At 52.3% G+C, this 140,397-nt stretch overlaps 3 protein-coding genes, 1 long non-coding RNA gene and 1 other non-coding gene across 8 annotated transcripts; 3 read left to right on the plus strand and 2 right to left on the minus strand.

Annotated features, from left to right (window-relative positions):
- Window positions 1–5,947: 5,947 nt before the first annotated feature.
- On the minus strand, window positions 5,948–36,587 carry ZDHHC7 (zinc finger DHHC-type palmitoyltransferase 7). 3 transcript variants are annotated; one of them, XM_060289018.1, is made up of 9 exons: window positions 36,368–36,587; window positions 25,031–25,147; window positions 20,287–20,372; window positions 17,111–17,432; window positions 10,781–10,905; window positions 9,877–9,973; window positions 9,358–9,439; window positions 8,538–8,668; window positions 5,948–7,912 (listed from the first exon to the last, which is right to left on the minus strand). In XM_060289018.1, the coding sequence occupies exons 4-9, from the start codon at window positions 17,423–17,425 to the stop codon at window positions 7,736–7,738; spliced, it is 927 nt and encodes a 308-aa protein (XP_060145001.1). In that variant the 5' UTR covers window positions 17,426–17,432; window positions 20,287–20,372; window positions 25,031–25,147; window positions 36,368–36,587; the 3' UTR covers window positions 5,948–7,735. The 3 variants fall into 3 exon arrangements, with proteins under 3 accessions (XP_060145001.1, XP_030719022.1, XP_060145002.1); XM_030863162.2 differs by lacking the exon at window positions 25,031–25,147; XM_060289019.2 differs by lacking the exons at window positions 25,031–25,147; window positions 36,368–36,587 and adding an exon at window positions 21,231–21,247.
- A 66-nt stretch (window positions 36,588–36,653) lies between these two features.
- Window positions 36,654–43,000, plus strand: LOC115856731 (uncharacterized). Its single transcript, XR_009560120.1, has 3 exons — window positions 36,654–37,153; window positions 42,231–42,315; window positions 42,716–43,000. It is a non-coding gene; the product is annotated as an uncharacterized lncRNA (long non-coding RNA).
- Window positions 43,001–45,106: 2,106 nt separating this feature from the next.
- On the plus strand, window positions 45,107–104,385 carry KIAA0513 (KIAA0513 ortholog). 2 transcript variants are annotated; one of them, XM_060288415.1, is made up of 13 exons: window positions 45,107–45,252; window positions 82,364–82,867; window positions 84,908–85,007; window positions 85,793–85,866; window positions 88,862–88,932; window positions 89,994–90,198; window positions 90,910–90,950; window positions 91,388–91,466; window positions 93,341–93,418; window positions 94,585–94,614; window positions 97,413–97,493; window positions 97,901–97,995; window positions 98,984–104,385. In XM_060288415.1, exons 2-13 carry the CDS (start codon window positions 82,533–82,535, stop codon window positions 99,031–99,033), a joined length of 1,239 nt encoding a protein of 412 aa, XP_060144398.1. In that variant the 5' UTR covers window positions 45,107–45,252; window positions 82,364–82,532; the 3' UTR covers window positions 99,034–104,385. The 2 variants fall into 2 exon arrangements, with proteins under 2 accessions (XP_060144398.1, XP_060144399.1); XM_060288416.1 differs by lacking the exon at window positions 94,585–94,614.
- Window positions 70,340–70,412, plus strand: TRNAG-ACC (transfer RNA glycine (anticodon ACC)). Its single transcript has one exon. It is a non-coding gene; the product is annotated as a tRNA-Gly (tRNA).
- Window positions 104,386–108,854: 4,469 nt separating the features above from the next.
- On the minus strand, window positions 108,855–119,598 carry CIBAR2 (CBY1 interacting BAR domain containing 2). Its single transcript, XM_030863811.1, is given in 12 exon segments — window positions 108,855–109,145; window positions 109,634–109,732; window positions 111,256–111,369; window positions 114,344–114,434; window positions 115,217–115,260; window positions 115,377–115,456; window positions 115,459–115,477; window positions 115,550–115,568; window positions 115,570–115,608; window positions 117,466–117,592; window positions 117,595–117,700; window positions 119,572–119,598. Coding segments are annotated over 12 exon segments (1,056 nt in total).
- Window positions 119,599–140,397: the final 20,799 nt, after the last annotated feature.

Genomic DNA, 140,397 nt, shown 5'->3' on the forward strand with positions numbered 1-140,397 from the left:
TGTGTCTCGAATGAGCCAGAGCTTGTGTACCCAAAGGACCACGTCCGCTTCAAAGTGGGCCCCGGCCACCTACGCACTGATTTGATGATGTCTCCGGACCTTAAGACAGGCCTGCCACTTAGGGGAAGTGGCTTCAGAGCTGGGTGAGCCCTTCCTCGGGGTGGCTGGGAAGCAGCCAGGGTCACTGCAGGGCGGCAGGTCAGCGAGGACCGCCCTGCGCTGCCGCAGGTCTCACCAAACTCCAGTAGCAGCCGGGATGCTAGCTCTGCAGGACTGCTACTCTCCCCTGCCACGTGACCCCACCGAAGGGCCCCCCCCCCCACTGACCGACGCGTTTCCTGCTTAAATAATCGGCCTTTTCTTGCCTTTTCCCTCGGCCTGTATGAGCCGTGCCACCGTCCAGGCTTGTCTCGTTAAGCCGCAGGCTGTCCTCAGAATGAGGAGGCTCTAAACACCCTTCTAAAGTCGACGGCAAGCGGCTCGGCTCAGTAGCCTGCTTTCTGGGTCACGTACTCAAAACACTGTTTATTCTACAAACCTATGAGGACTTAAAAATTGAGATTTTCTGAAAGGCTCGTCACCTCAGCAAATCCAAATGCTCTCCTTGCCCTCTGTTCCCCTCCTGTTTCGACTTTATACGGACGCGCCTGTGTGCCCGTGCATGTCATCCTGACACAGGAGTGTAACCGAGGGTTGTCCTCTTCGCTCACACAAGCGAAATACGTTTCAACGTTGCCAAATGGTTAATACTTTGACTGCGCAGCTACCATAGGGTAATTAACGCTTCCCATGTTGGCTGACATCTAGACTTTGCTACTCAAAGTGTGCGCCACGGACCAGCAGCAACAGCACCACCAGGAGTTGGTTAGAAATGCAGAGTCTCAGGCTGCACCCAGGACCTGCTGAATCAGAATCTAAAGTTTACCCGGATGCAGGGAATTTGTGTGTCCATGAAAGTGTCAGTGTGTAAAATGTTGGATGTATTTGGACAACACGGTGATGTCCTCACGAGAAGAAGGCCTTGCAGGGCGTTCACTTCTGTGGGTTCTCGTGTGTGAACGACTCTTGAGAAGAACCTGGGGGCTTTAGGGACCCGAGTGAATGTCAGTGCTTGCTCCCAGCTCTCTCCAGTCAGCCTGCAAAGTCGTGCTTCTCTGGGATGTTCCAACACTGGAAAAGAAATCACAACCATAGAGCCAAGTGTCTCTGGCCCACCTGGGTGGACAGAGGAGATGACCAAAAAATGGGCCGGATGTTTTTAGGAACGATGGGCTGACGCCACAGGAAGGGAGACGGCATAACGGTGGCAACACCAAGTTTCATGAGTTGGAATTAAATGACGTCATCGCTGATTCCTGCAGCTGTTTAGTCTTACCCGGAGTTGCTGTGTTTGTGTTACTTGGAAAACGTGTGGTGACCATGTGACCTGCAACCAGGTCACCGTTCCTGCGGCGCCATCTTTAAAGCTCTGGGAGGTCCACGTGGTCTGGAGCAGCTCGTCACCCTTGGTCTGGGGCTGGGTAGGAGCCTTCATTTCTCCCTTCTCGACTCGTTCCACATGATGTCCTCAGGACGACAGTGAGAACGAGGAGATGCAATAAAAGAAGCATAATTAAACCCCAAATGTGTCATTTGGTTTGAACATTGCTTCTTTATCAATTTGAGGTCTCAAGTACCTCCCCCCCAAAATTCCTCAAAACAAAGTATGTGCCACTAATGCTTGCGTTGGTGACCCCCAGAGCAGTGACGCCGACCATTAACTCTCTACCAGACCCACCGCAGCACCCACCTCGGCTGGCGTTTTCAAGTGGTGTGCTGTTTCTTCGTGTTTAGTCTTGGTAGGTTTCTGATTCTAGGAATTGATCCTCTTCTTCTGGGTTATCCAGTTTGCAGGCCCGTAATTGTTCGTAGTGGTCTCTTGTGACCATTCTTCTTCCTCTGGCATCGGTTATAATGTCTAGTTTTTCATCTCTAGTCTTATTAAGTCTGCACAGACCTATAACTAATACAGAGATTGAGTCAGTGATCAAAAATCTCCCAACAAAGTCAAGTCCAGGAATAGATGGCTTCACTGGTAAAGTCCACCAAACACTTAAGGAAGAATTAATGCCATTCCTTCTCAAACTCTTTCAAAAAACTGAAAAGGTGGAAACACTTCCAAAGTGATTTTATGAGGCCAGCATTACCCTGATACCAAAGCCAACGACACCACAAGAAAAAACTACAGGCCAATATCCCTGATGAACATGGATGCAAAAATCCTCCATAAAACACCAACGAACTGAATCCAACAGCACATTAAAAGAATCGTATGCCATGACCAAGTGGGATTTAGCTTTGGAATGCAAGGATGTTTCAACAAACAAAAATCAATTAATGTGATACACCATATTAACCGAATAAAAGATAAAAGATATGATCGCCTCTATAGAAGCAAAAAAAAAAAAAAAAAAAAGCATTTGACAAAATTCAACCCCCTTTCATGATAAAAACTCTCAACAAGCTAGGAATAGAAGGCAAGTAACTCAACGTAATAAAGGCTATATATAAAAAGCCCACAATTAATATCATACTCAATAGTGAAAAACTGAAAGCTTTTCCTCTGAACCAGAAACAAGGCAAGGATGCCCGCTCTCACCTCTTCTATTTAACACAGTACTGGAAGTCCCAGCCAGAGCAGGTAGGCAAGAAAAAGAAGTAAAAGGCATTCAGGTTGGAAAGGAAGAAATAAAACTGTCCCTGTTGGCAGACAACATAATGTTGCAAACTCTAAAGATGCCACCAAAAAACTGCTAAAACTAATAAATTCAGTAAAGTTGCAGAATACAAATCAGCATGCAAAAATCAGCTGCATTTCTATACCCTAACCACAAACTGCCTGAAGGAAATTAGGAAAACAATCCTGTTTACAATGGCACCAAAAAGAATAAAATACTTAGGAATAAACTTAACTAAGGAGGGAAAAAAAAAAAAAAAACTTAACTAAGGAGGTAAAAGACTTGTATACTGAAAACTACAGAACGCTGATCAAAGAAATTAAAGAAACAAACAAATGGAAAGACATCCATGTTTCTGGACTGGAAGACTTAATATTGTGAAAATGTCCATACTACCCAAATATATCTACAGATTCAGCACAATCCCTATCAAAATCCCAACAGTATTTTTTACAGAAATAGAGAAAACTCTAAAATTCATATGGAACCACAGAAGATCACAAAGAGCCAAATCACTCTTGAGAAAGAACAAAGCTAGAGGCCTCACACTTTCTAGATTCAAAATATATCACAAAGTTGTTGTAATCAAAACTGTATGGTACTGGCATGAAGACAAACATATAGACCAATGGAACAGAATACAGAGCCCAGAAATAAAACCACGTGTGTACGGTCAACTGGTCTTCAACAAGGGTGCCAATGTTACACGATGGGGAAAGGACAGTCTCTTCAGCAAGTGATTTTTAGAAAACTGGACGTCCACACATCTTACACCACAGAGACTGGACCCTTACCTTACACCGCACATAAAACACATCAACTCCAAGTGGGTCAGACTTATGAGGCCTGAAACTCATAGCATAGCACACAGGGGCTGAAAACAGTGTCCATACAACCTGTGCATGGATGTTTATGGCAGCTTTACCCATCATTGCCAAAACTTGGAGGCAAGCACGATGCCCTTAGGTGGACGAATGGATAAACCGTGGCACAGCCAGAGAGCGGAATACTATGCAGCACTAAAGAGAAATGCCCTGTCAAGCCGTGGAAAGACACGAGGAACCTTAAAGGCATATTACCGTGTGAAAGAAGCCAATCTGAAAAGGCTATACTTTATGGTTCCAGCTCTATGAGACTGTGGAAAAAGGCAAAACTATGAAGACAGTAAAAAGACCAGTGGTTGCCAGCATGGGCAAGGGAGTGGAGGGATAGGTAGGCAGAGCACAGAATATTTCTAGGGCACTGAAAATACTCGGAGTGCTGCCATAATGGTGGACACACAGCATCAGACGCTTGTCCAAACCCATGGAATGTACACCACCAAGAGTGAACCTAATGTAACTGTGGACTCTGGGTGGTGATGATGTGTCAGTGTAGGTTCATCAGTTCATCAGTGACAAGTGCACCATCTGGCGGAGACGCTGACAGCGCAGGGAGGCTGTGCGTGTGTGGGGACAGCGGGTATGTGGGAACTCTCTCTACCTTCCTCTCAATTATACTGTGCACCTTAAACTGCTCTTAAAAAAGAAGTCTTTTATAATACTCTTGGAAATTAAAACTATCACAGCCTGAATAAAATATCCAATAATAGAGATAGAAGACAAAGTTAGGTATATTTTCCAGAAAACAGAGGAGACAATGAGAGGAAATCAGAGGAGAGTCTAGGCAGCCCAATGCGTAAAAGTCAGAAAAATAAGAAACTGGAGAGGGTGAAACTCCCAAAGACAGAACACGGCAGTCTTTTTTTTTTTTTTTTTAACTTTATTTATTATTGGCTGTTGGGTCTTCGTTGCTGCGCACGGGCTTTCTCTAGTTGCGGCGAGCAGGGGCTACTTTTCTTTGCGGTGCGTGGACTTCTCATTGTGATGGCTTCTCTTGTTGTGGAGCACAGGCTCTAGGCACGCGGGCTCAGTAGCTGTGGCTCGCGGGCTCTAGAGCTCAGGCTCAGTAGTTGTGGTGCACGGGCTTAGTTGCTCTGTGGCATGTGGGATCTTCCCGGACCAGGGCTCGAACCTGTGTCCCCTGCATTGGCAGGCGGATTCTGAACCACTGCGCCACCAGGGAAGCCCCTGGAACACAGCACTTTTGTCAGAACCGAGGAGCACGTGTCTAAGGTGGAAAGGGTCCACCAAGCATTGGCATCAAGGCAGAGGACTGTTGACTTTGAGGAACCAAGGACTAAAAAGAAGATAGTGAAGGCTTCCTGAGTTAAAAAAAAAAGGTCGTCTGAGACAGGAACCGGAAGTTCCCAGACCCTCTCGGCGGCAAAACTGGGAGGCCGCAGTGGGGTCTCCAAAGTGCACAGAGACCCCGTAATTTCCACGCCTGCCATCAGTCCTGGGGCAGAGCCATTCCTTCCGTAAAGATCAGCACCCGGCTCGGGGAGCGCTCGCTGACGCAGCCGCACACCTGCAGTTGGCCGTAACTTCCCTGTGTCCTGTGCGGGGAGCGATCCGGTTTCATACTGGATCCTCAGGCAACACTGTGGGCAGCTGGCCTGTCACTGAAGCCTCCAGAATGCTACTTTGGGATCAACAAGGATTTTACGGGCACCCCGCCCACCATTCCCGGGCTTTTCCCAGGCTGTCTCCCCTTCAGGATACTTCTCTCTGCTTAAGCTGCGAAACCCAAATCTAACGGAAGACGGGATTCAGCCACCTTCCTAGTTGGGTCATCTTTTCATTTTCCATTTTAATGCAGACGTCATCTGAGATGAGCCTATAAAACATTCCAACAGGAAGAACAGAGAACCGCGGCACAATTCTGCAGAGCCACAGACACAAGCCTGAGGGCGGCTGCCGGCGCAGCGGCGTGCTCGGGGACGCGTCTGCAAGGCCGGCCAGTGCCTCCCTACGTGGCGGCCACCCTCGCCTCGCCTCTCTGGGTCCCTCCTTTGACTGCAAGTACTAGACACACTGTTGAATGAAGTTGTGGGCACCTGAGATGCTGGATGGAAGAGCGTGATCTTTACAATTTTTATTTCCAAGCGCACTAAAAAAATGAAGGGATGTTTAGGACAAAGCTAAGTGAGATCAGTTGCGTCGACTGGAAGTAAAATGTTAAATGTGGAGACGGCGACCTTTGGGAGAGCGGCTCACTTGTCCCCGGCGAGGATGGGGCTCTGGAAGCAGCAGGGGGGACCGCAGCGGCCCGGGTGCCGGTGTCAGAGCCGAGCACGGAAACACGCCAACGACCCACCAAGAACCGCGCCACTGAACAAAGGGCTGGAGAATGTCAACTGGTGGCTTTATTTCTTAAAAAAGTTACATTGAAAGAAGAGGCTGAAAAGTCAAGTATACTTGATTTGCACGTATTTGCCAAGTCTCACAGGATTCAACCACTTTGATAATTGTTTTTATTGATAACCAGGATATACATATGAAAAGCCTCACATTGAAGCCCAATACACACGTCCAACCCAGACGACAGATGCTGCAGAACAGTCTCGGGAAACCCATCAGTCTCCTGTTCTGTTAGTCCTCCGGCTGCGACTCGGCGCCCCCCGTCACAGCCCACGTCCTGCAGTGACTGAGTCCATTTCACACCCGTCCCACAGCTCGCTTACTCAGCTAGACTGTTGTCCAATAGGCCCTTTGTGGTTCTGCGCCAGCAGTGGTAGAAACCCTGATCAGGACAGGGGACGGGTTAATGCAAACGAAAGCAAAACAGCTCACAGATGAGCAGAGAGGTGTGGAGACCAGGAGGGAGACGCCCACTCTTCTCAGCGTGGGACGTGGGCTCAGGGGACACCACCCCCCCCAAGACCTTGTCAGAGATGGCTTCCTCCTCAGTCCCGCGAAACACCGACAAACCAGGCAAGTTTAAGGCGAGTCCCCAGGGAGGGGAGCTGTTTGCTTTCTGGCATAATTTTAAGCTCTGCACCAAGGGTCCTATTTTATCGCTTGTGACGTGGGTAAAGAAACAAAATGATGCCCCAAAAAGGTAAAAACTGAAAAATCAAACAAGCTGTCGCCATCCTGAATAGTCTGCAAGCGAGGCCCACGGGGCCCAGGGGCTCCTGCCTCGCGGCCCCCTCACCTCGTCGGGGCCGCGTGCGCCCCCTGCAGGCCATCTGCGCGAGCATCAGGCTGCAGGTGCCAAGCCGCCACAGACGCTGCTCTCCTCTCACGGAGGGGCCGTTTACACGCTGCTCATTTGGCCAGAACCAGACAGGTCAGTGCCAAAGCCCTCTCACGCACTCAAGATTTTTGTAAAAAAAATTAAAACAGGAGGGCAACAGAAGACCACACAGGAATGATTGTTCTTTGGATTGAGATATTCTCCAATATGCAATACATTCATAGTAAACCCCACGGGAGGGGGGACCCCGCGCAGCTCTCCCCTCTTCCCTGAAACGTCGGTTTCTAAAAAATAGCTTGTCTGTGGCACACACCCATAACGTGTTATGTTGCCTGAACAACACGGCCCACTTTAAAACACACGTGCACGCACACACACAGACACACGTGGACTTGCCCACAGGGTCAGGGCCCACCAGCCCCGGGCGGGGAGCGAACCTGCAGCCCTGATGCTCCGTGCAGCGCCTGCGGCTCCTGCATCCAGGCCCCTCCTGGACCGAGGCGGACCCTCGGGAATCACGGGGCCAGCGGGAGCTCCCCGAAGCCACCAGCCGCAGAATTCCTGGTCACTGGCTTGGCTCGTTTTCTTCATGAGTGAGAAAAGCAGCTCAGCACACAGGATTTTAATAACCCGTGTAACAACCCACGAAACTTCTTAAAAGATGCCAAGTACGTTAACAGAACTCCTAACTGTGCAGGAAGATGATGACATTTGGCTTCTCCGTGCCGCCACGTCCCTTTGTTACTGGACGGTGACACGCATCAGAGCGCCACCCAGCTAGTGTGGGAACTCCGCCATCTGTGACCGGAAACGTATAAACTCTGCTTGCCGCAAGCAGCTGCTCTCCACTTGCCCTACTGGCCACAGAGGAGCTGCTGATACCCTTTCCGACCCCAAATAGATAAAGTCCGTGAACAAGTCCCAGCACGATGAGAGCCTCACACCGAGAACTCGGGGCCCCCTTTCCTAGGTCTCGTCTGCAGTCGCCTGAATCGGAAGCCGACGAAGGGGTTCATCCAGAGCAGCGAGGGGGGGCCCCCAAAGACGGACTTCATCCCTTCCCACCGCAGCCTCCGCTCCCACGTCGGCTTCTCACTCTTCAGCCTCTCAATCTCCTGCGGGAGAAAGAAAAGCAAGTGGGCGGCAGCGCCAGGAAAACCCGCAGCAGGTACGGGTCAGGCGAGCGGTGACAACAGGGGAAGCACCACCAGACTCACACGTCCCTCCCTCTGCACGTGGGAACGAGGCGTCGGGGTCAGCAGCGGGGCCTCTCCTGGCACCAGCCCCGCGGCCCCCGAGCACAGCCAGGCTGCAGCCACCAGCGGGGTGGACAGCCTAGGCAGCCCCAGAGGCAAAGGGGGAGCCAGCCCTCCGGGCCAGGATTGTCTTTTTTTCCACGTACTATATTATTACAAATGCTGATGAAGCGCCTGCTCTGGGCCTTCAGTTCAAAGACATGAAGGCGACCAGCTCCCTGCAGCTGCCAGGGGGCGGGGCCTCCTAGAAACGGAATGTACCGGCTCTCCCCGCCTGGCTCTGTTGACTCTCACATCACAGGTACGCTTGAAACCCGAGCTGCACGCAGCGAGGGGGGCGCGTGCGGTGATGCTGTCGCGGCCCCTCGGGGCTGCCCCGTCCACCTCCCGGGTTAACACGCGGGCCCCGCCGTCCACAGCAGTGCTGCCCGCCGACTCGTGCCCGCACGAAGGCCGCTGCAGACACAGCAGACGAGGAGCGTACCGTTTCATCATTGCATATGGAGTGGATCTGGGTGCCGAACATCACTGCGGTGAAAGTGAAAAACAGCAGACCCTCAAGGCACAGGAAGATCAGCAGGATCACAGTGACTGGAGGTGAGAAACCACTGCATTCTGTGAACGAGAAGAGCTGGCTGTGGCCGGACATCGGAGCGCGGCGAGCGGCCCCGGCTCTGTGCCGCCCTCAGGCCGGCGTCCACGGAGGAAGGAGCTCGTTTCGTAAACAGGCACACCCGCTGTCCACCAGGGGCGGGAGGCAGCCCTGCCAGGCAAGAACCCACACCACCACTTCCTGGTCGGCAGATGCGGAAGGTTCTGTATTACCCCGCTTTCTACTGAGACTGTATTCGTGTACAGCACTGCGTACTAAGATACAGCAAAAGCCAGAAAAGATGAGCGTCGCGTGTGCCTACACCTGTGAGCAGGCCGCACACCCAAGGCCAGGGCCGCCCAGCTCGCGCCTGCCTGGCTACACTCGCGGGGCGACTTGTACTCAGCCATGCACGCTCGACCAGCCAGAGCACACACAGGCCTGCTGGGAACAATACGCATTCTCACCCAGTCTCAAAAATCTGCAAGGTGCAGAAACTATTAGCTGACTAAGGAAGACCAAGTGTATGTACATGGCTTCATTATAGCAAAATGGCAGTGTGAGAACTGTCCCATACTCTTTTCTTAAAAAGCTCATTTAACTCCTAAAATAACCAAGACGATTTCCTTCGAAACTGGAGGATCCCTTCTTCCTCTGCCTCCCCTCTCCCCCCACAGCGTGCACGTGCAGGGGGGCCTGCACCTGCACTTACCAGTCCACTGCCCTCGGACGCAGGCGACGAACTGCAGCCCGCAGAGCACGAGCGCGTGCACGGACGCCAGCGCGATGTACATCTGCGGGGAGACACCCATTAGCCCATGCGAGGACGAAAGGCCGCTGAACCGTACGTTTATTCCTGATCTCATGGGTCAGTGAAAATGAGTGAGGGAAGGAGTAACAGCAGCAGCTGACATCCGCCTCGCCAGGACCACACTGGACCAAGCACAGAAATCCACATGGGGAAACACGTTCTACCACTTCAGCAAGAGCCCATTAACGACTGGGCTCCAGGTATCTGGGAGAGAATTAAATCACAGTAAAACGCCCAGAACAACACAAGCCACGTACACTCATCTGGTGGACTACTTCCTACCAGTGACAGCACAGGTATAATTTGAGTCCCAGAGAAGAGGCTGCAGGGCTGACGTCAGAATAAACTTACTCGCTCCAGGTAAGATTCCAGATAAAGAACTTAGTACAAGTCACTCACTCCATGCGTATCTTTACTCACAGTGAAGAGCACGAAAAATCTCTGATTCTTTTCTCCGACACAGTTGTTCACCCAGGGGCAGTGATGATCCATTTTCCGAATACATCTTTTGCAAATACTGGAAAGGAGCAGTTAGATTTTCACTATTCCACGCTCGGAGGAAACACCGCCCAATGAAGACAGTACTGGGAAGAAGCCACCCAGGGGGCCTCCTGCCCTGTGGAAGGGGTCGCTGCAGGGGCTGGGGCTCAGGCTGCACCTGCAAAGGGTTCCATCCAGTGGTGGGTGTTCACACTGCCTGGGGAAGGGGTCCCAGCAGCACTGGGTTCTCTGGCTGCACCGGGGAAGGGCTCCCTCCAGTGGTGGGCACTTGGACTGCACTATGAAGGGTGTCTGCAGATTGGGCACTCAACATGCCCTGGGGAAGCCGTGCCTGCAGTAGTGGGGGGCTCAGCCCCAAGTAAGGGGTTACAGCAGTGGTGGGTCTATGGCTGCTGGGGAAGCGGTCCCTCCAGTGGTGGGTACTCAGGCTTCCCTGGGGCAGGGATTCCAGCAGTGCTCGGTACTCTGGCTGCCCTGAGGAGAGGGTCCCTCAGTGGTGGGTGCTTGGGTTGCCTAAGGAAAGGGGTCCCCGTAAGGGTGGGTGTGGGTGAACAGACTGCCCTGGGGAAGAAATCCTTCAGCGTGGGCTCTGGCTGTGCCGGGGAAGGGGCCCCTCCAGTCGTGGGCACACGGGCTTCCCCGGGGCAGGGGTCCCAGCACTGGTGGATGCACTGGCTGCCGCAGATAAGGGGTCCCTGCAGTGCTGGGTGCTCTGGTTGCCCTGGCAAAGGTGTCCCTTCAGTAATGGGTGCTCGGGTCACCCTGGGGAAGGGGTCCCTGCAGTGATGGGCACTCGGGTTCCCCTGGGGGAGGGCCGCCATACCTGCAGTGGTGGGCGCGCTCGGGCTTGATACAGCAGCACTTGGGGCATTTGTAGATCACTTCTCCAGGCTTCAGCTGCAAACTCTCCATGTATTCCTTAGTAGCATTCCCTTTGGGTACTGCCCCCTATGGTTTAATAACAGTGTATTTTAGCTGGGCGGAAGGAAACATCAGTGAATTTAGGAATTAGTCTTGGGTGTTATGTACCATGATATAATTTATCATGCTGTAGTTGCCACTTACATTAATATGAAAAATAACTATTACTCAGGCAGGACCAGAAGTTTTATTTTTCATGAAAAATAGCATGCTTTAAAATGAATTCAAAATATAGAGTGCGTCATCCTTCATAAGGTGAGTCACCTGGGTTTTTCAAACTTCATGCAGGACGTGCCAGAGGTGAGGTGTGTTTGGAAGCCACTCCAGCCCCAGGGCAGCTGGCGTCCCCAGGGTGCGCACACTTCCTGACACACAGGTTTCCTATCAGCGGCAGCAGGGAGTGCTGAACAAAGCAATCTCAAAAAGGACTTTATCTTGTGTGTTTGAAGTTGCCAACCTAATCAGGAGCCGTCACACACGAGCCCCAAGCACCCCCCTCCCCCAGGCGTCTGGGCCCAGGGGCAGGAACAGCGGGGCTGTAAGTGTGTCTGCAGGAGCCCTGAGCGCTAGGGGAGCTTGAGAGGGACCAAGAATCTGGAAATGGGAGCAAGAGCCGGACAGCCCCGCACACGGGAGGGCAGCGGGCCCGAGTAGGCTGCAGAGGGGGAGGAATTGTTCTCTGGGCAGTGGAGACAGGCAGTGGAAATCACGTTTGGAAGATCATTCTGGGCACCATGGCCTGTGGACAAGGCCAGGACCCCGTTTCTGTGCCCCATGGAGCCTGTCCTTCACACAGAAATGCACGTTTCTGGAGAAGGAGCCCCACTGGGAGGGAGGAGTAGAGCAGGGGCGCAGTGACAGGAGAGCACGGGGAGACGGGGGCGCAGTGACAGGAGAGCACGGGGAGACGGGGGCGCAGTGACAGGAGAGCACGGGGAGACGGGGGTGCAGTGACAAGGAAGGCACGGGGAGACGGGGGTGCAGTGACAGGAGAGCACGGGGAGACAGGGGCGCAGTGACAGGAGGGCACGGGGAGACGGGGGCGCAGTGACAGGAGGGCACGGGGAGATGGCAGGCACACCACTGGCAGCAGGAGCTGCGCTGGAGCTCTTGAAAGCCCACTGTCTGGCTGCCCGAGCCAACCTCTGCAGGGCCAGGGCCGACACCCACATCTGCAAAACCCAGCAGGCACGTGTGGAGACCCAGGACCACTGGCTCCAAGGCCCCCGGGGAGCCGGAGAGGCGGCCCTGTCACCAGCAAGAGTGAGGTCCTACAACGTGCCCCGGGTTCAGGGGGCAGTACAGGAAGGGCTGCAGGCAAAATGGGAAGGTTCACTGCCCGACCCTACCCTGCAGCTGACTGCCCTCCAGATGGGCACCGGTCAGTCCCCCATCCTAACACAGGGAAGCTGCTGTGGTCAAGATCCTGGCCTTAACATGCCACCTGTCTCCTTAATCTACAGTGTAAAAAAAGTTCAGGGTTTAAAGGTTCATTTTTGAGAATTCACATCAGAAGGTCAGGTCCAGCATTTTACTCAATTTTCCCAACACCCTCTGGAGTCTTTCTGGTCCCTCAACCAAGCCAGGACCCCAGCCCGCCCCACGCCTACCGCTGGCCCCGTGACACTGTTCTGACTTCAGGAGCTCCCACCTTGTACAGCCGCTCCTGGTGACAGCTCGGGTCACACGTTTCATAAGACGATGGAATGGAGCAGGTTTAGCCACACACACGCTGCTTTCACAGTAAAACACGTGACCTGACACTTCTGCGGAGCACGGCACCTCACGCTGCCCGCTGGTTGGAGAGCGCTCCTGCGATGCTCACGGAGGACAGGTGTGCATCTCGAGGGGGCGACACGTCAGATAACACGTAACCACCAGCCCACGTGGAGATGAAGGCATCTTCTGGTCCTTCTTGCGGCTCAGAGCCCTGGGCAGGCAGGCAGCCCGTCTCCCACAGTGCCTCTCGATGACTCACCCAGGTCCCCGCGGCTGGCGATCTACACTTCGATTCCGTAGTCCGATGTGCTCTCGCAGGCCAGACGCAGAGCAGAAGGGCGGGCCCGGGTCCGCTCAGCACCGGGTCTCACCAGGTCACACCAGAGGAGCGCCCGCTTCCTCGGCACCAGTGGGCCCCTCTTCGCTCCATCAAAGAAACCTTCCGAACAGGTGAGGCACGTTCCTCAAGCTCGCGTTCGCCTTCGAACCATTTTCAGGGCATGTTTTTTCTAAGACGCATCTTGCGTGTTTCATCTGTGTCTCGCCAGGACTGTGCTCCCTGCCATAGCCACGCCTCCTACCCCAGCACGGCCCAGACGGCTCCCCTGTGGCACAGCGTCCTCTTGACAGCTTTTCCATTCGCTGCTGCTGCTGGCGCCCGACGTCTCACACCTGCACCCACCCACCTCTGATCCGCCCTGGAGAAGGAAACCAGGTGCCCACTCTTAGGAAGAGTGCTCCCAACCACGGCATACATATATCCAGGGAAGTTATGATTTGCAAAGCACATTCCCCCCCATATCTTTCCATCTTGACGCCCTGATTCCCTCCCTGTCACGCATCCTGGATCCCCAGGACCTGACCTAGGGGCACGGGAGTGTGGCGCTTCCCCTAGGTCTACCTGCTAATCCATGGGCAGCACAGGGGACGAGGAGCACGTTAAACCACGTACAGGGATATAAGCTGAAAACCCCAGAGCGGAAGGAGAAAAATGAGACACGTCAACCAGTCACAAAGGATAGATCTTATTTGGATCCTGATTCAAACAAAAGAATATAAAAGGACTGAGACGACTGAGGAGATGTGGACTCTCACTGGACACAGTAAGGAATTCTTCAACCGCTCCACATGAGCCACTGACGTTGTAGCCATGCTTTTATAAAGAAGAGCCCTTCTGGGACTTCCCTGGTGGCTCAGTGGTTAAGAATCCGCCTGCCGATGCAGGGGTTGAGCCCTGGACGGGAAGATCCCACATGCCGCGGAGCAACTGAGCCCGCGCGCCACAGCTACTAAAGCCCGCATGCCACAGCTACTGAGCCCACGTGCCACAACTACTGAAGCCCGCGCACCTAGAGCCCATGCTCTGCAACAAGAGAAGCCACCGCCATGAGAAGCCCGTGCACTGCAACGAAGAGTAGCCCCCGCTCGCCGCAACTAGAGAAAGCTCGCGCGCAGCAACGAAGACGCAACGCAGCCAAGAATAAAAAATAAATTTATATTAAAAAAAAAAAGAGCCCTTTTTAAAGATACACACAGTTATTTACAAATAAAGTTTTATAATGTCTGAGATGTACTTCCAAATATTCTGGGGAGGGAAAGGGAGTAGGCGAGGATATCGCTGACACGAGATTGACCACGAGGTGATAAGCAAGGTTCATGACCCTCTTCTCTCCACTTCTGTGTATAATGAAATGTCTGTAAGAAGTTAACGAAAAAGAAGGGCTTTGGCAACGGATAACTGTTCAAACCCCAGCTTTGCCTCTTGCCAGCTGTGGGTCTCACCTTCTAATGTGATGTACGCCCACCTCCGCAAGGTGCTGGTGGGTTAATGAACGCCCAAAGGCGTCCCAGGGCACCCGGAACAAAGGCGCCTTAGTGGGCCCTCGGCACACATCTGCTGCTAAGGCTGATGCTTGTAGAACAAGGCTGGGGACAGAGGAGAGCAGGCTCTGGGCGCGGGGCAGCGGGTGGCCTTGCACAGTCTCATGCTTCTGACACTGAGACTCGCCTCCAGAGGTGAGCTTGCTGCCTTGGGATCGATCAGCTCCCTGGTCCATCACATGTCAGAGACCCCAACTTCCTTTCTGCTCCCCCCTCAAAGTACCAATAACTTCTCAAGAAACAACCCAGGCCAGAGCCAAACCTAGCAAAGACTGACTGTTCCTAATGGCTTAGTAAAAGGACGTCCGGCAGAGAACTGGCCTCACCCGGGTTGCGTGACGGCTCTCGTTCAGCCCAGACTGGACCCCGTGTTGAAGGTGATCCTCAGAGAGGAGAAAGCAGCCTCCCCGAGGAGAGGACGGAGCAGACACCCGACCCCGCCGGCCACGCAGTCTCCCCCACACGGTGCGTCTGGAACCCAGCGCTCCCAATTCCCTCTGGTGTGAGGGGCCACCGTCTTCACTAGGCGGCAGAGGGCCAGATGCCAGGAAGGACAGGGGTGCCTGGGGGCTCAGTCGGCCTCTCCCCTGCCTCCTTCCTGAGAGCTTCCCCACCCCAGTCCCAATGCCTGCCCGCGGCCAGACGCACCCCTGCCCTGGGCTCCTGACACCCCGCGGGGTGCCCTTGGTTCTATTCACACCGACTCCCGGTGGTTTCTGTAACTTGCCACTGGAGTCCTGACGTGTGGCATGGCGGAAGCAGTGACAGCCAGATGTCAAGACGGAGGACGTGAACGGACCGTCCTCCAAAGACCTACAAACGGCCGAGAAGCCCAGCATCGTTAGTCATCAGGGAAATGCAAATCAAAACACAATGGGGTACCACCTCACAGCCGTCAGGATGGCTCTCATCAAACACATGAACATCACCTGAGGAGGTGGAGAAGCAGGAACCCGTACACTGCTGGGGGGACTCTAACGCGCTGCAGCCGCCACGAAAAACCACCCTCAGCAGTTCAGCGTAGCGTGAACATATGACACGGTACTTCCACTCCTGGGTCTCTACCCAAGAGAAACGAAACATGGGTCCACACAAACCTGGTCCACAAGGGTTCACGGCAGAACTGTCCATAACAGCCAGAAAGTGGGAAGGACCCCGATGGCCACCAACTGACGATGGCTGTAAACAAAACGTGGCCCAACCCCACAGTGGAACAGTCTTCAGCCGTGAAGAGGAACGAAGCCCTGACAGTGCGCGGTGTGGGTGAGCCCTAGGAACCTCGCGCCGCGAAGGAAGCCAGACGTCAAGGCCATGTGTCCCTGTGTGATTCCATCTATGTGATCTGTCCAGAACAGGCCAGTCCAGAGACAGAAAGTACATCAGCAGTTGCCTGGCGCTGGGGGACCTGGGGGGGGCGGGGCGGTGACAGCTAAGGGCTGCAGGGTTTCTTTTTCGGGTGATGAAAATGTCTAAACTGACTGCGGTGATGTGAATACATGAAAATTATCGAACAAAAGGGTGAATTTTGCGGAATGTGAATTAAATTTCAATTAAAAAATGCTTGCATCCAGGACTCACACCCTCCCCCACCTCACACTCCAGCCCTCAGCGCTTCCATCCAGCTTCTTGGCAGCGAAACAAGTGAAGCGAACACGCCCGGCGGGAGCAGAGGCAGCGCCCTACACACACCTGCTACCCGACCCCCGGCTCTCGGGGCTTCCTGAAGAGCTGTGAGGCCTCTTCCCGCGGGAGAGGGGCTGTAGCAGGAGCGGGACCACGGGGGGAAGGACGCCTACACTGGTCAGAAGACACAAGCACTGTGATGAGAGGGGCCCAGCCGGGTAGCCCTCCCTCCCCCGGCCCCACCGGGCACACCGCAGCCTGGCACCTGGGCACCGACGTGGTGGCCTCCTTGCCGAAACGCCTACAAACGATGGACCCAGCCCCGTTTTCAACATGCAGGAAGATGGCTGACACTACCAGCTCTTCCTACAGCGAACTTAAAGATAATAGCTAACCTGCAGCCCAAAGAAGTTAAATTAGTTGCGTGTGATTCGTAAAGTGGTGAAACCTAGATGCCACATCGCTCAGCTTTCAGTCCATACTTCAGAGAAACAAAGTATTTAAACTAGAAGGGGGGACTTCCCTGGCGGTCCAGTGGCTAAGGCTCCGTGCTCCCAGTGCGGGGGGCGTGGGTTTGACCCCTGGTCCAGGAGCTAGATCCCATATGCCACAACTAAAGATCCCGCATGTCGCAACTAAAAAGATCCCGCAGGCCGCAACGAAGATCCCGCAAGCAGCAATAAAGATCCCACGCGCAGCGACTAAGACCCAGCACAGCCAAGTAAATAAATAAACATTAAAAAATAAAATAGGATTTCAGGCATTATTCAGTACACTTTCTTCATCTGAATAAACAGCTCAGTGTAATGTTTTCCATGAATATACCATGACATCACCTCTCTCTGGGCGCTGGGTTCTCTCCAGCGAAGCCACAAACAACGCCACCAGCCTGTATCCAGGAACTCGTGAACCCCGAGGCTGCGGGAGCATGAGGCCCTCCGCCCGGTGCCGCTGGTGCCTCCCCAGCCCAGACCCGGCCGAAAACCCCAGCGAGAGGGCAGGTACTCACGGGGTCGGTGAGCATGGTCCTCAAGTGAGAGGACAGGGCAAGCACCGCCAGGCAGTTAAAAACGACTCCATTGACCACGGAGTACCAGAAGTCTTTGGAAGGCAGCAGCATGACAAACGTCACCACGAAGTCCGCGTACACGACCAGTAGCCACGTCACGACAGCACAGATCATGCCACAGCCGTCGCGGATGAACCAGACCCTGTCTGCCACGTCGGCCTCGGATGAAGAGGAGGAGGAAGAGTCGTAGTTGTCATTTTCGGTCAGGAGAGGATGGTGTTCGACATCCCGGAGCCGGTGTCCTGATGACGGCATGGTTTCCCTGGAGGGGCATGGGACACAACTGGTGAGGCTCCCGGGGACACACGGTCACCTGCGGCTGGCCCCAGCCACACTGCACAAGGACGACGCGGGGCAGGAGCTAGACACCCTTGGCACCCAGGCTCCAAGCCTGGGCAAGACGAGGCCTGGGGTGCCACGGCCCCATCCACGGTGCCAAGGCCCGAGGGCCCGCAGCGCACACATGCCAGCAGCTGATGAGAGGCTGACAGACAAGGGGCTCTTTCACTGCTCGTTTCCACCCCGGCCCACGACCACAGAGCCCAGTTCTCGCCTGACTCTTCCCTGTTTCACTGAGTTCTTCACTCTCACTTCTCCCTCGTTTGAACTGTGACAACGTACGACCATGTTTTTGAGGCAGTCTTCTTTAACTCTGTGCTGTGTCTGGAACGCCCTTCCTCTTTCAGTCTTTTAACAGTTTCCTTCACTTATCTGTTCTTTCGACAACTCTCCCGTATTTCCTAATACCCGAGAACACACAGGGTCAGAAACCAAAGGAAAACGTACACCTTCCTAGCAAACATTGTGCTGCTTCCTTAAACCTATAACCTCCTGTCTTCAGTGTCTGATATGAGTAGAAATACTCATGATAAATAAAGAAAGGGAAACAGAGTCAGTTCATGTGGCCCTGTTGTTCGTGCAGGGGATAGAAAAACACTGATAGCACTTTATCAAACGACCCGAGGGCTTTCTCCACTCAGGCTCGGCTTCTTTCAAACAAGCACAGAGCAAGCGACTGTGGCCTCCCCAGCGTGGCGGGGGAGGAGGGATGAGAATGCTCTTGGGGCCGGGTCTGCTACAGCTGACGCACAGCATCCGCTCGGAATCCTGGCATTACTTCCTTCCTTAACTGTAACTGGAGCACGGGAACGATGAAAACATTACTGAATGAGTGAATCTGCTGGTGAGAGTTCCTTCTGCAAATATTTTGCAGGTTTCCCTCTCGATACAAAGATACTGACTAGTACAAGACAGCAAGGAAACTGTTCCCCGCAGCCTGCTCTTAGATCAGACAACAAGAGCTTTAAAATTACTGAAGTGAAAAAACTGAAGATAAGAATTTGGGCAGCCCCGAACCAGCCGTTCTTCAGCCAGCACACACTGGACCCGACGGCTGCCTTCCTGCTAAGGCCTCTGCCGCAGAGGCCACCCGCCCTGCAGCGCCTGAGGCCTCTCTCTGCCAAGCAAGTCATCCTGCAGAGGCAGTCCTCGTGCCTCTGAAGAGCACTCTGCAAAGGGACTCTGAACAGCAGACACGGCTATCTGGAGAGGGTGCTGGAGCGCGGTCCTGTCTACACCACTGTAAAGCCTGATGCCGCCAGGGGGCTGAGACTCTCTGGGAGGAGGACCGGCTCGGCAGCTCCACGGGCAGTGCGCTCAGCACTCCCTACCCTGAGAGGGCGTCCGTGTCTCAGCCCTGGGCTGGCTGCCAGCCCTCGTGGGAAAGGCCTGGCTCTTCTCTCCGGGCTCCCCGTCGGGTGCCCGCACGCCCCTGGGCTCACGGCAAGCGCGCATCTGTTTCCAGGCAGACGCAACAACGTGAATTGGTCCCCGTCTCAGATCCAGAGAGAGGCCTAGTGATGGCCACGGAAGTTTTTTAGTGAATCATGAATGTTCATCAAAGCCTTAGCTGAAAAACTCCCCTGACCAGAATCCCTCTGCTCTATGGCTACTCCTCAGGTAAGACGCTTTCTAGGAGCAATGGGTGCCCGCCTGCTGGGCAGCGAGCAGTCGCAGGGGCCACATGTCCAGAGACAGGCCAGCTTTTTGTCAGAGCACACTCGTGCAGCCCGAGTTCTGCCTAGAAATCAGAACCTGAGTCTTCTGGACGCCTGACCCAGTCCCGATTAACCTTCCCGGCTGAGGCACTGGTGACAGCAGCCGCAGGCCTCCCCCAGAGGGGCAGATGGCAGCTGTATTTGTGAGGAAGGGTGACTGCACACATACCAACCCCAGTGGGCGGGAAGGGACATTCCCAGAAGCACTTTAGGATACTGAGGCATCACGCCTGTGTGCTTCAGAGCTGAATTTGTAAAATCCACTAGAAGGCAAAGGGAGAACAATCTGATGCCCAAAAGTCACTTCATTTGCAAGAAAGCAATCGGTGAACACGGCGAGGTTAGGCTGAACACATCCGGTTATCTGTCATCAAGAGCAGGCGCCTTCCGCTGAGTCACAGCACTTACACTTCATTAATGCAACAGGAAGGGAGGGGAGGAAATGAAGAAACAATTCCTTTACACTCAACTAATCTAAAAATGCTGGGAATACAAGAGCAAATGGCACGGCAACTGGCGATGCGAAGCCAGGGCAAGGGCACAGCCTCACTCTGTGCTGATACCCGTCACTGGTGACTGAATACTCTGCGTGATCACGTCTGAAAAAGACCTGAAAGCACTGTGCACTGACCGACGGTTTTTCTACTTTAATGTCCAGTTTAATGGGATACTGTCTACACTCCGAACCTGAGCTGTTTATCGTCGTGTTAAATCAAGCCCCGTTTCCCAGAACGCTAAGAGCAACATTGCAGACCCCCATTATTGAAGGGACAACCACTCGAGCAAAACCCTTCCAGTGGTTTACATTTGAGAACTCCCCTCATCTTGTAATACCTGCTAGTAACTGATCAATTCTCTTCATGGAATCTTCCTCCAGGGACACACTCTCCTTTTAGCGTAGGTGGTAAGCAAACCCAAAGACAATACGTGAAGAAAAAGATCTACTTGTCACCATTAACCATCTGAACTGCCCGTATTTGCCTTTTCAAAGGTGTGCAAGTTAGTGTCAGCCGTTAGAGAGGAAACAGTGATTAGAGACCTAAATAAGCAATCACTTACCTCACAAATTATTTTTAGACATTACTTGAACGTTTTGTGTCTTTTCTTCAGGATCTTAAGGTGCATACTGTCCTATGTGGTAGGATCTGAAAGATAATAAAATCTGATTAGAAAAGTTACTTATTTTATGACCAAGGCGCATATACTATTTCTCAGTGCATATGATCAACTTTGGGAGCACATGTAACCGATGTGACGCTTCACACCTGAAGTTCCGTTGCTCAGAACCATCTTTAGCTATGAAATCATGACTCCTCTAGGTTTTCGTTACTAGTAAACTGCTTGACAATCCTGAAAATTAAGTAATTTATTCTAAACCTGTCCATTTTACACTCTTGTTACTTTAGCCCTGGTCTTAAATACAAATCTCTAAGCCAAAATCCCTGAGAAAGAGCCCCAGGGAAATCCAGACCAAATCTGGTCAACCTGCATTTCAGCAGGCAGCAAGTGTTCACCGTTCACCAGCCACAGCAGAGGAATTACAGAAAAGACGAGAGAGAAAGAGGGGAGAGGTGCGCCAGGCCCCGCTGGGGGAGGGTGCCCCGGGGGAGGGGGCACGGTGCACGAAGGAGCGGGTGGAATGAGTGAGGGGCGTCCCAGCCTGGCAGCGTCTCCCACTGGGTGGGCAAGCAGACGTAGCCTCCCTAGAAGCACTCATCTGGCCCAAGAAAAGAGGCTGGAAGACACCAAGAGGCGGCGTGTCCCCCTCCCAAAGAGGTCAGATTGCTGCCAGGTTTCCCTAAGACCAGGGCCACAGAGGACAAAGGACCATGGACGCAGACGCTCCAAGCACACGCTCCTGGTACATCTCATCCTTAAATGTGAACCAAGAGCCAACAGATGTTCTGGAGAAAAGCTCAGACAGGTCTCATGGAAGAGCCCCAGAGAGAAAAGAGAGAAACCGGGATTTAGAGCAGGCATGATGCACAGAGAAGAAGACTTACGAGGAATAAGAGGCTGCATTTGTGAGACAAAGGGGAGCGTTCTGCGAACTTCCTAGCTACTGAAAAACAAAAATATGACGGTTAGAAGTTTTTAATCTTACAAACAGGACTGGAAGAGAGAATGGGGAAATTTCCCAGAAAGGAGAACTAAACAACAAAGGGGAAGGGGGGAAGGATAAACTTGGAGTTTGGGATTAACATATACACACTATACAGAAAATAGATTAACCAACAAGGACCTCCTGTATAGCACAGGGAACTGTATTCGGTACCTTATGATAACCTATACTGGGAAAGAATCTGAAAAGATTAGATATACATATATATAAAACTGAATCAGTCTGCTGTACGCCTAAAACTAACACAACATTGTAAATCAGCTACAGTAAATCAGCAAAAAACAAACAAAAACAAGACAAAGACAAAGACCTTAGGAGAGAAAATGAAATGAAATCAGAGGACCAATCCAGGAGGTCCATCTTCCAAACAACAGGTCTGGCAAAGGCACCCCAAACAAGACGTCCTTCCTCTGCACAGCTCCACTGCCACCCAGGCCGGCGGCCCCGTGTGCCTCGCAGCCTGTCCACTCTCTTTGCATCTGATATCCTTCCAACGTAACATTTTTCTCTCAGCAAACCCTCAGTTGGTGTCTGTTTTCTGAAACCAAGACCCCTGACTAGGACACCAGGGGGCTGGCATGGAAGAGGGTGAGGGGACTCGGGGGTCGAGGGGTGGGCAGGGTAAGCTCCCCTGGTCTCCTCCCAGTAATTGGAGGCTGCTCGCTGCTTCCTGACCGGGAGTGCCCCTCCGCCGGGCCCGGCTCTGCTGTCAGGCTCCCCTGCCCACCCGACCCTACAAGTCTCCTCAGGACCCGTCCTCCCTCCACAAGGACGTGGACAGCCTCCCCGCACCCGTCACCGCCACCCTGCACACCAAAGGTTCCCTAGCCTATCTGTGGCTCTGAGTCCCCTCTGAACTTCTCAGTAACAAATGTGGCCGTGAACCACAAGCTGCTTAAACTAACGGAGGTGACTTGTAAAATATGGCATTTATATATATATACATGGTAACTCTATTCAAATACCTATGCAGTAGCCAACAGCTTTAAACGCCAGGTAATGTGCTGAACCAGTAACGCCTGATCATGCCTAGTGATGCTTTCAACTTTGCATTCACATTCATTTTGAGTGTCTTCAAATGAGCTTATGTTAGCACTGTTTTAAAAGAAAACCGGCTTTGCAAAACCCAGGACTGCCCATCGCAGTCCTCAGGTCTACAGCAGAATCTCTACAATGAGACCAAACCCCGTTACTTTTATAAATTTTTAAAAATAACCAAAATGGCAACCACGTCGGAAAGCGGCCTGGTACTTTCTCAGAGTTAAACCAACACCCTCCCTGTGCCTCGGCAATTCCACTTCTAGGTATTTACCTCAAGGTGAATATGAACACAAAACGTGTACAGAACTGTTCACAGCTGCCGCAGTCATTAAGTCACCAAAGCAGAACAACCCAAACACCCCTCGCCAGGAGATGAATCAACAAACCACAGTATATTCATACAAGGGGGACTGCGGACGGATACAGGCCACCGTGTGGATGCATCTCAAAAAACCACGCCAAGTGAAAAACACAGTGTGTACAGTAGGAGTCCATCTGCACGGCACTCTGAACCAGGCGAAGCTAATTTATTTTGAAAGAAATCAGAATGGGGTTGGAGCACAAGAGGGAATGACGGAGAGTCCAAGGTAACTTTCTGAGTTGACGGAAAGGGCAGCAGGCGACACAGGCACACGCACTGTCAAACCAAATTCAATGAGCTGATAAAATTATACACTTAAAATTGTGCATTTCACTGTACGTTAACTATGCCTCAGTTAAAAAATGAACAGGAGAAAGAATAACCAGCACAGGTACACGTGCAGGTGTAAGAGGGTGTGGTAACAGCCAGGTTCTAAGCGCTGCTGAACCCGGTCTCGCCCTACAGACGCTGCCTTCCGAGCCAGACCCTGTCACAGTTTACTTTTAACAGTATCTTCGGGCAAGTGTCTTAAACTCTTCCCCTCACTTTTTTCCCCGTGTCTATAAACAGAAGATGCATTTCTCATAAACAAACTGAAGACAAGTAAACAAAAGACGTCAATATACTTTGGTGATCAGTTGCTACAAAAAAGAATGAAGATCCAATGATTTTCACTGTTGCAAAAAAGGAAATGTCTACCCTAGAGCCTGGTATTCACGTGTACGTTAAACACTGCTTAAACTCATCACTGTTTTACTGTTCATACGCCCACTGCTGACCTATAAGAAACAGGAATAAGCACATCTCTGCTTCAGGCACAGAAGCAGCGTGTGAGGCAAACACAGGCCATGAGATGCGCTGAATTCAAACGTGGGGGCGGGGCCTCTAAGCTGCAGACTCCACGTGAGGCCCAAGGATGCTCGACCTCGGACAGGCCCTCAGCCCACAAGGGCTCATGGGAGAGAGAGGCGGGGACCAGCCTGGTAAACAACGTGCTCGGTGTTATCCCCAGTGGCAGGCAGAGGGCGATGACGGAGAGAGATGACAATCGCTTATCCCGTCCAGAGGAACCAGAAAAGTGTCGGTTAGGACGACAGCAGGAGTGGGCCCCCAGGACAGGCAAGATCGCACAGGAGAGGACAGTGCGGGAGGCACAGAGGCTGGAAGGGGAACCCGCGGGCTGCAGGGCCCTGGGCTCAGCGCAAGGGAGGGCAGGAAGGCAGGGAAGGGGAGGCCAGGGCCCCGCACAAAGCACTCCGGAGGCCGAGCTAGGCAGCCTGAAATTCCGTACGTCATTCTGCTGCAAAGGGAGACTGGAACTTCGGTCAACAGACAAGTGTTTTAGAAAGATAACTGGTGACAAACTAAGATTGGGATGGAAGGAGGAAGACGGGCAGCCGGGAGGCGGCTGCCATGCCCCAGAGCAGAGCTGACAGACGCAGGGCCAGCAGGGGAGCGGGGCCTGCAGGGGACGAGCAGGGGCTGGGAGCAGGAAGGCTGGCTGGAGCAGACAGCACACCAAGGGGCCGCGACCTCCTCCCAGCAGTTTCGGTAAAGAGCCAAGAAGCTTGCAGACTGGGTGGTGAGCAAACTAAAGAAGCAAATTTGTTTAAATGTGGTTAAGTCAAGGACATACGTAGCTGGAAGGAAAAAACAATTTTTCAATTTCCCTTCTTACGTATTATCTCATTTAAAGCTACAATGGGGCTTCCCTGGTGGCGCAGTGGTTGGGAATCTGCCTGCCAGTGCAGGAGACACGGGTTCGAGCCCCGGTCCGGGAAGATCCCACATGCCGCGGAGCAACTACGCCCGTGCGCCACAACTACTGAGCCTGCACTCCAGAACCCGCGCTCCGCAACGAGAAGCCACGACGGTGAGAAGCCCGCGCACCACAACAAAGAGCAGCCCCCGCTCTCTGCCACTAGAGAAAGCCTGTGTGCAGCAACGAAGACCCAATGCAGCCAAAAATAAATTAATTTAAAAAAATAATAGAGCTACGATGAACCTCTCAACAAGACAGAATTCTATTTGTTGTGTAAGCTGACTTCACCCTCACTGGCTCCCAATAAATAGAATTAACGTGGCTTCTGCAACGAATTTTAATTTGTGTAACAAATGATTGCTTTGTCCAAGTATTTAATTGATATGATACCTTGTTTTCATTTTATATAAAACCCTTTATACTGTTCCAATAAATATCTTTATTAGTAAAAATAATAATAATAAATAAAACAAGAGGACGGGACCAAGATGGCGGAGGAGTAGGACGAGGCGCTCACCTCCTCCCACAGGAACGTGGAAAGCACATCTGCACGTGGACGGCTCCCACAGAACAGCTCCTGAGCGCAGGCACAAGACCTCAGACTTCCCGAAGGGCAAGAAAACCTCCAGCTAACCTGGTAGAACAAAAGGAAAAAGAAAAAGAAAGGAATGTAGACGGGGCCTGCGCCCCAGGCAGGGAGCTGTGGAGGAGATCAGCCTGGACAGGCGGCGAGCGTCGGAGCCTAGCAGGAGAGCACAGGAACCCGTCTGCGGAGGGCAGCACAGAGAGCAGCCTGCACGGAAGGTCCGCGCCGCCACCCTGCGCTCCCCAGCCTCAGACGCTCATCCGTCAGTGCTGAAGCTCAGGCTTCGGAGGTCAGACCCAGGGAGAGGCCCGGGGCGGGATGCAGACAGCTGAAGAGGCTGGACTGTGGCAACTGAGGGTGTGCTCGGAAGAAGCCAGGGCCTGTCAGAGAGCCAAGGCGCGGTACTGAGGGGTTCACGAGGAGAGGGGAGGGACCACCATAAGAGCTTCTTTCCTTACGAGCGCTCCCAGGCAACAGGACACTGCCTACAGGAGCTCTGGGGGCGGGCGCGAGTCGCTGCCGCCATCGTGCGCTCCAGAGGCAGGCACAGGCCACCGCTACGAGACCTGCGAGCAGTCGCCAAGTGCTGCCCCCGCCCGCCCAGTAGCGCACAAGGGCGGCAGCACCTGCACACCCCATATCAAGGCAATAAAAGCCAGCAGGTGCTGAGGAAACAGACAGCAAGCGTCCAAACTAACAGCAGCCCCTCAATTCTGGAAAAGATGGCGGAGTAGAAGGATCGAGCTCACCTCCTCTCACGAAAACAGCAACATCACAACGAACTGCTGAACGATCATCGACAAAAAAGACTGAAACCTACCAAAAAAGATATTTTACATTCAAAGACAAAAGAGAAGTCACAATGAGACGGTAGGCGAGGTGCTTTCGTGCCAAGATAATTAACAAAATGGCAATAAGAACATACATATAATTACCTAAAATTTAATGGGATTCGTAATGGATACAAAAACAAGACCCGTATATATGCTGTCTACAAAAGACCCACTTCAGACTCAGAGACATGTGCAGACTGCAAGTGAGGCGATGGAAAAACGTATTCCATGCAAATGGAAATCAAAAGAAAGCTGGAGTAGCAATACTCTTAGCAGACAAAAACAGACTTTAAAATAAAGACTTACAAGAGACAAAGAAGGACACTACATAATGAACAAGGGATCAATCCAAGAAGATATAACAATTGTAAATATATATGCACCCAACATAGCAGCATCTCGATATATAAGGCAAATGCTAACAGCCATAAAAGGAGAAATCGACAGTAACACAATAATAGTGGGGAAATTTAACACCCCACTTACATCAATGGACAGATAATTCAGATAGAAAATCAATAAGGAAACACAGGCCTTAAATGACCATGAAACCAGATGGACTTAATTGATATTTATAGAACATTCCATACAAAAGAAGCAAAATACACTTTCTTCTCAAGTGCACATGAAACATTCTCCAGGACAGATCATACCTTGGGCCACAAATCAAGCCTCAGTAAATTTAAGAAAACTGAAATCATATCAAGCATCTTTCCGACCACAGTGCTATGAGATTAGAAATCAATTCGGGGGACCTCCCTGGTGGCACAGTGGTTAAGACTCTGCGCTCCCAAAGCAGGAGACCCAGGTTCGATCCCTAGTCCAGGAACTAGATCCCACATGCATGCTGCAACTAAGAGTCCGCATGCCACAGCTAAGGACCTGATGCAATCTAATAAATAATCAAATATTTAAAAATAAATAAATAAATATTTATTTGTTTATTTTTGGCTGTGTCGGGTCTTCGTTGCTGCACTTGGACTTTCTCTAGTTGCGGCGAGCGGGGGCTACTCTTCATTGCAGTGCACGGGCTTCTCACTGCAGTGGCTTCTCTTTGTTGTGGAGCACGGGCTCTAGGTGCGTGGGCTTCAGTAGTTGTGGCACGTGGGCCCAGTAGTTGTGGCTCATGGGCTCTAGAGTGCAGGCTCAGTAGTTGTGGTGCACGGGCTTATCTGCTCCATGGCATGTGGGATCTTCCCGGACCAGGGCTTGAACCTATGTCCCCTGCATTGGCAGGCAGATTCTTAACCGCTGCGCCACCAGGGAAGTCCCAATAAAAAGAAAGGAAGGAAAGAAAGAAAGGGAGGAAAGAAGGAAGGAAGAAAGAGAGAGAGAAAGAGAGAAAAAAAAAGAGAAAGAAAGAAAGAAAGGGAGGGAGAGAGGGAGGAAGGAAGGAAGGGAGGGAGGGAGGGAGGAAGGAAGGTCAATTCAGGGGAAAAAAAAACACAAATACACGAAGCCTAAACAATATGTTACTAAACAACCAATGGATCACTGACGATATCAGAGAGGAATTCAAAAAATACCTAGAGATAAATGACAACAAAAACAAGATGATCCAGAACCTGTGGGACACAGCAAAAGCAGTTCTAAGAGGGAAGGTGATAGCAATACAGTTTTACCTCAGGAAACAAGAAAAATCTCAAACAACTTAAACTTACACCTAAAGCAACTAGAGAAGAAAGAACAAACAAAACCCAAAGTTAGTAGAAGGAAAGAAATCATAGGGGCTTCCCTGGTGGTGCAGTGGTTAAGAATCCGCCTGCCAATGCAGGGAACATGGGTTCGAGCCCTGCTCCAGGAAGATCCCACATGCTGCGGAGCGACTAAGCCTGTGCGCAATGAAAGCAATGAAGACCCAACGTAGCCAAAAATAAAAATAAATAAAAGAAAATAAGTAAATTAAAAAAAAAAGAAAAGCTATGATGAACCTAAAGAAGGACTTGGTCTCCCTATTTTACAGATGAGCCACCCCGGACCCCCAGTTAGTCTGGGACCTCCACACAAGTCCCACCACGCTGCTTCTCGGTTTGAACAGGCCACACTTTTAAAAAGCCTAGGACAGCCCCAAAGAGATGTAACGGAGACAGACTGAGGACGATATGCCTAGTTAAGCCAACTAAACAATCAGATTAAGAAACTATAAACCAAGAGGTCCTGGCATGGTTGCTTTTTTCTTTCTCATTTTATGGTTATTTGAGCTTTTCCTGCAACTACAAAAGCAACACAGGCTCATTTTTTCTGTTTTTAAAGAATAAGGGTCCCAGTCTGCAGACGCAGGGGCTGACAGAGCCGAGGGACCCTTCTTCCCTAGGCGGGGGAGGGTGGGGGAGAGGGTACAGAGAAGATGGACAACGCGGAGCTAAAGCAGATCCCACCCCACACGCCGTTCTGAGCAGCAGGAGGTGGGCTGTGGGCGCTGGAAGTGGAGAAAAGCTGAGGACGGCGACTGAGACTGGAAAAAGGAAGGCGGGTAGGGGAGGTGGCAAGAGAGAGCTGAAACTCAGCACCGTGGGCCAGACAGCGCTGGAACCGCGGTTCCCAATAAACGCCACAACAGCCAGGCCTTTCATGCACAAGCGCAGCCTGGACCCAAAGCCCTGCAGGGGGCTGGGGGTTCGCCATGGAGGGCAGGACGAAGGGGAGCAGCCTGCGAAGCCAGGTGACAGGAAACTGCGAGGGACTGGAGGTCCTGAGGCCTGCAGGATGTGCAAGGGAGTCAGGTCGGCAGAGGGGTGTGTGTGTGTGTGTGTGTGTGTGTGCGTGTGTGTGTGTGTGTGTGTGTGATTTATCCTCTTCAATGGTACATTTTCCATCATTTAGTCTAAATTTCATTCTTTCAATTTCTTGATATTCTCTCAACTTAGTATGATGTAAGATACATAAGTATGACCAAAAAATAAGCCTGCAAGGTGGAATTTTAAGAACTCAGAGGAGAAAAAAAAATTTTTTTTTTAATTAAAAAAAAAAAAAAGTTTCTTGGGCTTCCCTGGTGGCGCAGTGGTTGAGAGTCCGCCTGCCGATGCAGGGGACACGGGTTTGTGCCCTGGTCTGGGAAGATCCCACATGCCGCGGAGCGGCTGGGCCCGTGAGCCATGGCCGCTGAGCCTGCACGTCTGGAGCCTGTGCTCCGCAACGGGAGAGGCCACAACAGTGACAGGCCTGCGTACCGCAAAAAAAAAAAAAAAAAAAAAGAATGGAGCATTCAGACAGCCTACCCCAGTGCCTTGGCTCCAGTGCATTCAGTGCCACTGCAATTATGTTCTTGTATGTTCTTTCCATCAATCTGCAGTCATGAAAGATTTAGTTTGTGCTTTCAAACCAGACCAGTAATGTATGCCATACGAACCAGTATCTTCTTCTCAAATTACTGAATCTGAAGAACAGAATATTAACCTTTGAGGGAAAAAAACCAATGGAATATTAAGTGAACAAAAGCCAGGTCTCAATAATGTGCTGGCACACTGTCCACACTGTGAACAGTAAACTTATGTAACCTTTCCAGAAAGGTCTTTGAAACTGAAACAAAACAGGGCAAACTGAGAAACACACAAGGAGCCAAGGCTCTGGGAGAGGAAAGCCAACCTCACGGGGGTGGGGAGGGGACGACACTGGGCTTTTCCCCATCCCGGCAGCCACTCTTCAGCCTCCTGCCAGGTCCTTCTCCTCCACAGACGTCGAACTGTGGCGGTGCCTGGGCTGGGTCCTGGGTTGTCCTCTTTAGCTACGTGCTCTCTGAATAACCTCCCAGGATCTCAGTCCCATGTAGTTAGAAAGGATGCCTGGGTGTCTCCAATCCGTCACTCAGCAACTCCACGGCAGGGTCAAAGCAGAAACCCCTCCACCCACCAAAACCTCCTGAGCCTACCTTCTGTCTCTATAAATGGTGCCAAGGTCAAAAACCAGGACACACCCTTCATTCCACTCTTTTCCCAACCTCCCCACACCTAACCCGTCAGCAGGTCCTGCGGGCTGGACCTCCAACACCGACCCAGATGAAGGCTGCCCCACCCGGGCAGCACAAACCAGCGCTCCGTTTCCACACTCACTGCCTCTGTGCGCCCATAACGCACTCCCCGATCAGCACCCAGGCCCAGTTTTTACAGATGTAAGTCGGGTCCTGCCACTCCCTTACCTATTAAAACCAGCCAATTGCTGCCTCTGTGGTTACAATAAAACCCAAAGGCCACCCTGTGGCTACACAGCCCTACCCGGCCCGGAGCCTGTGGACCGCACCTCTTACCTCCCCTCCCACCCGGGCTGTCTCGTTCCTCTGTCATCACCGCAACAGAATGTTCTCGTAATATCCCCAGCACACCCCGAACTCCGCAAACCCTTGTTCAGTGAGAGAAGGAAAAGCAAAAACAAACCCCACAGGAACCGGAAAGGAGTAAGAAAGAGGGTCAAAGTGGGAGGCCTGGGGTGGGGTGGGATGGGATGGGGTCAGACGGTCCGGGGAGCTGAAGGGGGAGAAACGTGGACGGGTTAAGGGGGGAGAGGGAGAAGGGGAGGAAGGAGAGAGACCCACGCTGGCAGGGCTTTTTCTGGGTGTGTCACTGGGAGCACACAGGCTGCACGAGGCAGCCTCAAAGGCACGTGTACACAAATGCCAAAGCTTCCACCTTTATCCCCATACCAGAGCCACAGCCTGAAAGTCAAATGGAGGAGCTATTTTTAATCCCAACATGGTAACTAAACCCTCAAGAATTCCAAAGCCAGAGACAAAAAGACCCCCAGAGTCACCAAACCCTTCAAGAGTCCCGTCCCAGGGAAAAGCTGAGCCTGAACCAAGCTGGTGAATCCCCGCCTCTTTCCTTATCTTCCTAAATGGGGTTTCTTTGTTTAATAGGAAATGAACTTTTGTAACATCAGACTTGCCCAAACCTGCAACACGAGGCCCATCTGACCCGCTCACAGTGAACCTAGCTCTCAGATGCAAGTTAACGACAATGTAAGATACTGGAATGTGAAAGGACAGGCCAGTTACTGAACATCTGCCATGGGTCAGGACCTCTGTATACATCACGACGGTGAACCCTGCCACTACCCTAAAAACGAGGTGCTCGCTAAGGGATGAGGAAATTGCGCCTTCGAGCTGCAGTACCCTGCCCAAGCTCACGGCCAGCAAAGTGTGGAGTCGGGGCTGTTCCGACTCCAAAGCCCACGCTCTTCCATGAAAACACGCCATCTCCCTGAGCGCTTGGTTTCAGAAAACATGTTCTGTAACGTGGACACTGAATCTGGGAAATACGGACCGCTAAGAATTCAAAACGTCCCGACCAGAAATACTGTAAGAGCCTGTCTCAAGAGAAACTGGAAGCTTCTCTATCCTGCCTGCCCCTGCTTATTACTAGGTCTGCAAACGCACTGCGCCCTGTCCCAGAATGACCCAAACCACCAGCTTAACACAGAGCTGGCCTCTCCTTCCATTTACTGATAACACTCCTCACACAGCCAGTATTTACTAAGCACCTTTTTTTTTTTTTAATGTTGAGCCTTCTTTTAATTTATTTATTTTTATTTTTGGCTGTGTTGGGTCTTCGTTTCAGTGCGAGCGCTTTCTCCAGTTGCGGCAAGCGGGGGCCACTCTTCATCGCGGTGCGCGGGCCTCTCACTGTCGTGGCCTCTCCTGTTGCGGAGCACAGGCTCCAGATGCGCAGGCTCAGTAGTTGTGGCTCACGGGCCCAGTTGCTCTGCGGCATGTGGGATCCTCCCAGACCAGGGCTCGAACCCGTGTCCCCTGCATTAGCAGGCAGACTCTCAACCACTGCACTACCAGGGAAGCACTACTAAGCACCTTTTAACCTCTGGACACAAGGCCTCTTCTTCCCTCATTCCTACATGCTGCCCACGCTTCCTGCTTACAGCTCTGACCCTTCCCTTCCCACTTTTCTCACAACCCAAGCTTAGGCACCCTCACTTCTGGCTGTACCTCTGTAGAACCCTAACCAACAGAGGCACCAAACCTTGGGACCATGGCATTCAAGGCGCCACTGAATCTGGCTCCCCTGCCCTTCCAGGCTCTTCCACGCAGCGTTCATCCTGCTTCCCCTGCTGGGCCTGTTCACACCTCTGTGCTTCTGCTCCCGCTGTTTCCTCCAATTAGAAGACTCTCGCTCTCTGCCTATTTACCACGCACCCACTATGTACAAACCACTGCAGGGTAAGTGTTTTCAAAACTGTGAGGTGCTGTACCAATATAAGGCATTATCTTGGCCCCATGAAGAGTCTGGATTTATTAGACAATTATTAAAATTCTACTAGAGGTTTTTCAAGAATAGAATGAACTAGTAAGCAAAACAAGAATACGTCTGTAGATAGAGGCAAAGAAGTGAGTGAAAGAGAAAAAAAATCAGAGGCAAGTGAGAGTAAGTGACTAAATGCCGTCCCCTAACAGGCAGACCAAAGTACAGACACATGTTAAACTGGAAAGGAGGCGTTTTCTCCTCCTCAGAGGCAAGGGGAAGAAAAAGACTGATGGGCATTCAGAGCTATCTCAGCTGTAATGGAGTCAAAGTTGAGAGAACTCTCCCAGCAGCCTCTGCTCTATGATCTATAAGGGAGAGTCCTCTGTCAATGGTAAAGCAAAAAAAAGTGTGTGTGTATATATATAATACAGATACACATATATACATAATTTTAAGTGAGGTATAGTTGATTTACAATATAGAAGTTTCAGGTGTATGGCATTCACAATTTTTAAAGGTTATATTCCATTTATGCTGCAACTAAGGAGCCCTGGAGCCACAACTAAGGAGCCTGCCTGCCACAACTGAGGAGCCCACATGCTGCAACTAAGGAGCCCGCCTGCCACAACTGAGACCCGGTGCAACAAAGCAAATAAATAAAAAAATTTAAAAACTGGCTGTATTCCCTGAGTTTTACAATATATCCTTGGAGCGTATTTATTAACGATGGTTTGTACCTCTTAATCCCCCACCCCCTTCTTGCCCCTCCCCTTCCCTCTCCCCACTGGTAACCACTGGTTTGTTCTATAGCTGTGAGTCTGCATCTCTTTTTAAAAAGTATATTTTTAAGGAAGGTACCATGAATGAAGGAAGGATGCTGTGTAATAAAGAATTTAACCACGCTCAAATGAAGGTCTGGGCTTTATCATCGGCTGACCATCTGATTTAGGGTGGGGACTGGCCACACCAGAAAGACCAACATGATTTAGGGTGGGGCTCTGGGTCACGCAGTATCAGTTGACCTGGAAACTGAGATCAACCTTGTGGGCGGTCGATCAATCAATCATTTATGCCCATGTCACAGAAGCCCAATAAAGACTGCAAACACCAAGGCTCAGGTGAGCATCCCTGGTTGGCAATACCCAGCGCACAGTGTCTCGTGTTGACACCAGTTACGCACCACGTTCCAGCCCCTTGGGGAGAGGACAATGGAAGCTCCGTGTTCGGTGCAGCCCCAGATCCTGTCCTGAGAGCCGCTTCACCTGGCTGACTTTAATAAGCCATAACTCTGAGCACAACAGCTTTCAGTGAGTTCCGTGAGGCCTGCTAGCTAGTAATCCAACCTGAGGGGGGCTTGGGGAACCCCCAGACTTGCAACTGGTATCAGAAGTGACGGTGCTCTTGTGTGGACTGTTCCCTCTCAACTTTGTAGCTGACCAACTCTGCAGATGGCCCAAACTCTTCTCAGGTGCTTCAGCTGAAGGGTCACACACAAGTTGCTAACCTGACCCTGGAAACTGGCTTTGGGGACAAAAGGGAGCAAGAGTGAGTGTTTAGATTCTATACTTTATGCTCTGCTCCAGTGTTCGAACTTCTTTTTTTTTTTTTTTTTAAACAAAACAAGCATGTATTACCTCTGTAATTAAAAAATTACTTTAAAGAAACATACCCCCAAAAAGCTGCTTTAAGAAAACTATCTTGTAGAGTTGCTCAGCACGGATTGGAGCAGGGAAATTCTGGAATCATCAGGAAAACTACTTCTCAATTCATCCCAAGCATTAACTTCACATGTGAACTTACTGCTCGTTCCATTTCCTCACATTAACAAAGATTATGTGATTTATGTCACCAAAGGGTCCAAGCCTTGCAGGTAAGTTTCAGAAAGAATGTAAAAGCGTGTCCAGACTTTTGACTGGCTCAAGGCTGCTCTTATACAAAGTTCCTTTCAGTACTTTCTCTCTGTCGCTGAGATGGTCATTCTATTCATGCTAATATCTGTCCTTTCTAGAAGAGGATTTCTGCTTTCATAGTGCATTGATTAGCAAGGCTGAAAATTCCCAATTCACTCCTTGTAATCGAGGCAGGCTCTGAATCATTGGTAAAAAAAAATAATAATAAAAAATAACAAAAGAAAACTTCTGTATACATCTCTACCCACTTTGCTTTGACGTGAGATGTGTGCATAAAGAGTTCCAGTTGTTGGGCTTCCCTGGTGGCGCAGTGGTTGAGAGTCCGACTGCCGATGCAGGGGACACGGGTTCATGCCCCGGTCTGGGAAGATCCCACATGCCGCGGAGCGGCTGGGCCCGTGAGCCATGGCCGCTGAGCCTGCGCGTCCGGAGCCTGTGCTCCGCAGCGGGAGAGGCCACAGCAGTGAGAGGCCCGCGTACCGCAAAAAAAAAAAAAAAAAAAAAGAGAAAGAGTTCCAGTTGTTGATTTATGAATTATTTAGGAAATTACTATCAAATAGTCTCAGGCTCCTCCACCTCACAACTGAAAAGCCCACCTACCAGCCTCACTCCTGAAAGCACACAACCCAAATAATGTCAGTCACTCGACGCTTCTATTTACCAGAATCTTCAAGAGGTGCAATTTAAGACGTCTGTTCCATTCCGTTTTTCAAATATCCCAAGAGCCTCTCTCTTTAATCAAGTACTCTGGGGCTTCCCTGGTGGTCCAATGGCTAAGGCTCTGCGCCCCCAATGCAAGGGGCTTGGGTTTGATCCCTGGTCAGGGAACTAGATCCCACATGCCGCAACTAAGAGTTCGCATGCCGCAACTAAGTTTGCATGCTGCAACGAAGATCCCGCATGCCGTAACTAAGACCCAGCACAGCCAAAATAAATAAATATTAAAAAAAAAAAAGTATTCTGACTTCCTAAGAAGCAAATTTACTGTGCGGGCTTTCTCTAGTTGCAGCGAGCGGGGGCTACACTTCGTTGTGGGGCGCGGACTTCTCACTGCAGTGACTTCTCTTGTTGCGGAGCATGGGCTCTAGGCGTGTGGGCTTCAGTAGCTGTGGCTCGCAGGCTCAGTAGGTGTGGCTTGCGGGCTCTGGAGCACAGGCTCAGTAGTTGTGGCCCACTGGCTTAGTTGCCCCGTGGCATGTGGGATCTTCCCAGACCAGGGCTCGAACCCGTGTCCCCTGCATTGGCAGGCGGATTCTTAACCACTGAGCGACCAGAGAAGTCCCCAAGGTGACTTTCTAAAAAGGCGACTTCAGATAAGTAAACCTTGTTAAGACAGAATCAAAAAGATTAAATCTGACTTTTAAAAAGGTGACTTTAAGCAAATAAAATTTGTGAAAGTATCAACAGATTAAATTCATCATCTTTAAGGTGAAGAGTCTAAGAAGAAATATACATTGGCCCAGATTTCTAGACCATTTGAGACAGCAGTAGTAAAACAGATAAACCTATGTGCATTAAGTACAAGCACTAAGCAGACTGCAAACGTTAAACACTGTAGCATTGCTTGGACAGCCCTTTACACCACCTGGTCAGTAAAAGAAGCTACAAAGCAGCTACGTCAACAGTTCTTAACCGCCCCCCCGCCAAAAAAAAACTGGTTACCCATAAGCCAATAAAGTGTGTCCATCCGACAGCGAAAAGAGACTTAGTTTCAGCAGCAATGACGCCTCAGGAGAGATGAGCCTTGGCGACAGCAAGAAAAGATGCAAACATTGCCCTGAAGGCTGACCTGATTGTCCCAGGTGCCCTGGCAGGCAATCCCCCAAAGATCATTGGCAGGGGAAGGGAAGATAAGGAAGAAGGTGGGCAAAGAATAAAAAAGGAAAATTAAAACTTACAAGGGAGGAAGAACTGGAGCATTCATTCGAGAAGCCATGGGTGACGTGAGAGGAAGCCCACTGTAACGCATGCCTATAAACTACTCCTTACAGCTTACACAGGATTTACTGCCACTCTTCTAACTCCAACGACAACCCCGTTATTAGTTATTAAAGGAGAAAACCGCGGCTCGGAGCCCTGAGTGTCGCACCCAAGGTCAGGCAGAAAGCTGGGGCTGCAATTCGGGCCCTACCCCGAAAGGTGCACTAAGGAGTGACAAGGAGACACCTGGAAGAGAAGTCAAGCGCTGGCACAGAGGTGCCCCGAGGAACTCGGGAAGGTCGCAGGTGCGGGGTGGGGTGGAGGAAAGGGCGCAGGGGGCTCGGGGCTGGCGGACGGGGGCCCGGAGTGGCCGGGAGACCCGGGCGCGAGCAGCCCGCCCCGGCCCACCGCACTCACCCGAGGCCCGGGCGGGGTCGCCCGGCGCTGCGGCTCCTCCCGGCCTGCGGCGGCGGCGGCGGCGACTGCAGTGGCCGAGGCAGGGACGCATCATGCGGCCGCACTCATGGCCGGGCCGGAGGGGGCCCCGCGGCTCGGCTCGGTCCTGCCGGGCCGGTCGGAGGGAGGCGGCCTCCGAGCGGACACGAGAGACGGAGCCCACCCTGGAGAGCTTGGCGGCACGACCCCCGGAAGTGAACCTCGCGTGGTCAGCGGCGCCGCGTTTGCGCAGTTCCGGTCGCGCCGCTCCCGGCAGCGGAGAAGGGTGTTTGAGGTGGTTTGCTGGGACTCGGCGGCCGGGATCCTTTTGGGACAGAGGACCTTAAAGACTGACATTTCCCAGAGAAAGGCGACTCTTAGTCGCAAGGTCCCCTCGCTAAAATAAAGGGACCCATTCAAACTGAGGTCCGGAAGAGAAAGGATGAGGGCTACGTGCTACCGCAAGGTCCAAGCCGCGCGGCTAGGCTTTTTGACTCGGGGAGGAGTTCTTGCCCGGGTTTACTGAGCCCGTGGTGGCCCTCCTGAGCCAGCGTTAGGTGTGACCTGGACGGCGTGCGAGGACGGAACACGGGTTAATGGAGAAGCGCGAGTGGGAACGACGGAGCCAGAAAGCACGTGGGGAGTAGGGGAAGCGCCATTGGATGCGCGATTCCTGATTCGCTGAGCCTCTGGTTCCCCTCTGAGCGACCTGGAAACCATGGCATCCCAGCGATTCCTTCCAGATGCTAAGTCCTAAGGTTTTTGAAGGTGGAAACGTGGTTGGGTTTTTTGGGGGGGTGGGAGTGGTATTTCCTACAATATTTGGGACAATTTCCGCAGGGCTGGGAAGTAGGCGCTCAGTGTTTGTTATTAAACTCTTTAAGTACCCACTAACTTGTAAGATTGATTAGAAACAGTCATTGCAGCTGCGGGATCTATCAGACTCCCACTGCCTGCAAGCCACCTTTTCACAATTTACCGTTCTTACTCCCAGGAACGCTTATCCAGCCAAGCTTTTGGAAGTAAGGGGTGCATTAATCATCAAAATTTGAACTTTGAAAGCTTAAAATTTTGTTACTGTACCTCTGCACTCACAATGGGACTATGCATTCAGTCAACCCTCATTGAGCCTCCTATCTCCTGGTCTGTTTATTCCCACGTGGAAGAAAAGTGGGGTAGGCCTCCAATCCGTGGTCAATTCTTTTTGCATAGGCTGAAAGAAAGGATGATTGTGTTTGGAGAACATCAAGACTACAAGTGCCTGCTATGCTTAAGATATACTTGCTATGAGCAAATTAAGAGTATCTTTTTTTTTAATTGAAGTATAGTTGATTTACAATATCGTGTTAGTTTCAGGTGTACAGCACAGTGATTTCAGTTATACATAGATATACGTATGTATCTATTCTTTTTCAGATTCTTTGCCCTTATAGGTTATTACAAAATATTGAGTATAGTTCCTTGTGCTATACAGTAGGTCCTTGTTGGTTATCTATTTTATATATAGTAGTGTGTATGTTAATCCCAACCTCCTAATTTATCCCTCCCCCCAAAAGAGTATCTTTAAAAAAAAAAAGAAAAGCTTAAATCATGACTGTCATACAAATATGAACACATGTCAGAGATTTAATTTAACTCACTGATTCATGAGGAAGTAGGTAAGGTGATACATGTGGTTCAGAGATGAGTCCGAAAGGCAGGCACGTGTGCAGTGAGGAAGGCTGCAGTGAATTTGCTTAGTAGCTGCTTCTGGCTTCTTCTACAATGGGGAAGTCAATTGAACTTCTACCAGACGAGATTCATTTGTATGTCTGATGTCGGTGGACAAAAATTGTTACCAGGTTGGTCAGCTGGACCTGCGCCGGGGTCCTAGCCCCAGCCGAGACCTCTTGTCTTTTTCCGATCAGATTCGCACAGACAACGATGAAACCAGTGCTGAGACTGGAACAGTACCAGCTGTATTTAGTGGCCAAAGAATGGAAAGGGGGCATCTAGTTCGCAAATCGACTTCTCCACCCAATTCAGGGGGAGCCACCAAATATATTGGCAGGTCGAGGTTAAAAGGAGGGAATTGGAAGGAGTGGGAGGAATATTCCTGACTTACTGGAGAACGGGTGTGGTTTGGACCTTGAACCGTTGCAACTCTCCTTTTCAGTCCTTATATGGGCTTTTCTGGTTGTTGTCATGGCAGTTGTCAACTTCCTGGCCCTGGTGGGTGTGTCATTTAACATATGCTAATATATTACAGAGTATAATGAGGCTCAAGGTCTACTGGAAGTCAAATCTTCGGCCATCTTGGGCCTGGTTGGTTCTAACCAGTTCTTATTTTTTTCTGTTTGCATCTTCCTCCTGAAACTTAGATAAGAATAATTGGTTTCCATTCGAGGGAGGGTCAGGGGTATGATTCTGGCGCAACAGCCTTGGTAACAGAATCACTAGGATTGCTTTCGATTCTCCAAAACCTATAGAGTTATAAATAGCTTAAAGCAAAGAAAAAAATCCATAGACCCACATAACCCAAGGGTGTGCGTGACAACACCTAGCTGTCCATTGAAGGCACCCAATAATTTTTTTTGACCCATTTCAAAGTCTTTCACAAAAAGACTCATAATTCTCCTCTGTCCCCACACTTGTATAGGCTTGTTTATTGTGACTTTAAAATTGCATTGTTGCTAAAGGAAATAGCACAGTAAAATCATTCATTCAAATATTTAACAGGGATGACAGCAGTTGACAAAAACAATTCAACTCTTTCAAGGACTTTCATCTCTTTCTCAACAGACTTGATATGTGGTCTTCTGCAAGTCATTTCCCCTCTCCAAACCTCAGCTTTTTTTTTTTTTTTAATCTCTAAAATATGATCTCAGACTTGATTTCTAAGGTTTCTTCCTGTTCTGAGACTGTGGTTCAACACAGTGTTTTGCCTCACCTTGATTTCATAAGGCCCATAGAACCAAAAACCTGACATTGGACGCCCTTGCAAGGATGGGAAACATCCCATCTTCAGGATTAGTTCCGTTTACCCATCAGGAGCTAGTTTCCAGCTAACCACTCATCCCAGGAAATAGTTCTTTTAAAGTGGAGCCTCTGTTCAACCACGTGGAAAGATCCTCAGCCTCATTCAAAGTAAAAGGAATGAATGCAAATTTAGAGTACCAAGAGACCGCATTTTTCACCTAGTGGGTTGGCAAAGATGAAAGTTTGGTGATCCTCTGTTGCCAAGGCAGCCCAAATTGATGCCATTGTCAATTTATTCAGCTCTTTGCAGAGCAAGATAGCAAACGTGAATCACAGAAATCTAAGTGTACGCACCCTGTGACCCAGCAGTCCCGCTCAGGAATTTATCCTACAGGCAGACTCACCCATGTACACAAAGATGTTTGCACTTCAGTGTTTACAGTAGGATGTTTGTAGAAGCAAAAAACTGCATCGCCCTGTATGCCATCAGCATATTAAATAAAGTATGTTATACATACAAAGGGAATGCTGCGGTGTGCAGTGGCCTTTGAGGTATATTAAGTCCATTGTGTAAAACTGTATTTGTGTGAAAAAGAAGATTTGGGGGATGTTTACGTACACAGAATATCCCTGGAAAAATATACAAGGAATAGGTCTGTAACTTGTTAAGCTTGTAAACCATGTATCCATTTTTAAATACATAAAAATTAAATGAGACAACCCAATAGAACAATTGGCAAAACACAGGTACTTCACAAAAGAATATCGAAAACATGAAAAAATGCTCATTTTCATTAGTCATCAGGGAAATGCAAACTTAAACCACAATGAAATCGTATTTACACACCCACTAGAACGGCTAACGTAAAAAAACAAGTGCTGGCAAACGTAGAAAAACTGGGACTTCCATACACCTCACTGCTGGGGGTAGGGATGTGATGATTAAACCGCCCAGGGCAGCTGTTAGGAGTACCTGCTGAAGGTGGACCAAAAGACTTGTGCTAGAATGTTCCCACAATACACAGTACAGTGTTGTTCACAGATGTTTAGGTTGTTTGTAGTTTGGGGGTAGAATGAATGAATCGTGGTATACGTATACAGTGAAATACGGTACAGAATGAAAGTACACACTACATACAACAATACAAATAAATCTCACACAGGATGTTGAATAAGAGAAGCAAGACATGAAAGAGTACATACTGTATACTTTTATTAATAAAAAGCTCAAAGTTGGGCAAAACTGATCTTTGGTGGAGGAAGACAGGGCAGGGCAGTGATGACCACTGAGGTGGGGATGCTAGGGTGCCAGTTATATTCTATTTCTTGACCTGGGTGCTGGTTGTATGAGTGTTCACTTGGCAAAAATTCAGCCACGTACATTTATGATTTGTATGCTGTACTTTAAGTAAACAGTGGGAGAAAGAGAGAGAGACTTTCAACGGTTGGTTGTACAATGGAAAATCAGAAATTTCTTCAGAAGGGAGTTTGGGTGGTTTCTTACTTTTTCCACTGAGATCGTGATGTTGAACGCATCAGGAAGCCAGAAGGTTGAAACTCCACAACCCATGGTGTTGAACAAGGCCCAGGAAGTCCAGAAACCCAAAGTGGTATGATATGTTCCTGAATTCCTTTTCACTGGGCCACCTCACCTCCAGCTGTGGGTAAAGCCTGCTGCGGCAGCAGGCCTGTGCTTGGGGCTCTGTGTCCCCTGGATGTCCCAAGCTGGCTCTGTCAGGCCCTCCAGGACTTGACTCGCAGCACATCTTCCTCCCCGGCAGCCTATTGAAAAATTCTCCCTCTCTCCCATTCCTGCAACAGTTCACTTCCCCCTCCCTGCTTTGCTCCTGGTCACAAGTCAGCTAACATCCTCTGTCACTTAGTTATGCCATCGTTTATCCCTCACTGCAATGCAAGCCTCGTGAAAGGCAGGGATTTTGTTGGTCTCGTTCGCTGTCAAAATGCAGCGACTCAATAAATATGCATTGAATGAATGAATGAACATGCCATGGTTGGCCCCTTTTTCAGACGAAGAAACAGGCCCAATGAGTTTAAGGAGTGTGCTGAAGGTCACACAGCTAGGAGAGGAGCCTCGCTGCCTCATAGACTCTCTTCATCCTCATGTCTGTGAAACTGGTACGATCTCTTTGTGCAGCTGAGAAAACAGGCTCAGTTAAGTGATCGCCCCAAAGAAGCAGAGCACAGCTAGCCTGCAGACCTCATTCTGTCCAGCTCTGAAGATCCTGCTCTTTATACCATCACATTCTCACTCTCTAAGGAGCCAGAGGCCATGCGCTATACATAGCAGCTCTATACCAAGTCCTGAGGGCTCACCTGGGATGTGATCCCCAGCTCCTCCTACCAGGACCTGATCCACCAAGTTGCCTGGAAGCAAGTCCCTGCCCACTTGTGCTCTGGCTCCAACAACTCAGTCCTCTTCTTTTCCTCCGCCTCCACCCCCCAGATCCTTATCTTAAACCTATGTTGGTTCATTCAACAAATATTTAATCGCCTACTCTCGGAACCATGTTAAGTGCTGCAGACACGAGGGTGAGCAAAACCAAAGTTCCTACCTGTCGTGCAGCTCAGAGACTAATTAAACTGATAAAAAGAGTGGAGAAGCCACATTGCCTGCTTTATCCTGTATAGTTCTTTTTTGGATTCATCCCCTAATCAAAGTATTTTGAATATTGATTCACCCATCAAATGAATATACTATTTCTCCCACCTTTTCTTCATGCTCATTATACAATATCACAAGATATCTTAGCAAATGCTTGGTTCCGGGTATCTGTTGCTTTCCCTTTTTTTTTTTTTTTATAAATTTATTTATTTATTTATTTTTGGCTGCGCTGGGTCTTCGTTGCTGTGCACGGGCTTTCTCTAGTTGCGGCGAGTGGGGACGACTCTTCGTTGCGGTGTGCAGGCTTCTCATTGCGGTGGCTTCTCTTGTTGCGGAGCACGGGCTCTAGGTACGTGGGCTTCAGTAATTGTGGCACACAGGCTCAGTAGTTGTGGCACACGGGCTTAGTTGCTCCGCCGCACGTGGGATCTTCCCGGACCAGGGCTCGAACCCCTGTCCCCTGCGTTGGCAGGCGGATTCTTAACCACTGCGCCACCAGGGAAGCCCCTGTTGCTTTCCGTTGCCTGACCCAAATCCACCCCTCTTCTACTGGCAAGAGCACCTCAGTTTCCCATGGGCACCCACCCTTCCCTCCCTCTCCACCCAGTAGTTAGGTGGGGCCAATCTCCAACACCTGGCCTCAGCGGTTGGTTTAAGGGCATGAGCACATGAGCGCTGCTGGTCCTTTCAGACCAAATCCTGAGACGTTTGCTGGAAATACCGAAGGAGAAAATTCTTTTTTTCCACAGGGGCTGCTGAGTTGAGAGAACATAAGCCTGTTGCTGCTGAAGACCACTCTATAAAAAGAACCTGATCTGAGAATGAAGCCCAGCTCAGAGGGAAGCAGTCAAGAAGGGGAGAGAGACCAAGTTCTGATGACATCACTTGGCCCCTGGATCCTGCTGGGCCAACCCCAGAACTTTTCAGTTTTTGAAAAACCAGTTTGCCGGGATTTCTGTCACTTATTACTGAAAGAATTTTGGTAAATATACCTTCCAGGTGCAAGTACACTACTTCTATCATATTTCCTTGAATTGCGAGTCTATAGATTTCATAGCTTGAAATTTCATGCTTAAGCCAGCATGACTTGGTCTTTGACGTTAGTGCTTCCTCTTCTGAGGGGTCACAGATGTTTTTCATGAGTTATCTGGCCTGAATGCTTCCCAGGCCCAATGTCAAGTTCACTGGTCTGTGGTTTGTAGAACTCACTACCCCCCCTTTTTTTTTTAAATAAAATGGCCATATCATCTGCCTCTCTCCAACTTTCTGGCAAGTACAGAATATCTTTTATGTGGTATGGAGAGATAAGGTCCATATGAATCTCTTGAGGAGAAATGACATTTCCTCCAAATGGAATCCGACCCTGAATAAACTCACATTTTCCAATTTTCTTGACTAGTTGGTATATCCAGAGTCAGAACAAGGCTGCAAGAGCCCATGCCTGGTCCTGGGTTCACTCGCTGAACCAAGGGAGGACTTCCTCTAGCCACAGATATGACCCTCCTCCATCCCATAAAGTCTTCATGATGGGCTTGTATCCTGCTGGACGCAGGGCAGAAACTCACAGGGACCAATGGCATGCCCACCAATCTGTAGTGCCCACATAGGGAATGAACGCCACCTTACACTCCTTCCCTTCCTGATTTCATACCAAGCGTAAAACACCCAGAGATCTGGTTTCTTGCACATGATGGCTACACTGAGCTGGTCAAGCAAACCTGGAATGGACCTGTGGTGCTGAAGGCCCCATAACTCTTGTGGAACCACAGCTTCCAGCTTTGTCCTCCACGTTGGTCCCTTTAACTTCCCCCAACAAGTGTTTTCTTAACTTTTTGACCACACCACACGGGCATGCAGAATCTTAGTTCCCCAACCAGGAATCGAACCCATGCCCCCTGCAGTGGGGAAGGGAGTCTTAATCACTGGACTGCCAGGAAAGACCTCCCTCCCAGAAAGTCTTTTAAGTTCAATAGGCCAACTTCCCTGCGATCAGCAGCTCCATGCTTGGTGCACAGGAAAGACATTTGATCATCAATCCATATGTCATCTTTTCTCCTACATGGCAGATCTTTAGTTCCTTCTAGGAACTAAAGACTTCTAGGAACTAAAGACTAAAGAACTGCTAGGACTTCGGAGAACCCCCAGTTTTCTGAAATGGACAGTCTGCCCTAGTTCAGATACCAGGGCATTCATTTAAAGGTAGAGCTTTATTATGTCATACAGCCAACCCCCAGAAGGAGCACTGTAGTTCTGGAAATGCCTTTAGAGAATTTGAGGCGTCGGAGCCCACGCTGTTTCGCTAGGTGCTGGAACCAAGTTTGCCATAACCGCAAAATTACTGGGAGGGGGTGTCAGTTTACATTTCTGTATTTGCTCTAGAACGGAAAAAGCTCCCCTAGGACATACTTTTATTTTTTACCTTTGTGGTTTTGGTTTGTTTGAATTGAAGACACGTGGAAGAAACCGAAACCCGACAGCCTGAAAATTGTGTTTATTGTATCTGGTGAAAAGATGCTGATTGGCCTAGACGTTTCAGAGCAGAAGGTGGAATCCATCAGCTTTTAAGAAGCCCCCTTTCAAAAAATCAATCGGCCTCAAATTGCCCTTCTATTCTATACATCCTCGCTTGACTTGTTTTACAAGTATGCTCGTTAATGTCAAGACGTCACCCTAACTCTGAAATAGGCGAGGAGGAAATGGCAAAGGGCATCCTTGTTTTAAAGGTGCGGATACCACGGCGGGCAAGCAACCATTATCAGGCCATACTTTCTGGCTCCCTGCCGGGGCTCCCCCCTCCAAAATCACCAAATCACCCACTCATTTGTTTGCATAGCGGCCTGCGCCCACCCAGCTCTGCCCCGCCCCGGAGAACACCCTAGTTTTGAGCAGATCCAGCAAACGGGGTTCCCGGGACCCTCTGTTAGCGCGAACCACGGGAAGTCCCCGAGCGTGCCAGGGCCGCAGGACGAGGCCTCCCGCCGAGGGGCGACCCCAGGCCCGAGCGACGCGGGACTTGGACCGAAACCCTCGGGAGGGCCGGGCGCCGACAGCTGCACCGCCCCGTCACGTGACGCCGCTCCAGGGCCGCCCCGCGCCTGCGCAGACGGGACCGGGGGTTGCGGGGTGGGCGGGGGCGGGGGCGGGCGCGGCCAGCTGACTGACAGCTCGCGCTGGCCGGTGCCTCAGAAGGACCCGGCTCTGGGGCCGGAGCAGTGGCCGCATTCCCGAGCCCGACGGCGCCCGCTCGCTCCTGGTCTGCCCGGCCGGCCGGCCGGCCCCCGCCGCGGTGAGAGGGGACCCTGCCAGGGGCCGAGAGGGGAAGGCGTGCCGGGTTCTCCCGGCGGCGAGGGGGCTCTCCGAGGGGCGACAGCTGGAGCGCCCAGGGACCGGCGGGTGAGGGACCGTGGGGTGGGGTCGAGGGCCTCTGGGGTTTCTGCAGGAAATGGGAAGGCGGGGCAGGAGCCCACCGTGTCAGGAGCAGTGCGATACCTGTGGGGGGGAGGTTGGACAAAGTGTCCCCGCTCCCCGGTGGCTGACGGTGTCGCCAGGTGGCTTAGGGATGGAGCCGGTTCCCCCCCCGCCCCCCCCCGCCCTGCCTCGACTCCTGGAAGGGCGTGCTGGGGAGGGGTGCGTGGGACCGGGATGGGAAAGACATTTGCCAAGTTGTGCTGTGTGTTGGATTTTAAGTTTGCTGTCCCTCTGCTCCTGGGGTGGCAGCTGGGGGCGGCATGGGGGCCAAGGAGAAAGGGCTCAGCTTGTGCCTTCCCAGGGCCCCCTCCTCCCCAGGCTCAGGAAGCAGGAGGAGCTTCGCAGAGGGGCCAGCACTACCGACACAGTGTTACAGGCTGTTTGGAACAGCTGGTTCAGGGTGGCCTGCACCAGCGTCCAGGGTCTTGGAAAGGACAGGATGCGGTCTTTCTGGAGCTGGGTGCGAGTTGCCCCTTGGAGGGGTCTGGGTTTCCCTGGGTTGTACGTTGATTGGATTTGGGAAGAGGAAGAGGACTTGGCAGTGGGCACCAGCCAGCTCCTATGACTGTGCTTAAGTGTGAGGCCAGGGTGCCAGCCTGCAGACTGGGCAGGAACTCACCTCTGAGCTGGCACAGGTGAGGTGCTTGACATGCAGGCTGTCCCTGAGGCGAGTCAGCGTTTGGAGGCAAGCCAACAGCTGTCAGGGACCAGGCTGCTGTAGCCAGACCGCCCTCCAGACCATTGTCACCTAATGCTAAGGTTTTGGGCTCATTTGCTGAGAGGCACCCCCTCCCTCACCCTAAACCAGGGCAGCCAAGATGCTTAACACCGAATTAAGCAAAGAAAAAAAAAAATCCAGTTGTATTACACGTGAGCGCTTCTTCCCATCTTTTCACGGTTCTGTTTGGAAGTGTATGTTCTCCCATTGTTCCATCTCTCCCTTGGGCTGTCACTGGTTTTTATTTCCACCTTGTGCAGAAATAGGACTGCTTACGCACTTGAAACACAGGGCGACCGGCTACTGAGATCAGCTCACGATGAGAAAGTTGACTCATAAGATTCTCTTTTTCCATTAAGGAAATGAAGATGGCTAAGGACTCAGGCATAGACACTTTAGCGAGCAGCAGATTAACTTCTTATTTGGTTCTGGAGTACATTCCTGTGTTCTGTTTTGTTTTTTGCAGTGTTTGTCTTTTGTATGGCCTGTGTGAGTTAACGTGAAGATAGTTCATATTACTCGAGAACATAACGACTAAGGCCAATGAAAAGCTACTCGGTGACCTGAGTAAATCACAAGCCTTAAATAACTTGCTTCGGATTTCCAGAGAGTGGAGGGTATCCACAGATATTAGATGTGCTTGTTTTTGCATGACAATAGCTTTGGTTCTTTGAAGGTAAATTGCTTTGGGGTGACCCCAGATGGCTCTGAGGACACTTCTTTTAGGATAGTCTTTAGGAAGGGTTTAGGGTGGGATGAGTCATGCTACATGCCTCCCCATCCTCCCTCAAAAAAGAAAATAATCCAGTTAAAAGAACCATCAGAAGCAGCCTGGGAAGAGAAAACGTCAGGAAAAGTCAACCCTCATGACATGCAAAGGGAGGGGTAAAAATCCTTTTTGCCACTGATAACCCCTCACTTTTACGGGACGGAGTAATTTGCAAACGTCTTTCACACAGAATCTTAATTGATCTTCACAAATGTCACAGATGAGGAAACTGAGGCTAAGTGACTTGCTCAAGGTCACTTAGCTACTAGGGGGCAAAGCAGAGCGTTAACCCTAGCCATCTGACACCAGATGCAGTGGCCCGTCACCACTCTGCCGAGTGGGCTGTGGGAAGGATGAGGACAGATTACACACACATCCCAGGGCCCTAGGGCTTTCCCAGCATCCTCCTCTCCCACCTCTTGCCCCACCTGCTAAGTCAGCTTGGCTCGCAGGTGTAGATTCTCTTCACCACTTCCCTCTATCCCAGGCTTGGCAGTCTGCGCCTACTCAGATTTGTTTAAGTCTTTGAGAAATCTAGTGGGAAGTATGATTGCAGGGAGTGTCTTTTGCCCAAGCGCTCAGTGTTTCCTAATAGTCTAGGTGTCTTCAGCCATGTGATGCAAGAGACCAAAGCAATTCTAGGGAAACTTACCATAATCATTTTCCTTGTCCTCCACCCGGAAGAAAAATGCAGTGGTTGTGAAACCTGAGGAGTTGGCCCAGTACTTTTGTTTATTTTATCCAGTTTTTTATGCATGGCATTGTCTGCGTTATGGTGACACTTTTTTTTTTTTAAAGAGGGCACAGCTGTTCTCATTAGGGAAGAATAAGCTTGAATCCTGTTTTCTCGATCTGAGCATCTAGATCTGAAAAAGGACACCAGCGGAGGTTATCTGAGATGTGTTCCAGCAGGTCAGTGCTACAAAACAGAATTAAAACCAAGGCAATCTTGGGGCACGTCAGTGGACATGTAGATCTGGAATGACCAAGGTGAAAGTTCTCATCTACTTCATGCTTAGAATATCGAGTTCTTTTCTGGGCATCACATTTAATGAAGGACATAGAAAAAAAAACATCAGGCATATTTACTGGAAACTGCTACAGTGGGGAATGAATTAGAGCTGGTAAGCCTGGAAATCTTGGGAGCCATGATTCAGGAATGTCATTTATCAGACTTGTTCTGTGAGGGTCCAAGATCCCAAGAATGAAAGGACAAAAGTTATACTTAAAAAGACTTCAGTTATAAGAACTTTATGGTGTCAGAGTGATCTTTTAAAAACGAAGAATCAAATCATGTCTCTCCCCAGTGACTTCTCAGTAGTCTTGCGGTCAGATGCAAACTACTTACCTGGGTCTACTATACGAGGACTGACTGACCTTCCTTGTTCCTCCAGCTTCATCAATTAACCCTCTCTCACTCTCTCACAAAAGTGCCTCTTTCTTTCTGTGCTTTGTCCAGGTCTAGCTTGCTCTGCCTCAGGTCCTTGCACTGGCTCTTCCTCCGGCCAGATTCTCCGTGACTGACTCCTTGTCATTCAGGTCGCTGGTCCAGTATCACAGGCCTAGTGGGACCTTCCCTAACAATATAAATAATTTCATCCTGGTCCCCAACCCACTCACTGGTGTTACGGTGTTCTGCTTTCTTCAGAACATCAGAAATGGCCTTATTTGTAAGTGCTCTTATTGTCTGCTCCCCGTTTTACCGTTGTATCAACAGTGCTCCAAACCGTGCCTGCCTGGCACGTAGTAGGTGCTCAATGAATATTTGTTGAATGAATGATTTTTATGACAGACCTTTTCGAAGATGGGAGGGGTTGCTGCATTGGTAGATACTAAACTAGTCGTCTTTTACTAGAGACAGCCATCCACAGGCTGGCTAGCTGACCATCGGGCAAGAGAATTCAAGCCTCAGATAGACAGTAAACCCAGATCCCTTTCTGTATGAGTCTCCTAGGTCTGCTGTAACAAAGCACCACAGACTGGGGGCCTTAGAGCAATAGATATTCTCTTACGGATCTGGAGGCAAGACATCCAAAATCAAGGTGTCAGCAGGGTTGCTTCCTTCTTGGGGGCTCAGCGGGAGCGTCTGTTCGGGGCCCCCTCTCAGCCTCTGGGGGTTTCCAGCCATCCTTTCTGTTCCTCAGCTTGCAGCTGCATGACTCCTATTCCTGCCTCTGTGGTCACATGGCCTTCTCCGCACGTGCATGTGCGTGCGTGCATGTGTGTGCGTGTGCGTGTGTGTGTGTGTGTGTGTGTGTGTTTTCACATTATCTTCCCTCTGTGCGTGTCTCTCTGTCTCCTCTCTTCTTGTAAGGACACCAGTCAAATGGGATTTGGGGCCCACCCTATTCCATAATGACTTTATCTTAACTAATTACATCTGCAAAGACCCTGTTTCCAAATAAGGTCCCATTCACAGGTTCCAGGGCTTCAGACTTCAGCGTCTCTTTTCATTGTTCAATTCAATGCATAACACCTTCTAACTTCGAGATCCATCGACCTTTTAAAGGGAAGAACTGGCAGGAGGGGCTGGGTTGTTTTTCAGGCTAAGGACATGGTTTTGGATGTTTGTGCCCCAAGCGTTTGTGATGCTTACAACTCGCAACTGACAGCTTGTGATCTGTGTGTGTCCGAGGTGAGGGGAGGGAGGGTCTGAGCCGTTGAGCGACTTGCCGGAGGTCGTGCAGGACCCGACCCGCCTCCTGACTGATTGCAGAGCCCGTGGCCTCTCCTCCCCTCCCCCATCCGCCAGTGGCAGGCCTTTCTCGTGGCTCCGGCCCAGGTTAGGATGTGGGTTTCTCTGATGGCTCTTCAGGGGCCCTGGAGGGATGATTTCCTCCCTTGGCCTTCTGCTTTACCCCGTCGTCCTTGTGGTAGAGGAGTGGCTCACTGACAGTGAGATAAACGGTGCAGCTGGACACGATGTTCCCAGGTCAGACCTCGCGCAGCTGGTCAAAGCCGGAGGCCACAACATCAGAGAAGTCGCGTTTTTCCTTTGTTGGGCTTTTCCAGTGATTCTGAGGGGCTTTTAAGTAAGGTCTGGAGAACTCTGAGTTGCAGTGTCTCAGATTTTGACCCTGAGAAAGTATTGCCGATGTTCTAAAGATGAGCCGTGCAGGAGTTCGTAGAGAGACTTTTCTGATTTGGGCCCGGGGGGCGGGGGCGGTGAGAGCAGGGCAGGCTGCCAGCGAGATAGCCAACGGGACTGGTCCCTTCGCCTTCAGGACCTTTTTGTTTCTGGCTCTGTCTCACCCAAATACCCAATATCCCCCGCTCCCTTATTTCATTTTTTGTTGGCTGGGTCATACATGCAGACGGTACAAAACTCAAATAATACAGAAAGATGTCCAGTGAAAAGTGGTTTCTGTCACTGCTTCCCCTACCCTCCCCCAGCTTCCCAGTCTCTTCCCCAGTGGCACCATCTCCACCAGTTTCTTCTGTCTCCTTGCAGAGACCTTGCTGTCCTTTGCTGTCCCCAAGTATCACCTCCACCCCGCCCCACCCCGCGGGCTGTGCTCCCATCCCTGCTTTCCGTTCCTCCTTCCTCCGGCCTTTTCAGACCCCTTGCTGTGGGCACCTGAGAGGCTGGTCTGTTCCCAGGTGCTAAGAGCTAATGACAACACCTCAGCCAGGAGTTTTATATGTAGACGGGAGGTGCTTAGAAATGAGTCTGTAACGGTAAAATGTGGGGCTTTCAGGGAAGAGTGTGGGGAAAGAGCTTGTATTTATGGGGCGCTTTCTGGATCGGGTTCCTTGAACTTCAGGGTTAGCCCTGATGAAGAGGTGCGAACAGAGACTCAGGGAAGGAAGGAGGGCGGGGCAGTTGATGGTGTGTTTCCCCCGGGGATCGAGATGGTGTCTTTCCAGCTCGGATTTGCTGTGCCGGGTGCTCTCTGGGGGGTGTCCCTAAACCTCACAAGAACACTAATGGGGGAGCTGCTGATACCCTCCCCGTTTCACAGGTGAGAAAGCCGAGGCGCAGAGAGGCAGAGGCCTCCGTCACATCTGCGTGTAAGGGCAGAGCTGGCTCGCAGCTCCAGGCAGGTTCAGTCCAGGTACCAAAGCTGCGTGTACATGTCGTCTCCCCTGAGTTTGGTGGTATCTTCATAGCTCTCAGAAGGCAGCGTGATCCCAGTGTGGCACACGGGTGAGACTCCATGTTGTGCCCCAGAGGAGGAACCTCACAGAAGGAAAATCTGTCATCCCTCAGGCTTTCTGGGCTCATTCAAGAAATGTTCTACAGCCTCTAAAGATGCAAAATGACGGGACTTCCCTGGCGGTTCAGTGGTTAAGTCTTCACCTTCCAAGGCAGGGGGTGTGGGTTTGATCCCTGGTGGGGGAGCTGAGATCCCACATGCCTCATGGCCAAACAACCAAAACAAAGCAGAAGCAATATTGTAACCAATTCAGTTAAGACTGAAAAAAAAAAAAGATGCAAAACGAATGACCAAGACTCATCCCACCGTAGGGATAATCTCCAACAAAAGCTGAAAGAAATGGTAAATTCGGAGGGGAGAAAAAGAGAGAGAGAAAAGGGGATTATTTTTTTCTCCTCTTTACCAAATCCACATGCGCAAGCTCGTGCCTGGGTGCAGGCCGTGTTCCTCAGGGACAGCCTTTCACAGACAGGTGTGCTCTGAGGCCTTTGCATCACAGCCTGGCATGAGTCAGAGAAGATGACTCACCAGTAGCAAAAATGACCAATGAGCTGGGGAAAAAGGAGACTCTAGGATCAGCAGAGCAAAGGGAAAATACCAGGGTAAATGAGCTTGGAGGGCTGCCGTGCAGCTGACATCCTTGAGCGAGAGGCTTTGGGAGTAAAGCAGGGAGGCTAAGATCAAAAATAGGGCCCAAGAAAAGTGGGGGAAAAAACCACGCCAGAGAAGAAAACGGAACTGAACTGTGCGTTCATAGTAAATACCAAGACTGAAGTAAAAGAATGAAGTGAGATCAGAACAGTGAAAACCCAAGACCCCTCCCCGCTTAGTTCGTGTGGTGGTGTACAGGAATAGGAAACCCGTCCACGGAGGAAAGCTGGTCTGGTTCCCTCTCTGCTCTAGGAGCGGGTAGATCATGCTGAACTTCTTGAAGCAGCAGGATCGCTCTTAGAACCCCGAGGCTCGGTGTGGGCGATGAAAAACTTCAGGGCCACCCCTGGTCGGGGAACTAAGGTCCCGCATGCCGTGCGGTGAGGCCAAAAAGAAAAAGAAAAAGAAAAAAATTTCACTAATCTGAAAGAAGAAAGTGAGGAGGACGAAAGAGGTCGTGTACATAATCAAAATCTAATGTAAGGGGAATTAACAAGAGTCCTGTGCCCTGTGGCAAAGACCTCCTCTCTCAGGTCACGTCGAGGGGCTGAAAGCCGAGGGGTCCCGCTAGGTTGAGCCCTCCCGCCTGGTGGTCCTGCTCTGTCCTCGCCTCCGTGCCTGTCGACTCTCTGCACGGCCATCCGAGTGCAGCATCTTTGCAAAATCGGAAACAGACTGTGGTGTTCCCCTGGTGCAAACCCTCCATTGCTCTCCCGTTGTTGCTGGGGTGAAATCCCGACTCCTTAACTTGGCTCCCAAGCCACTACCTAGTGCACGGCCTGCAGCTCTGCCAGCCTCAGCCGGGCCAAGTTCATTCCCACCGCAGAGCCCGTAAACTTGTCATTTCCTGGGGCCGAGGACGCTGGTGGTGGAGGTCTCTCAGGCTGAGCCACATGCATGGGCTTCAGCTTCTGGCAGCCACGTGAAACAAGTAAAGAAAACAGGCCCAGTTAATTTTGCTAGTAGATTTTATTTAATCCAAGATATCCAGAATATTATTGTTGACATATCTAATCAACATAAAAATTATTAATGAGACAGCATACGTTCTCTTTCTGCGCTAAGTCTGGGGTCTGCGTGGTTGGCACGTCTCAGTTTGAACGAGCCACATTCCCTGTCTCGGTGACCACACGGGGACAGTGGCTGCAGCTCCAACCTGCTAGTGCTTCATTCCCGGCACTTATGACGGACAATGATGCTGCCTGTTTACCTCTGTTCTCTGACTTGAGCACACGCTCCTGGAGGCCCGGACTTTTGTTTGCCTTGTCCACGTGGCCCAGCACCTGGCACCCTGTGATGCTCAAGAATGTTTATTGAGTGATCAAATAAACACATGACCAAACAAACGAACTCACCTCCATCCTCTTCATGTCCCAGAGGCAACTCAGTAGTTAGTGCCATTTGGAGCCTCTTCTGATCAGGGAGATTACATGCCCAGGGTTCCCTGCTTCTTGTAGGTCCCTAACTGTTCCTTCTCGGGACTTGTGTATTGTCAAGGGCCATCATGATTATTCTTTATTGGGCTTTTTTTGGGGGAGTGACAGTGATACTAACGAGAGAAGGATTTTCAAAAGGAAGCAGTTAACAGGATTGAGACCCTGGTGTTGTTACTGCTAGGAGTTAATCTAGATCAGGGATTTCAACTGGGGACGACATCTAGGGACCTTTTGGTTGTCACGACTGGGGGTTGCTTCCGGCATCCAGTGGGTGGAGGCAAGGGATGCTTCTAACCGTGCTACAGCTTGGCCCACGGGACAGATCCCACCACCAAGAATTACCCAGCCTGCGTGTTGATGGAGTCACTGTTGGAAGCCCTGCTGTAGACCAGCGCAGCTCCGCATTGGCTGCGTTTCTGAATTGCCTCTGGTAACGTCAGGGAGGTTATTAGTCTCCAGAAGCTTGACAGGTTCTATGCCGGGCCCCATCCTTTCATTCCCTTGTCTCTCTTTCATGTAAACCGGCCCCTACTTATCATTTATTTTCCTAAAAGGATAGCCCAAACGGGAGCTGTCTCCAGCTAAAGCCCTTGAGATGAAAGAAAATCAGCTCCACGTTTACAGCATGAATTAGAATTCTGCAGAGAAGACGTCTGGAGAGGCCCGTGCCTCGAGAACCACGGATCAATGCACTTGAAGCCCTTGGAGGCCGTTTGGAAAGCTTTGAAGCAACGCAGCGGCAGAAACCCATCTCTTTTCACCTACGTTGAAATAAACATCTGTCAACTACACTTTCAAACAAACAAACACACACGTATTTATACTCAGAAGCAGGACTGGAGTGCCAAATTACATATATTTCAATTCTTGTTCAATGTTAAGGCCCCCCAAATAAGAGAATTCAGCTCTCATAGTATTGTGCGTAGAAAAGGGATTGATTATATATGTTTCGATTTTAAGGTTTGGGGGAATACTTGCAAATATAGAGTTGTGGTAGACTTGGCAATATTTTTTATCTTTCCCAGTCATCCGACTAGTTCTGAATAAGTCTGAACAGTTGTGTGTGTGTGTCGGGTGGTTCCCACCACCCCTCGCCCGCTGCTTCGTGCTGTTTTCTCCTGCAGTGTCTTCCCTTGTCTGACTGTCAGACTCCTACCAGATTTGACCCAAGCGCTGCAGTCTAAGTCTCCCCAGGCAGCATCGAAGGCTCTGCTTCTGGGCTTCCATGCACGTCTGCATCCTGGAGTTACAGCACTTGTCCCGTTGCTATAATCATTTACTTATGTCTGTGTCTTCTTAGATTGTGTTTGGGAAAGGAAGGCCCATATCCTCTTCATCTTTGTATCCCCAGGACTTAATCACAGTTCACAGGACATGGTAGGGGCTTCATAAATGTCTGTCGCGTGAATGACCTGAACGCTACAAGATAACACCTTTTATCCGTCACGCTGGTACGGCCTCCATCCGAGAAGTGAGGCAGCGGCTCTGTTCTTCGCCTTGGATGGTGAAGTTGCAGGACTCAGCACTGAGCGGAGATGACAAACCAGTCCCGGGGTAGTAGTGGCCCCACATTGTCCCTGGGTCTCTGTTTTAGTCGGCTGGTGACACTGTGGGCGGAAAGTGTGGGTTCCAGACGCAGCTCTGTGTGCACCGCTGTGCGGCTTTGCTGACACGCCATCCCCCTGTCCCTTCCCTGCCCTGGGTCTCCATTTCCCATCTTAGGGCAGCTTCCACGAGTCTGTGCCTTTCCCCTGAACTTCTTGTCTGCCACCCCATCCCTTTCTTGTCTGTCTGCCAGCTGCCACCATCTTCTGGAAATCTGAAGTCTCATCCAAGCCTAACATCTTGGGGTTTTATTCGAGTAAAACAACATCTAGAATTACGTAGTGCATAACGGTTTTGTTCCCGCTCCTTTGCAAACATCTCCTTTCTTCTTCTCTTTTTAAAATTAATTTATTTTATTTATTTCATTTTTGGCTGTGTTGGGTCTTTGTTGCTGCGTGCGGGCTTTCTCTAGTTACGGCGAACGGGGGCTACTCTTGGTTGTGGTGCGTGGGCTTCTCATTGCGGTGGCTTCTCTTGTTGCGGAGCACGGGGCTCTAGGCACGCGGACTTCAGTAGTTGTGTCACGTGGGCTCATTCGTTGTGGCTCACGGGCTCAGTCGTTGTGGTGCACGGGCTTAGTTGTTCCGCGGCATGTGGGATCTTCCCGGACCAGGGCTCGAACCTGTGTCCCCTGCATGGGCAGGCGGATTCTTTTTTTTTTGTCACCATCATAAAAAATCATTTATTAGATGCCAAGTTGCACATCACATAGACAGTAACTACTGCCCAGTGAGAGCTTGAACTCTAGAGCTAAGACTGATGAGAATATACCAAAAATTATAAAATCAAAACATTAAACAAGGGCTTCCCTGGTGGCGCAGTGGTTGAGAGTCCGCCTGCCGATGCAGGGGACACGGGTTCGTGCCCCGGTCCGGGAAGATCCCACATGTCGCGGAGCAGCTGGGCCCGTGAGCCATGGCCGCTGAGCCTGCGCGTCCGGAGCCTGTGCTCCGCAACGGGAGAGGCCGCAACAGTGAGAGGCCCGCGTACCGCCAAAAAAAAAAAAAACATTAAACAAATAGCACAAGTGCTTCCAACAAACATATTACGTCTAAGGTATCCAAAGGAACTAGAGATTGCAGCATATTCTCAGGTTTATATACCTGTATATTTATATCATATCCCCGCACCCCCTAGACTGTTAATAGGATGGATGTCAAAAGGAAGGATGTCAAAAAATACACGGCCTGTAGTCAGACAGGCCGTGAAAAGATGGGTCATGGTCACCCTGATACCAGATCAATAGCTCTCTCAATCTACAAAACTAAAACAGAGGAATATACACCCTTCTCATGAAGATCATTTAGTTACTTTTTAAACAGATGTCCAGGCAAAAACACTTCCCAGTGGAAATCCTATAGGCTTAACAAGTTTAATGAACAATTTCAAATAGACTCTTTATTCAGATAAATACAACCTGCTTAGTACACGTATGCAGTAAACTGGCAGAGTACTTTGAGCAGAATCTGCAGTATCAGATTGCATGACGTGCTGCAGTCGTCAGAACAATGCCACTTGATTAGATGGAATCGCAGGAGTCAAAGACTCGAAACAGCATTTGCTGTGAAATGTCACTTGTGTTTAGTTTTAACTCCCTGAATGACTGGGTTAGCCATTTTCTATGTTAAATGCAGCGATGTGGACAGACTATTACCTACTGCAACAAAGCTGTAAACAAAACTATTTTGAGTTCAACTCCTTCAAGAATAACAATTAAATTGCACAGTTTCTTTAATTACAAAACGTAAACTGTTGACATCTGCATGCTACTGGAATAATGCTGGTTCATCAGTGATGGATGTTACGTAACCTGATAGTCCAGGAATCACATTAAGGACTTTGATACACATTTTCATCACTGCATCAACAACAAAACCCAAGAAATTTGTTCAACAGTTGAATTCTTCAGTACAGAGTTTTTACTCCACCTGTGTCAACATCCATGCTGCGAAAGGTCGTGAACCAACCGTACCTAGCAATAAATTCCTGCGTTTAGTTTTTCATCACTATATATATATATTTTTTGTTTTGTTTTGTTTTTGTTTTTTTGTTGTTGTTTTTGTTTCTTGCGGTACGCGGGCCTCTCACTGTTGTGGCCTACTCCCGTTGCAGAGCACAGGCTTCGGACGTGCAGGCTCAGCGGCCATGGCTCACGGGCCCAGCCGCTCCGCGGCATGTGGGATCTTCCCGGACCAGGGCACGAACCCGTGTCCCCTGCATCGGCAGGCGGACTCTCAAACCACTGCGCCACCAGGGAAGCCCTTCATCACTATATTAACTTTCATCCAAGTATTCATTAAAACTGACATGGTAGGATAACGATGTCTCTGAATTAATGACCATCTGTGGCATCTGTCAGTTAACACTGTAAACAGAGGGTGAAAAAGCCGTCAGCATAAAAATAGCACGGGTCTCACTGAGGGACACTGACTGCTTCCTTCAACTCCCTGTGCTCAGAGCAGCTCGAATTACATCCAGCAAATGGATTTCGGTGTAAGTGCCCAATAAAGCAACAACTGAAAATATGCCTCTTTCACAGTCACTGCCACTCAGGGATTTTATTTTCCTCTGCATACCAATCATTAACAATATTACACCGAAAAGGCATTTTAATTACACTCACGTATATATTAATGTCTTCGTAAAAGATATTTTTCTAATCTTTTATGGAGACCGTCTTTCTACACAATTCTAAGCACCTCAGACAGAGAGACTTGCTGAAGAAGAACCTATAGAAGACCTCGCTTTTTTAGTTGAGACCCTGAAGGCCCGGCAGACTGGTGTCCTGTATCCGAATGGTGGAGACATCGGAAACAATGAGCCAGGTGTGACTTTGACATACAGAGCACAGGGTCTCAACTGTGGATCTGCAAACAAGAAGCAAAAGAAGAATGAGGAAGGGGGGGAAAGGAGTGGGTGAGCTGGGTTAGGGCTGCTGGTTTCCCTTTTCCTCACCAACGGTATCTTCGGCCGGCGGATTCTTAAACACTGCGCCACCAGGGAAGCCTCTCCTTTATTCTTTTCTCTCTTTTTTTCTCGACTGTGCCACGCAGCTGATGGGATCGAACCCGTGCTCCCTGCATTGGAAACTCGGAGTCCTAACCACTGGACCGCCAGGGAATTCCCAGTTCTTTTATTATTATTTTAAAATCGTTCAGTTTTTTTTCCTGAAGGCCCTGAGTAACTAATATGAAAGCCTAGGATTTGTGGGTGAAAAGTGCTAAACCCTTCTTCTTTGCCTGTCTCTACTGAAATAGGAATTAGAAAACTTCTTTAAATGCTTTGGAATAAATGTCACATTGCTAAATCAGACGTTGCCTGTATCACTTCCAAACAGGAAGACCTGTAGCTCCGGTAGGGACTGGTGAGGGGGGCTTAATCCACTCCAGTGGTTGACGGCTCTTTGGAGCGTCCTTATCTGTACCCCAAATGAGCACAGTTACCTACTTGCCCTACAGCAGGGCTGTGGACTCAGACTCTGCTGGGGCTTATCTAGACTCTCGTATTTAGCTCTATGGCTTTAGACAGCTACTTAAAAATATCTATCTAAAAAGCTCTTTACACAGCTTTTCTAAGCCTTAAAGTTTCTTCAGCTGTAAAATGGGGATAATAATAACCTAGCTTCTGTGTTACAGGAGAATGAAATCAGGTTCTCAGCACAGAGCACTTAGCTTAGGGCCTGGCGTGTCGTGAGCATACAATGAGTATTGGTTGCAATTATCAAAAAGTACTAAATAATAGTAATAGGAAAAGAACAGTCCAAGTCAGCTTGGCTTTCTCACGCCATTGTCGTTGGCGGAAGCAGCATTAGGGAGCGGTGGCTTTGACCTTCTAGAGAGAACGTCACACCGGGAACCACAGCAGGACTCAGGTGTGGCAGGAGGTCTCAGGTGAATGCGTGAGAGGTGGGAGCGGTGACTCTTTTGAGATGTCTGGAAATGCCATCTTTTTATTCAAATTAAAATTTGCCAGGGGGAGAAGATTTTTAGAAAAATGTGATTGTGTATCACTTCTATCATGGCTGGTATAAAACTGTTTAAAAGGTTTGGTGGAAGACTCTCGTTTCACATCTCAGACCACTCTGTAGAACTGATGATACTCTGTCGTTAGATCCAGCGTTGAAACCCACCATCACCCCACCCCCGTCTCCCTCTCTGTGTCTCTTTTGCTGTCTCCGTCTCTCTCACTTTCTTTCTGCCTCTGTCTCTGTCCGTCTGTCTCTCCGGTCATTGGAGCAACCTAGCAAGTACGGTCTGGTTAAGAGGCCCTTGATGAGATGACACTTTCCTCCATGTCATGTTTTGGGGGATTCTGAGGCCAAAGGCACGTGGGATCTCTTATGTTAACACGAAGAGTCTGGAATGGGATTTTAGGAATACACTCACATTTGCTCCATAAGGGGGGCAGCAGTGGGGAATTGGGGGTAAATCACTTGAGGAAAGAACAAGCAAAACCAGCCGTGGATGTGGCACCCTGGAAGCAGGCATCCTGTCTCATCCCAGCAGGGCACCCAGAGCCATCGCCCCTGGTTCTCCTGAGCCCTGGGCCTTGGGTGGAAAGACGGGCCGATGGCCAGCAGAGGTTTGGGTCAGGCTGTGGCCCAGCACAGAGAGTGTGGCCTCCTCCCCAATCTGCCCTGCATGACTGACGTGTGTTAAATTGCCTGAAATGCCTTACAGGGACCTTCGTGCCTTTAGAAAGGCGTGAACGTTTCCCCATCTCTCTTTCCTAAAAACCACAGTGGCTCTGAAAGAAGAAGGCTTGTCTCTTCTCCTCGTGGACACTCGACGAGGTCTCTGCAGCTCAGCGCCTTTGTCCAGCCAGTAGCGAGGAAGCTGGGTCCACAGCGTGAGCTCGGAGGAAGGAGGTGACCCCGGGCCCAGAGTGCACCTCAGGGGCCACGGGTCCCCAGGAAGGGGAGGTGGTGGGCTCCTGTGTCACCCGGTCCAGGCTTGCAGGGAGGTGACTCAGAAACCAGGCCCCAAGGGGTAGCTTCGACTGCATTTACTGTCCGTGGTGCAGAAGAGTGAGACCCCAACTCTCCCAGCAGCTCTGGAATCAGCCTGTCTCCTGCCACCGCCAAAAGGCAGTGCTTCCCTTAAAATAGGAGGTGTTCCTCCCCAGTCATGGGCGTGGTCTGTAACAGACAGACGCGTTCCTGGACGTTTCCTTGACAGGAAAGAGTGGGTGGAGAGGAGGCCGGGGCTGCCACCCAGCTCCTCCCAGAGCTGCAAGGGGCTGTCTTACTTTGCACAGTGAGCCGGTTCTCTGGGGAGACAGTGCTTGTATTTGATACTTCAGCGGAGGCTCCGTGACTGTGTTTTAACAGTGTAGTGCGGGGGCTCTTGGAATTGAGCCCCACTTCAAAGGTTCAGTGACCCTAAGTCATTGTCACCGCAGAGAGGGGACGAAGTCCTGCCCTGCGCGTGTGTGGAGGGGGCCTGTCCTTCAGCCCCTGCGGGCTGCGTTGACGTCAGACCTGTGGTCAGCTCACGAGGCTTAATGGAGCTCCTGTGGGTTCCTGACCTTGATCCTCAAGTCCAGCTTGGGCTTTTAAAAAATTATTATTATTATTGTTTTTGCGGTACGCGGGCCTCTCACTGTTGTGGCCTCTCCCGTTGCGGAGCACAGGCTCCGGACGCACAGGCTCAGCGGCCATGGCTCACGGGCCCAGCCGCTCCGCGGCATGTGGGATCTTCCCAGACCGGGGCACGAACCCGTGTCCCCTGCATCGGCAGGCGGACTCTCAACCAGTGTGCCACCAGGGAAGCCCAGTGGGCTTTTGTACTTGTCTCGGGCCCGTGGCTGGACCCCCAGTGGGTGAGGCACATCTTCCAGTGGCATCCACCTGCAGTAGGGGTTAGAAGGGAGATGTTGGCCGGCGATGGGGAGCCGTGTGCAGCCCTGGGGCAGCGAGCGGGCCCGTGTGCTGACACTGCCGCGTCTTTTAACTTTACTGTCGTGACTTTGGTCTTTGTGCTTCCCGGAGAGAATCCAGTAGGAAGCATTTCTGTGAGATTTTCTCTCATTAAACCTTTCTTACCATGTGTCTTCACTGTGCAGCCACACCTGTTACACGTGGCTATTCTGCCAGTGGTTTCTTCCCTGTTCAGTTTTAAAACAAAACTGACTTGATCCAGAGTAGCTTCTACCTGCTTGACCCCTTCCTCCATGCAGACAAAGGATGAAAAATCACAGAAAAATGAGGGACTCTGGGATCGAGGACTCCCCCCCATCCTCCACCTCTTTTTTTCCCGTGTCTGACCCTGTCTACAGCCCACGTGTAGGGAGGTGCTATCCTTTAAGGTCAGCTGGCACGGAGATTGAAAGGACTGGTTTGCTTGTTCACGTTCTCTAGGGATTCAGGTTCAGAACCTGTTTGTCAGGAAGGGTGTGTGGTTCCAAATGGACACCTGGGAGGCATGTGGACACAGGTAGCCACCGAACCAAGAAATCTAGGACACGCGCTAGGCTGGATGACAAGGGAATGTCAGCCATGCAGCTGAGGGGTCTGGGGTCTCTAGGGCCCCGCTTTTTATAAGAAAAGGGAACTACTATTTACTTAGCCCTTGTGTGGGGCACTTGGCTGGCTGCTTCCACCTCTTTTTTTTTTTTTTTTAAAATTAACATATAGTAAAATTCACCCTTTTTTTGGAGTACATTTCTGTGAAATTTAAAATACATATAGATTTGTGTAACCACAAATTCAATTAGGAGGCAAAACGTTTTCTTCATCAACCCCGCATCTCCCTTGGGTTCCCCCTTATTGCACCCCATCCCTAACTCCTGGCAACCCGCACCCCCTTCTTTTGGAGCACATCTTATAAATGGAGTCTTGCCTTAGGTGAACTTCTGAGGACCGTCTTTCACTCAGCATCACGCATTTGAGGTTCACTGAGGTGTTACGTGTGGGAGGATTTCATTGCTGAGAGGTAGGCTCTAGTGTGGGTACACCGCAGTTTGTTTAGTCATTCACCCACAGGAGGACATTTGGGTTGTTTTCCGTTTGGGGCGATTATGAATAGAGTTGCTAGAAACATTTGCGTACAGAATTTTGTGTGAAGCCAAGTTTTCATTTGTCTTGAATACATATCTAGGTGTTGCTGGGTTATGTGGTAAGTATATGCTTAACTTTATAAGAAACTCCCCACATCTCCCACGCAGAAGAATTCCAGATGATGTGTGTAGATCCTCTACCCTGAAGGACTTGGAGCCTAACTCCCTACTCCTTAAGGGGGTGCTGCGTGAAGTGACCTCCTTCCAAAGAGCACAGTTTGGAAGGGGAGATTAACAAAAGAGCACTTTCCAGTGGGGAAGCCTGGTAAGTACGACCTCAGCCTGGTGATCAGGGTCAACGGTGAGAAGTCAAGTTGGTGGTATGTGACTTTGAAATGATGTGGTGAAAACGGCACTTTGCCTCTGTAGTCTTCCTCCCCAAAACCCATGACCCAAGTCTAACCATGAGAAAAATACCAGAGAAATCCCCACTCAGGCACGTTCTGCAAAATACCTGACAAATACTCAAAGTTGTCAAAGTTATCAACAGCAAAGAAAGTCTGAGAAACTGTCATAGGCGAAAGGAGTCTGAGAAGACAGGATGATAGTGTCATGTGGGATCCCGGAACAGAAAAAGGGCATCAGGACAAGACTGAGGAAATACGGATAAAGTGCGGACTTTAGTTAATGAGAAGGGATGAATAGCAGTTCACGAATAATGACAAATATACCTAATTAATATAAGATGTTAACGGTAGGGGAAACTTGATGTGGGGTATATGCGAGGTCTGTACTATCTTTGTTACTTTTCTGTAAATCTAAAACTATCCTAAAATTGAAATTTTTTTTTAAAACAACAACAACAACAAACAAAGAGAGCTGCCAAACCATTTTGCATCCCCACCAGAAACATAGAGTTCCAGTTACTCAGCATCCTTGTCAACACTTGATATTATCAATATTTTTTAATTTTAGCCATTTTAGCAGGTGTGTAGTTGTGGCTCATCATGGTTTTAATTTGCATTTCCCTCATGGCTAATAATGTTGAACACCTTGTCATCTACTTATTCACCAGCCGTTTCATCTCTGGTGAAGTGTCTGTTCTTTTTCCCATTGTTAGGTTGGCTTCTTTGTTTTCTTTTTTTTTTTTCTTTTTTCTTTTTTTTGCGGTACGCAGGCCTCTCACCGTTGTGGCCTCTCCCGTTGCGGAGCACAGGCTCCGGACGCGCAGGCTCAGCGGCCATGGCTCACGGGCCCAGCCGCTCCGCGGCATGTGGGATCTTCCCGGACCGGGGCACGAACCTGTGTCCCCTGCATCGGCAGGCGGACTCTCAACTGCTCCGCCACCAGGGAAGCTGGTTTCTTTGTTTTCTTACTGTTAGGTTTTGAGAATTCTTTCTGTTTTCTGAATACAAGTCCTTTGCTGGATATGTGATTTGCAGATATTTCCTCCTAGTCTGTAAGTTGTCTTTTCATTCTTTTAATAGTGTTTTTCACAGAGCAAAAGGTTTTAATTTTTGTGAAGTCCAGTATATCACCTTTTTCTTCTCTGGATAGCGCTTTCAATGTCATAGTGTCTAAGAACTCTTCACCTTGTTTTATTCTAAAACTTTTATAGTTTTGTTTTACATTTGGTCTGGGATCCATTTGAGTTAATTTCTTATAAGGTGTGAGTGTTAGGTCAAGGTTTTTCTGTTTATTTATTTCTTTGTTCATGGATGTCCAGTTGTTTCAACACCATTTGTTGTTGAAATGACTGTCCTTGCTCCATTGAACTGCTTTTGCATCTTTGTCAAGAATCAGTTGGCTGTACTTATGTGGGGCTGTTTCTGGATTCCATCCTGTTTCATTGATCTGTGTGTCTGTCACCCACCTCCATGACACTGTCTTGGTTACCATAGCTATTATAGTAAGTATGATTAAAATCAGAAAGTATGATTCCTGCAACTCGGTTTTTCTCTTTCACAGTTGTTTTATGTATTCTAGTTCCTTTGTCTTTCTATATACATTTTAGAATAGGTTTGTTTATATCTACCAAAAAATCCTGCTGGGATAGGAATTGCATGAAACCTGTAGATCAGTCTGGGGAGACTGGACATCTTTACTGTGTTGAGTCTTAACAGTCCTTGAACACGACAGTTATTTTCTTTATTAAAGTCATCTGTGGTTTCTTTCATCAGTGTTTTGGATTCTTTAGCACACAAGTACTGTACATGTTTTGTTAGATTTTTGCCTAAGTAGTCACTTTTTCAAGTTAATGGAAATGCTGTTCAGTTTTTAACTTCAATTTCCAAATGTTTGTTGCTAGTGTATAGAGATATGATTGAATTTTTGAGTTAACCTTGTATCTTACAACGTTGTTAAAGTCACCTATCAGTTCTAGGGCTTTTTAAGGAAAGATGCCTTGGGATTTTCTACTTAGACAAGATGTCATCTGTGAATGGAGACAGGTTTATTCTCTTCTTTCCAGTATTTTTTTCCAATGCCTTTTAATATCTTTCCCTTGCCTTATTGCACTAGATGGAACTTCCCATACTGTGTGGAATAGGAATGGTAAGAGCAGATATTCTTGCCTTGTTCCCAGTCTTACAGGGAAAGCATTCAGTCTTTCACCATTAAGTGTAATGTTAGATACAGAGTTTTGTTTGTTTGTTTGTTTTTGGCTGCGTTGGGTCTTCGTTGCTGCGTGCGGGTTTTCTCTAGTTGCAGCGATTGTGGGCTACTCTTCATTGCGGTGGCTTCTCTTGCTGCGGAGCATGGGCTCTGGGCACGTGGGCTTCAGTAGTTGTGGCTTGCGGGCTCTAGAGCGCAGGCTCAATAGTTGTGGCACACGGGCTTAGTTGCTCCACAGCATATGGGATCTTCCCAGACCAGGGCTCAAACCCATGTCCCCTGCACTGCAGGTGGATTCTTAACCCCTGCGCCACCAGGGAAGTCCCAGAGTTTTTATAGATGCCCTTTATCGGATTGGGGAAGTTCCCTTCTATTCTGTTTGCTGAGAATTTTTGTCATAAATGGAGATTGAGTTTCGTCAAATGCTTTTTTGTTGCTATTGCTTCAGTTGATATGATCATATGATTTTTCTTCTTTAGACCGTTAACACAGTGGATTACATTGTTTGATCTTTTTCATTATGTCCCCAGGATAAACTCCACTTGGTTATGATGTATTAAATTCTTTTCACATGATGCTGTATTTGACTTGCACGTATGTTCACGAAGGACATTGGTTTGTCATCTTCTTGTACTGTCTTTGTCTGATTTGGTAGAGAGTGATACTGGCTTCATAAAATGAAATGGAAAATGTTGAATTTCCAAGAAGAGATTGTGTAGACTTGATGTTGTTTCTTCTTTAAATGTTTGGTTGACTTTGCCATGGAAACCATCTGGACCTGGAGTTTTCTTTTCTGAAAGGTTTTAAACTATCAGTTTAATTTCTTTAATAGTTATGGGACTACCTAGGTTATCCGTTCCATCTTAGGTGAGTTTAGGTAGTTTGTGATATTCAAGGAATTGGTCCGTTTAATCTAACTTGTCACTTTGTGTACGTAGAGCTGTTTGTAGTTTGCCCTTATTATCCTTTGAATGCCTGCAGGATCTCTGGTGACATCCCCCTCTTTCATTCCTGATATCCGTCATTTGTGTCTTCTTTTTTCATTGATCTGTCTTGTTAGAGGTTTATCAAGTCTAGTGATCTCAAAGAAGTTTTTGGCTTTATTGGTCTCTCTTTTTCAACGTCATTGATTTCTGCTCTTCCTTATTTCCTTATTTCTTCTTTTTGGGTTATTTTGCCCTTTTTTTCTAGTTTTTAAGGTAGAAGCTTAAATGATTGATTTGATACCTTTCTCTTTTTCTAATGTAAGCATTTTGTGCTATAACTATCTCTCTAAGCACTGATTTAGCTGCACTTAACAGGTTTAAATATACTGCATTTTCACTTTCATTCAGTTCAGTATGTTTTCTGACTTTCCTCGAGACTTCCTTTTTGACCAGTGGATTATGTAGAAGTATGCTGTTTAATTTCCAAATGTTTGGAGATTTTCCTGTTATACTTCTTATCAGTTTCTAGTCGAATTCCCTTATGGTCAGAGAACATACTTGGTGTGATTTCAGTTGTTTTAAATTGACTAAGGTTTGTTTTGTAGTGCAGGATATCTTGGTGAATATCGCATGTGCGCTTGAAAAGAATGTTTATTCTGCTGATTTTTGGCGACCTGTTCTATAAATGTCAGCTATATCCAGCTGGGTGAGGTTACTTACCCGCTCTTCTGCATCCACGCTGATTTTCTGTCTGCTCGCTCTACAGATCACTAAGAGAGGAGTTTTTAAAGTCTCCTACTTTAATTGTGGATTTGTCTCCTTCTCCTTTCAGTGTTGGCAGTTTTTGCTTCATGTATTTTGAGACTCTGTTGTTAGGTACATACGTATTTAGGATGATTATATCTTCTTAATGAATTGAAACTTCTATCATTATGTAATGTTCCTTTTTATTTCTAGTAATTCTCTTAGTTCTGATGTGTACTTTGTTATTAATAGAGCATTTCAGCTTTCTTTTGATTAGTGTTTGCATGGTATATCTTTTCTCTACCCTTTTATTGTTAATCTACCAATATAACTATATTTGATGTGAGTTTCTTGTAGACAGAATATACTTAGGTCATGTGTTTTTATCCATTCTGGTCATCTCTGTCATTTAATTGGTGTGGGGTTTTTTAAAAAAAATATTTATTTAATTAATTAATTTATTTTTGGCTGCTCGGGTCTTAGTTGTGGCACGTGTGCTCTCTAGTTGAGGCGCACAGGCTCAGTAGTTGTGGTGAAAGCTTAGTTGCCCCACGGCATGTGGGATCTTAGTTCCCCAACCAGGGATCGAACCCACGTCCCCTGCATTGGAAGGTGGATTCTTTACCACTGGACACCACGGAAATCCCTAATTGGTGTGTTTACACAAGTTACATCTAATATAATTATCAATATGTTTGGATTTAGGTCTACATTCTGTTTCTTTGTTTTCTATTTGTTCCCTCTTTTTCCCACTCTCTGTCCATTTTCCTGTATTCTTCAGGACTATTGGCATGTGTTTTAGCATTCCATTTTAATTTATCTATTGTGTTCTTTATGTATAGCGTGTGTGTGTGTGTATTTGCTCTAGGGATTACAATATGCACACTTAATTTTTCACAGTCTACTTAGAATCAATATTTTACCACTTCAGGTGAAAGTAGAAAACTAACCATCACAGGCCCCTTTATTCTCTTCCCTGTATGTTGTAGTTTTCATATGTATTCTGCGTGACTTGTGGGATCTTAGTTCGTTGACCAGGGATTGAACCCGTGCCCCCTACAGTGAAAGCACAGAGCCCTAACCCCTGGACCTCCAGGGAAGTCCCTATCACTTTTGCTTTCAGCTGTCAAACATACTTTAAAGAACTCAAGAGGAGGAGGATAGTCCATTATATTTACCCAGATTTTTTTCCTTTGGTCTTCCTTCATTCCTGATGTTCCATTTCCTTCTGGTATTATTTCTCTTCTATCTAGGGAGGTTTCTTTATAACTTCTTATAGAGCACATACACTGGCAGCAAATTCTCTTGAGAAAGTTTTCACCCTCATTCCACAAAGATTTTGGGGGGCACATCTAGAATTCTAGACTGGCAGTTCTTTTCTTTCGGCACTTAAAAAGTGTTTTTTTTTCCCACTTCCTTCTGGGTGCCACAGTTTTTGTTGAAAAATCTACAGTCCCTGGAATCCGTATTCTCCTCTGAGTAATGCATTTTTCTCTGGTTGCTTTCAAGATTTGTTCTTTGTCTTTAGTTTTCAGCAGTTTCATTATGATGTATGTGGGTGTGGATTTTTTGGATTTATCTTTTTTGTATTCCCTGAGCTGCCAGAATCTGTTGGTTTATGTCCTTTGCTAACTTGGGGAAGTTTCAGTCATTATTTCCTCAAATATATTTTTTGCACCATCGTCTTTCTCCTCTCCTTCTGGGACTCTAATGACACAAATGTTACATCCTTTAATTTTGTCCACAAGTCCCCAAGGCTCTGCTCACTTTTTTAAAACCCTTTTTCTCCCTGTTTTTCAGATGAGATCATTTTTATTGATGTGTCTTCATGTTCACTGACTCTTTCCTCTTTTTTTTTTATAAAGAAGTGATTATTTTTTAAAATAAATTTATTTATTTATTTTTGGCTGAGTTGGGTCTTCATTGCTGCGTGCGGGCTTTCTCTAGTTGCAGTGAGCGGGGGCTACTCTTCGTTGCGGTGCGCGGGCTTCTCATGGCAGTGGCTTCTCTTGTTGTGGAGCACAGGCTCTAGACGTGCAGGCTTCAGTAGTTGTGGCATGTGGGCTCAGTAGTTATGGCTCACGGGCTCTAGAGCGCAGGCTCAGTAGCTGTGGCGCACGGGCTTAGTTGCTCCGTGGCATGTGGCATCTTCCTGGACCAGGGCTCGAACCTTTGTCCCCTGCGTTGGCAGGCGGACTCTTAACCACTGTGCCACCAGGGAAGCCCGACTCTTTCTTTTATCATATTCATTCTGCTATTGAGCCTATCCAGTGGTTTTAAATTTTTCAGTTACTGGATTTTTTAGTTCTAAAATTTTCATTTGATTCTTCTTCATATCTTTTGTTTCTTTGCTGAGACTTTTTTTTTTTTTTTTTTTGCGATACGCGGGCCTCTCACTGCTGTGGCCCTTCCCGTTGCGGAGCACAGGCTCCGGACGCACAGGCTCCGCGGCCATGGCTCACACGCCCCCCAGCCGCGCCGCGGCATGTGGGATCTTCCCGGACCGGGGCACGAACCCGTGTCCCCTGCATTGGTAGGTGGACTCCCGAGCACTGCGCCACCAGGGAAGCCCTTTGCTGAGACTTTTTATCTTTCCCTTTATTTCAAGAATGTTCTTCCTTACTTCTTGGAGTACTTTTTATAGTAACTACTTTGAAGTCTTAGTTAATTCCAATACTTTGTTGTCTTGGCACTGGTATCAGTTGATTATCCTTTCCCATGTGAGTTGAGGATTTTCCTCATTCTTTGTATGTTGAGTGATTTTGGATTGATCCTGAATATATGAATATTACATTATGAGACTCTTGGTCTTGGTTCAGTCCTGTGGAGAATGTTGCCATCTTTGTTGTAGCAGACACTCAACCAATTTGAGTTCAGATTCTAAGTCCCTACCAGCCTTCTGTGAGTTTCAGTATCAATTGTGTGTTCAGAGTCTTCATGGTGCTTTTCAGATCTGCCCCTACGTGTCACTCCGTGGCCAGTGTGGGACCTTGGCAGGGTTCTCTCCTGAAGTTCAGTACCCAGAGTCCACAGTATGCTGTTTAGGGTTCTACCTACACATGCTCATCTCAGGACTGAGCCCGGGGGCTCATACACACTTTATGGGGTTGTTCTCCTGAGCTTCTCCTGTTCCACAGTCTCCCCAGTCCTTTCCAGTTCCAGGGACCCCTTCTGTTTGGTTCTTCAGCCAGAAAGCAGGGGCGTTATTTCTCCTGTTCTGCTACCTTCTTCCTGGGACTTAGCTCACATCTGTGACTAAGCAAGAGAAGGACCAAGAGAGAAAAATTCAGTGGGGTTTTCACCTGCTTCAGCTCCTCCAATTGGAAAGGAGGCTTCCGTCCCGCAAAGTTTTAGGCATCTGTGGACCCCTCTGCTGCTGGGGATTTGCTGGGAGACTGGGGCGTGAGAGCTCCAAGAAGACAGAAGCACAGAAAAGGAAAAGCCCTGGGTTTGGGCTCACTGCCTCTGAGAATTAGACAACCGCTTCCCTGCTCCCCAAGCCAGGACCAGCCTTCTGGAGCTCCGCTGATACCTGTTTCTGGATATTGGGTCATATTCAGTCCAGGCTGGCGGTCCTGGAGTGGGGAGGTGGCAGGATCACCACCATGTTGGGGGTGCTGCAAATTCTGATGATCTTCCCTCCTCGGCCTGCTACTGTTTACTTTCCAGAGTCCTCCAATAGCTGCCCTGTCCATTCTGCCCACGTTTTATAGCCACACTCAGTGGGTGAGACAGGACGGAGTGTGCTCACTCCATCTCACTCAGAACCATGAGGAAGCCAGAAGACGGGAGTTTTAGAGACGTTCAACAAAAAGTCCAGGTTAAACGGACACATGAGGAAGTCAGAATGTCACTGATGCAGGAGAACTGTGGCTCGTGTGGAGAAGGAGGAAAATAAAAGAGTAAAAGTTGAAGGATTGGGTGGATGGTAACAGAAATAACTGACCTGCAGCATCACGTAAAGGACTGATGGAAGGAACCCTCTCCCTGAGCTTCCCTTACCCCATCGTTACGTATCTAGCCTTGCACAGTGTGAAGGGGGTTCCTTCTCACCCACTCAGGTTGCCAGGTTGAAGGGAATGGTTTACTGTAAGCAAATGAGCTTTATTCCTCTCCGTTGGGGGTGTCAGGAAATGTACACATAGAGAAGCAGGGAAAGGTCTCTCTGAGATTCAAGAGGCTTTCATCTAGCGTATTTGGGTATTTGTATCCAGGTGGTCACCAATGTATATAGCCTCGTGCTGCAGAATCCGATCTGGGCTTGATAAAGAATTAATCTCTTAGGGGACTTCCCTGGTGGCTCAGTGGATAAGACTCCGCACTACCAATGCAGGGGCCCAGGGTTCGAGCCCCTGTCAGGGAACTAGATCCCACATGCATGCTGCAACTAAGGAGCCTACCTAGGGCTTCCCTGGTGGCGCAGTGGTTGAGAGTCCACCTGCCGATGCAGGGGACGCGGATTCGTGACCCAGTCCGGGAGGATCCCACATGCCGCGGAGCAGCTGGGCCCGTGAGCCATGGCCGCTGAGCCTGCGCGTCCGGAGCCTGTGCTCAGACGCAACGGGAGAGGCCACAACAGTGAGAGGCCCGCGTACCGCGAAAAAAAAAAAAAAAAAAAAAAGGAGGCTGCCTGCCGCGACTAAGACCCGGTGCAACCTAATAAATAACTAAATCTGCTCCCTGGAAAGGATCTATTAAACATTAAAAAAAAAAAAAGAACCTCTTAAAGTAGATCCTCTCTCTCTCTCTCTCTCTCTCAAATAAAGCAAAGCCTTTATTGCAAGAATAACTCTTGCTTTGTTAAAAGATTTTCTGAATGAGAGGACTGCAGATACCGTTAAGTGTCACTGAATTTCAGTCTCCACGTGTTGACACAGATGAAAGCAAAAACCATCTGAAAATCATAAGGCAGCACTTCGGAAGTGGCCGTTTCCTCCAGGGTCTCTGATACTGATGTGATCTTTAAAGTCCCCATTGCCCTGTCGATTCATGTACTGAACATTCTTCCAGTGCCTGACATGAATCCCATTCAGAATTCGTACAGTACTTTAGCCATTTGCCTTCTTCTTCTCTGGTTTGTTTTATTAGTTCATTTGATCCTTATGACAACAGTGTAAGGCAGACAGGATAGCTGTGGCGTTGCCTTGTATTATTTTTACATAGTTGTAATTACAGGGAGAATATAAATTTACATCTCGGTTTTTCATTTCCCACGTCTTTTTCATTTAACAGAAGTATTTTCACAATATGCCATGTTGTCATTATTGCTGTCCTATTTCAGTGGAGTGCCAGAATTAATGTAGCAGAATTGACATAACTTTCTTCTTGTTGAGCGTTTAGTTTATTTTCACTTTTTTTGCTATTATAAAGCATGCTGCATAGAGGTATTTGGGGCCATTTGGGGGGTTAGTTCCTTAGGATAAATTAAATAGATAGACTTAAAAAATATTTTTAAACATGTTTCAACATTAGGGAGGATTTCAAAAGACCACAGATGACCTAGAGAAAGCACCGGTGTGACACAACCACAATTTTCAGATTTCTCCATGTTGCAGAGCAGGTTTTGTATGTGCCAAGAGATTTAGCCAGAGGGAGGTGGGTGGTGTGTATAGAGAAATGAAGAAGGCATTAGCAAAGGCCCAGTGTGTGTCAGAGAGAGGGAAGGAGGAAACTAGCTTGATTATGCAGAAGTTCTGTCTTGAAGAAACCAGCAGCCCATGCTTATGTGAGGTTGCTTTTGAATGACAACAGCATCCCCTCTGCATGTGGCCATTGGAGAGCTGCGTGGGCAGCCTTGACCAGCTCCAGATGGCAGAGCTCCTTGACCAGCAGCCAGAGATGAAGCTAACTGGTGACGGACACCAGCGGGTTTCAAGCGGAGTGCTTACTGCGGCCTCCAGGTGATCCCACATCCAGGAGGATTTGCCCAGAGCCTTCCCTCCCACGGAGGCACAGATGTCCGTTTGCACGGCTCTTCGTTTTGGCCCCGAGCTGGGCCAGTGGAGCAAAGCACCAACCCCAAAGAGACTAGATGTTGTTCAGTTCCATCCCTCACCCGCCTTGGGTTCTAGGAGAAGGACCAAGTTTCAGAGCTTTTAGGGAGCCTATCCTAATCCGAGGGAGCGCGGCTGTCTTCGTGCCAGGGGTGGGGGAAGTATGCAGTTATTTTGCCACGTTACCCAAAAGGATGGAAGGCCAAGGCCGTCTGTATCCAGATCGAATCCGGCTGTCACTGAATCGCCAGCTCTGTCCTTCTCCTACTAAAGCAGTGCAGCTGCTCACAGAGGGAGGGATGTGCCTAGTAAATTCGAACATTTGGTTATAATGCAACCACCTCGGTAAGTCAGTGGTGAGAATTAATGGGAAACCCCTGTCGCCAAATTCCTCCTTGTGGCCTTAAACTAGCGGGCTCGCCAATTCATTGAAGAACTACCTGGGATGAATTAAACATGAGTAAAGTGCGTAAGGTACATCCACACCCTGGTGGGAGGCGACTTGAGACTTCGAGCAACTTTGGAAAAACTAAGAAATTTCAAAGTCTCAGACTGGGGAGGACCTGTGGGTTTGTAATCATAGTGTACCCTTTCCTTCCTCCCTAATCCAGTTGGGGCTCGTTGAATTCCTGGACCCTTCTGATTCGGGCAGTGTGGTGGTGAAAAAGGATTTGCTCTGGAGCCGTGTGCACTGTTGCTGAACCTAGGCAGGCAGAGTCACTAGACTGTAGGGAACTTGTCTCTTCCACGGCCCTTTTCCCCACGCTTAGCACAGTGCCTGGCCCGTCGTGGTGGTTTTAATAGGGACCCAGTGAGGTCAGGTGTGCGGGAACCAGCAGATGGCCCCTTATCTCTTTTTCCTGTGAACTGTGAATATTTTAGACCTTTCCTTTTTCCTGGAGGTCATAAAATAAGAGTTATCTTGGATATAACCATTACGACAGCTGCAGCGGAGAAAAACCTGCCTTAAGTGTCATAAAATGTTATCTCCGGATGGAATTGGCATGAAACCCTAGAGGTCCAGCAGCATTTCCCGCTAACAGCGTGCTAACACCTTCTGCTTCCGGCTTCCCATTTAGAAAGGAGACTCTTGAGGGACCACTCCCGGGGCTGGTGGAGACGGCTGCCTTGCTGGGACTCTGTTCTCCCTTCTGGAAGTATGGAGGACAACCTAGTCCCTTGGTCACATAGCCACTCCTCACAGATTTGAATCCGCTGTCTTTTTGTGTGTGTGTGTGGCCACGCAGCATGTGGGATCTTAGTTCCCCGACCAGGGATCGAACCCGCGACCCTCCCACGTTGAAAGCGTGGAGTTTTAACCACTGGCCTGCCAGGGAAGTCCCTGAATTCACTGTCTTGTTTCCCAAGTTACTTACCCCTCAGTAAATCCCCTCGACTTTCTCACCATTGCTCATGTGACACGGTTATCCAGTGGGCTTTTGTTTTTCTTCTCAGGTTGGGGGATGCTCTCTGCTTTTTTACACGTCTTCCAAACATTTATTAAATTAAAATACTTGTGCCAGTTTATTACGTTTTCCAAAATGATGGATCCTGCCGAGCCGCTTTGGGCTTAACGGCTGGGGACAGCAAGGCCTGGGTCCCCAGACATGTTTACTGAGATTTGCTGCCCTAAGAGGAGCTGGTTACTCCTTCCAAGGGGTGGGGTTGGACAGAATGGTCCAGGAGCGGCCTGACGGGCGGAAGCAGAGGTGAGTGAAACCGTCTCTCCTCTTTCGGGTCAGGTGCTTCTGTCAGGGCAGCCCAAGGTCAGTTTCGAGTCTGTTGTTATTGTCGGCCTCACACCCATTGACTCATGTGGCACGTGTGCCGCCCGAGAACGAGCTGCCTCTCGACATTGGACTTGTGAAACTTTGAGTCAGGAGGTCAGACTCCCTCGCTAATGATTTATGAGTTATTCAGAGACAGAGGCCACGCTGTCACCATCTCTTTGCTCCCACAGCAGGCCTGGCACGTGGAAGGCACTTGGCTGGTGCCCAGCGAATGACCACATTCCCCGTCCAGGGGCATCTTTTAGACTCAGCCTCCCTGAGTCTGCCGGAATCTTTTGGGTCCCGACTGTGTCGTTCTCTGAGTTAACTTTCCCTCCGGCTTTCGGCTCCCCACGTTCTCCACCAACATGTGACTGCCCTCAAGTCTGAGTAATTAATGAAGGGGTAGGATAGAGCCGGGCTGGAGTCCTTAGCCCATGAGCGGTAGAGACATCTTTCCAAGTTGACGCTGGGGGAGGGGTTCAACCACCGTCTTTCTTCAGATTGAAGACCCCGTCAGTTGTAAGATTCACCACTATTTTACGCACAAGGAATTAAGATGCGGCACTGCCATTTAAACTATGACATAATGCTCTCTTGTCCCTAGAATCTTATTGTGTCTTTCTTGTAAGAATGCCTATAGAATGACTTGGGCATAGATTATTATGAAGCATCCCTCTTGTCCATAATAAAGAGGAAAATATAAGGAAAATAAGTTGGTTAAAGGGCTTCTAAAGCTTCCTCACATTCGGAGGCCTGTTCTGCAGTTGCCTCAGAGCCGTTGAAGTGCATGGGTTTCTGTAACGTACCATCCTCTCTGCCATCTGCGTGCCCTTTACGGGTCCACTTCCCTTTGGGGAGGAGGGGAGCTCGGGGGAGGGGGACGAGGTGGGGGCTTGTCGTGTTCTATTCCCTGAGGTGGGTGGTGGATTTAGGGGGGAGTCCACTGTGTGGGAATTGATTCACTTTGAGTGATGTGACTACAATTTATGTGTTTTGAATTGATTTTTAAAATTAAAGAGTAGAAGAGGCTCTACTCCTGTCTCTGGACAATGACAGCTGTATCCCAGCGGGCCTGGCTGGGAGCGACGCTCAGACACATCTGATTTCAGAGGTCTTAAAGTGCCAGAAAAGTGCATTTTAGGATAACGAGATACAGTATGGATGAAACCACCTAATTACACAGCATTCAGGCCACATTTTTCTGTTTTGTCCTCAGAGCTGTAATGCGTTTGTCTAGTATCTTGCTAAAGCCCTTGTGCTGTTTCCACTGTGTTCCCTTGATTGGCGGGTCTGTAAGACTCACACACACTCACACACACACACACACACGCGTGCGAGTGAGGCTCTAGAGCTCATTCCCTTTTGAAACCAGGTTACGTATGTCCCTCTCCCTCCCCCACCCGTCCTCCCTCCTTCCTTGAGGATGAGAGATCATGGCTCGGAGACTCCCTGCGGAGGCTGTGGGTTGTGATTCCTCACCAGCTGCTCGGTTCCCCCCTCCTTAACCAGTGTGGGCTCTGATCCCGAATAAACCCCTGGAGCTGGTGCCTCAAGCAGGGCTTTGGGGTCGCCCCTTCCCTGCACCCCTCCAGCTCTAGTTCTGTTTCGATCACCAAATCGGAATGTTGGCGCAAGTGCTCTTCAGAGAATTCTGCCGTGAATGGTGGCGATTGGTGCTTGCCAGAGCCCTGGGGGACGTCTGATGTTTGAGGGAGAGGGACCCTCATGGGCATATTATTAACTATGACGTCTCCAGGTCTGTGACGCTGCATCCCTGCGCCACCGAGGAGATCTTACCTTCACCCAGTAGCGTGCTCCAACCGACAAATACCTGCTCCAAATGCATGTGACATGTGCTTTCAGATTTTTGGAGAGCCATTTAAAAAATGTATGTTTCAGCATCTCTGTATCTTTTACAGAACCTGTTAGAGACTTCCACTGTAATAATCAGTGTCTTTTCATGTGACGATCTTCTTGACAAATTGAGGTTTAAGTTCGGTATTTGGATAAAGTTCACATACAGATGAGTTTGTCGGAATGAAAAGAATTTGTGACCCGGTGTGATTCCCATTTTTGCTTTGGCTGCCAGGAAGCTCCACTACATTCGTTGCCCGACTGCAATAATGGGTTTCGATTCCACTGGCCTGAGGTTGCCCTAGATCCACATTGACTGGACATAAATCTACGTCTGAACAGTTGCGCGAACACACTGACATCTGAAAGCATGCTGACACTTCTTACTCGACACGTATTCATTCTTCGGAATGACTCTTGTCTCCTAGCCCCAAGTAGTGCCACATTTCTTCCTGATTCCAAGGCAGTGTCAGTTATCACCCAGCCAGAAAGCGCTGAGCGGATTTATCCATCTGTAGGGCTGCGCTGTGACCAGCCCCTGGCAGAGGCAAACGGAGGTCCTTGTTGGGGTCTCGCTGCAGGAGAGGTTCTGAGCGACAGGAAGCGGGTTTCCACGAGCCTCAGTTGTGGCTGCAGTCCACCTGGGGTCTCTCCTCAGCCCTGCCTCCCTGGCCAGCCCACAGGGTCTCTCTGTGACCTGTGACCTATGAGCAGGAGGGGTGCCCGGGGAACAGATGCGGACGGAGGCGCAGGAAGAGCCTGTGCGCTGTGAGGCTGATTGTTTGTGGCAGGCCGGGGAGGTGTGGAAGTGGTACCGGCACCCCGTGCTGCTGGGACCCTGCCAGGGCACAGGCGGGCGCATGGGGAGGGGAGGAGGGCTCTGCAGAACCTTGAGGTTTGCAGTCCATCCATCGTGTCCTCAGCAGTCTCTACAGGGCGAAGGAAGCAGCAGCGGGTTGAAAGGTCTCCCTTATTTCCTCTCCCTCTCCTCTCCTCCAGCTATTCCAGTGAGGCACAGTTTTCCTGGAAACCGTGCATTATAAGTCCTCTCATAGCTGAACCGAAACAGCTAACAGTAATCTAATCATCGATCAAGTTCACTTGTCTCCCCTCCTCCCTGCAGCCAAACGCAGACGGCCTGTCGACCTTCTGTCAGGTCCATTTGAAGTAAAACACACCTCGGGAGAGCAGAGCAGACCCTCTCCACTGGGGTCCCCTGCAGGTTTGTAGCTGTCACGAGAGGGACAGCCACTAGCTAGGTGCCAAATAAACACCCGAATTTCTCTCGCCATTGAAATGGTAAAAAAAAAAAAGGGTTTGCCTTTTGACCAAGACCAGAAGGGCATCCACGAGAATGGAGATGGGATTTTGTCGGCCTGGTGGGACCAGGAGCTTTTTCTCCCTCTTCTATTTCCAAATCTTTCTCTAACGATACATTTACGATAAAGGGAAAAGAAAATAGTCTCCACAAGCTTGACTTGGTGCTGGGGAGAATCCATCTGACGGATGTGTGTGAAGCCCTACATCAGGTTCTCGGCTCCAGCGGCAGGGAAGGTGTTTGTTGGGCGTGGCCCGGGCTTGCCTTCTAGGCCAGCGGTCCCCAGCCTTTTTGGCACCAGGGACCGGTTTCGTGGAAGGCCATTTTTCCACGGACTGGGGGCCGGGGGCGGGGGCGATGGTTCAGGCGGTAGCGCGAGCGACGGGGAGCCGCAGATGAAGCTTCGCCCTCCCACCCGCCGCTCACCTCCTGCAGTGCGGCCTGGTTCCTAACAGGCCGCGGCCCGATACTGGTCCATGGCCCGGGGGCTGGGGACCCCTGTTCTAGCACACAGCACAGACTGGGGAAGGCGATTCGGCAGCCCCAGCAGAGCCTCGCTGCTGTGCAGGGCTCTGACCCTCAGCTCCGCTTCTAGAGACGCACCCGCAGGAGAGCATCAGAGAGGCTGCTGCAGGGCCCACGTGGTGACTTGAGAGCCTGGGCTCGGCGTTCACCTGAGTTTTGACTCTGGGCCCCGTCACTTCCTAGCTGTGTGCGGGGGGGGGGGGGGGGGGGGGCCTCCTGCTTCCCCACCCCCACCTGGATTCTCTGATGCTGTGAAAGGAGGGGCGGGTGGGGTGGAGGGAGCCTGAGCCAGCGTGTGGGCTGTGCTGGTCCATTGAGCCTTGCCGTCTCTTCTTTTGGTGGGAGGAGCAGCACGTCTGTTGGCTCTGGGACAGTAAAGGAGAGGGAGCTGCCTGAGACGGATGGCAGAGGCAGAGTTCCAGAAGGTTCCGGAGCCTCCCCCGGCCCCGGGAGCCTGTGTGATTGCCCAAGGTCAGCCTGCTGGAGGAGGGCTCAGTCTGGGCACGCCGGGGGCTGGGGAAATCAGGGTTTGAGCAAAGCCCCTGAGGATGTGGCGCAGCAGCCACAGACGGCAATCTCCTTCCGACTTCCTGCCGCAGCTGGGGCCACGTGGCGCGGGGATGTGGGCGGGAGGCGGGGCAGGAGGTCAGGAAACCTCCCCCCGAATGCGCCCGCCGGGACCACCTCCCCTGGCCCCCTTGCGCTCGTTCTCTTCTCCAAACTGCTGCCACGGCTGCCTGCCCATCACCCTGAGAACCCAGTCGAGGCTCCTAGTGTCTCACCTGGCCCCCCTTGCCAACCTCCTCCCTCCTCAGCCTTCCCAGTTCCTGAACTTTCCAAAGTCATGGCTGCCGAGGGCCTCTGTGTGGGCTGTTCCTCCACCCAGACCCCTGTCCTCTGCTCAGAAGACAGCCTTCTCCAGCCTTCTCGAGCCTTCTCGGCTGGCCCAGCCCCCCTCCATCTCAGCTCACATATCTACCTCCCTGACCCCCAGTCCGAAGAAGCCCCCTCTCAGCGCTCAGAGACGTGGGCTGACTTAGAATTTTAGCCTAATTTGATGGGTAGAAGCTTCTGCCATAGGGCCCAAGAGGTGAATTGTAAAGATGCGGTTGCAGGGAGGTCTGTTTGGCTGCAAGTCTGTAGAAAGCATTTTAAACATCCACGCTGTCTGCAGAGATTCCGCTGTGATTTAAAACCCTGAGTCTCAGAGCCTGTGGCCCTGCAGTGGGTCTGGGGACCTCCTTGTACACAGGACAGAGCAGAGGGATTGAGTGCAATCTGCAGACACGTTCTCTTTGGTCCATGATGGGTTTTGAAATAAATTTAGATTAGTTGCCAGTGTTGAAGACGTGGAAGATTTCATGAGGTGGATTTCAGCACTTTTATAGAAAGCTCTTTAGATCTGATCCCGCTGGGCCCACGATCCTGAGTGGCAGCCGCTGGCTGGCCCTCCTCGGGGACAGTGCAGTCAGTCCCCACTGGGCCCACTTCCTCTGTGTTCTGCAGCTAGGAGAGCACAGGTAGTCGAGTGAGGTGTGTGATCCTGGTGTCTTGAGAGTGACCATCACCTTGTCCTGGACAGAGGCCCGTAATTATGTTTCCTTCCTGGAGAAAGAGGTTGGGGTCACTTCCAAGGCCCTTAGCATAAGTGGCCACTTCACCTGCATCTCAGCTCCGGGAGCAAGGTTGGCTGAGAGATGAGATCCCGGGCAGAGGGACCTGCACTCTGCAGCCCACGCTGCCCACATGGCGCCCAGGACTGGGCCCCCCGTCAATTTTGCTTCCTCTCCTGCAGGGCCAGGCCCCTCACCTTGTCTGCTCCTTCCTGAGCCCACAGAGGAGGCTTCTGGGAAAGGATGACTCATGCACTCCCCGAATTTCCAAGCTAGAAAGGCGCTGGGAGAGCGCCTTGGGCCGGGCCAGAAATAGCCGTAACCATTGGGTCTGACCTTGCCCCTCCTGTGCTGTCAAGTTCTGCTTTGGCAAATAAATGCCGCCCTTCAGACCAACCACCTGAAATGTTGCAAGATACAGTAACTTGTTTCCTTTTCCTCTGAATTTTTATTGATTTGTAAACTCCACTCTTAATGATAATAAAATAAAAAGGGGCGGTTATCTTGGTGCCAGCCCTGTAATACATTTCTATCTCCTTTTTCAGTCCTTTTTCACGTGTATACGTGATTGTAATTATAGTACAATTAAAATGCACTCACTTCAGTATTTCTAGCACCCAAAACAAGAGGTTGGCCTGCAATAGGATTCAGTGAGTATTTGTTGATTGTGGAATATTGGTTTAACTATAAAGTGAGCATTTTTCGAATTGCATCATACGCTGATTACCATTACATCAAGTTGTTAGAATATATTTGCCACTTCACTATATTTAGATTTTTTTCCCCTATTTTTCAGGACGATAACTAATGTTGTGCGAGCATTTTTCTCCACATAACTGTTCTTGACTGTTTGGAATTATCTTCTCAGAATAAATTCCAAGCATTTGAATTCTTGGATCAGAGGAGAGAAAAATAAGAATTATAGAAATTGCTTTCTAAAGTCTTATTTATCCCTATTGCCGGGATTGTTTGAGAATATTAGTTTTATCTTAATCTCATCTGCTTTTGGGTTATAATTTTCAAATTTTTGCTTATTTTGTAGTATAAGCAGGTACCTAATTGTTTTGATTTGCCTATCTATACGTGCGGTTATTAGTATGGGTTGAAGAATTGCCTAAGCACTTAATAATAATACTTCCTCTTGTGTGCCATGCCTATTTGAGTAGTTTGTGTATCTATTAGAATATAGATTTTTAGTTGGATTTGGGTGAATTTATCATACAGATATGATTAACTCAATTTTCCTATCATAGTGGCTGCAAACATTTTCCTAGTGTGTGATTTTCCATTTTTAATATCCGGTGAGTCATTATAGGTGTCATTTTCTGTTCTTTGGAGAGTCTGTGAGTGTGGTTGCCAGAAGGACCTTAGAGATCTAACCTGACCTCAGTGTCTGACGGGGACTCTGGCCCAGAGAGCAGAGACCACAGCTCACCGGCCCTGCTGGCGAGAAGGGGCCAGGGCTACCCTGGCCCTGGCCCAAGACTCCTTAGTCTGTGTTGCCACCTGAGCTCCTAAGACTCCCTGTTGCTCTCCTGGCCCAGAAAGTTCTTTTGAGCTGAGGTGTATGCGTCTCTGTTTTGGACCAAGGCGGGCTTTGTAGGACTCTCCGAAGGGGGGCGGTTGCCACTCCAGTGACACGGAGCCAGCCATTCCATCCTTCCGACTCAGGGCATCTAAAAATATCCCGGGCTGGGGAATTTGGAGGAGCCCGTAATCGATTTGTGATCATGAAGCTCTTAACGGGCAGTGAACGCAGCTTTGATATTGAATTACCCTCAGAAGATGCATTAGTTTTGCAGTATCGGCAGCCACCTGTCTGCCAGGTGTTGTCCTAGATATTTGGGGTCTGTAGAGGTGGAGGATAGGGACAGTGCCCAGGATCAAGTTGGATTCTTACATCAGGAGGGCTTTAACTTACTGCTTAGCTGTCTGCCCATCGTCATGGGGGAGGGAGCCCCAGAATTGGCAGGTGACCCCTGAACTGACCAGCAGGAGACTGGTTTAGAAGCCAAGATCCTAATCCCAGCTCTGCCTACACCGTTGACTTCCCGACCCTTAGCGCGTGTTCATGGTCAGGTCTGGTCATCCATTCAGCAAACGTCCAGTGGACACTTAGTTAGGACTCTGTGCTGGGCACTCGCATGGCTACCAAGGTGGCTGGGGCATGGTCCAACCCTCAGGGGATTGTACTTCAGTGGGATAAACAGAAATGCCCACATCTACCTGTGAAACAAGCAGACTTAGAAATGAGTGTAAGTAAAATGCCAGGGGGGCCACACAGGAATCAGTAAATAGTTTGCACAGGGTTTGAGTGGAGCTTCTCGGAAGAGAGGGCACTAAGCCGGGCCTCGAGGGATGAACAGAACTGCGGTTGGGGCTGAGGGAGGAAGATGGGGGAGAAGGGAGAGGACCGTCCAGCTTCAGGGGCGGAGGAACAGACACCAGAGGTGGATGCCGTTGCCCAGTGTGGCCGTAGTGCAGGGAGGGGGCAGGGAGGAGGAGGTGGGTCCTTCGGCAAATGCTGCTTAGAAACCATCAGAGGGAGGGACTTCCCTGGCCATCCAGTGGTTAAGACTCCGCGCTACGACTGCAGGGGGCGCGGGTTCAGCCCCTGGCTGGGGAACCAAGATCCCGCATGCCGCGCGGTGCGGCCAAAAAACAATGAAAATCTTTTTTTAAAATGTGCCAGCAGATCTTGTGTCTGGTGAGGTGCTTAAAAAAGAAAAGAAAAGAAAGAAACCACGGGAGGGTTTAGGGGGATGATGAGAGGGGACATATATCCGACAGCCAGGAAGGTGCTGGGTCTTGAGTGGGAAAATGCTAAGAAAGGAACCCGGGAAGGAAGAGACGTGGGCCTTGGAGACTCGTGCGCTTAGCGTGTGCCTGACGACACCGTCTTCAGTGGTTGGTGACCCAGCAGGAGTGGGCGGCAGACGGCCATCTGCGGTGATTTCTGTTCTGACTGGCCTCAGCCTGGTCGGCCAGAGGCGGGAGAGGGCCGGGGGGTGCAGCCCCCTCGAGGTCTCCTTGCTTAGTTCGGAGAAATCCTGACGGATGGTGTGTGTTTGTTCATTGTTTGCCCACCATATGGGCAGTAGGAAGATGACGTCAGCAGACAGGTGGCCCAAATTCTGGAAGTTTGGAGCCTCTTACAGGGCATTCGTGCCCTAATTCTTTCCCGTTATACGAAGAGAAGCTCTCGTGGTGATGATGACGTGTCTCTGCTTCCATTCCAGATGCCTTAGGGCCCCGTGGGCCGCCCCAGAGGACTCAGTCCCGGTGGCCAGCGGCTCCCAAGCAGCTCACGTGCGCTCAGCCTCAGGCTCCCGCTGACGCACCTGGGAACCTCGCTCACCAGCCCCCACCTGGCATCCTTGCCGGCAGTGCCCTCCACCCCCCCGAGCCATGGAGGCCCCCGAGGTCCCCGTGGGCTCGCTGATTGACTTCGGGGCCGGGGCCAAGCCATCCACCTCCTCGCCCCTGGAGATGCTGTCCCCAAAGCTGCAGGACGGGGACAGCTCCCCGGGCGAGGGCGCGTCGGAGAGTGAGACCACAGAGTCGGCCGACAGCGAGAACGACATGGGCGAGTCGCCTTCGCACCCGTCCTGGGGCCAGTGCCGCCGCTGCTCTTCCAGCGAGTCCTTCTCCTCCAACCAGAGCACCGACTCGGCCAAGGATGCGGAGCTGCTGGAGCTCCGGGAGTTCATGCGCGGCTACGTGGAGAAGATCTTCTCCGGAGGGTGAGCCCCTCGCAGGGCGCCACCGGCCAGGGTTCCAGGCCTCACAAGCTGCTGGGCCCCTCGCGTCTCCGCCCCACCCCAGTGCACGTAGGCCCCCTTGGGGAGCTTCTGCCACTCCTTCCCTCCGCTCAGGGCCCTGGCTTTGCTCCCGCGGCACCTCAGGTGAGCCCCCATGGGCACGCCTTCAGAGGTGGTTGTTAGCTGGTAGTGACTTAGGGGCAGTACAAGGCCAGGAGGTTTCAGTTACCCGCAGCCCTTGGGACGCTTTCGGGCAGCTGAGCCTTAAGCAGCTGCTAGGATGGGGACCCACCCTCGCACCTCTTTCTGGCCTGGCGTTGGTGGTTCTTGACAGTGCAGACAACGAGCAGTGACAGTGGTAGCACAGGTGGGGCCTGGAGTGAGAGCGGAGGCCGAGGGGCCGGGAATCGGACTCACGGCTGTGGCCGTCTCAGCAGCGGAAAGGGGAGCACGCCGCCAACTCGGTTCAGGCCTCAGGCCTTGACGGCCGGTCTTGCATCGTTCACAGCGGTGCGCGAAATGCTGGCGGTCCTGCCCCTCGGATCGTCTCTGGGACCCGCAGCATCAGCATCGCGGGGTGGGGGGGGCCGAGAAATGCAGGGTCGTGAGCCCCACCTGACCCACTGAGTCAGCGTCTGCATTTCAGTGAGGCCTCTACCCGTGCACTCATTGCGGCCTGAGGGGCTCTGGCTGAAGGGACCCTTTTCCCATGTCGTTAAAGCATAAGAAGAATTTCTGCCTGTTGACGCCACGCACCGAGGATGTTCCTCCCTGCTGAGGTTTAGGCCCCTGGTTTGTTAACTGGCAAGGTTGCTTTCCACCTTTTCCAGGTGTGCCCCCGTCTTCTCTGCAGTTAGAAGGGGGAGGAGTTCTAGGATCCTAATATTTGACTGTCCCCAGACTGCTTTTATGTTTGATTTTGAATGCATTCTGGGAGAGCGGTAGATGTGGCTTCCTACTCATTTTGTTTGACTGACACCGAAATTAGTCAGCTTTTTCTGAGTACACCCAGTTCACGCAAAGGGGAGAAAGCCCAGAAGCTCACTAATGTGCCAGGAAGGCCAGTCTAGATCTGTGACAGGCAGTCGGCGACATGGAACGTGGACAGGTGAGTCAGATGCCTCTTTAGGGGCCTTCCACAACGCCCTGCAAACGCCCGGCAAATTCTCACATTTCATCTGGTGTCGGTGCTTGGGATAAGTGAGACCAAGATGTTTTCTATAAAACCTTAAATGAATGAAACTGCAGAAGCCAGTGGATCCTCAGCCTCCTGCTTCCCCCTTTTAGTCGTTACATTTGGGGTAGAGTACTGGCCCCCCCCCCACGAACATGATTGGAAGTGGTTTGAGATCAGGTGAGCATTTTGTCCACCCTGGCGGGGGTGACCCCCAGGCCTGGGGTCCCCCGATCTTCACCCCTCACACGGAGCCGTGGAGAGTCAGAGAGCAGACCGGCTCTTCCGAAGTGCAGAGGAATAAGCAACCATGCCCTGCTTCTGACGGCTGGAGGTGGCGTCAGACCTCTTGTGTTTCTTGGCCCCAGTGGGCTGCTGAGACTGAGCACATTAGGAATTCTTGAATCCAGTCGATGGCTCCGTGCCGACCTCAGCAGCAAAGATGGGGGGCGGTTGGATGAGCTGGAGAGCCAAGCCCTCGGAGAGTTATGGGACCCTTGTGAGTACCCAGACCTCACTGAGGCAGGAGGTCGGGGGAATGCACGTGGGCTTTGGAGCCAGGAGGTCTGGATGGGGCTCCCACCTGCCACTCCCCAGCTGTGTGTGATCCTCCGAGCCGGGCTTCTCATCCTGGAAACAGAAGTAATAGTGTTTCCTCTCGGGGTTGCCCGGAGGCTGAGATGAGCGTCCGCACTTGGCGGGGGCGAGTTACCGTCGGGGTTCCGTGGTGCGGATGCCGAGGGCCGACAGCACCTAGGAGTTCCTCTCCTTCCTATTTCCCTACTGTAGCCATTTTCGTTGCAGAGGATTAAAGCTTTCCTGTCTTTTCCCTTTGCCCTCTTTTCCAGGGAGGACTTGGACCAGGAGGAGAAAGCCAAGTTCGGAGAGTACTGCAGCAGTGAGAACGGAAAAGGCCGGGAATGGTTTGCCCGGTACGTGAGCGCCCAGGTAAGAGGGGTGACGCGGGGCTGTGGTGTGGGGCAGCCCACCCGCTCTGGAGAAGGGAGTTGAGGAAAACGATCCCACCGGAAAAAGAGTAAAGCTCGTCTAGAGATGTTATAAAGTCTAATTAGAATAGTGGAAGATGCCCCACTAGAAAGGAATGCTGGGCTGTCAACCTCATGAAATTCCAGAAAAGTTCGCTTTTTTAAAGACCAGCACATGGGCTATGTCCACACATGTTTTTATTAAATAACCTACAATATTCCATTTTTGTAAAGATAAAATATTCAAGAGAATGACAGCCATGTATGTAAGCTCAGATAAACAGTAAGTTTTAAAAACAGCCAGTAGGTTCTTTTTATTTTTTTCCTGTAAAGTGGATTAAGTTCTTCGTTTTTAAAGTATTTTTTGGTCACAAATAATTTATTCTTCCAAGAAAAATTAGAAAATACAGATAAGCAAAAACAGAGAAACTGCCCATACCTCACCCACCCAGAAAACAGCCAGCGTTGTCATCTTGGGGTCCCATCCCTCTGTAGTTTCCCACACGAGGGTGAGCGCGCGAAGCTCCTGGTTTTAAAAGTCTCACAAGGAGACGCAGGAAACACCTGAGTGATGGTCGGGGGTGGGGCAGCCCTCTGCTGGGTCCCGGTCTCTGGGTAGCAGGGCCTGTCCTGGGCTCGAGCCCCAGCTGTGTTTAGAGATGCTGGGCGGGGTGAGCACGCAGCCCCTCTGAGCTGGGTGCACCTCCGCCAGCGGCCGCCTGACGCGGCTGCCCTCTTCCCGGACAGCGCTGCAACTCCAAGTGCGTCTCGGAGGCCACCTTCTACCGCCTGGTGCAGTCCTTCGCGGTGGTCCTATTTGAGTAAGTGATGCTGCGGCTTAGCGCCTCCGTCCTGACCTCTCGTCCTCCCTCCCTCCCTCCCTCCCCACCTGGGAGACCCCAGTCGTGAGAACCAGCCGCATGCGTCATCAGCTCAATTGCTCCCCCTCCCCCACCACCTCCCTTCCCCCGCGGCGGCAGCATTGTCTGGAAGTCGTGACCAGTATCCAGTATCTCACGGGTGGGGGGGGGCGGCGGGGAGTGAGCGGTCCCCACCTGACAGCAGCGGGCCCCGGGACAGGCTGTGATTACACAGCGGCCCTGCCCTCCTCCAGCTGAGGTCTGGGGTTCTCTGGATTTCCTGTGGTGAAGTACTCTAAACCGGGTCACCGCCCACTAATGAGATGGTTGGGTGGCATCGCTGCCCTGAGGTCTAATGAGGCACCACTGGGGCCTTTTATCGCCGAGGACAGCGTGGGCTGGGGAGAAGGGCCCCCCACCTCCGTGTGGCCGGGGGGGGGCCGGCCACCTGCCTTGAGGGGCTCCTGCTAAGGCCCGCGCACGGCTCTAGGACTCCTGACCCTCTTCCTACATCCTGTCGTGCATCAGAGCCGCACGCGCCCCCCGCAGTGTGAACCGGAGCGGCCGTGTCTACCTGGGGGATCGTGTGGGTGGGGGAACTGCGTGGGGCAGGGAGGGAAGCTCTGACCCTGATCTGGCCTTCGGTTGAGCCCGCTTTCCCCCCTCACCTCAGTGTGGCCTCAGAGCAGGTCCTGGTCCCCTGGCTTAGGCCGTGGCCACTCCTCTGTGTCGCTGTGTCCTTCCAGGCCTGAAAACTCCTCCTTTCCTGTCCCTTCCCCTTCTTCTCCCAACAGAAATGTAGCTGCTCTCTTGACTTTAATTCCCTGTCTCGGTGTCTCCCCAACTTTCTCTGTCCCCCATGCACACGGGGCATGTACTAGAGGAAAATGGCCAAAAGAGAGGAGCCCCTGTTTTTTCCTGCACTTGCTCTCAGAATGTCCCAAGATCAGGGTGTGCTCCCCAGGGGTGGGGGCGGGGATCTGGGTCTGGGAGCTAGTGTGGGTGGAGGGACGAGAGGCCCTCACTGAGGTAGCCAAGGGCCCACGCTTGCTTGCCTCGGGAGCTTCAGTAAAAGAGCCCCAGGGGGTCGGGGGTCAGTGTGGTCTCCTGCCCCAAAGACCCTTTGACCTCGAGACGTTTGCATCCATAATTTTCAGGAACCTGTGTTTTGTGTAGATGGTGCCTGTCTGCATGGTAACGTGCTTATCTAACTCTCAATTTTTCTTCCAGTTTTTCCTTAAGTAAGCAAACTGGTAGGTGGGGGGGGGGGGGGTGTAGTTAACCTCAAGTTCCAACCCTGCCAAAACACAGAATCTTTCATTACTTTGTCTGTGAGCGTATATTTGTTTATGTGGTTGCAAAAAAAAAAAAAAAAAAAAAGAACTTACAGAAGTTTAGTTTTTTAGATTTATTATTTTTATGTCAAAAAGATAAACAAAAATGACCCTCATCCCACATCTAGATAATTTCTGTTGATTTTCTTTCTTTAAGTAACACTAGTCCAAGGTGAAAAACTAAACAGGAAAGGAAAGTACGTGAGGGAACAGGATGGAGAGGCACAGAAGCCTAAGACGGAAAGGAGGTGTTCTTTCACACTCTCTTCTCTCACTTTTCGTCCATCTCTCAGTGATAACCGTCTTAATAAAGCACATACCAGCAAATAGATATTTTTTCTAAAAATGCAGTACTGGGCTTCCCTGGTGGCGCAGTGGTTGAGAGTCCGCCTGCCGATGCAGGGGACATGGGTTCGTGCCCCGGTCCGGGAAGATCCCGCATGCCACGGAGCGGCTGGGCCCGTGAGCCATGGCCACTGAGCCTGCGCGTCACATGCCGCGGAGCAGCTGGGCCCGTGAGCCATGACCGCTGGGCCTGCGCGTCCAGAGCCTGTTACTCCGCAACGGGAGAGGCCACAGCAGTGGGAGGCCCGCGCACCGCAAATAAAAAGGCAGTACTGTGCGTGTGCACTCAATGCTGCGTCTGTAACAGCTGTGAGGTGTTCTAACACATGAACGTACACATGCTCCATAATTAATTTGGCTCCTGCCCTGTCGATGGGCATTTAGCTGACTCCTCATTTTCTTCTCTAATTTGCAGCGCCACAGTGCACATCACCGTAGCTTTTGCCACTGTAACAGTACGAATTCTTAGTGGCAGACAGACCCTCTTTTTGAAGTGTTTCCCCCCTTTTTGTTTGCTAAATTGAATGGATCCATGTATATCTCATACTCTCAATATAGTAAGTGTGATATAATATAGTAAGTATTAATATAATCCTTTATATTTGTAGGATATTGTTTAGCATAGCAAAGGTTCTGGCGCGTCATACTTTAATTTGATTTTCAGCAAGTGGTGTAGGGTACGTAGGTATTCATATTCCCAGTCATTCTCAGGGTGCTGTCCCTGGGCCAGGAGCCTCAGAGCATCAGCTTCCCAAGGCGGTTTGTTAGAAATGCACATTCTCAGGCCCTGCCCCAGACCTGCTGACCCAGAGACTCCGGGGTGGGCCCAGCAATCCACATCTTCACATGGCCTCCCCCACTCCCCCCTGCCAGGGGACTCTGCTGCTGCCCACATCGGGGGGGTGGGTATCATCTAAGCCACTGCTCATTCCTGAGAAGTAGGGGCTGGACGGGGCCAACGGTTTAAGCCTGAGACCTGAGGCCCGACCTCCAGTTCCGGGTCTGCTCCTTGGGGTAGGGCCCTGGCTATTCCACCTTGAAAGTGAAGGAAGCCAGGCGGGTGGATGGTGAGCGCCTTAGTGCCCTAAATCGGACCCGCTCCCAGGCCGGGTGCCTGGACCCAGGGGAGTTCTTTCTGTGGCTTCTCCTCTGGAGTGTCTGGGGAGTGAGGTACTAGCTTAGAGGTGTCTGTGGAACATGCTGGTCTTGTCTCAGGAACGTGCAGAGAGGACCCGGTGGAAGGATCTGTTAGCCAGTCACCTCTCTTTCCATTTCAGGTGTCACCAGATGGACGACTTCGGGCCTGCAAAGAACCTCATGACCATGTGCTTCACCTACTATCACATCGGTGAGACCCGGGGTGCGGCTTACGTGGCAGGCAGACCTGTCACCTTCCAACGCCACGTCAAGTGGGGATTTCTTAAGGCAGAGCTGCGAGGCATCCAGAAAACAAAGGGAGCTGATATCAGGGCGGGAACAAGGAGGAGGGAGACCCCTAGAGCGGGAGGCGAAGAACGGTCCACAGCGTGGGTCAGGAGGCTGACGGCCCTGGCTGGGAGGGCACGAGAAAGTAGACACACGGGCAGGACGCTTCAGGGTAGACGCAGGACATCGTCTCATGTTCTGGCCAAATGTGACACAGGGTCAGCTGTGGACCGGGGTGACCTGGAGCAGCCCGGGGTCTGGGGCAGGGCTCGTGGCCCTGGGGCCTCCTGGTGCATCGCAGCTGGGGGCAGCTGGGGGGCTCCCCGTGTTAAGCGCCTTGGGCTGTGACCACTGGCGCTCGTTCAGGCCGCCGTGAGGGGAGGGTTGCCGAGGGCTTGCCCGCGGGCTGCAGCTGGGTCAGGGCAGCGCAGGCACCAGTGGGCTGGCTCTTGTGGCGCGTCCCCTACCTCTGCAGCTCAACTTCATCGTCTCCTCGCCTCAGCAGCCCACCCTCTCCTTGCTGCTCTGCGCCATTGCAGCAGCTGCTCTGACGGCCTTAGCGTGGAGCCCTTTGATATGGGGCGGGACACATCGGTCCATGCACAGCCTTAGGAAGGGACATACCTCTTTTTCCCTCGCTGCCCTTCTCGCACCGTCTCCCATGTCCAGTGGCCTCCCTGTTTCAGGACCAGCCCAGGTGCCAGCCAGGCCGTCTGGAATCCGCACGGCCCCTCCCTCCACAAGGAGAGACTCTTGTGTCTTCCTCCATCGCTTTGCACGTTACACTTTCCCTGTGCGCTGCTCCCCTGCCCTCGGGCTTGCTGCTGCTTTGGGGCTGGATCCCTGCCTGTCTCCTCTGCAGCCCCTGGCGGCACCTGGCTGACTTGTCCACACTAGGCCCTCAGCGGCCGCCCGAGAGGGCAGGGGCCCCGGCCTCCGTGGTTCCCTTTGGCTCTCATCCCTGCTCTCTCCCCCTGTCTCCAGGTAAACCACACCTGCTCCCCTCCGAGTTCAAGGAGAAGCCGGCCGGGAGCATCGACTCCTACTTGAAGTCGGCCAATAGCTGGTTAGCGGAGAAGAAGGACATCGCCGAGCGGCTTCTGAAGAACACGTCGGCCAAGACGGAGAACGTCAAGGGCTTCTTCGGGCTGGAGACCAAGCCCAAGGGGCCCCTGGCCAGGAGAAGCGAGTGAGTATCGCCTGCGTGCGTCCCTCCCCGACCGTGGGTGTGACAAGGAGGCCACCCTGGCCCAGTGTCGGGAGCATCTCTGCGCCCTCGGCCGTCACTGGGGCCTGAGAGCTGCTCCCGGGGGGCAGCTGCCTCCCCACCCTCCAGTTTTCTGGGGCTTCCAAACGCTGTTCCATTTGCTGACGTGCTGGGATGCTCCCCGTGGGCCCGTGTTTCTAGGGCTGGAGAGGAGCGTGCGGAAATTGTCGGTAGGCAGGAGGGGAGTTACACCCCCCTCCCTGCACCCCGCCTCCCGCTGCCGTGAGAGAAACCGCGTTCCCCAGGGCAGCGGTGTTCCCATAGCCACTCGGGGACCCGCGGGGGGCGGGGCCGCTTCGGAGCAGTGCAGGGACCGAGACTTCCACAAAGCAGGGGCGCCCTGTGGTCCCCGCCGTCCCCTCCGACGGCTCGGTTACAACCAGCCCACTTGGCTTTATTCCTCCTCTGGTCTGGACAGTCTTGGATTCAGAGAAAATGGCACAGAGGAGCCTGAACAGCACATCTCAGGCACTAAAAGGCTGGCAGGTGGTACAAGCGGCGTTGATTTCGTAAACGTGTTTGCAGAGAAGACCACCTTCGGTTTACACGTTGGTTATGAGGCATCATCCCGTTTCAGCAACGTAACAGGGTTCTTTGGGTCGTTTTGTCACTGCTATGGTTTCTCTCCCCAAGGGAGAAAGAAGGCAAGTCCCAGGAGAAGCCACGGAAGACGGGTGAGTGCCTGCCCGTGCTCGCGGGGCCGGGCGGTGCCGCAGCAGCGCCACGAGGTCTCAGTCCGGCCCACGGGGAGCCGCAGGTCCCTGGACGCCTGGGGCTCCAGCTCCCCCGTAGCAGGGGACGCTGTCCTACTGCGCTCTGCTCTGGTCTCTAACTGCTTCCTGAATTTCCACGGAAAACCCGCCTCTCTGGGGATCAACTCCTCCTCCCAGGGGACTCAAGGAAAGTATCCCCAGTGGTGGGGGAGCTGTTCCCGGGACCCTCCCTGGGGAGGAGTCCTCAGGGCCAGGCCTGAGAGCCGCAGGGCAGGTGCCATGGAGTTTCCGCTTATGTTTGTGTGACCTGTGGGATGATGCGGGGCCTGCTGGGAGGGTCGCTGGAGTCGGGGCGGGGCGGGGGTCTGCCTCGCTCAGTCTCCCTCCCCCTCCCGCAGTGACTGTGTGCAGCCCAGAGGAGGAGAGGAAGGGGGAGAAGATCTACCTGTACACACACCTGAAGCAGCAGCCCATCTGGTAAGGCCACCCTCGACGTTTGTCACCAGCACCCATGTCTCCATCAGAAGTGAAGGCCAGGGCTTCCTTGGTGGCGCAGTGGTTGAGAGTCCACCTGCCGATGCAGGGGACGCGGGTTTGTGCCCGGGTCCGGGAGGATCCCACATGCCGCGGAGCGGCTGGGCCCGTGAGCCGTGGCCGCTGAGCCTGCGCGTCTGGAGCCTGTGCTCCGCAACGGGAGAGGCCGCAACAGTGAGAGGCCCGCGTACCACAAAACAAACAAATAAACAAAAGAAGTGAAGGCCACTCACGCCCCCTAGGAGAACCAAAGGAGAAAAGATGGGCGAGGATGCAGGGAAATTGGAAACTCGTACACGGCTGGTGGGCTTGTCCCACGCAGCAGCCACTGCGGAGAGTGGTCGGGCAGCAGTTAAACAGAATTTTAGCCCATGACCCCGGCAGTTTTACTCCTGGGTAGATACTGAAAAGAGTTGAAAACAGGTACTCAAGCAAAAACCTGTGCACGTATGTTCATGACAGTGTCATTCGTAAGAGCCCAAAGGTGGGTACATGAAATGTGGGCTGTCACTCAGCCACGTAAAGGAATGAGGCACCCACCCCTGCCACGACATGGGTGGACCTGGAAAACGTTCTGCCACGCGACCCAGGCCAGACACAGAAGACCACGCAGCGTAGGTACACAAAATGTCCCGGAGGCAAAGCCCTGGAGACAGAGCAGATTGGTGGTTGCCAGGGGCTGGGGGAAGCCGGGAGTGCGGTGATGAAAATGTCCCGGAAATGGATAGTGGCGGTGGTTGCACAATTCTGTGAATATACTAAAACCCACTGAACTGTGTCCTTGAAAAGCGTGCATTTTACGGTATGTGACTTATACCCTAGTACAGCTGTTCTGTGTGTGTCAATAATGTACACACGTGACGGCCGTGGTTGCAGTGGGAGACCAGTGGTCAGGGGACATCTCGCCCTCTGTCTTTCTCTGAGGACGCTCTCGTCCCTCTGAAGCCTCTCCGTCGGTGGCTTTTATTTCCTCACACGGAGGCGGTGTAGTAGCCCCTGGAACCCCAAGGGTGTCAGACGTGCCCCTCCCACGAGGATCACAGTCTAGCTGCGGTGGGAGAACCTGGGGCGGCAGAATGGGGCGCGTGAGGCACGCGGCCGGCCAGGGCTGGGCTGCAGCTGTCCCGAAGCCTCCGCGAGGAGAGCCCACCCTGCAGGGCCAGCCTCGGGGGGAAGCAGGGAGAGGGAGCCCGGCAGCCCCGGTCCCACCGTCTGACGTAGCTTGGGCCCCTCTAGGCTCCGCTGCTGTCTTATCTGCAACAGGGCTCAGCCCCACTTTTCTGTACAGAGCCGGGTGGTAAGTGTTTTAGGCTTGACAGGCAACCACTGCCCTCCGCTGCTGTGGTGCCAGAGCCGCCGTGGACAGGGTGTAAGTGGGGGTGTGGCTGTGATCCCATAAGCTTGATTCACACAGACGGAGAGCCCGCTGGACTCGGCCCACGTGCCGTAGGTCTGCTGACCCTGATCCCTGGGAAGCGTGCCTCTTCCTCGTGTGTCGCTATAAATACGTTTGCCCTCTGCACGTGGCCTGTCCCTGCCGGGGCTCCCTGCCGGGGTCCCATTCATGTTACTAGGCCGTGTTCTAGAGAAACAGGCCTCCTCAAAGCCTCTGCTTCCTGTTGGGAGCTCAGCCGGAGGCAGAGAAGGGGAGATGGCCTTTGCCCACATCCCGCTGGTGGCGGCTTCCCCTTTGACCCCACGAGTCCAGGCCGAGTCCTGGGAGAGACGCACGGATGCCCTCAGGATACGTTGCCAGGTGGTGGGGGGGAACCAGCTCCATTGAGGATAAAGGCACGTGGGCCTTGTCTGTCTTGCAGGCACACGCTGAGGTTCTGGAACGCGGCCTTTTTCGACGCTGTCCACTGTGAGAGGAGAAAGCGGTCTCCCACCACCAGGTAGGAGCCAAGTCCAGGCCCGCTTTGCCCCAGGGAAGAGGACCAGGGCGAGGCTTTATTGTCCCGTTCCTGAAGAGGAAAGCAGGAGGACGGAACGGCTGAGTCGACGCGTCTGTTTCTTCCTCAACCCCTGGCGGCCCCGGTGCCCCGCAAGCTGCCTGAAGGGTCCCGGGCGCACCGCTTCCTGGGTGGGGGGGCCAGCTTGCATGAGCGCTTCCTGCCCCGGGCTCCGGCATGACTCGGCCTGACCCTCCTAAGAAATGCAGACTCCCACCGAGTGAAGCCCACAGGGCCCCCCTCGGACCCCCTCTGCCTGTCTCTGTGAGACTCCAGACTCCCGAGCTGAGACCGCTGCCGCGGGACCCTGGGTGCTGGGCTCACGTCTGGGAAGGGCAGTCGCTACTGTCAACCTACTCCTCTGGGCTGCAGCTTCCCCGAGGGCAGTCTTGCCGCTTCGGAAGACTCCCTTTGTAAAGCGGTTCACTGAGCACTGGGCAGCGGCGAGGGCTGGGCACGGTGCTCAGCTCTCTCTGGCCACGGCGGCGAGCTAAGGCTGGTGCCTGCTGTGTGCAGCAGCGGGGCGGGGAAGGGGCAGCGGCCTCCCAGGCCTGGGTCACCTCGTGGGCCCCTCCAGTCATGGGACTTTGAAGTCTGAGTCTCTCCTCATTGATGAAATTGAATCCCCGCCTTCTTTGACCCTGGGGAGACCCCTTAACCTTTCTCCCGGCAGGAGAGAGGGCAGGTGCCTGCTGGTTAAGGCTTTAGTCCACGAGCACTTGGGGGATCTTAAGTGAAATCTTTTTTGGGGGGGAAGTAAACCCTATCGGGATGACCTGCCTCGTACCCCACGGCGGCCTGCTGTGGCTGTGTGCCCCAGGAAGGCAGGGGAGCACGTGGAGAGGAAGCGATGCTGGAATTCCTAAGGATTCTAGAGAGAGAGTTCTCCGCCCTTCTGGGAGTCGCAGATGCAGGAAGTGCCTGTAGGCGAGGGGGATCCTCGTGTTGCTTTGCTCTCAGACTCCTGGGCCACTGCCCCCCGGAACCCCGTCTCCATATCCGTCTCCGCTGTGATAACCCTCCTTCCACGCTTTGCTCTCTTTTCCATCCACATATCTTGCATGACTTTGACGTGTTCCTCTGTTTACCTGTTTCTGCTGCCGCTCCAGAGGGGATGCTGGAGAGGAGGAGAAGAAGAGGTGTGTGTCCACGTGACTGTCCATGGACAGTGCGGGGGCCCTTCGGGGCCGCTGGGTCGGAGGGGAGGGGGGTGTGACCAGACGTGGGTGTGACTCGCGGCCGGCGGGCCCAGCGCTGGGACAGGCTGGCGACAGACAGTGGGGAGCTCGCCGAGCATAGAGACCCCGAAATGGTCAGGAGACAGCCACGGCCCCCGAGAGCCCCACGAGGCCCAGTGCGCATCCCGAGAGGAGAGGGCAGTGAGGTCCAGGAGGTCAGCTCCGACCTGGAGCGAGTCCAGCCTCCATGGGCCACTCTGGCCCTCCCAGCGGACCCCGAAACCACACCCTTGGGTTCCCTTGTTGTCCGCTCGGTCATTGATCCGGGCTCAGGAGCTGCAGGTCGGGCCAGAGGACCTGTCCCTGCAGTCGTGCCTAGGGGCCTGCGGGCTCTGGCAGACCCTCGCCCACTCTGACAGGTCTGGGGGGTCCCGGAGGAAGGACAGCTGCTTCCTTCCCCCGGCCACTGTGTGATGTGAGGCCTGTGTGTGTGAGGGGGTCCCCTGAAGACAAAGGTCTAGAACAGGCTATTTCCTGCGAGCCCACGGTGGGGTCTGACTGCAATTGTTTGAACTTGATATGTGCTCGATATCTTGGTTAAGATATTTTTAGAGTGAAAGGCCTGCCTATTCAAAATATAGTTTCTGATTCAGTACTTGTTTTTAATTTGGTGGAAATTTCCCAAAGCATGCTTCCTTTAATCAGTGATGTATTTTTAGTGCTTATTGTTTTATGAGAAATCTTGTTTTTTTTAACGCAGCCTTATTATGGCTTTAAAAGGAGCATTTGGGCACGGCAGCTACCTCCATTCCTAAAAAGCTCCCAAGTTCCCACAGACTCTCTGGGGGGCGGGGGTGTGTGTGTAATTAACCAGCCTTCCTGGAGCAAGGCTTCCCAGCACCACAGCCGAGGCCCGACAGGGCTGGAGCATCATGACCTCTGAGCCCCACGAGGGGAAGTGAGCCTCTGGGCCTCACAGGCCTCCTCACCCAGAGCAGATGTGGCCTGGCCATGCACATCCCAGATCTGACCCCCAGGACACCCCGAGATTGGGGGCCGGGGGTTGGCTCTGGGTCCTTGGGCAACCTTGTGCCTCCAGCATGATTCCTCTTTGGCAGACTCTGCCGGCAGCACCATCAGCACCCTCTCTGTTCTCAGAGGCAGAAATGTCCCCGTTTCAGGAGGCTTCCTCTTCTGTAAGCTGCTGGACACATCCGAATTCCCACTGTGGCAATGTAGACACACGATCTGCCCTCCTGGGGTATTAGACCTCGACCAGTATTGGGTGCTGAACTCAATTTTAAGGAATTGATTTGTTGGTAGGCATCCCCTGATCCCAAATGACCTTCTACCTATTTCTTCAGAGATCAGATAAAATGTCCCAACTCTAGTCCTCGCCACAGCAAAAGGACTGACCTCCTCATCTGGGTCAGGGCTGCTGTGCTGCACGCCTGCGAGGGAGCCACTTCCACATGGTCTGGGGTTGTGCAGTGCACAACCTGTGCAACAGTACCCAGCGAGCCTGGTGGTGGTGTGGGAGTTTATGTGGCTGGACGATTCTAAGGGTGACCACTCAGGGAAAAAGGATGGGAAGGAACATCGCATGGGATTAGCATAGTGCCTGGAAGCACATTCCAGGTGTCTTCGTGGGTGTCCTGTCAGCATGAGGAGACTGGGAGACTGACAGTGCCGCCTCTGTTGCGCCCTGGTGTCCCATGGCTCCCGCTCAGCTGCAGCGGCACCAGTAGCCTCCCTGGGCTGGGAGGGGAGAGAGGAGTTAAGAGTCGATGTTGTTGGTTCTGTTCCTCTTCTTTCAGCTTCTCCATCGCCCTGACCCCTCACCCCCTCATACTGCCTCTTCTCTCCCTTTTCTTTTGTCTTTTTCCTCTCAGCCCTGTTTTAGTCAGACTCCTTGTCCAGAGTGTAATTTTTAAGGGGAAATAGGCATCTGCTCACTTCTCAGGTGGCCACGCGGCTCCCATGCCCCGGGGGGTGGAGGTGGAGTGGTGCAGTGGCTGACGGTCCTGGGCCCCTGGGGACAAGGGTGCTTGGCCGTAAGGGGAGGGGCTGACGCCCTGCAGGATGGGGCGGCGTTCGCTCTCAGTCAGGGACACCGAGCTCAAAAAGAGCTCAAAAGCGCACTTCCCTGCCCGAACCCTGAGCCCCGCGCTGCTTCACGGAGAGCACGTGGAGCCTCACGGGCCGTGGTCCCTCCTCGTTGGGTTCCCGGCTTCGCTGAGAGGCTCTGTGCCGTCTTCTCCGTGCTCACGGGCCCGTCCCCGCGCCCTACGAGGCAGCCTGGGAGCACAGTGAACGGCAGAGGCGGGCCGGCCTGATGGGCCGCGTGTGGTCAGAGGCCGCAGACGCTCGCTGGGCTCCTGACCCCTGCTCCGCCGGCTTCTCGGCACGCCTCCCCACCGGTGACACGGGCCTCGGCCTCCGTGTCCTTGAACCTTAGAGAAGGATGTGGGGGCAGCGTTCTCGTCTCCCGGAGAATGTTCCGGGCAGCCGCTCAGCGCACATTGTCTCTGGGTCCTGAGCCTTGTCTCCGCCAGGAGAAGGTGATGAGTGTGGGTCTCGGGCCCCCAGGCAGAGGGGCAGCCTTCGGTCAGGCTTCCTAGAAGCAGCGCCAGCAGCTCTTCGGCAGAGGTGTCCCCTCTCTGTCAGGGAGGCCAGCACCTGTGGGTCAGAGCAGGAGGGGGCCAAGCGGCGGGGATGTGGGCTCTGAAGCCCCTCCGCTGCCCCTCCTGTGCTTGCAGAGAGAGGTGGTGCCACATGACCCAGGAGGAGCGGGACGACAGCCTACGGTTCAACGAGAACATCACCTTCGGGCAGCTGGGGTGAGCGCCAGGGCCGGCCTGCCACCCGCCCCCCCCGCCCCCCCCCGCCCCGCCCTATGACCCGGACGGGGCCACGCCCACTCCGGGTCACCCAGGAGATGAGCAAGCAGGGCGGTGTGAGGGGGGAGCGCCACCCTTATGACGTCACACATCCCCGACTCAGTGTCACGACCACTGTGCGTTCTTAAATGGCTCAGAAGCACACGATTCGCTCCACTTGGCCTTGACTCCGGTTCCTAATTAGTCCGCCCCTAACACGGTTTCATGGTGAGCAGGGCTGGCCGATGAGGCGATTTGGTTTTACATCTTTCTATCGATTCCCCGGCCCGGTGGGTTGCATGTCGGGCCCCGGCTCCCTTCCCCTCGGGAGGCGGGAGGGCTGCCAGCTCACAGCCGTGTCCCCCCAGCACGTTCACGCACAACATGCTGGCGTTCGGGCTGAACAAGAAGCTGTGCAACGACTTTCTGAAGAAGCAGGCGGTGATTGGCAACCTGGATGAGGGTGAGTGGCGGCAGGGCCGGGGTTTTGGGGGCGAGTGCGCTGCGTGCTGGAATCCCCACCCGGCTCAGAGGACTGTCCCTGCTGTAATTACCCACGGGACATTAAACGTTCCTGTCGGCCTGCATGCGCGGGACACTCTTCCTTCCCCTTGGAGACCCAGTTCTGCCGGGTAGGGCTTGCCCACGTGGGGCAGGATGGTGCGGGGCCCACCAGGTCAGTGCTTACAGACAGGGCCCAGGAAAAGATATAACTTGGTGCTCAGACTCTGACCTTGAAAATGCGCAGACTCTGGCGCTGAGTTGCCCCTCCGTCTAAATGGCCACCACATGGCCTGTCTTCGTTGCTTGAATGACACGTGGCCGCAGGTCCCGGGGGAGCGGCGGGGGTCTTGAGGTCTTTCCGGCATCTCTGGCTTCTGTAACGGGAGGGGACACGTTGCTGATGTCAGCTTCCCTGATCGACAGCTGGCCTTTAGGCGTCATCCCACGTGCTACAAGATGCTTCCTGCGTGTCCCCTGAAAACTCTTCCGCTTAGACATAGATTTGTACAGATCGATATTGTTTACAAATAAAACTCCATCCTGGACCGAGTTAAAGAGGGCCAAGTACGGGTGGCCTCAGGCGGTGCCCCCGGAAAATCTCAAAGTGCTGTCACCAGCCCCACCACTCGTCACAGGGCAGGAACACTGTGCCCTCCACCACGTGACCCCTGCATGGCCTCCAGGACCCACGCCCGGCTCCCGTGACAGGGTTCATCTGCCCACACCAGGCTTCCTGGGGGCCTGCGGGGCTGCCCTGTGGCGCGTCGTTGCCACGGGAAGATGCATCCCGGCTCCACGGAGCCCACTGCCAGGCCGAGGGCACTCCTTCAGAAGCCCACACTCGCCATGCCCGGGAGGGCCTGCTTTGTCATCACCCCGAATGAGAAGGACCTGCCCGTCCGTGTCGCCGTCTCTCTCACGAGGAATAACGTTGTTCTCTCTTCCAGAGCAGTACAAGCTGCTGAGTGACCACATCGAGCAGATGGCCGCCGAGTAGGCCTCGGCAGTTGGCCCGAGGCTCCCCCAGGAGGACTGTGGGTGCGCGCCTCCCTCCCGGGCCCACGGCTGGCTGTCACCCCCCCGCCCCCGCATGACATTGGCAGCACCCAGAGGCGCCCCCCACCGCCCTAGAACTAGCGGCTAGAAGAATCTGGTTGCCCGTTTTCCCTGCCTCCCCTCTGCCTGTGTCTGCTCCCCCACCTGCGTGCCAAAGTGTCTCTGGGATTACACAGCTAACACCGAGGTGACTTTCCATATCCCCGAGTGGCAGACCTGCGACGTGGGACCGAGGGGGCGCAGGAGGGAGGATGCTGGGTCCACGATGGGCCGGTGTCCATCGTAGCCTCCTGCGGGAGAGGCTGGGGTGCACATGGGAGGGTAGGGAAGGGCAGCTGTGGGGTGGCACACGCCAGTGACACAGGGCAGTCAGGAGTGATGATTGGGGGCCCCCCGGCAGGGTGGGATGGGGTTCCTCCCACAGTGGGGTTCCTGCGGAGCGGGGACCAAGCAGAGGGGGCGGGGGCCTCTGAGTGTCGGTCCACGGCTGGTGCTGGCTCTTTTCCGGGTCCCCTCTCCGTGCAGCAGGGACGGGAGTCCCAGGAAGCTCCAGGAGGAGAGGGAGACCCCCTATTCCAGGACGGGAGAGAGACCGGGGCAGAGGACGTGCCTTCCCGGCTGCAGAAGGCCCGGCCACGGTCAGGGGTGTGGGCGCCGGGAGACGGCACGGCTCCGAGTGGCTGTGTTGGACCCACGTAGCACTCAGGTGTCTGTGTCAGGCTGTCTGAGATGTCCCCGCGCAGCCGACAGCTTCCTTCTGGAGTGGAGACGCTTCCGCCCCTTGCTCCCTGGGAGTAGCTCGGGGCCATCAGTCCCGTGACAAGCACAGGCAAGAGAAGCTTCTTCAGCGGCTTCGGGACAACCGCCCTTTCTGAAAGCAGACAGTGCTGCCCTTTATTTCAAAACAGACAAAAGAATCTGTGTCAGCGTTACAGGCACCGTGGCAGAGGCCGCTTGTGGCGGTGACTGTGTGAGGCGGGGTAGCGGGGCTTCGGAGGGTCGGGCCCTCCACCCCGGCCGCCTGGGGAAGCCTGTACCTTCCGCCACCCGAGCCCTTGGACCACTTTCCTGTGGACTCTGCGGACACCCCCTCGCCGTCTCAGGTGCCGGGAGCCGGGGCTCTTCCCCCCAGGTTTGTACCAGGCACAGCTGACCAGCCCAAGGGACTGCAGTCTGGCCAGCAGGCCTCCAGCCTGCCAGCAGCTTCCCTGGCGAGCCCGGTTCCCCCGCCCCAGCCCCAGCTCTTGGGCGCTGACAACGAGGCCAGCGGGGCTCCGTCCTTCCCGCCTTGGTCCTTCGTCCCGTGTCCCCGCTGCACCTCCTCCAGCATGACAAGCACACGCCAGATACCCAGCCCTCCGGCCCTCCAAGTTTCCCCTCGTGGGGGATGCCTCCCTGGAATGTTCCAGAGCAGAGCGTGCGTTGGTTGAGCCGAGGAACGCACATCCGGGTGATTGTAAGAGAGATGACAGGAAACACGGCAGGACCCGAGTGTGCCGGCGTGAGCTGCTCCTCCAGGAGACCTGGGGGGCTGGGGCTTCAGAAACCCTGCTGTTTTCGCAATGGCGTGTGCGTGCACGCGCACGTGTGTGCGTGTGTGTGTGTGTGTGTGTGGTGGCAGCCTCTCTGGCCGTGTCACTAAACAAAGCACAGCTGTGTCGCCAGTTTGCCTGTCCTGTGCGGGGCGGGCCATACGGGCCGGAGCGCCTCCACCCGATGCTGGGCCCAGTGATAGGACGGGTCTCTATGGAACGCGTTTCAGAGAAATCACATCCAGCTGACGGGTGTGGGGGCCCCTCCTCCAGCGCCTCCTGAAGATGACGCAGCCCCTCCTGAGACAGCCCCTCCTGAGACGTTCAGCTACGACCCCCGCGTGTGCTGTGCTCCCCCCACCCCCCACAGGAGCCGGGCCACGTGCCCTCGCAGGGCTCTCCCCCTGTGGCCGCGTGTCGTTGGCTTTCTCAGTGGTTAGTTGAAAGGCATTAAGATTTTATTCTAAAGGTGCCCAAAAGACTTATCCTTGTACATAGAAGATTTTTGTACGGACGTTCGATCCAGTCTGATTTCTGGAGGGAGACAGTAGGTTCTGGGTCTTCCCAGGGGTGCTGGGGAGCTGGCGGCTCTCTCCCCGCAGGGTGGGGCGGGAGGGCCCGTGCAGCCTTGGAAGGAAAAATGCAGCTTTGACTTCTTGGGGCTTTTCCAGGCACTTTAACTTCAAGATGATCTTGAGACCTTTTTTTTTTCCCATACAGGCCTCTTGAAATAGCAGTTGAAGGTAGAAGGAAGGGTTGCTTTGGGTTTTTTCCTCTCCCCTGGTTTGTGTAAATCTAGCTCCTAAGAGTGGAGTCTGACCCCAGAAGTGCTGCCTGTTGCTTTCAGCCCTACGAGGGGACACTGCCGGAGACCGTGGGCCTCGTGGAGTGACCAGTGTCGGGGTGGCTCTGAGGCTGTCCTGCTGTGTCCTGGTGGCGTCTGCCTTTGGCTGAGCATTTCACCTCGGAGTGTCTGACCACTGTCACCCGGAGGACGCACGGCGTGCCTAGCAGGAGCTGGCAGCCTGCCTCGCTGACGTTTCCTCTCTCTGTGGCACGATCTTCCCTCCGAGGCCCGCTCCGAGCAGACAGACACAGGGCGGGCTCTCAGGTCCCAGGGCGGAGAAGTCTCACCCCGCCGTACACACAGGAGGCTCTGGAGAAAGAACTCTGGTGGCCTTCCCTGTAAACTCAGGACCCTTAGACTCAGGGCAGGAAGCGTCGGGTCATATCCACGAGGAGAGTTTCCAGTCCCAGTAGGTTCAGGGTCCCGAGCCAGGAGCTTCGAAGGCCTGCGTTAGCAATGGCATTTCAGTCTCCTGCTGTCTGCCCTTCAGGGCTATGTGAATCGTAATGAGCCAAAAACAGCTAATTCTCCCAAGTGAAAAGTACCCTGCTTTGGAAATAGGATGGTGTCGAGATGTGCTTTGTACGTCTTCAGCCTTTGCTGCAGTTTTAGCAATATCGTTAGATGTTTAAGAGGGGCTGTGCTGGTATTCAGGTTATATCTACCGTGTGCGCCCGTTTAATCGAAGGCAGAACCAAGTTCTGATATTGTAAGTTCTTTGTACAGTGAAAGGGAGTAGACCGTGATTTTCCTATCGCCGAAAGGGGAGAAAAGCAGACCAAGGAGCTCTTAAGTTGCCAAAAGGAGGGCTGGAGAGAGTCCAGTTCGCGAGTTTTGTGCTCCAGTGAAACCCGGGACGGTCAGGGTCACGGGCAAGCCCCACGCTGGGTTTAGGGCAGAGACCCAGCACTGGAGTCAGAGGTGCCGTCTGACCTTTCTCTTTCCTCCTTCCCGGGAGCTGGAACCAGTGGAGCCCGTACTCACCTCTCCCTGCCCGGTTAGACGGTGAAGTTCATTGCCGTGGAGAGGTGGCAGGCTTGAGGGTTGCTTTTCCGTCGGCTGTTTCAAGTGCGTTGGTTTATCGCCCAGAGCACTTGGTATTGCAGCCTCCCAGTGTGAGAAGCGCAGTGTTTACGCCACAAAGGGGCTTGCGAGGAGTTTTGTTGAACCCAGGTGACCGTGACCAGCAGTCAGGGCTGCAGCTACAAGCCTGACCTTCCTGGGCGTAGCTGCACCCCGACGAGTTGGCTTTTCAGCGAGTGGGGATCCCAGCAGGTCGGTGCGGTTAGATCAGCTCTATGGCCAAATCACCTACAATTGAGACAGCTGGGCAGCCAGGGGCCTGAGCCATTTGCCAGAACAGCAGGGAGCTTGGGAAGCAGGCGGAGAAGGGCCCGGCACCAGCCTCGGGGGAGGGGTAGCAGCCGGGCGGTGCCAGGCTTGTCACCCCCTGGCCACCCTCTTCCTCAGCCACAGGCAGAGCTGCGGGGCTGGGGGCCCATGGCCCCTCGGTCCCGGGGTTCTTCTCGCAGCGCCCCACCCCCGGCCTTTTAGTTTCCTTGAACCACTGTTTCTGCCACTCAGCCATCTCCCCGTCTTCCTGCAAATCACTGATCCCTTTTTACGATTCTTGAGGGGGAGTTTCGCTAGAAAAGCCTTTGAAGCTGAGTTCGTACAGGGGAATGGCATCGGTGACAAGTGCTCCTAACTGGCTGGTGTGCGACGTTCAGACCTGGGCTGGAGCCAGGCCTTAGTCAAGTCACATGTCCCAGTACGTCCTTGTCGCCCGGCGGCCGGAAACAGGCCTGTGTGGGTTCTCCAGATGGTTCCCACCCAGGAGCACCCTCAACGCCAAGACCCTCCGCGTGGCCGGGCCCCCCAGCCTCGTTCTGCCGCCATCTCCCTGCAGTCCCTCTCCAGCAAGCGCCTCGGGTGGCCGGCCTACCTCGTCCCTGGGTGTCCTGGCGCTGGCCTGTGTCCCTGCGTTGGCTGGTCTGTCTGAGCTTGAGATGAGTGAAGGGCTGCGGGGGGGAACCTTCCCCCTGGCTGTGTCCCCAGGAGTCAAGGGGACACTGCTCCCGCTCTAGAGTTCTCGGTTACTATTGGAGAAGGAACACCTTGTCATTTCCAGGAGCGAGTCAGGACGGTCTGGGTTTGCCCGTCTTCCCATCACTCTGTGCAGGCGGGGGGGACCCTGCATCCTCGCTTGTCCCGCAGGGTCAGACCAGGGCGCTGTCGCTTGGCGCCCTCCTGAGCAGCACAGACGGGGTCGCTGAGCTGGAAGGAGGGCTCCTGCTGCTGTGATGCCCCTCGGACCCCGGGGGGCTGTGCCTGTCCCCACCTTGGTCCTGGACGGTGCACTCGCGGAAATGAAAGGGAAGTGCTCAGCAGGCCCGGTTCCCACACACAGGCTGCACATGCGGGCCCTGATCTGTCCCTGTGCTGGAGGCTTGCTTAGGTTCCCGTGGACGCCTTGAGATGGACGGGCCGACCATCTGAACAGTAGGAAAGGCTCGAACTCAAATGGCAGGTACCTCCCCTTAAGACGTGTCAGCTCGAGAGCTTCGTGGCTCTAACTGTGGCCTCTGGGGCTTCAGGAGGGTCTCCCACGTGCCTCCCCTGTTTCTCTCCCACCCATTGGTCTCGGACCTGAACTTGCCTTGGCCATATCCACGCATTGCCCTTAGCGGCCCAGAAGCCGGGGTCCGCGACGCAGGTATGTTATATGTACACTTACGCAATTTCGTGTCCCACGAGGCGACGTTCTACAAACTATATTTTCAGGTGGAGAAAGTTTCAAGGTCGAGCTCTCAGAACAGTGCTAAAATCAAAGCTGTTTCCTGTGAAGAAAAAAAAAACCGTCTATATATTTCACCTCAGATTGTCAGAAGGCAGAAACTGAAATAAATTCTTAAAAAAAAGAAGTCAGTCTGTTGAATTTTTGTTTTCACATGTCCGTGAGCACATTTTTTTTTTTTTTTTTTTTTTTTTTACAGAATTTACAATCTTCTCAGTGATGACAGAGAAAACACCTTTTTTCTGGGGTCAAATAGACGTTCTCCCCACTTAGGCTAAGCAGCTGGGTCTTGTGCAGACGTGTGTGTGTGTCGTGGCCAAACCGATGGGCAGAGGGAGTGTCCGCTGAGTCACCGCCGGGGTGTGTTAGTGAACGGAGGGGCCTTGGCCTCCAGGATGCCTCCGGCCCCTTCCAGCTGATATCCTGGTCTTGCCTTTGAGCCACAGCTGCCTCACTTCTTGCTTTTGGGGGTCGGGGGGCTGTGAGTAGAACGCGATTACCACCCCCGCCTGACACACACAGGACACCTTCATCATCCCTTACAACTTGGTTTGACAGACGTATTTTGTGAAATGTTGGGCTTTCTTTTTTTCTGATTATAAGAGGTCAATAGCCATGTTCTAACTCTCCAGACTAACAGATCCGGGAGGTAAGCCTGAGGACCAGCACAGGGCCTAGAAGAAGTGTCCTTGGTACCTGGAGAAGTGGACTCAGTTCCAGGGGCCCCGGGTGGGATGGTTCCCAGGGCGAAGGTGCAGGCAGGTCCCCCAGCCCTGGCCTGGCCACCTGAGATGGGCTGGGGTATGTGCCCTGATGCTCGGTGGGGCAGGGGCCAGACCGCCCTGTCTCTGGTTCTCCCACCCAGCCTGGAGGACCGGCCCGGGTGGTAGAAGCCTTCACACCTGACTTTTCCTCAGGTGCCAGGAGAGTCCAGCAGCTGAAGGCCAGGGGCTGGATTCAGAGGCAACTCCTGGTGACAGGGAAGGACCCCTCTGAAGGCAGCAAGGATTCTGAAGAGCACGGGGACCCGAGCCTGGGTCCCGTTCTACCTCCCCACCAACCCACTGCGTGCCTTTTGCCAAATTGTTTTCTGAACCTCAGTTTCTTCATCCATATAATGGGAGGGAAAACATCACCCATCTGAGGCGGTTCCTGCGAGAAATGCAAACGTGCTTCTCACTCTAATCTCGTTCCTCCTTGTCCCGATGGGGAAATAAATCAACCTGGGAGCTGCACCTGTAGGAAGGGTCCCGCCCATTAAAGGAAAAAGAAAAACGACCAAACTTCTCTCTAAATTTTATAGGAATCCATTTAAAACAGACTCTTCAAAATTCATGACACTAAATATAAAAGAAATTTAAACAATTAGGCATTCACATCGTGTTCCTTTGTAAATTGTAACCTTTCTACTTCTGACTTTATTGACGCTTAAAACGGTGCTGAGGCTTCTGGGGCACCCTGACCATGGTAACAGTCTTGTCCCTTAAGTTCGTGCCGAGCACCTCTGCCTGCAGCCACCTCCCCTGCGCAGTGCCACAAACGCTCTGGCTCCCCGAAAGAAGCATCTCCCCTCTTTCCATATTTGGAACTAGCCTCTCACTAACGAAGTCACCTTTTAATGTCCCAGGAAGTGACCGCAGGTGCTCTCTTTTCTCCTGTGCTCAGATCCTGCGCGAGTTGCACTGGGAAGCAGTGGGGTGGGTTTGTCCTCAATGCCTGGGACTCTGAAAGGAAGAGACCCCAAAAGTTATGCTCCTTCCACCCCTGCTCACCCCACCTCCCACCTCCTGGGCCCCAAAGAGAGGAGCTAGGAATTTTGTCCCTACTCCCAAGCGACCATGCACACAGAGAGAGCCAGGGAAGCTCCTGGCCGATGTCCAACCCTGGAATTGGGAACAATTGGTCTCTTCGGCGTGCTGGGGCCAGAGAGGGAGGGGAGAGGCCCCTTGTGCCGTCAACTTACCTTTAATGAGCACCTACTGTGTGCCAGGCGCCACCAGGCTCCAGGACCACAAGATGAAGAAGCAAGGTCCTTTTCCTTCAGAAACTATCAGTGGGGTTCAGACACAACTGAGGTTAAAAAAAGGTACATTTGTGTGTGTCTGTCTGTGCATGCATGTGCACACATATAAATGCTTAGAGTATAAAAATATAACATAAAATATATACTGTAAGTGTGATGATATATAATACAATCTACGATAAGGTTATTTTATAAATTATTATATAGGAAATATAGAATGTTTTAGTTATTTTTGGAGTGAGTGTCCTTCCTGGTTGAATCAGGGTGGGCTTTCCTGAGGAGGTGCCTTGGAGCTGCATTCTGGGAAATAAAAGTCACTGTGGCGAAGACGTTAATCCTGCAATGATCCCATGAGAAAGGTTTGGGTTTTTTTTAATTTAATTTAATTTTTTATTGAAATATAGCTAACTTACAATGTTGTGTTAGCTTCTGGTGTACAGCAAGATGATTCAGTTGTACATATCCATATTCTTTTTCATATTTTTTTCATTATATGTTATTACAAGATACCCCTGTGCTATACAGTAGGACCTTGTTTATCTATTTTATATATGGCAGTGTGTATCTGTTAATCCCATACTCCTAATTTATGCCACCCCCCCTTAACCCTTTGGTAACCATAAGTTTGTTTTCTACGTCTGTGAGTCTATTTCTGTTTCGTAGATAAGTTCCTTTGTGTCATATTTTAGATTCCACATGTAAGTGATATCATATGATATTTGTCTTTCTGTCTGACTCACTTCACTTAGGGTGATAATCTCCAGTTCCATCCAAGCTGTTGCAAAGGGCATTATTTCATTCTTTTTTATGGCTGAGTGGTATTCCATTGTGTGTAGGTACCACATCTTTATCCGTTCCTCTGTCGATGGACACTGAGGTTGCTTCCGTATCTTGGCTATTGTGAATAGTGCTGCCATGAACATTGGGGTGCGTGTATCTTCTTGAATTAGTTTTCTCCAGATACATGCCCAGGAGTGGGATTGCTGGGTCATATGGCAACACTGTTTTTTAAGGAACCTCCACACTGTTCCCCGTAGCGGCTGCACCAGTTTATAGTACATTCCCACCAACAGTGTAGGAGGGTTCCCTTTTCTCCACACCCGCGAGGAAGGTTTTGTTCACCACTTTGCTGAGGAGGAAATCATGGTACCCGCAGTGGGGAATGAAATCAGGGGCTCGCTGGCTCCAGAGCGTAGTGTTTATCCTGAACGGCTGCAGGACGTCCTCTCCCTGGCAGAGGTCTCTAGGAGGCAGCAGGAGGTGTGCTGAGAGCCGAGTGACCCAGAGCTCAGATGCCCCCAGCCACCATCAGGAATTTGCTCCCCAAATGTGCACACCCAGGGGGCCCAGGCGGGCAGGCGGCCGAGACTGCGGACTCCCACCCCTCCTCCACTTCTGGGATGTGTCCCTGGTCCCACGGTCATCCCCGCACATCACGTCCCTATGGTTTGGGTGAATTGCGTCCCCAAAACTCATGTGTTGAAGTCCTAACTCCCAGTACTCACAATGTGACCTTATCTGGAAATAGAGTCTTTGCAGATATGTTTAGTTAGGATGAATGGGGTGGACCCCTGATCCTATGACTGGTGTCCTTATAAAAAGGGGAAACAGACCCCAGAAGGAACCAGACCTGCCAGCACCCTGATCTTGGAGTCCAGCCTGAGGGAGAATAGATTTCTGTGGTTTGAAGCCCCCAGTGTGTGGTGCTGTGTTAGGGCAGCCCTGGGAGATGATTCACCTGCGACCAATAAGGACTCTGTGGGGCTTTCCCGGGACAGACCCACCCAATGTCCTCCACCTGACTCTTGTTTGTAGAAAAACTTTAGCCTCCTAGGCTAGTTCCCTGAGTTCCAAAGAATAAATTTAATCAGAGAAATGAGAAAATGCAGAAGCTAAGGAAAATAGTCAAGCAAGACAAAATAATAAGAGTTCAGCCATTAAACAAAGCCAAGGACCTTTAGTTCCTCCTCAAGGGCTATAGATAATATTCTACACCATGTCCTTTGAGCTGTTTTGCAGGTACGGAAACCCCACAGGTGGAAGAAGTTAACTGGATGCTGCCCAGTTACCTCACCAGCAGCCAATCAGAAGAATGTCCACAAGGGACTTCCCTGGTGGTCCAGCGGTTAGGACTCTGCGCTTCAACTACAGGGGGCCCGGGTTCGATCCCTGACTGGGGAACTAAGATCCCACAAGTCGCACGGTACAGCCGAAAAAAAAAAAAGAATAAAAGAAAAATGTCCGAGAGCTGATAACGCGCCCCACAGTCTCCCTCCCTCACCCTGTGTTTAAAAACCTTTCCTGAAAGTCGTCGGGAAGTTGGGAGCTTTTGAGCACCAGCTGCCTGGACTCTTTGCTTGGCGCCCGCAACAAATCCTGCCCTTTCCTTCACTGCAACCCGGTGTCAGTAAATTGGCTTTACTGCACACAGGCAAATGGACCCGAGTTTGGTTCCGTAACACACGTTCACACGGGCTTAAACACCCAGAAGCCCAGTCGTAAGACAGGAAATGAGACCCAGCAGGAGTCAGGGTGAGATGCGCCCACGTTTATTGAACACCTGCTAGGTACCAGGTGTCCTTCTGGGCACCCTGATCCCCAGAGCAGCCTGTGAGCTGAGTGATGTGATTCCTGCCAGACAGATGAGGAAGGCGGGACTCAGAGGACACGGGACTTGCACACGGCAGAGCCTCCGAGCATCCAGCCTCAGCCCCCTTTTCCTGACTGGGGAGTTCTCGTCCTGGCGATGCAGCCCCTTCCCCTGTCCCCTGAGGTCCTCCACGGGGTCCTCCTCGGCAGACTTGTCCTCACTGGCTGCTTCTTTTCTCTGGCTCCGTACGGTGCTCCGGGTGCTCTAAATAAAAGAAATACAACAACAACAGAATCATCATCACCATCACAGCAACAACAGCGATAATAATAATGACAGTGACAAGCATCGTTTCCTGAATGTTTCGGGTAGATGTGTTCGCCTAATGCCACAGCCCTTTGGGGGGTTACTATCATTGGCCCCACTTTGCAGGTGAGGAATCTAAGGCACAGAGAGGTTAAGGAACTTTCCCCGGGTCACACAGCTTGGGAGCAGTGGGTTTGGACCCAGGCAGTCTGGCTGGGGACCATACTTCCTCCTCTGCCTTTCAAGAGAATTATTCAGAAAGCATGAGACGCCCCTCACCACACTGTGGTTCCCTGAGTCTGCTTCAGGCAGGTCCGGGTCAGACTCAGGGCCACCCTCCCACTCCCCAAGCAGCACTCCCTTCTCAGACCCGAGTTCTCAGCCGGCCTCTGGTCTCTCGTCTCTTCACCTTGTCACAGGTGTTACGCCCCACCCCCAGTGCTCACCTGGGCGAGAAACCACGGGACGGCCGGGGGCAGGGTGGTGTCCGTGAGCAGCCGAGCGTCATAACGCCCATGAACTCCACGCATCTTGGCTCTAAAATCCTGCCAGGAGGGTTGGATCCGGTCAGGAAACAAACAAAGGGGTGCCAGCGGGAAAGAAAGACGTGGGACGAGAAGCCGGTGCCCAGGTAACTGCAGGGACCCCCACCTACGCCAGGTCCGCCTAGGAGTCTCCTGTTTCTTATTCCTTATGATCTACTGCAGAGCGGTAAGTGGGCATTGTCATCCCATTTTACAGATGGGAAAACTGAGGCCCAGAGGCAAGGTAACATGTCCATAGTCATGCAGGGAGATTAGAGATCACACTGCCCCCCGACCAAAATAGAGTAGAGTTGAGTGAATGCACCAGAGCCCAGCCAACCTTCACTGACCCTCCTATGATGGTTTTAAAGCCATCCACAAATTCTTCGACACTTCTCCCATCAGGAGCTGGACTATAATTCTCCTCCCCTTGAATATGGCCTTAGTGACGCACTTCTAAGGAACAGAATGTGGCAGACAGGATGCTCAGTTTCTTCGAAGCTTAGGTCACGGAAGGTGACACAGTGTAATTCTCTGATGCTCATTCTTGGACCAGCTGCCATGCTGTGAGGAAGTCCACGCCCCATGGAGAGGCCGTGGGCAGTTATTCAGGCTGCAGACCCCACTGCAGACCCAGACGGGATGGGCCTCACTGGGGTACAGCTCATGCAGTCGCCCAGGGCCCCCAGCTCAGAAGGACTCTGCCATCTTGGAATTGTTAATAATTATTGAACAAAGGGCCCACGTCTTCATTTTGCCCTGAACTTTGAGAATCACGTGGCCCATCCTGGACCCAGATGACAGCCATCATCTACCACACACGGGCGAGGAGGCCTTGGAAACAGCTCCGGCCCCAGCTACGGACTGGCTGAAAGACCGGAGTGAGGACAGCCCAGCTGAACCCAGCAACCCTAGAGCCACAGAAGATAATCCCGGTAAACGACCGCTGCTTTACACCACGAGGTGTGACGCAGCACATTAGAGATAACTCAGATGGCTTTTTCTAGATCCTCATCACATCAGGTGTGGGTAATAAGCACTTTGTCTCCCTCCGAAGTTCAGCAGGCATCAGCCTGGCGATGCTTGTTGTTGTTGATTCATTTGTTTTTAAGCACCCAGGTGATGGTCATGAACGTGGATGGTCCAGAGAGAGAGAGAGAGAGAGAGAGAGAGAGAGAGAGAGAAGGTGTTGGGGAAATTCCCCACCTCTGGGGACTTGTGGTTGCCAAGGGGGAGGGTGGGAGGGAGAGGGATGGACTGGGAGTTTGGGATTAGCAGATGCAAACTATTACATATAGAATGGATAAACAACAAGGTCCTACTGTAGAGCACAGGGGACTATATTGGATCTCCTGGGATAAACCATAATGGAAAAGAATATTTTAAAAAAGAATGTCATACGTGTAAAACGGAGGCACTTTGCTGTACAGAAGAGATTAGCACAGCATTGTCAATCAACTAGGCTTCAATAAAAAAAAAAAGACAAAAACAACCTCCAATTCAGCCCCACCTCCCAAATAGGAGATGAGATGTCCGTGACCCACCTCCAGATCTCTCTCCAGGTCGTAGCTCTCCAGGGTCTGGAAGGCACTGGAATACACCTCCACCGCTTTGGCGTGGAAGACCATCTCAATGGTCACAAAGTCCGAAAAAATTTTCTATGGGGAGAGACGCCCAGGTCACATAAGTAACACTGTCAGAAGGACTGTCCTGGGGTCATCTCGACATGGACCAATTGGGGGTGTGTGTGTGTGGGCGAGGGCTTAGTTGTCTTTGCAGGGAAGGTCCTAGGTGTGGAATTTCAATATATTATTTCTAATTAATTTATTCTTGTTGAACAGATAATGCATTCCCATAGTTCAAAAGCTCCCTTGCACAGAGATTGTTCCAGAAATGTGTGAGGCCTTGTGGACTTTCTGAGGGGCATCCTTTTCTCAGCTCTGTCAACCTGGGCTCCTCCACTCAGCTTGCGCTTCTCTCATTCTGAGGTCAGGTTGATGGCTACAAACTTTCAGCCTCTGTCACCCACGGGCTAGAAGTGGGTCTTATGGGAGAGGGAGGGGATGCTACTGGCCCAGAAGGCCCACAACCTGATAAGCCAGCTTGTCAAAACATTATTAGTGATGGAAACGTTGGCTTCTCTTGATCAGATGGTTCAGCTTGGCTCAGTAAGCTCTCACAGAGCTCCTACTGCATGTCCGGCTCCAGTGGGGGCTTCTACTGTGTGCTGGGCCCAGCACAAGCTCCTACTGTGTGCCAGACCTGAGGGGACACTCCTGCTTTGTGTCAAGTCCAGCACAGGCTCCTACTGTGTGTCAGTCCCCTCCTACGTGCTGGGCCCAGCACAAGCTCCCACTGTGTGTAGGGCCCAGCACAAGCTCCCACTGTGTGCTGGGCTCAGCACAAGCTCCCACTGTGTGTAGGGCCCAGCACAACCTCCCACTGTGTGCTGGGCTCAGCACAAGCTCCTACACCGTGGCAGGCCCCAGCAGGAAAGAGGCTTGCTGTTGGGGGAGGAGCCTGCAGTTTGGAGACACACCTCTTCCTGTCACGTGGGAAGCACCTGGAAGAGGCGGGCCGGAGGAAGCCGCTAGGCCGCCTGGGAGAAGGAAGGGGCGAGGGGGCCAAAGACTGTGCTGGAAATCCCTGGCTCCTGCCTCCTCCCGTCCTGCCCCCGGGAGGCCGTGCTGGTGACAACAACAGGCCGCGTCCTGCTCTTTGCCGGCCTGTAGCCCCGAGGAAATGACGTATCCTCTCAAGCCTCAGTTTATTCGTCTGCACAGGAAGGACAGGAGTGGTCCCAGTCCACAAAGCCCTACGAGAGATTCAGTGAGCGCCGCGGCTCTCGACCTGCGGGCCCCTCATCAACACCAGCCTCACCTGGGAGCTTGTCAGGGATGCACATCCTTCGGCCCACCCGGGCCCACTGGATGGGACGCCAGGGTGTGCCCCCCGTGTGCGTTTTAAGGAGACCGCCGGGGCATTTCTGACGCGCGCTCAGGTGAGTGAACCGCTGCTTGAAAGCATGGCTTACATTCTTTTTAGAGGAGCCAGAGAGTTATTTTGTAGGTACTTCATTAGAATCGTGACCTAAAACTGATAGAGTGGTAATGATTATTTCAAGTTTGGGCTTTTATCTCTTTTAACATTTGGAGGTTTGGATAAGCGTCTCTTACAAATGAATTCCCCCAATTTTAAAGGATGCCCATGTTAAAGTGCGTGCTTCTGTTGGCCGCCGACCGTGCAGAACCTTGTGTGCTCTCGCCGGCCTCGAAAACGTCAGGTGCTTGATAATGGTCTGCTGGTGCTTTTAGGTTCTGCCTGCAACGTGGATGCTTGAGCAGTAATTACCACTGTTTCGCTCGCTTCGTTCGTTCATTCTTTCATTCATTTTCCCAATATTTACTGAGTACCCACCGAGTGCCAGGCCCTAGACGTGGTGCCCAGGACCCAGGAGGGGACGTGGCAGGCAGGGGGTCTGCTCTGTGGCTTCGACGTGCAGTATAGGAGGTGGCGTGGAGCAGTGAGATCTCCCCTGCCGTCCGCCATCACAGGGTCTGCGTGAACTCTGTCTCCCAAGAGCGTCAGCTCTGTGAGGACGGGGCCTTACTTTGCTGGCTGTGATGTCCTCAGCCTCAGGCATAGCGCCTGGCACATAGTAGGTGTGAATTCAACATCTGTGAGATTCACGAGTGAATTAAAGATACGATGAATCCACCCCCTGGGATAACTGCCCCCAGAGGGAGCGGAGCAGAGAGTGTTAACAGTTGGTCGGACCAGGTCTGGGGGTCCAGGTGAGTTTCTCTGAAGGACAGCAGGTGTGAACGCGATGCAGAGTAGGGGCAGAGCCCTCCTGGTAGAGGACACAGCCTGTGCAAAGGCCCTGAGGTATAAAAGGTCTTGGTGAACTCCTGGAGCGTGGAGTGGTGTGTCCAAGGGAAGGCTGGAGGGCGGGGCTGGGGCTTTGAAGCCTTGGGGAGGATTTCAGCCTTTCTCCTTGGAATGAGGGAAGCACAGGAGGGTGTTACACCCGGGAGTGACAAATCAGAGCTGCCTTTTGTGAGAGCCTTGGGGCAGCAGTTTGGAAAATGGGCGAAAGCGGCAGGGGGGCAAGAGTGGTGCGGGGGTCTCTGTGACCATCTTGCCCTTAAAGGCGCCGCCTCCCTGAGGCCTCTTGCAGGAGCTGGGGCTCTGGGCCTGGGGCTCTGCGTGGGTCGGGGTGGAGAGAGGAAGTATTTGTGCCCCTGGGGCTGTGCAGAGAAAAGGAGGAGGGTCCTGTGGATACTGTGCGGAAAGGCAGGGGCTGGGGGGCACAGACTCTGCCCAGTTCTCCTGGTAGGCGGGGAGCTTGGCCGGGTGCTGAGAGCGCACGGCTGCCACTGCTGGCTTCCGGGCAGGACAGCTGCCCAAGACAGCTGCCCGAGCAGCCGGCCTCTACCCGCCGCGGCCAGGAGGAAGCCAGGATGAACTGTCCTGGGAGTCAGGGCCCTGAGAGCCGAGCAGGCACAAGCTCACACACACACAGTGTCGCAGGGAACACACATGCACTCACACATACACAGGTGCACACCCGCCAGAGCTCACCCACGGGGCCGCCCAGAGTACTTCCGACCAGGGACCGACCACCCCCACCTGGAGGCCCTGCAGCTTCTGCTCCTGGAAGGCATCCACCATCTCCTCCGGCTGGTGGGAGGTGCGGCTGGCATCCGCCAAGGCCCTCCGCCTGGCCCCAGAGATACAAAGTGTCATGGGGGCTCCATTCTGGATCATTCTCTGTCCCTTCACCCCACCCTTGGGCCAGCTGTCCTGCATCGTGGGAGCCTCTTGCCAATTTGGTTTTGGAAGGAATGGCCGAGTGGGACCACAGCGAAAGGGGCAGCTGCTTCTTGGACAGACCCTCTTGTTAGCTGTGTGACCTCAGGCAAGTCACTGAACCCCTCTGAGCCTCAGTGTGCTTGCCTGCAAACAGGGGATGGCTGTAAGGCCTGCTTTGCAGGATTGTTGCAAGCATGAGAGTGGGCTCAGCTGAACTACTGCTATGACAGGTACTCCACGTTCGCTGATAATTAATTCCCGCATGTGGAACGATTTTAGGTAATTAACTTACTGGTTGCCTTGTTTGGCATCTATATGGCCTGACTCCACAGCAGGCCTGGCACGTGAGGAAGCTGGATTTCAGAGCCTGACGCCCGCAGAGCTGAGTTGGGGGTTGCCCCTTAGCTCTCTGTGTGACCTTGGGCAAGTCACTTTTCTGTTTCCCCACCTAGAAGTACCCGCCTCCCGTGAGCAGTAAGTAGGTAACCCTGACAAGGAAGCAGGCTGTGGAGGGGAGTCTCTCTCTGACTCGCTGAGTAGCATCGCTGATGGGACGGAAGCCAGGTCTCCTGAGCCCCGGCTGATGGCTGGCTGTCCCAGAGCCTCTGACTCTGCTGTCCTGAGCCCGGGGCCCTGCACACACCTGCCCAGGTAAAGCTCACCTCGGTGTTTTGTGAGGCCGTTCGTTACCTGCGTGCGAGCCTGCCTTCCCCAGACAGACTTGCGACGCTCACCTGGGGCAGAAACAGGTGGTCAGGGATTCAGGTCAGCCAGCGGCCCCTGTGGAGGGGGCTCGGTGATGCACGGCCCCGGCCTCAGCGCCCCCTGGCCCCTGCCTCGGGAAGGATACGATGGTCTACCTCTGGGAAGGGGACTTCTGCCTGAGTCTCTCCAGCTTTTCCAGTTGTTTGAGCTCCTCGTTCCGGACGCGTTGAATTCCTTGATCTCAGCCTACGGAAGGAGGAGGGTGCTTTCCTGGGGCCCCAGCCCCCCACGTGGCCCGCGCCGCAGCGCCGTGCTCACCTGGGTCTGCTTCATCTGCGCCGTAGAGCTTCAGGGACTTGACGACCTCGGTCTCCAGCCTCTCGACCTGGGGGCACGCGGACATAACAGTCAGAGCGGGTGGAGCCGGGCAGATGCTGGGGGCTGCGCGGCCACCGGCCTGCACTTACAGAGCGCCGTCTGCACGTCCGCAGCTGCACGGTGGGCCCTCTTCCCACCTTGGGGTTGCGAACGCGGGCGACACACTTCATCTCGCTGAGCCCTGTTTCCTGGCCTGTACAGTGGGTATGAGGAGGGTACCCGCGCACGGTTTTTTAGCAACTGGTTGGGACCCAGCGCTATTTCGTTTCTCCAGACTGCCTTAGGTCTCACCAGGGATGCCGACAGAGCCACCTGGCACACGGACTAGCGGGGAATTCAGAGCTGACTGTGCTGTGCGGCGTCCAGGGACATGGCAGGGTCAGCGAGGGGGACACCGCACGCCCCTGAGTCAGTGCCTGTGTGCCAAGCCTAAAACTAGACACGAGGATAAACAATGCCAGTACTGGTAACAGTGGTCACAGTTAAAGCTAGTGTGGGTAACGCGCTTACCCTGTGGGTGTCACAGTAGAACAGGTGTAGGAGTCCCCCCAAGGGCTTCTTGAAACCCTGATCCCCAGGCACCACCCCAGAGCTTCTGACTCAGCAGGTCCAGGGTGCAGCCCAAGAATCTGCCTTCTTCTGACAGGTTCCCAGGTGAGGCTGGTGCCTGGAGGATGGGGTCCCCTGAGAGTCGGGTTTGCCCGATGGGCCGGGGGAGCTGGAGTCCCCACCCAGCCCCTTCCTCCTCCATTATGGCTTATGGCTCTTGTAAACGCAAACCTAAAGAAGAAATAATTTTTTCCCAAGTGCTGAGAGGGAAAGGAACTTATCCCTTCCCTTTCCGTGCAGTATTCCTTTGAGAAAACATGCAGTTGTAAATCCTTTCTCTGTTCCTTTGAGATGGATATAAAGCCTTTAAAAACTGAAGAAGCCTCTGGCTGGTTTTACAACCAGGAAAGCCCAGTCATCTCTGAGCTGTAAACTTGGGGAGCACAGCGTCTCCAGGGAGTTTGCCAGGTGCCCGGCTCCCAGCTGTACCTACCTGCTTGTCAGAGTGAGGTGAGGTTTTAGTTTTCTTTGGATAAAGATGATTAGCCAGCCCAGGTGGCCACCCAGTCGCCAGGTGGAATTAGGAAGTCCTGTGTGACAAAGGGTGCTGTCCCCTTCCCTGTCCTCAGGGGGAGTGAGGTTTCTCTGTCTTTGCCATCACTTATTCCATCGCCTGTGATGTGCATTACCTCTGACTTAACGCTTATTCAATAGAAAACTGTTTCATTCTTTTGTACCATCGCAGAGAGGATTTTTCTGGGCTGGCTGGAGTTTTGTTTTATTTTATTTTTATTATTGTTTTTTTTTTATCCCAAACTCCTAACCCTTCCGTCTCCAATGCTCCCTCTCCCTTGGCAACCACAAGTCTGTTCTCTATGTCTGTGAGTCTGTTTCTGTTTCATAGTTCATTTGTGTCATATTTTAGATTCCACGTGGAAGTGATGTCATATGGTATTTGTCTTTATCTGTCTGACTTACTTCACTTAGTATGATCATCTCTAGGTCCGTCCGTGTTGCTGCAAATGGCATTATTTCCTTCTTTTTTATGGCTGAGTAATATTCCATTGTATATACGCCCCATGGGGATTTTGATTTTTAATTCTTTCCCTAACTCCCTGCAGCCTCCTTGCCCTCCACAAGCCTCCAGGCTCTCAGTCCTGTAAACTGCGGTGTCACCCTGGGGAGGGAGTGATGTGAGCGTCCTCACTCTGGGGACACCTTTGGAGGAGATGCATCCGCTGACTGTGGACCCTGCCGGCCGGCTCCAACTCTCAGATCCCCCCGGGAAATGGGTCCGCTGGGGCCACTCGCTCCCCTCGGCCTGCCGGTAACCCTGCACTTCGGCCAGGTCCTCGGCGAAGTTCCTCAGGGCGGCCCGCATCTCCGGGTTCTCTGTGTTGGTGAAGTCGATGAGCTGCTTGACCAGTTGGTCGGCTTGTCACGCAGCCGGGCTGTCTTGCGGGTGTAGGCGGCCAGCAGCGAGTAGAACTGGCTGAAGCACTTCTCAGCGTGCGTCACTGTGTCCCCCGTCACCCACACCTGCTGTCCCTGGGGAGGTGGGGGTCTGAGGAGCCGTTCTGGGCACGGACGCCCGGCCAGGCCACGACAGCGAAACAGGGGTCACCCACCCACCGCCCTCCTCGTAGGTGGCAAACCCAGGCCAGGAGTCCGGTCCCCAGGATAATGCCCAAAGTCCCCGGGTCAGGCCGTCAAGGCAGATGCGGGAGACCAATGGGGTCACAGGGCTGGTCAGTGGCCGGGCAGGAGTGCAAACATGGGCTTGGCTCCTAACCTGGCCTTTCCCACCCCGGGGCCCTTACAGGGGCTTTATCTTCCCAGCAGAGTTGGTCTGTATTCCTCTTCTCTCTGAAATCCCCAGATTCTCTCTTTTCCCCGAGCTGTTGACATTCTCTCCCTTCTCTACATCGTAAATCTTTATTAATAAACTTTTTTGGGTGGTGGGGGGACCAGTTTTAGGTTTACAGAAAAGCTGAGTGGAAAGTACACAGGGTTCCTACATACCCCCTCCCCGGCGCTCAGGGTTTCCCTATCATCAACCGCTTCCCTTTAGTGCCCGACCTCTGTTACTAAAGGTGAACCCATAGTGACACATTCTTAGTAACTAAAGTCCTTCGTTTACATGAAGGTTCCCTCTTGGTGTCCTGCATGCCGTGGATTTTGACAGGTGCCATCGTCAGTACCCTGCCTCCACCTTCACAGTGTCGCAGAGAACTCTCGCTGCCCTGAGGACGCCGTGCTCCGCCCGTGGGTCCCTCCTCCCTCCCCCAGCCCTGAACCTTTAGTGTGTCCTCCTGGCAGGCCGTTTATCACCATGTATCGCTTCCTGTTGTGCTTGGTTCCTCTCACCCTCTGCATCTTTCTGGGTCGGGCTTGCGGGGAGCGTGCTGACTCATCTTTATGTGCCGCTAGCCTGGGGCCTGCCCATCGCAGGTGTTCCATGAAAAAATACGGAGTGAGTGAAGGACCTGCTGGATTTCATCTTCCCGAGACAGTAAAGGGGGCACAGCCTCAGACAGTCGCCTCGCTCTCGCACCACTGCACCCTCTCCTTGCCCCTCGTCCCACCCAGGTGGTCACTGCCCCATCCTCTCTCTGTATGACCAAAGCCCCCAGCCTGTGCGTCCCTCCAATCACATCTCTAAAGCTGGAAGCTGAGAGGAGGGCCCTTTGTCCTCCTGACAAACCCGAACTGCTGCAGCCCTTTACAGTTTGCAGTGCGCATCGTGGGTATTACCCTGCAAACAAGGTAAACGGAGACCAGAGAGGTGCAGCATCTTGCTCCAGGTCACACAGCCGGCCGCAATCCCTGTCCCTCCACATGGGGTCCTTGGACCCCCTCAGTCAGAATCGCCTGGGACACAAGTTAAGCCTGCAGAATCCCAGCCCACTCTCCGCCAGACTCCCTGTGAGCGAGGTCCAGGGGGCTGCATTTTTAAAGAAGCCCATCAGGTGGTCCAGGGGCACCCTCGAGTTTGTGAGCCCCAGAGGAGGCAGGCGTGGAAACAGCTGGGTAAGGGGCAAGTTGAGAAGGCAGTGATAGATTCAGGCTGCAGGCAGTGGGGTTGGAGACGATTTCACAGAGGGGGTGATGCCTGATGGGGTTTTGAGGTATGAAGAGGGGTTTCCCAGGTAGAGATGAGTGAGGGAAGTTGGGGTGGCCCCTGTGAATTTAGCTACCCCAGGGCTGTGGGCAAAAATGCTGGAGAAGCAGACAGAGGCCAGATTCTGGAAGCCTCCATGGTCTCTAGACCTCCAGGTGGGCGTGGTGTGGGCGGGAGAGCATCCTTACCACTGCCCCCTGCCCCAGCAGTCCAGGCGGCCCCATCTGTCTTGGTGCGTCTGGCCCCGAAAACCCGGCCGCCCCCTCCCTCCCAACCCAGGCCAGCGTGGTGCTGCTCACCTGGAGAGAACGATGTTCATTGTGGCTGGAGACAGCAGCTGTCCTGGTCCTGGGGTCCAGGGCCCCAGGGGTCCCACAGGCCTGGGAGAAGCCACACGGGGCTGGGTGCAGCTGCGTGGTCCTGGCTCAAGGGACGCTGCCACCTGGTTACCAGGCGACGTGGCCACCTGCAGTCACCCTGGGAGGAGCCTCCGCTGGTCACTAAGGCAACCTCTCCCCGGGCCAGCCTCCCCTAGCGGATTAGGAGGCCTCAACCAGCCTTGCGCTGGCCCAGGTGGGGTCGCCGAGAGGCTCCCACTCTCCCGGTGAAGATGGAGGTTCTTGTGGACCTGGCAGCGCTGGGGTTCCCCAGGAGGTGCGGGGACCGGGCTTAGGGCTGCTGGCCCTGCGCCCAGCTGTGCTCGTGGGCCGTATTGCTGGGGCTCCGCCTCCGAGAAGGCCACGCGGCCTTCCCCAGGCTCCTAGGAGACTTGGCTACTCAGGGGGGGTTTGCGAAAAAGCACAGCGAATCGCTGCTCGGCGCTGAATCGAGGGGACAGGGCACCAGCCCACAGGGACATCTTCAACGCGTTAATCATCATTTTACTGGCCTTTCCCCCCTTATAAACACTATCTGCTCATTGCTAGAAAAGCAAGAAAACAACGATAACACAAAAAGAAGAAAATAGAACGGCACATACAAAACTGTGCTAACTGAAGTACGGTACATTTTGCTAATTGTAGGATGTGTGCAGTTCAGTGCATCTCCGTTTTACCTGAAGGAAAGAAATAGGCAACTAACAACCCCAACAGTAAGAGATTGGGCGGGAAGAGGGGAAGGTAGAAAAGCAGCATGTTGGTAACTTGCCATGGAGGACCCGCTGCACAAGTCTGTTCACTTTGTGTACGTCTGAAGGTCTTTATAACGAAGAGTGTGTTTGTTTTTTTTAAAGTGTATATGAAAGCGAGGACTTTATTTTGATTGAAATACAGTTGATTTACAGTGTTGTATTCGTCTCTGGTGTACAGCGTGGTGATACACACACACACAAACACACAGACACTCTTTTTCAGATTCTTTTCCAGTATAGTTTTTTACAAGGTATTGAATATAGTTCCCTGTGCTGTACAGTAGTTCCTTGATAGTTATCTCTTTTATATATAGGAGTGTGTCTGTTAATCCCATACTCCTTGTTTATCCCTCCCCTCCTTTCCCCTTTGGTAACCATAAGTTTGTTTTCTCTGCCTGTGGGTCTGTTTCTGTTTTGTAAATAAGTTCCTTTGTATATTTTTTTAGATTCCCCATGTAAGTGATATCATATGATATTTGTCTTTTCTCTGTTTGACTTACTTCACTTAGTATGATAATCTCTAGGTCCATCCATGTTGCTGCAAAGGGCATTATTTTGTTTTTTTTATGGCTGAGTAATATTCCATTGTATGTATACACCACACCTTCTTTATCCATTCCTCTGTTGATGGACACTTAGGTTGCTTCCATGTCGTGGCTATTATGAATAGTGCTGCTATGAACATTGCGGTGCATGCATCTTTTCAAATTATAGTTTTCTCCGGATATATGCCCAGGAGTGGGATTGCTGGATCCTATGGTAGGTCTATTTTCAGTTTTGTAAGGAACCTCCATACTGTTCTCCACCGTGGCTGCACCAACTTACATTCTCACCAGCATTGCAGGAGGGTTCCCTTTTCTCCACACCCTGAAAGCGAGGACTTTAGAGTCAGCTAAATACAGGTTCAAATCCCAGCCCTGCTGTGTGACCTTAGGCAAATCAGCTGACCTCTCTGGGCGGCAGTCTTCTCCCCGGTAAAATGGGACCGTGGCCCTCTTTCCTTGCCTTGTTGTTAGGGGAAATAAGTCCCTGGTGCATCAGTAAAGAGACGGCAGGGCAGCCCCCAGGGCAATTCCTGGCCTGTCTGCCCACAGTGGCGCCAGCCCTGGGGTGGCTGGTCCTGTGCTGGTTACCTGTCCCTCCCCCCACATCTCTGCGTGGTCCCTTTATCACCCCATACGTCCCTTTGCACAAGCTCAGTGCTCCCTGTGGGCCCTGAGCAATGCATACACATAACTCAGCTTCTTCCTGTCTGGGGCATGTCACCTCCCCTGACTTCCCACACGGTGGCCCTGACCGGTGCCCCGAGGCTCTGCCAGTCACTGTGCAGGTCTTCCCTGGATGAGGCCGCGGAAGGGGCTCCTGTGTCCCTGCTCTGTGCGGAGCGGCCGTCCTGGTACCGGTCAGATCCCTTGCACGCTCTCGGCTCCGTCTCTCTCGGGGGCTGCACCGCACTGAATAGTGTCCCCCCCAAATGCACGTCCACCCAGGACCTCAGAATGTGACCTTATTTGGAAATAGGGTCTTTGCAGATGTCATTAGCTGAGCTGAGCCATCCTGGAGCAGGACAGGCTCTGGTCCAACGACCGGGGTCTTGTAAAAAGAGGAAGCAGACACACAGGGAAGGTGGCCACGTGACAGCAGGGGCGGAGACCGGAGGGATGTGGCTCTGAGCTACGCCTGGCGTCCCTCGCTTCCTGCACATTTGGTGAAAAGCTTCAGTTCCGTCCCTGGGCCTCGTTCTATCCCTTACGTATGATTTCTCTCCCTCCCTCCTTCCCGCTGTCTCTTTCCAACTTCATTAACGTTTCATGCAGGTAATTCTCATCACAACAGCAACAATAATAATACCTGCGGGGCAGCTCTGGGCCTGTCCTGCTCCAAGCCCCACACTCATTCACTCATACACTCAGAAAACAGAATCGGCGTTTTCTTACCAAATGCGGGATTTTTAAAAAGTTGGAGTTGGGAATCAGCAGGCCAACATTAATTGGAGACGTGACATTTCACTTTAAAATGCAGCCTTTTCAGTTAGCGAACTGCGATGGTCAGTCTTCTGTGTCATCTCAGCCGGGCCACAGTGACCCACCGTTTCATCCAACACGAACGCGTGGGTTGCTGGGAAGGCACTGGGGGATGCGGTCGGCCTTGCAGTCAGTTGGCTTGAAGTAAAGGACCTGACCCTCAGTGACATGGCGGGGTGGGCGGGGCGCGGGGCTTCACCCCTTCACCACCGGGAGATCCCAGGAGGAAAAGTGAGGTTTCCAGGAGCTTCAGCTCCTGCCTGAGTTTCCAGCCCGCCCTTTGGATTCCGGACTTGCCAGCCCCACATCACGTGAGCCAGTTCCCTAAAATAAATCTCCTCATATATTCGGTGGGTTCTGTTTCCCGGGAGCACCCACCTCTTGTAGGACTAGGAGAGGCCGCAAAGCCATTTCAGGTTTCTGGGGCTCCGGAAGTGTGAGTTCAGTGTTATAAGCAACGACCACCAGAGGGCAGCAGAGACCCCCTAATGGGGAATTACCACGTGGAGGGCAGAGTGGGAGGTGACCCCAGGAAACGCACCAGAGGAAGCCCGTGCCTTCAGGCAAGATGGGAAAAGGAGCAGCTGATGGAGAGAAAGGGCAGTGGGTCATTCATGAACTTAAAGAACTTGAAAGAACGGAGACCACTTTCTAGTAGGGCTACACGGAGACATCTTGTGGCCAGAGAGAGAAAAGCCAAGAGACTGGGGAGAGGGGGGTGCAGGGGCTGGGTGGGGAGAGAGCCTCCCCCTCCTTCCACCCTCCCCCTCCTTCCACCCTCCCCCTCCTTCCACCCTCCCTCCCCTCCCTCCTCCTCCCTCCCCCACCCCAGGCCCCTTCACTACCCTTGGCTGTAAGGGCAAGCAGGTCTGTGTCTTAGAGAAAAATGGCGTGAACCCTGTGCACACCCCACCCCCACCCCTGTTTAGGGCGCATGGCTTGCACTCTTTCTTTCCTATATGTATTTTTGCTGAACCACGTGAGAGCCCATTGCAGACGTCCTGCCCCTTTGCCCCAAATCCAGCGTGCACCTCAAGAGCAGGTTCATTATGTTCTCCTGCAAGAACTCACGTGCCCATCACACCCAGAAGACATGGGTGCAGGGCTGGCATGCAGTACACTCCGTGGGCGCATTTCCCCAGCCGTCCCACTAAAGTCACTGGTGGCTGGTTTTTCCGCTGATTCGGGATGCATTGCAATTCCTGCTGAGTCCGTTTAGTCTCCTTGAGTTGAAAGGGGCCCCCCCTGGCTTTTTCTTTTCAGGATGCTGCCTTTCTGTTTGTAACAGAAATAATTTCTGTCCTACAGAAATAATACAAGAACTCCTTCACCCAGATTCTCCAACTGTTAACATTTTACTGAGTTTGCCTTATCATTCTCTTCTCTCTCTCTCTTTTCTGATCCACTTGAGAGCAAGTTGCAGACCCGATGCCCCTTTACCCAGATACCCGGTGTGTGTTTCCTAAGAGCAGGACGAGCCTCTCACACAGCCACAGACAAACTCGAAACCAGGCGCTTCACACTGTTACACACTCTTTCACTCTTTATCTAATCTGCAGCCTTCATTCAGATTTCACACTTGCAATGTCGTTTCAGTACGTAAGCAAACAGATAATTTTCTCGTGCTCCAGTGTCCAGTCCAGGGTCACCTGCTGTCCTTAGCTGGCATGATTCTGATGTCTTCGTGGACGGGGGGCCAGTTGCTTTGGGGGAACGTCGCTCCGTTGGGCTGGGCGCGGGTCTCACACCTGGGCCCGAGGACTGAGGCGGGTGGTCCTTCCCCGTTTTATGAGACTGTGTTCCATGGCCAGCTCCGTTCCCTCCTCCGTTCCCCGTGTGATGTCACTGCCAGCTCTCTTACTTGCCCCTCACCTGCTGGTGAGCCCAGGATCTGGCTCCGTCATCCTCCGCCCCCCACCAGGGGTTTGCTGAGTGTCTCCTCCACCCCCGGCCCCGGGCTGCTGTTGGGGACGCCTCTCTACACAGGCAGAAGGGTCCCTGACTCGTGGAGCTAGTGCCCAGGGGCCAAGTCCAGGCTCCTTCCTCCTAGCTGGCCCCAGGGCAGGCCAGGACTCCCCTGAGCCTCGGTTTGCTCATCTGTGAAGTGGGGACAGTCATCTTCCACCCTCACACGGTGACCTCAGGGAGGAAATGAGATGGTGCCAGGAAGGGACCCTTGGTGTCAGGCCAAAGTAGCCCTGGGCAGCATGGGGGTGGCTGCCAGTGCCCAGAGGGGCTCCATCCCCATGTGGGGTCTGACCACACCGAGCTCCGGGAGCTCTGCCCTCCCAGATCCAAGCCCCAACATTTTTAGTGCCACTCAATATTGAATTAGCTTTGTTTTTTTTTTTTCCTGGCTTCAATTGGGTCTTTGTTGCTGCACGCGGGCTTTCTCTAGTTGCGGCGCGCGGGGGCTGCTCTTCGTTGCGGTGCGCGGGCTTCTCATTGCGGCGGCTTCTTTTGTTGCGGAGCACGGGCTCTAGGGCACGTGGGCTTCAGTAGTTGTGGCTGACGGGCTCTAGAGCGCAGGCTCAGTAGTTGTGGCTCACGGGCTTAGTTGCTCCGCAGCATGTGGGATCTTCCCAGACCAGGGCTCGAACCCGGATTCTTAATCACTTCGTCACCAGGGAAGTCCCTGAATTAGCTTTTTTTTTAGCAGCCACATCACACCGAGCTGGCATTTCACAGGCCTCACGGAGCCAGCAGGCAGGTACATGAACTCAGAAAGGGACACTCAGTTTGGGCTGCTGCAGACCCTACAGTCAGCAGTGGCTTTGCAGCCCTGCTGGGCCCGGTGTTTCTTCTGACTCTTGAGTCCGGCTTGGGGGACATGCTGAGAGGCCCCAGGGAGACAGAGGTCAGGCAGGGCCCCCCGAGGGGTCCGGCTCGGTGAAAGCGGAGGGGTGGTCCCAGGCCCGGAAATGGCTCTGTCCTAGATGGGCCCGCGCTGGGGGCATCAGGCCAGCCGGGAGGGATGAGGCTGGAGGGGGCGATGGGGAAGGTTCCCCGACCGTGCCTGGCCTCGAATTGGGAAAGAGCAGTAAGGAGCCAAGCAGAACGTCCCAGTTCACATGACGGGCAGCGTCCGGGGTGGGGCGGGGGTGTCTCGTCCTGCTCGCCCCTCACCCCCCCAGATTCTGCTTCTGCTCTGACTCCTGAGCTCTGAAACATGAGATAATAAACGTGTTCTGTCTGGGGTCATTTGGTTACAGCCTCCCCCGGAGACTCCTTTTTAATTCAAAGCCTGGCCATTCATCTGCTCTCTGGGGCTGGCTGCAGAGGACACAGAGCTAGTGTGAACCCTGGGACCAGAGGACTCATGAGGGTCCACAAGTCAAAGGAAACCCCAAATAATCATGGCTTTAAGAAGATGGAAATGGGGAATTCCTTGGTGGTCTAGTGGTTAGAACTCTGCGCTTTCACCACCGAGGGCCTGGGTTCAGTCCTTGGTCGGGGCACTAAGATCCCATAAGCTGTGCAGCGTGGACAAAAAAAAAAAAAAAGAAAGAAGATGGAAACTTATTTTTCACTGCAGGGGGCTCCATGATGTCAGGGCCCAAGTTTCTCCCATTTTGTTCTTCCTATTCCTAGAGTCACCCCAGGTGCCAAAATGGCTGCTGGAACTCAGGTCATCACATCTACCATCCAGCAAGCAAGAAGAAGGGCGGGACGAAGAACGGCATGCCCCTTTCTTAAGCTGTGCGTCACTTTGCACTCACATCCTGCTGGCTAGAACTTAGTCACACAGCCACACCTAGCTGCAAGGGAGGCTAGCAAATGTAGTCCAGGCTGCAGGGCCCCACTTCTGGCAGGGCCCATAGCTACCAACTTCGCATGGACTCAGTATGCACCCACAGACACCAAAGCCCCAGCCTCTCCCAACAGGACACCAATGTCAGGGATCTGGGGAACTTGGCAAACACCCCACCCTGTGTTCCAAGAACTCGGGGCTCATGTGCTGAGCGGGCACCCGGGACAGGCCTGGTGTCCCGTCTTTCTCCAGGCCAGCGGTGGCCTTGGGTTCCCCAGGCTCAAGATCTCGTTTGTGGCGTGCCTCACTGCCTGTCTGCAGTCTTGACCAAACAATTAGAAAGGGCTCTCAGATTTCTTCAAATGAGTGGAAGAACAGAACCAAAACCAAAATATGTTTCCCTTGGAAAACTCAGGGGTGATTTTGAAACCCAGTGATGCAGAATGTCGGGAAGGGGTTGGAGTGATTGCTCTCTGGGTCCACTGAACAGAGGAAAATCCAGAAGCACTCCTGGGAGAGTGCCCTGAAGGACTGGGGAGAGGGATCTCGGGAGGAGGGCTCGGGCGTCGTGGGATCAAGTCCGCCTTGGCGGCTGGGTGCCATGTGACCCGGGCAGTCACTTCCCCTCTCTGGATCTCATGTTCTTTTCTGTATAATGAGAGGGTGGGATCAAGAGTCCCCCCATCTCTGTTCCCTGGGGATCAGTTCCACATCCCAGGGCACCCTGCACTCTGACCCTGTATAGCTTTCTGAAAAGCCCTGAGCCCACAGCTCAGCGCTGCCCCGGGGACCCGTGGTTCCTGGGAGCCCGGCCGCAGCTCCACGTGAAGGGGCCTCTCTCCTCAATTCTTTCTCATCTGCCGGACTCCTGGCAACACAAACGTTTCCAGAACAGGAAAGCCTTGTTCCCTCCTAGGCAAAGAGAAGACAATTTAGGAGCCATTAGCAGTTCCCCGGGAGAAGAGAGAAAGGGAAGGACGATGGGAAAAGAAAACCCTAAGATGCATCTTATTCATATTTTTTACAAAGCTGTTTTCCCCCTAATTTTAGAAAATCCAGAAACGTAGGTAGAAAGTACGGAGGGAGATGGTGAAAACCCACATCCAGAAATATCCATTAGTTGCATTGGGGTACGTTTCCTCACAATCTCTTTAGTAAATAATTTATATGAGTTCATAATTTCTGTGTATCACAGGTCTGCCCCTGTTGTTTCTTATAAACTCTGCATGGGTATAATTTTTGTTACTTTTTCCAGCTTTTTATTAAGAAAGATTTCAAATATACGGAACAGTGGGAAAAAATAGGGCAACACAGTTTGTGTCCCCACCATCTAGATTCCAATACTGTTAACGTTTGCCAGTCTTTGAGCTTGTTTTATTGGCTGTATAATATTCCATGGCAGTAGGTGTACTTGAACTCAGTCAGTTACTGAACAAATATTTATTAAGTGGCTACTCTGTGCCCAGCGATCTCCTAGGCACTGGGGCCACGTCAGGGAAGCGTAGGCCTGCGTTTCCTGAGTGGGCGTTCAGTGCGGAACGTAGCCAGACCAAGGAGCCAACAGCCAGCAGGCGAAGGGGAATTTCTAACGTGCAACTCAGCCTTCCCGGGAGCTCAGGGCACCCTTGAGAAGGGGGAAAGTTCTCTACGGGGACTTTTGGGTTTTGTGTGTGTGTGTTTGTGTGTATTTTTAATTTTATTGGAGTAGAGTTGATTTACAGTGTCATGTTAGTTTCAGGTGGACAACATAGTGATTCAGTTATACATATATACATAGTCTTCTTTTTCAGATTCTTTTCCCATATAGGTTATTACAGAATGCTGAGTAGTGTTCCCTGAGCTGTACAGTAGGTCCTGGTTGGTTATCTAGTTAATATATTCTACAGGGACTTCGGCCATCAGTTCGGGGCCCACTTCCTCAGTACGATGGAGTCATCAGGGCATCCCCCAGCCCGTGGGAAACCAGTGCCAAGTGGTCCCTGACTTTTTTCAGCCACGTCTCCACAACAGCCACCGGCTGTGGGTAGGATGCCACCGCAGCAGGGCCCAGCCCAGTGGTCCCCAAAGGCTGACCACATGCCAAAGCAGGCCTGTTTAAGCATTTACACAGTCCAAAGCAAACAGACAGGAAGGGACATGGGAGACGCAAAAGCGTACTCACAAAGTGGGGCTGATCCCATTAAAAAAAAAAAATTCCGAGGTGGTTGATTTCCTTTGCTTTTGGTGCTAACGTGTCTCTTGCCTGGTGGCAAATGGCAGTAGTTGTAAGTGGTACTTTAGAAGTTGTCCTTTCTCGGTCAGACAAAGAGTTGGCAACCCTCTGTTAATTCCCAAAACTGGGGAAAAGAAGAATTACTAATCTATGACATCTAAGAGCTGGGAGCTGCCACTGGGTCCATCTCACTCACTCACAGAGGATGGGAATGGCCAAGGCATCGTGACCCTTTCCTGCTTTCTCATCTACAACTTGAATTTCTTTTTTTTTTTCTTAATTTATTTTATTGAAGTATAGTTGATTTACAGCGTTGTGTGAATTTATACCGTACAATACAGTGACTCAGTTATACATATATCTACATTCTTTTTCATATTTTTTTCCATGATGGTTTATCACAGGCTATTGTATATAGTTCCACGTGCTATACAGTAGGACCTCATTGCTTATCCATTCTGTGTATAGTAGTTTGCATGGCTAACCCCAAACTCCCACTCCATCCCTCCCCCACCCCCCTCCCCCTTGGCAACCACAAGTCTGTTCTCTATGTCTGTGAGTCTGTTTCGTAGAGAAATTCTTTTGTGCCATATTTTAGATTCCACAGATAAGTGATATCATCTGGTATTTGTCTTTCTCTTTCTGACTTCTCTTAGTATGATCATCTCCAGGTCCATCCATGTTGCCGCAAATGGCATTCTTTCATTCTTTTTTATGGCTGAGTAATATTCCATTGTACGTATGTACCACATCTTCTTTATCCATTCATCTGTCGATGGACATTTAGGTTATTTCTATGTCTTGGCTATTGTGAATAGTATGCAGGTTGAATTTCTTACCGTCCAGCCTGTCCCAGTGTCCACGGGCCCCAGGCCTCGAGGGGGAGGGGCATTCTCACCTGGGAGATAGGTGAGCCACCTCTGTCAGTGAGAGAGGGGGGAAAGGATGCTCGTGGCTTCCAGGGATACAGTTCTCTGGGACGTGTGGCAGGGGCACCTTTATGCCAGCCCTCCAAACGAGGAAACTGAGGCACGGAAGGGTTTGCGCCCTGTGCCCGAGGAGAACAGAGCCGGGCGCCAAAGCCTGTGCCTCCCTCCCACAAGGGGTCCCGATTTCACCAATCAGGAAAATTCAAAAATAATAATCTGGGAGGAGCAAGTGCAGGTAAGACACCTTTTTATTTGGCCCAGGCAGAAACACTTTTCAAAAGCCAAAAAAAACTGAGGTTCCCCTATCACAGCATTTTATTCAAGGAACGAATACTGTAACGTACACACACACGCGGATGACCTCAGAGGAGGTACCAGCTGCCCCCTCACGCTGACATATTCTAAACGCTCAGGGGCCCTATTTTGCTCCTCTTTTTTGAGCTCCCGGTGGCCAAACTGCTTGACTCAAATCCCAGCTCCTCCGCCTGCCAGTCCTGAGACTGTGGCCCAGGTCTGACCTGCCTGGGGCCTCATTTTCCTCATCTGTAAAATGGGGACAGGAAGACAGCCCTTCGACAGGCTCTCGTGTGGGGTGAGTGCCCGGAAGTGATGGTCACTTGTGTTCCCGGTCCTGAAGCAGGGACCTGGCTGGGCTCAGGACAGGGAGGCCGGGGGGAGTGTGAGCGAGGAAAGTGGGAGGCTGGCCAAGGTCAACTCTACTGACTTCCGGCTGCACCAAGGCATCCGAGCCGCCTCTGTCCAAGGCACCGAAGGGTGACCTCCCCTCGGGCTCCCCGGTTCCACAGGCACAATTCAGCGTCTTCCTCGGGCTCCGCGGAACTTTTTCCTCTAAACAATAAGTGCTGAGCTCCTGTGCTTCCTCCCCCACAAGGGCGGCATCGCACATCCGCTGCGTTTGGCCGGGATGGACGCCGCGGAGGCCAAGGCATGGGGGATGGGCTCCGTCCAGGAGCAGAGCTGCAGACTCGGAGGGGTGGGGGTGTGTGTGGCCCGACACCAGGTCCCTCCCAGGACAGTCGCCCGGAGGACGCCGTCCAACCCGGCGGGGCCTTCAGTGACGACATGATATCAGAGGAGAACTTGATGAGAATGTGGAAATTTCCACAGAATGCGAGTCTGGGTCTGGTTCCTTGGACTTCTGAATGATCAGAGGTCGTTAGAGCTCAGAGCGCAGCATGCGGTCAGGATCCGTGTTCCCACGTGGGTGCTTAGATGATCATAAAGCCATCCATTCATTCAGCAAGACTGTGATCGAGCAGCTGCTCTCCACTGCGCCCTGGAGGGGACCACAGCAGACAGGACAGGTGTGCGCCCTGATTTCCTGGAGTCTCAGTCCAGAGGGAGCCCCTACTTATTTATTTTTTAAATGTTTACAGCGGCTCAACTTTTTTTTTTTTTTAATTTATTTTGTCTGCCCCGGGTCTTAGTTGCAGCACGTGGGATGTTTAGTTACAGCATGCATACGGGATCTAGTTCCCCGATCAGGGATCGAACCTGGGCCCCCTGCATTGGGAGCACGGAGTCTTACCCACTGGACCACCAGGGAAGTCCTGGGGGAGCCCCCCTTTAAACAAGAGCTTGGCAGTTCCGTGGGTGGTAAAGACTGTGTTCAGAAGATCTGGTGGAAAAGCAAGGTAAGAGCAGCGAGAAGCCCCATCACCCCCACTAGGACGGCCACAGTCGGAAAGATGGACAGTCACAAGTGTTGGCGAGGATGCAGAGAAATCAGAACCAGCATGCACTGCTGCTGGGACTGGAAACTGGTGCAGCTGCCTGGGAAGACAGCCTGGCAGCTCCTGAAAAGGTTAAACATAGAGTGACCACGTGACTCGGGCATTCCACTCCTAGGTATCTACCCAAGACAAACGGAAACGCCCCCACACGGAAAAGTGTCCACAACTGTTCACAGCAGCACTATTCACAATAGCCTCAAAGTGGAAACGACCCAAATATCCATCCATGGATAAATGAATAAACAAAATGCGGTCTGTCCGCGCACTGGGCTGCTATTCAGCCGTGAAAAGGAATGCAGCACAGGCTGGGACGTGGATGAACCTTGAAAACATCCTACTAAGTGAAAGAAGCCAGTTACAGAAGACCCACATACTGTGATTCCACTTGTACGCAACGTCAAGAATAGGAAAATTCATAGAGACAGAAAGTAGATTAGTGTTTGCCAGAGCTGGGGGCAGGGAGAATGGGGGTTGACACTAAAGGATATAGGGTTTCTCTGGGGGGCGGTGAAAATGTTCTGGAATTACCTAGTGCTAATGGTTACACACCCTTGTGAATACATTTTTAAAAAGACTGCTGAATTGTACACTTTAATACTGTGAATTTTATAGTATATGAATTATAGCTCAACATTAAAAAAAGCAGAGAGAAGGGCCGGGAAACGGGCGCTTTCAATCTTTTAAGGATCTCTCCACACGTAAGTCCTGGAAAGTGTATAAAATATTCATTCCTTTGAAACTTTCCAGGCTTTCACAGGCCACAGAGCTGTGGCCCGTTCTTCGTGATCTTCTTGCTAGCGGTTATTTCTGTGGCCTGGGCCGTCCAGGGATGGTGCTAGCGCATTTTGAGCACAGTAAGGGCTCAGAAAACGCACGCGTGTCAGAAGCCACAGGGATGTCTGAGACAGTCACCTCTTTGCTTTACTTCGGAGGTCTGAATTCCATTCAAACCCTTCTGTCCTTCAAAGCCAGCCCTTGTTGGACCCTCTCCACTTAAATGTATATATAGCCTTTTAAGGAAAGAGAACAGAGTGGGTACTGCCAGGTACCGTTGGGCAGGTTGTTCACTGTGCAAGCAGCATTGATTGAACATTTGCGATACACCAGAAACTGTACTGAGCTCATTTTCTACGATGAACTTTGTTTAATCTTCACATTCACCCTTGGGTGAGAGTTGTTACTCTCAGTTTATGAAGGCAGGAGCCTTGGGAAATTTCATGATTCTCCCTAATTCCCACTCCTTTCACAGCTGTGCTGGGAGGGATGCAACTCCGGCAGGAGCCTTCCTGCAAAGCAGGCCCTGTCTGACCACTGGGAGGAGCCAGAGTTCTCCACCACCCCAGGCCTCTCCACGCCTAGAGCTGGTCTGTCTTAGCTGGAGGAAGTGCAGTGGTTAGACGCTCGCACCAGGGGTCAACAGGACCTGGGTCCAACCTAGCTGGCTCTGTTCTCATGCAAGTTGTTGAATCTCTCTGCTTCACAATCCTGTGCTGGTTGTGTTTCCCCATCAGTCCATGAGGGCAGGGGCCCAGCCGTCCCATTCACAGCAGTACCCAGTGCCTGGTGCGTTCCCTGGCACGTAGTAAGGACGTAATTAATATTTTTTTTAACAAACGAGTGAATGAATGAATGAATGTGTCCCGCTCAGTGCTGGGGGCTGGGCTGAGACTGCAGGATGGGCCCCTGGAAGTCACCAGACCCCTGGTAGAAGAGGCCACAGCCGCCGGGTGCCCCATCCTGGCAGAGGTCAGAGTCTCCATGGGTGGTCCCACCCTGGGGTGTGATCAGAACAAAGCCCAGAAAACACAGCTGTAGGGCCCCCGCGTGGTGGGGGGGGCGGGGGCGGAGCGGGGGGAGTCCTGGCCTCTCCTGTTTAGCGGCCTTGCCTGCACCGTGACCTTCCCCACCTGGCCCCGTCCATCTCGCAGGCTGCCCCGGGCCACCAGGGAGCCTTTCGCACGGAGAGGGGACCTTCTCCATCTGCAGGGCCTCCCGGGACTTGCATCTCCAGCTCTCCAGTTACATTCCATTCACAAAAAACAATCTAGATCTTAAGAGGTATGAGCGCATTAAAAGGAAAGAAGCGAGGTGGAAAAATGAGCTCAGGGAGCCAGCAAGCTGGGACTGGGGGCACCGGAAGTGGCTGCTCCGCCCCCTTTCCGCCCACCCGCACACATGCCAGCCGGGGAGCCTTTCCATCTGCCGTGTGGGCTGCCCGAGCTGTGGAGATGGGGGGAGTGGCCCGAGAGGCAAAGAGTTTCAGCGGTGGAGGCCCCCTACCCCTCCACCAGCCGTTCCATTCTTCCCTCTCAACCGGGGCTGCCGGGGACTGTCGGGCAGGTCGTTTATTCTGCGCGAAGACCTGGCTCCGTCCAGCAAGCCGCGTGCCCTGGCGTGGGGTTCTGGGGCCCGGCGGAGCATCTTTTCCTCACACACAAAGGCACCACCTGGGCTAGTGGTCCTGGCTCCTGTATCTTTACTTCTAAGACGCTTAAAACAGAACTTTGCTAAGTGTGACTCCGCTTCCACCACCCCCACCCCCACTCTGAGACTCTCCATGGTTCCCACTGACCTACAGGATAAAAATTAGGATAATAACAACATAGCGCTCACACTGCCTAATCATTTACGGTATGCCCAGACTGCGCTAAGGGATTTTGCGTGCAATGCCTCTTCCCCCATCACGTGCAATCTTTATATTACCAAGCATAACACATATATAGAAAACTGCACAAAACATCTATGTACTGTCTAACAAACTATAAACACATTTAACCTTCATTTCCATCCCATTTTCCAGAGGAGGAGACTGAGATGCAGAGGGTAAGTTGCAGGCCTGAGATCACACAGTGAATGGCAGAGGCAGGATTAAACCCAGGCCTCCGGCTGCATCAGCCCACGGGGATCCTGTGCTGGCTCGGCTCACGGAATCCTCACAACCCCCTGCCAGGGGCTTCTCTCCTTGTGCCCATTTTCCAGATGGGACAGGGAGGTCAGAGAGCTCAGTCACTTCCTTGTCCAGGGCTCGAGGCCCAGCATGGAGGATACCAGATCACACCACCACACTGTGCCTCTGCGCACAGTAGGTGCTGGATAAATGCCCATGTGAGTGAGGGTTGGGTGCAGTGATGTGCACCAGTGCCCGGTCCCTCTCCAGGAAGTTTTGTGAGAGGCAGAGGGGGTCCGCATTCCCTGGGAGGCCGGGTCAGATGTGGAGGCTGATGTGGGGGCCTTTACCCCTTAAGTTGCTCCCCTCTCCCCGACTTTCCTCTTCCCCAGAAGAAGCTTGTTTCAGGACGGAGTCCCAAGGTTGCTGTCCTTTGCCTCCCACTGGCCCCTCTGGAGCAGGCTCCCCGCCTGCACCTCCTCATGCCCCAGTGTGCTTTGCACACAGTAGGGCCTAAATGGACTGAATTCCAAACAGCAGGGTCATCTCTGCCACTGGGAGAGCCCGTGTTCACACCCCACCCCCGGCCTTGCCACCTTGAGAAAACGACTTGGCTGCTCTGGCCCTCAGTTTCCTCACCTGCAAAATGGGATGAACACCTTGCCCTAGGTTTGTTGTGTGGCTGACACCACCTACTCTGCGCAGCGTCCCTGCGAGGGTGTTGGCACCTGTGGCGACAGCTCTGTCCCCGTCGTCACGTGGCAGCACACACACATCTGGTGGCTTAAACAAAATCAGGGGCGAGGGGCTTCCCTGGCGGTGCCGTGGTTAAGAATCCGCCTGCCAATGCAGGGGACAGGGGTTCGAGCCCTGGTCCAGGAAGATCCCACGTGCCGCGGAGCAACTAAGCCCGTGCGCCACAACTACTGAGCCCGCGCTCTAGGGCCCGAGAGCCACAACTGCTGAAGCCCATGCTCCTAGAGCCCGTGCTCCGCAACAAGAGAAGCCACTGCCATGAGAAGCCCTCGCACCGCAACAAAGAGTAGCCCCCGCTCGCCGCAACTAGAGAAAGCCCGCGTGCAGCAACGAAGACCCAACGCAGCCAAAAATAAATAATTAAAATCTATTTAAAAAAAGAACCTGCTGTATAAAAATAAATAAAAATAAAAGTCAAAAAAATAATTAAAAAATAAAGAAACCCAGAGGCTGTGCTTCACCTTGGATCCTCGTCCACATGTGGCCCCAGGAGCCTGATTCCTGTTAGGGGATTTTTTTTTTTTCTTCCTGTTGCATCTGTCAGTATCATAAATACTTGCAAGGGGAAGAAAAAAAATTCCCCCAGACTTTACGTCAACACAAACAGCCCTAATTGGTCCTGGAGCCTCATAATTCTCAGATTGTCTTGACCATGTGTATCTAGGAAATTCACAGCAGCAAAGGTGAAGGGTGTTTTCATTCGTAAATTGAAGTGGAGGCTTTGTCTTCCCCTGAAATGTGGCTCCGGCTCCTTGCCTTGGGGCACTTTTTCTATGTGTGTGCAGAAATCTGACTTATCGCTTTCTTAGGGGAAAGGAGAAAATGCATGAATATTTAATTATTCTGCTGCCAGGAGGGGAGGGTTGGGAGCTAAATGAATAAAGAGCTGGATTTTTCTTTTCAAAGGCCACGGCAGGATCCGACCTGGCCCTTCAGATTTACCCCGTCCTCCCGCCCTGTGTCCTGTTGGGGGCCACAGCTGTCATGTTCCTGCCACCCCGGCCGCTCTAGTTTTGGAAGGGATCAGCCGTAGGCGTGTTTGGGTCATTTCCGGTCGGTTCTTCTGGGCTCCTTGGCATATTTTGTTTGGCTTGCAACAAACATAGGCGAAGGGGGTGGGGAAAGGGGAGGTAAGGTCCAAGCACATCTTTGGCCGAAGAACTGCTGGCCAACAGGGAAGGGGAACCTGTGGCTGATGAGGCTAGAACATTCTGCAGTGTGAAAGCCGAAAAATTCCAAAAGAAACATTCTGTAGTTTCCAGCCTGTAAGGGGAGGAAGAGGATTTCCTCTTTGGGCGGCTTCTGGGGGCTCTGGGGAGGGCCCCCCATCAGTGGCGGCCCCTCTGGCGGCCAGCACGGAGGGGCGGCGGCGGGGGCGGGGGACAGGAAACAGGTTCGGGAGTCTGGGCAGGACCAAATTTGGAGAAACTCAGGGGCAAGCATTTCAGCCCAGGCAGGAATAGGACTCTCTGTAAGGCAGAACACTCTCCCCCAGCGGTGGTCCTGGGGAGAGCTGCCTCTGCTTCTTGGGGGAGGGGGCTGTAAACTGAGGCACCAGCGTACCTTCACTTTGCAGAGAGAGTTTAAATGAGGACTGCATGTCGGGGGAGAATGACTACAAGTACCGCTGGCCGAGCACATACTGTGTACCGCAGGCTTCCCTGCATCCTCAGCACACATCCCTGCAAGGGACGGGCCATTAGGTCCGTAAGACAGATGTGGAAACCGTGGCTCAGAGAGGCACACGGGCTGACCCAGGCTCCGTAGAAAGAACCATCTCTTCCCCAGTAGATGATTTTAAGTTGCACTATTCTCTGTTTAACGACAGGAGGCCAGCTGTAAAGGCATTCTCTATAAACTGTTGAACATAAAATAATGGAGAATTCAAATTTTTCATGATTAGGAATAGTTCAGGCAATCGTGTTAGGCCAATTTTGTTATAGCGGGTCCCTTTCCTGCCATCTGACAGAAAATGGGCATAAATGATGCGCAAATAGCCCACCTTTCACATCAATGAAGCTGTAATAAAAATTCAAAAATGTTTTTAAATGATGAAGATGTTCGCAGTGTGAACAGCATCCCCTCGGATATGGCACCTTGTGCAGTGCACAACCTAAACAACCGAACACAGCAGCCCTGAAGAGTGAGCAGATTTGAACCCAGGGCTGTCTTTCCAGAGCCTGGGTACTGCCAGGCTCCTCCCATGGCTTAGCTGGCTTGCGATTTGGCCCCATCCCAGCTTCTCACTGCTAATGACAAAGAGCACTTGATGAATCAGAAAGGAAGGAATAGAGGTGTAGGGATTAGATCCAGTTTTTATCACTCTCTCCCGAGTCCTAGCACAGGGCCTGGCATGCAGTGGGCTCCTTAAGGCAGCCTGAATGAATGATTGTGTGAATGAAAGCTAAGTCCACTCCTCTCCCCACCCCCTCGTCTGCATCCCACACGGCCCTGAGCTCAGGGGTGGTGGCAGATGGAGGGGCCACAATCTGAAACCCCACTGAGCCGAGGGAAGAGAGCCAGTTCCCACAGGCCCCGGGACACAGTGAGCCGTGTGAAAGCCGCCGGCCAGAGCCTCTTGTAATCAGGGACAATGCTTGGCCCTCATTCCCGAAGGACATCCCGGGGTCTCCGGAGGCTGGACCAGTCCTGCCAAGTGCTCTGGCCTTCTGCCCGCCCAGCGCCGCCTGGTGAGGGTGGGGCCCACCTGGCGACTCCTTCCTTCCAGCTGCTGGCTCCGGGGGTTCCGGCCACGCTTTCCTGTGGCCGCCCCTTCTCTTCCCGGCCCCCACCCTGCTGGCCTTGCTGCTCCAGTTTCTGCCTGCCACCAGCCCCGGCCTTTCTGGGCTGTCCCTCTGGGGCACGGGGCTGCGGGCCTCAGCCCCCCACGAGGGGGTGACGGCTCTGGCTCCGTGCAGCTGACTCGTGTGTCACGCTCGCTGAGGGTGGGTCTTGAGACAGCAGTGCTCCCCTGTGTAATGGGACCGTGTGGACGCCCTCTGCACTCACTCCCTCAGGCCTTGCGCGGCGGTCCTTGGATAGGCTGGGGTCATTATCCCACCTTCACAGGTGGGGAATCTGAGGCTCTGAGAGCTTGAGGGACTTGCCAGGGTCACAGTAAGTTTATCAGAGGCAGTCAAGGTTTGAGCCCAAGCACGTCCGCCTCCAAATGGGGAGTGTCTAACCATTCTGCCTACCTGCCCTGCACACCCAGGACTTCAGCCCGCGCACCCAGGCCGCATCTGGGATTCTCACCCCTGGTGGAGATGCCCAGGACTGTGCTGGAAGCAGAGAGAACGTTCCCCTTGCCCCACCCCCACCAGCTCCTGGCTCCAGTGACATCCAACAGAACACCCTAAATGGGCCAGGAAGTTGGATGAACTTTGCCCAAACAGTGTTCTTATGGGGGAGACCAGAAGCGGTTGTGTTGCTTCCTTCTGAAGTTTCTCCAGGACAGACCCCGGGGTGTGTGTGTGTGTGTGTGTGTGTGTGTGTGTGTGTGTGTGTGTGTGTGTGTGTGTGTGTGTGTGTGTGTGTGTGTGTGTGTGTGTGTGTGTGTGTGTGTGTGTGTGTGTGTGTGACACCACCTTCACCTGGAGAACCGATGTCTCCTCAGAGCCTGGCTGTCAGAGCGAAGAGGGGGCGGACAGTGGGAGGGGTTGGAAGGAGAAGAGAGGGGAAGGCAGGCAGGGAACACGCTCAAGCCACAACGCCGGGGGCGGGGGGTGGTTATGAGAGAGAAGGCATGGCTCCTCCGGTGGGGGTCGCCGGGGCATGGGGACCGTGTCTGCCCCCCAGATCCCCAGGGAAGCCCTGTCAGTGGGAGCCACTGTGCTGTGGAGGAGAGAGCCCTGGCCCGGGGTGGGCAGCAGAGCCTCAGTGCTGACACTTGCTAACAGTTGCGTTCCTGGGTGGATGTACTGCCACCCTGACCCTCAGTCTCTTCATCTGGAAAGTGAGCAGAACATAGTTCCTACCTCGTGGGTGGTTGTGGGGAGTAGATAAGCCAGCAAGGCGAAATTAGCGGCCTCCTCAGTGCTCATACACATTAGGAAGAAAAGGAAGAAGGCTCAGGCCATCCCAAAAGGTCAGTTTGAGGGCTGAGGGAAAGAATTCTCCATTTCCTCCAGGGCCTGGCCTCGCTTTGGCCCCACTTCCTGTCCCAAGCTGGCCAATCAGGCCTGCCCAGATTTAACCCCTCCCCTGCCCAAAGTCACCTCAGCCATTTGGCCAGGGCCTGACCTCGCCCATTTGGTTTGATTGGCCTCAGCCTGCATTCTGGGTACCATCCAGGACGGTCTCCCCACGCTGCACAGCTGCAGCACACCCGACCCTTCCAGTCGCTCCGATTTCCTGGTGCTCTAGGGCTCAAGGTCAGGGGGTCATGCAGCTCACTTCCTCTCCCTGCAAGTCTGGACCCCATTTCCTTGTCCGTGGAGCAGCTCAGGCGACCTGAACATCCTTCCAGCTCCACCTCCCACAAGGTCCTCACTCAGGGTGACACTTACCTCCACCTCTGCCATCTTGCTAGAAAAGTCTCAGGGAAGGGCTTTGATTGGTCCTGGTTAGGTCACATGCCCCTCCTAGCACCAATCACAGTGGCTAGGAGAATGGGAAACAGTGATTGGCCCAGACTGGGTCACATGTTCTCCCCTGTTGCAGAGGGACAAGAGCAAAATACTGTGATTGGCACCTGCCCCCAGAACCTCAGGGTTGGGGCGGGAGAAGCCACTCCCCCAAGTCAGGGACGCAGTTGTGCAGCTCTTGAGGAAAGCCCAAACGCCAGATGTCCACACTTAGGCTAAGTCCAAGGTGGGGTGAAGCAGGGTGGGATGGAGCTAGGTAGGCGGGGCCAGCAAGGGGAATGCATGGAGACCCCCAACCCCTTCTGCCACGTGCCACGTGTCCAAGGAGAAGGGGTGCAGTGACACCCCCTGTGCAGTCCCTGTGCGGCTGTCCTGGTGCCTCAGGCCTCCCTTCCCTGCCGCCGGAGCACACGTTGCAAACATCTGCCCTGCTGGCTGCTGGGGGTCGCCCTCCTGGAGTTTCCTGCTGCTGACAGGAACCGTTTGCCTTTTTATTACCCTCGGCGCACATCTGGGAACACTCTCGGATCAGTCCGGCCGAGCCAGTGGGCTGAAGCGCTGACTCCCAGGCCAAGCTCATGGGGGCAGGGTGGGGAGCCGTGGTGACAGCCTGGGTCTGGGAAGCGCCTCCCTCCCCCACCCCTCCCGCGAAGCTGCCGCATGTGACCGGCCTCCTGGGCCGATTCCACAGAGGGGTTGTGTAACCAGCCTTGTCCAGGAGGGAGGGGACAGCCTGGGCCCAGGGTGGGGTCCCACCAGCCAGCCTGGCCTGCCAAGTCCAGAAAGGGGCCCCTGGGGCGGCTTCGGGCCTGGGCGGTGGGGCTTCTCTGATTAGGGGTTGAGGTGTTAATTCTCCCCCTTCTTTTTTTTCTTTTCTTATTTTTCCCCTCTTTGCTTTTTTTCCTTAGCTTTTCTTTCTTTCTTTCTTTCTTCCTCTTTCCCTTCCTTCCTTCCTTCCTTCCTTCCTTTCTTTCTTCCTCTCTCTTCCTTCCTCCCTCCCTCCCCCTTCCTCCCTCCCTTCCTTCCTCTCTTTCTTTATTTCTTTTCTCCTTCCTTTCCCCTCCTCTCTCCTCCCCTTGAAATGACTTTT

This window comes from Globicephala melas, chromosome 19, assembly GCF_963455315.2.
Source record: "Globicephala melas chromosome 19, mGloMel1.2, whole genome shotgun sequence".
Taxonomy (NCBI): domain Eukaryota; kingdom Metazoa; phylum Chordata; class Mammalia; order Artiodactyla; family Delphinidae; genus Globicephala; species Globicephala melas.

What these genes read in the sequence shown, in the direction of transcription:
- ZDHHC7 (XM_030863162.2), bottom strand. Translation starts at nt 17,425, where the DNA reads ATGCCGTCATCAGGACACCGGCTCCGGGATGTCGAACACCATCCTCTC. An exon ending in GATTTTTCGTGCTCTTCACT is followed by an intron (nt 9,440 to 9,876) that starts GTGAGTAAAGAT and finishes GTCTCCCCGCAG; the next exon opens with ATGTACATCGCGCTGGCGTC. An exon ending in CGTCCGAGGGCAGTGGACTG is followed by an intron (nt 8,669 to 9,357) that starts GTAAGTGCAGGT and finishes TCTCGTTCACAG; the next exon opens with AATGCAGTGGTTTCTCACCT.
- KIAA0513 (XM_060288415.1), top strand. Translation starts at nt 82,533, where the DNA reads ATGGAGGCCCCCGAGGTCCCCGTGGGCTCGCTGATTGACTTCGGGGCC. An exon ending in CCCCTGGCCAGGAGAAGCGA is followed by an intron (nt 90,199 to 90,909) that starts GTGAGTATCGCC and finishes TCTCTCCCCAAG; the next exon opens with GGAGAAAGAAGGCAAGTCCC. An exon ending in GGAGAAGCCACGGAAGACGG is followed by an intron (nt 90,951 to 91,387) that starts GTGAGTGCCTGC and finishes CCCCTCCCGCAG; the next exon opens with TGACTGTGTGCAGCCCAGAG.